General features: G+C 31.1%; 1 protein-coding gene across 2 annotated transcripts; it reads right to left on the bottom strand.

Annotated features, from left to right (window-relative positions):
• Nucleotides 1-243: 243 nt before the first annotated feature.
• On the bottom strand, nt 244-96,269 carry Myo31DF (Unconventional myosin ID). 2 transcript variants are annotated; one of them, XR_012758718.1, is made up of 19 exons: nt 96,103-96,269; nt 72,690-72,796; nt 55,181-55,376; nt 48,593-48,812; nt 43,722-43,943; nt 38,706-38,918; nt 33,602-33,794; nt 27,574-27,743; nt 25,699-25,808; nt 23,906-24,056; nt 23,322-23,566; nt 18,431-18,593; nt 15,088-15,254; nt 13,337-13,502; nt 9,862-10,017; nt 9,603-9,746; nt 6,471-6,622; nt 1,660-1,906; nt 244-712 (listed from the first exon to the last, which is right to left on the bottom strand). XR_012758718.1 is itself a non-coding variant. In XM_075381395.1 (18 exons), exons 1-18 carry the CDS (start codon nt 96,189-96,191, stop codon nt 1,711-1,713), a joined length of 3,060 nt encoding a protein of 1,019 aa, XP_075237510.1. In that variant the 5' UTR covers nt 96,192-96,269; the 3' UTR covers nt 244-1,710. The 2 variants fall into 2 exon arrangements, 1 of the variants encoding a protein (XP_075237510.1); XM_075381395.1 differs by having other exon boundaries at nt 244-1,906.
• Between the last annotated feature and the right edge of the window lie 9,392 nt (nt 96,270-105,661).

Genomic DNA, 105,661 nt, shown 5'->3' with positions numbered 1-105,661 from the left:
ATGAATAATAAGAAAACCTTTAATTGATTCAATTTTTCACCTCTAAATACCTTATAATAATAATAATAATAATAATAATACAAACTAATACAAAAGAAATGTTACATAAACATTTGTACATAAATAAGTATATATAAATTAAGTATATAATTTGTAAAAATCATTTAACAGTATTTAAAAAAAAAAAAAATATATATAAACATGACAAATAAAAATATTGCCTGTTTTAACAATTCACCATGAATTCGTGAATGCAAATATTAATGAAAAAGGCACATTAAATAAATAATTACATCAGGTTTTTTTTATGCACAATAATTTTATTAAATATATATGTATTTGGAGGTTGCAAATTTTGAGTTCAAATAACTTTAATATTCTGTAAAAGATAGACAGAAATCATGAAAATGTTTAATTCATCTATTACACTGGATTATTTTAAGACGCCTGAATGGTGCTTCCTTATTTCCTTATTACGGTTTAGTGAGAGGGTTTTCCTTCGTTGTGAAAGTTCCTGAGAGATTGTTTCAAACCTTGCTGAATGCTATCAAAGACAATGTTAATAGTGAAAGGATATTATACTCGGATTCCTGACCTGCATACCAAACCAATGAACTGGAAACAGAATGGTTCTGCCATTATGCTGTAAATCATCAGTACTCTTCATCGCAGCAATATTCATTCTCAAATCATTGAACACTTATTGGAGTCTCTGAAAAGGTAGAAAAAAGTACAGGGTCCTATTTTGCAGAATTCATGTGGTGTTGCATGATATGGATGAGTATTTCAGAAAATACTCAATGCAATAAGAAATACCTGGCTGTTGGAAGTTACTATGTAACAGCCAATACATAAATTTTCTGTGATCTTTTAGTTGAAATAATGCAGTACCTAATAAATTAACAATAATGAAATCTATTTGAAAAGTCACAAATTTGAGTGGAACAAGTGGTGGTGTCGGTGTTCAAAAGTACGAAACAAACTAATTTAACAAGTTTTCAGCATTATCTATTAGATTTTATACATCATTTCATTCATACATCTTTCGTTTAGATAAAGTACAAAAAATATACAAATATTAAATAAAATAAATTTTCCACATTCCCCATTCTCTAAAAAAAAAACCCAAATGAGAATGTAACAAAATAGATTTTATAATTGTTTACTTTTGTAATGTTGATCCTTCATCACAGTTTTTCTGAAATTGGATAGTTGGTATCCAAAAGGATTTTTGCAGCCAGATACCTTTCCTTACACTGACATATTAGAGTGAGTTAAGTATAAAAGTTAGTGACATGTTAACAATATCATACTTAAAACAGGATTTGAACTTGGAACTTTCAACGTCCCAAAATTTTAAATACATTACATGGAAAAAAACTTTACTAACTAATAACATTAAATATGCTAAAAAAAAACCTGTTGCAATTAAATAATTTTATGAAAATAGTGTAAAAAAAGTATAAAATTGATAATAAAATATGACTGATAGTAACTAAACTGGCCAAACAAAAAATACATAATTAACACAGATATTCTGCAATAATTTTAACCATAAATGATAATGCTGTTATAGAACATTATAGAACACAAATTTAATAAAAATAAATATATCTAATATTAATAAAAATATATCGTTGAACTTTTTTTTCATAATACCTGGTTAAAGTTTTATTTATTTATTATTTTTTTTAATATTATTTCATTTAATTATACTTTGATCGGAGCTTGTGTTGGCACAGCAAAACTCGGGGGTAGTACATAAACAATACCATTGTTAGCGTCTTTACGAAAGCTCGCTAATTCTGTTTCTGGGTTTACTTCGACTCTTAGATGTCTACTCTTATTACCCAACATACACTGGAATCGATTTGCGACATTTACAGTCAGTTCTGTGCCCCGTAACCTGAAACAAAAGATTAAAAAACACCATTGGAATTATCGAATAAAAGTATCAACAGTAACTTTCCTGATAAAGGAGCTGCTTTGAAATGATCCTCTGAAAGCAAAATTTTTATATCTTTCAAAAAAATTGTTGTTAAAAAAATAAATTATTTTAAAATATTTAAAATATTGTAGGAAGAAATCTTCCAACAAGATTTCTTTGTTTTTTACGATCTTTCTAAAGTTTCTCAAGAATGCAAATAAAACCTAAAAAAATGCAAATTATTTGTTTTTTTAATCATTTAAAAAAAATCAAAATTATAATTCCATAATAAAATAAAACTTTTCTATTAACTGATATTTAATTTTATAGAGAATGATTGACATGAAATAATAGCAAATACAAGACTGTTCAAAAAGTTTCACTACTTGTGTAATGCATAAAAGATTAATATAACAAGATGTAGTTGGCAAAACTATATAGCCATGAACTTCGCTTACACTTTTATTTGTTGTCTAGCACTTCATGCACATAAATAAATAAAATTAAAAAAAATATAAATAAATAAATTTTGATATGGTAAAAAAAAAATCTAACAGAAAACCAAATAAATCATAGGTTTTAAACACTAAAGTAGTTCTCTAAATCTTTATTTTCCTAATATAAAATAAATTAGTAAAAAAAAAAAAATCCAAATTATGATTTTTTTATACTTAATTAGCCAGTAAGCACTTGCTTCGCTTGTTCTTCCTGTCTAACCAATGTTCCCTCTTGTTCATCATACCAGTGAAAATAATACTGATAAATAAAAATTCAAACCAGTTCAATTTATAAAAACTATCAGTGTATTGTAAAATCTTCAGAGTAACTGTTTAAACAGTTAACTGAGCAACTGTCAGCAACGGTTAACTGAGCAATCTTCAGAGCAACTGTTAAACGGTCAGCACAGGACTCAAAACGTTTAAGTTATCAGAAGTATGTGGATTTTAGAATACTCTTCATCTTAAAAATAGTAGTTACAGCTGGTTACCCATCCTTTGTACAGGTAAAAAAGTATTTTGCATGGTTTTTAGCAAAACCTGACAAACGCCACTAGGAGGTTACTGTACTTCATTTTTCATTTTATGTTTTTTACTAAAGTAACCAAGGGTTGTTGTAGCCATGGTATTGCAAACATAACAGTGACAGAGGCTGTGTTGGTAAAGACTGCACCATACCCTGACAACACGTTTAAAGCTGTTTTTCTTGGTATTCGAAAGAAGTATAGAAAAAGACAGACCACTTTTGTGCAAAATTTAACTTGAAATACTGCAAGTGGTTTTTGAATTCAATTTAACCGATAGTTTGGCCATGTTGGTAAAATTGAATATTGTCAAGGAGTTCCCAATGAGTTGTGAGTGCAGATACCATAAGGTGAATGTAGTCATGGTTATTTTTAGAATACAAAGCAGCTGAGTAAGTGACAAAGTTAGTTAGTTGTGTGTTAACAGTCAGAGAATTGGGGGTGAGAAACGCTTGCAGTGGAGTCGTTGTCTGTCTGTGCTTGTGTGGGTGGTGATGAAGCTGTAAGACTCCTAAATCTCAAATCGCCCAGTTTTGACACCGCTAAGACCAGATCCTATTGGGGGAGAAAATTGTGAGAGAGGAGTTTTAGTTGGTAGAGTGCAGGCATACATAGTCATTAGTAACATCTTAGTGGAACCTATGCGAATCCAACACTATCCCACTTATGGGGTGAGCATAAATGGTATTTCTCCGACTCATCGAAAGAAAAAAAGGAACATAATTTAATTTTTACTGCAGGACATAAAAGCGACATTTTCTATCATCTTGAAATGGTTTGTAATGACAATAAGTATTATGTTCTTTCAGGTGTAAAAACTATGTTCTTGTAAAATTTCAGGTCAATTGGTAGAATAGTTTTTGTGTGAAAGAGTTACAGACACACAGACATTCTAGATTTCTTTATATATATATATATATACTTTGTTTATAAAGTTAATAAAATATTTTCATGAATTAAAATAGAATCTGTTTGATACTAAAATAAAATAATTGTTTGATCCTGGAGAAGTAAATGATTAGTTCATACCAGTTTTATATATAATCCTATATTATCAGCTTATAGCACTGAAAAGGTTTAACCTATATCTTCATAAAATTAAAAATTGAATACAGAGAAAGAAAAAACAACAACGTGTGAACTAAGGTTATCTGGAAAGTAAGAATAACTCATAAGTTTTTTTTTAAATTAATTTTTAAGTAATGTAAAAATATATTGAATGTTAGCATGATTTCAGGTTGTATGTTATTATGCAATGATACAAAAGTAAATAAAAATGATGGCAAACAAATAATATTTGTATAAAATCCGTTCATATAACCATGTAAATATTCATTTAAAAAATTTCAATGACAAAATCTGGAAGTGATTTAATTTAACATAAGAGAAATTTATTGTAGAAAAAAATCATCAATATACTAAACACAACTAAATCATACATGAGAAGAGATCAAAAATAACAATTTTAATTTTTATTAAAAAAAAGAACCACCTACTTGTTCTTATATATTAATATTGTACTCTTCCAAGTAGCCGCCCAGAGATGCGAAACACTTAACTAGCATTTCTTCCAATCCTCAAAAACATTTTTTCATATAGCCGTAAGTTTACTTATTGATTTTTTCTCTATTTTATTTATCATCACAAATCATTGTGCTTTTAATGTTCTCTTAATCAATGGGAACAAAAAAGTCATAGGGTCTGGAGAAGCCAAAGCCTACTGTACCAATATGATGTTAGTTTTGGCTAAATAATCTCAAATAGTGAATCATGAGCTAGAGTATTACTACGGTGTAAAATTAAAAAATCGTTTACATTCATTTGTTGTCGTTTTCTTCACATTTTTGCATTATGTAGGTGGTGTAAAACTGTTTGTTGACTTGTGGTAAGAATTTATGATTGACGACAATAATTACTTTGCATAGTTCAAAGTTATTTTTTTTTAAGATATTGATTTATTATAAAGACTGTTGCCATTGCATTGGAAAAAGATGAACTCATTCAATAAAAACAAACCACAAGACTGAAAAATTCACATTTTTTTTTATTACACTTCAGTTTATGTTTTTTATTTTTTAAATTTGTCATCTCAAACATTTTTTTACATAATTAATAAATTTCAATATGTGCGCCCTTAGTCGCTCGACAAATGTCCAAACGATACTCAACTTCTCTCCAAACATTAGTTAACATTTCTTCGTTAATGGTTGTCATTGCTTCATTAATCCTGTTTTTTAAGCGGTTTAGGTCGTGAATGTTTTGTGTATAAACAACGCTTTTGATGTACCTCTACAAGAAAAAATCTCAAGATATCAGGTCTGGACTCCTTGGAAGCCAAAGTACGGGTCCTTGCCGGCCTATCCATCTATCTACAAATTTTTCGTTCAAAGCGTCCATGACCGATGCATTGATATGTGGGGAGCAACATCTTGTTGGAAATAAAGTCGATGAATGTTTTCGAGTTCATCCGGCTGAGGAAAGCGATAATCGGTTAACATGTCAAGATACACAAGTCTATTAATTGTTTTTTCAGCAAAGAATAAAGGCCCTATTACACGATTTTTCATCAACACCACACCAAACATTAACTTTAGGCGAATCACATTGTTTCTCAATAATTGCGTGTAGGTTTTCAGAGCCCCATATTCGTGAATTGTGTCTGTTGACACATCCATTCACATGGAATGTAGCTTCGTCTGTAAAAATTATATTGTCTAAAAATGATTCGTTTTCACTTATTCTGTCCGACATTTCAACAGCGAAATTGTAATGTTTTACACCATCATCGGGTTTCAATTCTTGCAGTATCTGGATTTTATAAGTGTGTAATTTCAGTTTTTTATGTCAAACTTTGTGAACTGTTGATTTTGGAATACCTAATTCGACGCTTCGTTGGGGGATGGACTTCCCAGGACTTCTAATTGCCGATGTCTAATTAATTCAACTGTTTCGTCTGGTACACTTGGTCTGCCGGTTGATTTCTGTTTCTTAACTGATCCAGTTTCTTCGAATTGTTTGAACCAACGCGTTATATTATTTTTGTGTGATGGATCTCTTCCGAATTCACGTCAAAACGCACGTTGAACTAAAATTATGGATTTTAATTCAGCCATCAATAAAACGCACTTTGCTTTGTCATTATCCGAGAACATAGTAACTCACTAAACTCACCGCAACAACAATACAAGAACTGACGTTGCGATTACAACTGCTGATAAACAAACTTTTGGGTTGGAGGCTATCAGGGATACCAATATAACATCTAGAAATTTCCCTACAATCTTCCTATGAATTACTGAAACCGCACTATTCTTTTATAATAACCCTGTTGATGAAAAAAAATTAGATTGGATGAGTCTTTATACTTTTTTCTGTTAAAAATCTCCACTCATTTTACATTATATTTTCTAAAAATTCATTAAAACATCCTGTACAACTAAAGGAATTTTCTAATAAAAATATAAATAAGAAGAAGTATTAATGAACTTATTTCATATACAATACTGTGAAACATATACTTACTGTACATATCTGGAACATAGTGCTCCAACTAATTCACCGACTCTGTCTTCATCAATTTTAGTACATTTAATTGTAACAACAAAATCATTACCCTTGTTCGAATGAATTACAACCAGTTGATCTAATCCTGGACTTACACTAAGACCTGTAACCTGTTAATATAAATAAATAATAATATTAACAAAATTATATTGTAAAATATATCATATTAGACTATTTTTTTTTAACACTTGTTAAAATTTGAATAATCAAATCGTAACGATTTATCATTTTTCTTCTCTGTCAATTTTAATTTTATCTCGATTCACATCCTAGGATTTTTTTATTACATCTTCATACAGATTTTTTTATTCTAAGAGAGATTTATTTTATTTACAATTAACAACACAAATATATTCCATAACATCATAAAAACTGTACAAATCTTTACAAAATAATTTTGAAAGCACTGTATGCTGTAGTCAATAATAATAACATACCAACCAAAAAAAAAAGAGAAGCTTATGCAAACTGTTTTATTGTCAAATACCTGATTTCTTCGACCATCATAGACTAATAATTCCATTATATCCATTCAACTAACAGGATGCTTAATCTAGACAATTATGGTGTGCCATTATAGTAAAATAATACCAAATAGTACCATATAGTAAAATAATGGTTACTACTTATATAATACATTTTTTACCACAGAAAGTCTCTATTTCTGGGACTAGCATAACAGTATTATTAACCTTTGTTTAACATTTATGACATGTAATTTTTTTTTTGGAATGATTAATTCACCATATAAGCTCTAAGCTTGTGCATGGAAATATGAAATGGAAATTTGTAGCATATGAAAAATGCTAAGCCTGACAAAGATTTGAACCCAGGACTCCGGATGAAAGGTAGAAACACTACCACTCCACCACAGAGATCAGCATGGGATAATAAAAATTAAATTTTAACACATTCATTGTGTTAAAATTATAAAATGGCTATTTGCTAAGTTAATAATTATTGCATCAAGAGTATTCTTATTCCAATAACTCTGTAGAGATGTATCAAATTTCTTTATGAAGCAATTAGAAAAATCCAATTTTTTAACAATTCACTTCAATTTTACTTCCTTGCATGAAATACAAGGGTCTGGTAAATAATATATCAACAAAAAGGAATTCTATAAAGCTTTATATACAACTCATATTTTTACAGTAAGATCCGTTTTAAAATAAAAGTAAAACTGAGAAATATTAACACACTTTACTACATATGCATAAAAACTACTACTTCCCACATAGCTGCCTTCAACTTCAACACACTTTTCATATGGTTTCACGTCTACATTCCCTCTTCAAGAAACTATGCTGCTAATGACTTAAACCATGCAGTAACATAATCTCTTCAATTCAACATAATTGTCAAACCTTTGTGATGCGACCCACTGTTTAAGGAGAAAAAAAGCAAATAATCGGGAACTAAGTCAGGAAAGTAAGATGGATCATTGAAAATTTTCTAACAAAATGTTTCCAATCGCCAGTCTAATTTACTGTTTGTGGGTCGGCACTGTCATGCAACAACAAAATCTTGCTGGATATCATCCATCCCATGTAGTTTGTTTTTTATAACTTTTCTACGATATTTTAATATTTCCTAATACGTATCAGCATACAGTAGTTCTGTAATCACTAAATTCGACAAGTAAGATGTCCTCTTTGACCCAAAAAACAGAAGCTATAAACATCTCTACCAAACATGATTTTTTGAGCTTATTCAATCTATGAAATGATAAATTCAGTCATCGCATTGACTACTCATTTGTCTCGACATTACAATAAGAAATCCAGATCACATCTCTAGTAATAATGTTAACAAATAATTCATCCCTTCATTTTCATAATACTGCAAAAAATTTTCATAACTCATGCTCTACAGCAAGATGTTTTTCCTTACGGTGTATGTATTGATTACATCTTCATCATCCACCAAGCAAAAAATTTTTTATAACCCAATTTTTCAGTTAAACATCATAAATCAAAGATTTTGAAATAGAAAAGACCATTTTGATATGGTGAAGTGCCTTTTTTTTAAAATTCCATTTGCCAACTTTTTCAGTAAAATCATTCGTTATCACCAACAGCTGGTCGCTACAATCTTCATCTGAATGTTTTTCGCCCTTCTCGAAATGAACAGCACAAACATCTAACTTTAGCATTACTAATAATATTCGGCCCATAAATATTACAAATTTACCTGTGAAATTCAGCCATGAATTATTTTCCATCAAAAATTGGATTACTCCTCATTCTTCACACTTTGTAGATCACGAATTGTAACACTCATTTAATAAATGGATAAACATAAACAAGAAAATAACTATTGTTGGTAACAGCTAACTATTGATTAAAATAACTGAGCTATACAAAGCGCCATCTGTTTATATTGCATATATAGGTGACCGACCTTTCTTTAAAAATACATCTAGCAACTTTCTTCAAAACTGAATAAAATTAGTGATTTACTAAGTAAATTTTATTGAATTTCTCACCATAGTATTTTTGATGTTTTTATTTTTGTAATTTCTTTTTCTTACATTACATTAATAAGTGCTTTAGTTAGAATCATGGAATTAAATAAACGAAAAAATATTATATTTAAATAAAATGATAAATAGTTTAAATTGTTTGTGTAAGCAGTGCATAAGAAAAAACTGTGTCAGCTTTATTTTATGTCGAGGTTATAATTTCTTGTAGTTGTAATTCCCTTGACCTAAGATCTACTTCTCTTGACTTTTTAAAATTATTTTATTCAACAACACCAGTATAACTTTATTAATTAAAAAAACAAACATTCAAAACTCTTTTTCTAGTAAATAAGAATTTACTGAGGTATTTAACAAGTACTTTCCTTACATTAATAAATTAATAATAAATAATCAACTCCTTAATAAGTTATCACAACAGTTACTTTTTGATAATTATGTACTTATCCGAGCAAAGAAAGGATTAAGGAAATGAAATAGGATTAACCCTACAAGTCGGCATACATACAGATATATCACGGATAAAAAAATATAATAAATAAAGTTTCAAAATTTATTTATTTTACTATAAAGAAAAATTTTCATGATTTAAAAAAATTATAACATACCTCTTGAATTGGCATTCCACGTTTCATAGGCCTAAATTTTTTATGCATATCCAGCTTATAAATGGCAAAATCAGTAACAAGTAATGCCCTATCAGCACATTTATTAAACTTATTTGTCTTGACGATGTAAGAAGAAAACAATACCTATAAAAATTAAAAAAATATAAAACTGATGAATGTGACAAAAAGATTTTTTAAACACACATAGACACACACATTTGTGAAAAAAATATAACACAGAGATTAAAAATCTGATTACCTCATTAAAATGATCAGTAGTTTTTAATGATCTAACACTTGCATTGTATGTAGAATATTCAGCATTCTCACTAGGTACACTTAAATAATCACCAATCCATTTTCTTTCATGACCCCAACTTCTACGTTTACCTTTTAATGCACATGCAGCTGACATCTAAAAAATATATATATATTAACATTAAAATCTCAATTTTAAAATCAATGAAAATCCTAATGTAAAATATATAAATATAGTAGCTGTCTGTTGTAGCTTAACTCACACTATATGGTTACTTGCATTTCCCTAAGCGATCAATCTTTTTATTTTATATTTTTTAGTCAAGTAACCGGAAACAGATGCAGCCATATCCAATATAGATTGTGGTGACTATGTTGCTTGAGCCACAGTGCCGTATATCTTTGCAACCTTTAAAAAAAAAATCAAATTTAAAAAAAAACCTGAAAATGGTTTCTAAATATCTATCGGAAGAGTATTTGCAAGCTCAAATCTACAGAATATCTGGTTTAGTATAGATGGGATTGGGAAAATTTATAATCACTGTTAAAAATTTGTTTAACTTTCTTCACCCCCTTTCAAGGTTAAATTAAAAAAATCTAGAAATTCACATGAAGATTACACTCATCAAAAATCAGGTTAATTTCATCATTTGTTACTGAAAAATTAGAAAAGTAACAGGGTTTCAAAAAATCTAGAAATTGGTTTTCAGATATTTACATGAAGATTACGAGGGTTATTTTTTTGCAAGGTCCGATCGGTCACGAAATTAAAACTATAGTGAAAATAAAAAATTTTATTTGTAACAAGTACTTACATAGTTATGCTATTTCTCTACATAGTCGCCAGTCCGAAATAGACATTTGTCGTAGCGTGGTACCAACTTTCCAATACCCTCGTCATAGAACAGAGTTGCCTGTGTTTTCAGCCATGTTTCGCTAGTCTACAGCTCGATATCTGTGCCAAAATGTTGTCCTCCTAACCAGCATTTCATGTGAGCAAAGAGGTGAAAATCGGGTGGAGCCAAGTCCGGGTTGTATGGTGGGTGATCAAACCCTTCCCAATGAAAACTCTGCAGAAGCTTCTTTGTTACAGCTGCAGTGTGCGGCCGAGCATTGTCATGGAGAAAGACAATGTTTGATGACAACATTCCTCTCCACTTATTCTGAATTGCCCTTCATAGACGTTGAAGAGTCACGCAGAATGAGGCTGCAGTGATGGTCGTGCCACGTTCCATGAATTCAACCAAGAGAACTCCATTCCGGTCCCAGAACACAATAGTATACACTTTCTGTTGGAGAAGGTTCGCTTGAACTTCTTCAGTTTAATGGGAGAATGAGAATGCATCCACTGTTTGGATTGTTCTTTTGTTTCTTCAGTTTCGAAATGGACCCATGTCTCGTCCCCTGTGACAATTTTGTTCAAAAAATCTTCTTCTTCATTGTGGTAGCGCTGGAGAAACGTTAGGGAGGTGTCCATTCTCATTATTATGTGATGGTTGGACAGCATCTTGGCAACCCATCTCGCACACAGTTTGCGGTACTGAAGACTCTCACTCACAATGGTGTAGAGAGCTGACCTTGAAATCTCAGGAAACAAATCATTCAATACAGAAATTGTGAACCGATGATTTTCTCGAATTGCCTCATCCACTCGCTCAACAAGATCATTGGTTGACACTCGCTTCCTTCCCTGACCGTCTACATCATGAACATCTGCACGTCCTGCTTTAAAGTTCCTGCACCATTGTCGCACTTTGCTGTCACTCATTGAAGTTTCACCGAACACGTTACTTATTCGTCTATGAATTTCAGCCGCATTACACGCCTCAGCCTGAAAAAATCGAATTACTGCACACCCTTCACAGTTGGCAGGAGTTGCTATTGTTGTAGACATGTTTACATACTAGCTGCGTGTTCAGAACTAAATGAAGTGACGCGGCATGATTGAAGGCCATACTAGAGACGCTGCGCAATACATATGCACAAGGGTCATCCGATTTTTGCGCAGGTTTTTATTTTGCCACCGATCGAACCTTGAAAAAAAAATAACCCTCGTACATATACAAAAAAAATCAAGCTGATTTGTTACGGAGAAATTAAAAAAAAAAAAAAAAAACACTAAATTTCATTGTTACTCCATTTTACCCCTTTAAAATTGGAATTTCAAAAAAATCATTCTTAGTGTGCAGATACACCGTATGAAGAATATGTACACAAATTTTCATTAATTTATCTTCATTAGCTTTTGCTTGGCGTTTATGAATCGCTCACAATATGTTGTCTTCAATTACAATAAGATCTCTACTGAAAAATATCTTGGGAGTGGCTCGCTTTAAGAAAGGAACATGAGAACTTCATGGCTCGCCACCTTGCAGCCCTAATAAGAATGCACTTCTTATTATTGTACAGTGCTGCACCCACTGTAATGGATTATTTATTATTTACATGTTTTATAAGATTTTTAATTTTTAGATAATATTTCTAAATATCTGTGATCTGTTAGATTGAGAGTATACCTGATGCATGCAAAAGTTAGCTTCAACCTACTAACAAATACACCGTTTGAATTTTGAAATCTGACGATTGTTTGCAGAGATATTATACGACCAGACAATTTTCATGGTTTCGATAGTTAAAGCACCAATATTTTTAAGAACTCCTGAAAAAGATTAAGGTAAAAAAAATTTAATCATCAAAATTTGGCCCAGGGTTCAAAGGGTTAACCAGTTTTGGTAGCCTGCGATCTTCATTTCTTTCTCCAATTAAAGAGGGATTAAGGGTATTTATTTCATCAATGATGATCAACAGAAGTACACTGTGAGATCTTGAATCAAGGAAAGGCTGCCAGTATTTTTTTTTTATGGTACAAGTTTTTGGTGAGATCTCTGCATTTGTTAATTTGTTGACTCTGTTGTTCCATGTAGGTTTTTCATCTAAATTGTAAGTGATAATTTCTCCTAAATATTTAAATCTATTGACAATTTTTATTTCCTGGTCATCTAATATGGTTTTATTTCCAAATGGAAGGGTGGTTAGCATTATTTCTGTCTTTTCAAAGGATTTTCTCAGGCCAATATTACAAAAAATAATTAAATCTAATCTAGGTTTTCAAACTAATTAAATACGGCAAAATTTTAAATATGCTATCTTTGAAAAGCCACAAAAAATTGCATATGATAAAATGTGCAATCATGGAATCTATATAATATCACTACCACATGAAATGAAAGAATTAACTGAATAAAATCATGGAACAGTTCATATCCATAGAAAATTTATTGGAAGCGAATTAGTTTATCTCCAAATTGCTCAAATCTTTGTTGTAAAATTTCATGCAAATAACATCTAATTCTGGAGTACCAATTGTAGAAAAAAAAAATGTATAAAAAGGAAAACATATTAATTAAAAATTTCAAGTAAATATCCTTATAATTATGAAAGACAAAGTAACAACTCCTTAAAAATAAATAACTTACTTTCATACGTAACTGAGGCCATTCTTCTCTTGGATAAGGTTTCAGTATCATTGTAGCACGCCATCTATCAAATATTGCTCTTAATTTTGGTAAATGAGGCTTCATTGCTATTGAAGGCTGTGGCCATCTTATTGATTTACCATAGTCTCGCATATTCTTTGCTGGTCTATAAAAACAAAAATAAATATATTTATGTTCAATATTATGTGAAATATAAACCACCAAAACACTGTAATGCAAGTTAAACTTATCATATTAATTTCCAATAATCAATTTTTGTGGTATCCTGCATCTTTAGTTGGTATTTAATTCTTTATTTATTACATTAAAACAAATTCATTTTTTCAAAATTATGATTCTTATTGAGAAACGTTTAATAATATAAACATACATGTAATTTTTCTGTCCAGAACTGGAATAATTTATATATATTAAATGAAACATAAACCACTAAAACACAGTAAATACAGCGTGGCCAGGAAGTCACCGTACCCACTAAAGTTAGAACTAAAAATTTGTAATGAGTTATAAATGAAAAATGCGATATAATAATGAATTATTTTATTTATCCACTTAATACATAGTATTAATTTTAATGGTCAAGTGGGTCTGTGTGTTCATCCTCATGTTGCATACACAATTTTATACGTCGCCATGTCTTCTGCGATGTGCGACACAAGCATTTTTGGTGTTACATTACAGAAGGCACCCCTCACTCACAGAGTTACACAATTCTTCATTTGTGGTGCAGTGACATGTAGATGATACATGTGCTTTAATATTTTCCCAATGAATTGTCTGGTGCTGTGAGATCAGGACTTCATGATGGCCATGTTAACGGAGCTGGTTACGCTGGAGAACTGCCGGCTAATCCAACGTCCTGGAAATTTTTTATTCAGAAACATACGGACTGATAGAGCAAAATGTCCAGGTGTTCCATCCTGCTGCAACCATACTCGTTCAACGAGATCCTTCTCTTGAAGTTGTGGTATTATTCGTGCCTCCAACATTTCTAACTAAGTTTGTGCATTCACAGGCCTGTCAAAAAAATAAGTATCACACAAATGATAAGCTATCATTCCAGCCCTTATCATGACGTGCAGTGTACTTCTTTCTGACTCTGTCGTGTAATAAGGATTTTCTTTCGCCCAAGATAACAAATTTCTGGCACGCGAACTGCAACAGATTCAAATTCGTTAGTAAAAAGCATCTGCAGCAGGGAATTTTTCTAATAAAGCCTTTTCTGACAGTGGTAATTTTTCCAGAATTACATTAAAATATATCAATGCAGAAAACATTCAGGACCTACAACTTTTCTGAGAGAAAATCATCAGTACGGTACTAACTATAATAAGTGACAAGATCAATTTGCACATGGAGGTTCACTGACAACAGAAAAAAATATATATATATATATAAAACAAACTTGCAATCTTTCTATAAATTACAGTAAATAAATCATGAAATCATGGATACCTTTTTGATGATCATATTTTTAATAATCCATAATCTTAAGATTAAAAAACTCCTCAGAAAATCCACAATATTATGGAAAATTTTTTAAGACATTTTACATTGAATTCAAAAATACTGATTTGTATTATAAAATAATACTCAATCAAATCACATCTAAACGAAAATATTTGTTACAACTCTCTCTTCATAAATTTTCTTAACCAAAAACAATAAAATCTAATATAATAATAATAATATAATAAAAATTAAATGTTACAAATGAAATGAATTTATACCTGAACAATTTACTTAATGTTGTAATATAAGAACGTATTTTATATCTGCGATAATGTTCCATAATTTTAAATGCAGCTTTCATTTTACGATATCGCATTCGACATATTGCACCTCTCCATTGTTTTTGTAAAAGGATTACAATGCCAGGAATTAAAACATCTCGTAGCTGTAATTGCAGTAAAAAAATTAATTAATAATAGAAAAATGGAATATTAATAACAGTAACTTCTTTTGGTTTTAGACAAAAATTTGTAACTTGATACTTTTCCTAACATCACCAATTAATTTATTGTAACTACATTAATTAATTCTGATGTTTGTATAACCTTAATAAAAAAGAAAAAAATCAGTTAACAAATTTTTTTCTTAAATAAATGGACTAACATAAGAAATAAAAGTAGACCTTAGTTAATATTGTTATAAAAATGCTGTTACATCCTTTTTAGATATAGAACAAATTCTACCTTAAAATATTTAAGTGTAATATAATTTTTGATCAGTATAATAGTTGGCAAATCACGACAAGGTCAGAAATTAAGCATATTAGAGTACTAAAAAAATAATGAAAGTTTATATTAAAACAATTTTATTATTAAAAGAATAGCCTGTATACATAAACTACCTTTCAAAATAGTTTCTGTCAAAATAAAACTTCTGTCTTATCATGGAAGCAAATTCTTAATACCTCCTACATAAAATGATGTCTCCAGTAAAGATAGACCATGTTGTACACATCATTATCAACATAGACCTGATCATTCCAACCCCGTAGGGGAAGACACTTGCTTCCCCTACTGACTTCGCCCTCTGACTTTTTACATCTCATAGTAATAAGCCTGGACTAGTTGGGATGCCACTGATGTAAATGCCTCAGTAGACATTTACATCGGTTTTTTTTATAAACTCAGCTTTAGCCTTCGCTCTAGGCCTCGTCCAGACATCTTGAATGTCTCATAGACCTGATCAGCAAAGAATGACTTCAAATATTAAGCAAAAGTCCTGTGAAGTGCTCAATCAGCATCATCTCTAAACATTTTCATGAAGCAGCAACACATTTTGGTTGCTGCTTCAAATGAAGTTGCAACACTATCTGGTATAATTTCTTTCAAAGCAGATCTTAAAATTTGAGAAAAGCCACAAAAGTCTGTTCTTTAAAGTCTGTTCTTGCAAATTTTTTGTTATTTATGAACTGAACCAAATTATCATTAACAGATGGCCATCCACTGTTCATTTCATGCCTCATTTTGAATGATTTTCTCATCCATCATTAAATAATTTTATTCATTTTCTCACTATTTCACCTAACCAATAACTACTAATTTCTAAATTCATTTTTTAATTACTCTATTAATGTTACATTTGCTAGATTTAGAACAAATAATAGACCATAATTCACTTAGTGAGTCCTTCAATTGTTTAATATTTAAGTGGAGGAACAAATTATCAACAAAACCTGCTTCATCCATAATAGCATCTGTAGCAAGCTAATATACAAGAGTGGTCCAGACAGTAACTTATGTTTGTGCTTAGCGTGAAGATGGATGGGGATATAGATGATGATATAGGGGATAAGATGATGCCTCATCTTGGCATCAAAACGTTTCTGCACACAGTAGGCATCAAGCTGTCATAGCATGTGGACTGTGATTTCTCTACTTTGTTCGTTGTGAATTATTGAAAAGTGCGTTTCAATAGAAAATCCTGCAAGTTGTGAGATGCGTTCAGCGATTATGTTTTTATCGGCAAAAAACTCAAACCAATTGAAATTCATTGGCAACTAGATGAGGTGTACGGAGATGGAATAATGAGTAAAGGTGAAGTGAGGCGATGGTGCATTCAGTTTAAAAATGACCACACCAATGTTCATGATGAGGAACAGTGGTTGCCTTAGCCTTGTGACTGATGAACTGATTGAAATCGACGATAAAATTCGTGAAAATTGCCGCAATACGATTACGGAACTCTCGCTTCATTTCCCCCAAATTTCAAGAAGTTTACTGCATGAAATTTTATCGGGGAAGCTTGGTTATCACAAGTTTTGTGCAAGATGTGTGCCAAAAATCTAAGGCGGCAATTTTTCTACAGAGAAGGAATTGAAAAGCTTGTGCATTGTTACGATAAGTGCCTCAATTTAAATGGAGACTGTAGTAAAATAGTTAAAGATATTCCTTTCAAATGTGTGTAATAAAATTTATTTTTTTATTTGGTTGGTTTTTTATTTCAAAACATAAGTTACTTTCTGGACAGCCCTTGTATGAAGAGGGATATTATACATACGCACAGATATACTAAACTACTGAGAAAAATATTTGAATATGGTATTTATGAAAAAAACTTATGTAGAACAACTATTTCATAAACTGAAGCTATCTAAAATTCAAGTTGGCACCACTGATATAGAAAATATCAGTCGATTGAAAAGAATTTAAATTATTATAACCTTTTTTTGTTTATTTCAAAATTTCTGCTTGAAATGTGTACTGTGGAAGAACATCAGCATGCTGTTATATGATTATTATTTTCTGAAGATGTAAAACTAGATCAAAATTCATTTGAAAATGTTAAAATGGTATGGTTAAAGTGTAATAATAATCATGTATATTTTTTGTAAGTGTATCAAATAATTTAAATCAGAGAAAATCAGTATCACTAATTTTCTTCATTGAAATTTCGACTGACGCACTTGAAAAACCACATTAATGAACTTTTTTGCCAATGCAGGGGCATGAAAATTTGAGAAATAGGTGAAAATTTACAGTGTGGGTATTGGCAGTATTGCAAAACTTGTTCAAGACAGTCGAACACAGGTTGGACACAAAATCACAGACATTTGAATTCACATCTGTATGGAACATACACAACGGTTTTTAACAGAAGTAAACATAGTTTTAGATTGCATAATAACTTATGATAAAATTCAGATTCATCATTTTTAGCCAGAACGCAAATGTCAGAGTATGGAAACAAAATAACAGGGTTCAGTCACCTGGAAAATTTTGAAAACAAATTTGTCAAGCGGTAAAGTGATGATAATGGTGTTTTCAGACTATAAAGACCCAATTTATTGTGATTATTTGGAAGGATAACATACAATCAACAGTGAGTACTATTGTGACATACTAGAAAATAAAAACAACACAATAAGGAGGAAATGTGCTAGTTTTCTCTCAAAGTTGTAATTCTCTACATGATAATATCCGCTCCAATACCGCTCAAAAGACAAGGAAAGCTATATAAAACTCTGATAAGGAAAATATAAAATCGATATTAAGATGCAATTAAAAGACAAAACTTCTAACTATACTTATGTGTATAAATATACACACATGTACATATAAATACCTGTTCCAATTTAAAAAGCGTTGTTGGAGTACGTATAAATATCTTAGTACGTCCATATTTAACGTCATGTGCAAAACCTTTTTCCTCAATTAAAAGCTGTGTACCATCACGATCTGATCCTGATCTGAAGTTCGGCCAAGTGAACTGTGATATCATTTTGTATCTACGATAAAAATTAAATAAATATTTATATATTATCACAGTAAAGTTGAAATTATATATTAATCAAAGTATTAATTATGTATTACAATAATTAGAAATTCATAGCTGATTACTAATAATTTAATATTTATTCTATGGTCATACAAGTAATAAATTTTATTCTGCGGATACTGGCGTCAAAAATACTTCTGCATATTCATGACTTTATTTATTTGTTTGTCAACTAATTCTTAACTGACAGTAATGATAATTTTCTTTTTATTATAAAAAAGTCCTTTTATCTTTTCAGCTCACTTTTTATTTTTTTAAATTCCTTATTAAAAAAAAAATAATAACAATGAATTAGACAAGATTCATTTGACCTAGTTAAAACCAATTTCATCAAGAACACACACGCACGAACACCCACACACACAGTCATCGAAAAAGGTTGTAGCAGTAAAAAAAAAAATCATACCTCCCTATGTACTTGAGACAAAGTATTAATTGCAACTGCAAAATAATCAGGATATCATCAATTTTTTTTAGACATGACTGACCGTGTCCTTTAACTGATTGCACAATGCTTCTGCCCCACTGTCAGGCAGTGCAATGGTAACAGTTCAGCAGAGAGCATACTATATTTTGTGGTTAGTGGCGTATAATTCAGTTATAACTGTTCAACGGACTTTCTGGCATATTTATGGCAATGATCCCCTTCATGTAAATAGCTTTAGACGGTGTTACAAGCATTTTAAGAAACCTGGAAGTAAAAAAGTCCCCTGGATGGCCCAAAACAAATAACGAAGCAGTTGAGCGTATATACCAAAGTTTTTTAAGAAGTCCTAAAAAATCAATTTCTACGCAAAGTTTACAGTTAGGAATTCCAAAGACAACTATTCAAGTTGTGTTGCACAAGGGTCCCTAATTGTTGGATTGGTAGGTTCAGTCCCCTGTTTTGGCCTCTGAGAAACCGATTTCTATGGTCTTTTTTCTATGAGGATACATTAAAAACATTGTCTACAGTGAAAAAATAAGGGATGAACATTTAAGACAATGAATCACTGCTATTCCCACAGTCAGTACCTATTGCTATCGCCACAGTCATGTCTGCGATGATCCAATGGACCTCGGCACAAGTCGATTATCGGCTGATGTTTGCACAGCGATTAATGAAGCTCATATTGAAACATTCTAAGGTATGTAAAAAAAAAATCTGATGTGGACACCACATAACTTCTTTGTACACCTATTAAATTACATAACATTTTTTTTTAATGAAAAGTACATAAAATTTTATTTCAATAACTTCTGATATTTTTTCAATTTTTATTTTTTTATTATTGAATTATTCATTGTAAAAATTTTTTTACAATGAGAGGTTAATAATTAATTATTAATAAATCAACATATTTAAATTAAAAAAAAGGAGATTAAGTCTGATTCAAACTGATGTGCCTTCCCTTGTACGATCCAAATATTTCATTAATTAAAATGTTATTTGACTATAACTCTGGAACCAATGAAAATAAGTACCACTTATGATATACCGTTGAAAAGCACTGAACAAGGGCTTATTACTGCAGTTAAGAAAAAGTTCAAAATCCAATTTTTTTGGGGATTTTAGACTTTTTTGGACACTTTTGGTTCAGTTGATTACAATCAAAAGGGGAAGAGCACAACTACATGTTACACCAGTCCTAAATCAAAAATTTCAAAAGCTGTATCCTACAGCTAATTGTTTATGAGTTATGCGAGATACGTACAGACATCATGCTGAAACTAGTCAAATGAATTCAGAAATCTGAATTCAGAAATAGAAATGAATTCAGAAATCAAAATGAATTCAGAAATTCATGAAATTTTTCACGATCACAATACTTTGTATAAGAAAGTAAACATACTTGTTTTATTATCGCTATTAGTTTCTGAGATATAAGTTTTTTAGATGACTGCAACCTTTTTCGATGTATGCACAGCCGAGCAGTTATAACAAGAAGCTTGGAGAGAGAAGTAGATATACGGCTAATTATAGGAAAATGCGCCTTGCTAAAATGTATTTGCTGTATATATACACCCATCACATATATGCACTATGTTTAGATTTGCACCAGACTTTGTGTAAATAAACATGGAGGTCATTCTAAACAATATGTGTAAGGTAAAAAAATTAAAATTTTTAGTCGGTAAAATTAAATATTACCAATTTCTTTCACATTTTAGTTTAAATAGAAGTCAAATTTATTAAACCTGTTTTCTTATTAATTTTTTTCCCATAATCACTTTTATTTTTTATCCATGAAAAGTAAGTTTGCAATCTTTTTTTGGAAGTCCCATATGTGTATGAAATTCGCCCAATTTAAAATTTAGTTAAATTAAAAATATAGAAGAGATGAATACCACATGAAAAAAATTTTGTTTCATTTAATACCAATTAAAATCTGCCACATTTCGATATGTTTTTATTTTTTTAATAAACCTAGAAATTCTAATGTTAATAGTTAGTCTCTTTAGACTTTATTCATACCATTTTATTCCGAATCAAATTCTCTACAAGTCCTATGTTTAACTTTTATAACTTATCAAAGATTTAACAAAATTACTTTACACCAAACATAAAATAGTGTTTTACAACTTCAATCATTTGAATTTTACCCCAGATGTATCAAAAACTATTAAAAATACAATTCTGGGAACTATTTTTTTGTTCAATATTTCAGGTTAGATTTTCATAATTTCTGGTTCCCAGAATTACAGTCTAGCTTAATTTTATTGAACGCGCAGAAATCAGAGAAAAATCATTCATCAGCTGACACTTGCTAACAAATCTTTTTCAAAGTTCATAAAAACATATAAACTTTCTTATTTTTTTTTCCAGTACATGTCCTGAATTCAATCTTTTTTCTGTTTAGCCTCTGGAACCACTGTAAGGTATTACTTGAGAGGATTAATGAGGATGATGTGTATGAATGCAAAGAGTAGTTTTGTAGAGTCTCAGGTTGACTCAACCACCAAAGAACATCAGTATCCACGATCTAGTATTCAAATCTGTATAAAAGTCTTTACTAGGAATTGAACCTTATAACTCTTGTCTTTGAAATCAGCTGATTTGTGATGATGAGTTAACCACTAAAACGGCCCAGATGTTCTGAAATCTACTACATTCTTTATGCATCACTCAATATTGATATAAATATATATATATTAATTTATTGAAAATTAATCCTTTTAAGATTCATATAATTTCTCTATACTGTTAAATTATATTTAAATTCGATTAAATAAACCACCTTTTATTTAATAGAATTTAAGTGTATATATATATATATATATATATATATATTATATTTGTGAAAATAAAGAAAAACCTTTCATATAAACATACACCATACACTTCATTTTTAAGTTATATACAGTGAAGAAAAATTTCTGCTCTAAAAGTAAAATTGACATCATACTAAAATTCTTGGACCATAGATTATATTAAAACTAAAATTTTCTATATTAATTATTAAGTTTATCCTAAATTAAAATCCATTTTTACATAAATATCATAAATAATGATTTGACAAAAGGAGGTCTCTGTAAAAATACTAAATATAAATAAAAAATTAAACTAATAAGTTAAAAAACTGATTTTCATAAACATACTAAAATTGGGTGCAATTTAATTCTTTTTCTGTTGATTTTATTATATAATTTTTTTTTAGAATTAAATACTCTATAAAGTTCATAGCAAAGTTTTATTAATTTATGTCAATCCCTAAAAAAAGGAGTTTTTTATTCTAATTTTTTATGCTGACAACAAATTTTTTTTATGACAATTTTTTTTGGAAATTACTAATGATAAATTGGAACGCTATTTTTTTTAAATTGTACATCAACGATATTAATGTACAAATTTTACTCAATATATTGGGTTCGATGAATTTTAGTATGGCATAATTTTATCTTTTAAGCCATCAAATCAGGCCAAATTGTTTTATTAAATGTAATTTAAAACAAAGCATATTCTACATGAAAATTCTTCATTATTTTCACTGGTAGGAAACACTCCTGAAATAAGTTCATTACCTCATAAAATAATCTGTTTTGGCAATAACTGCAAGTACATGGGATGTTTGATAAGTCTATAAAAAGTTAAGAATAAGATATGGCATTCGTGGTACATTATTAAGTCATTTCTAGTTTCCTATATCTTGGCTAATAGCAAACACTAAGTTTCAGTCAGACACTGGCAAGTATATGATTTTTAAATAAAAAATCATACTGAAGCTATACTGAGAATTAAATTTAAATAAAGTTATATTGATAATTCAGTTAATGTGTTGCAACTCAAAATACTCACTAGATCACATGGATACTGATATTCTTTGGTGGTTGGGTTTCAATTAACCACACATCTCAGGAATGGTCAACCTAAGCCTATACAACACTACACTTCTTTTACAATCATATATATCATCTTCATTATTCCTCTGAAGTAATACCTTACAGTAGTTCCAGAGGCTAACCAAAAAAAGGGCTGAAAATATAAACTGTTCACCCTCATTTATCTGCATACACCATCAGATTAAAAATACACTATAACATTTGTAATCTTTTTAACCATCATAAGGCAGACCACATATTTAATCTCATCTAAATTTATTAAACTGCTTCTAAAAACATGCTAAACACTGTGTGCCGTTTCCTATTACATAACCACTCCATGAATTAATCAACTAATAGATATGTTGTATAATTTTACCTTTTTAAGAAATGATCATATCGTTGACGATGAGCAAATCCAGCACGTCTTACTCTAACATTTTCTAAAAGACCTAAATATCTCACTTGATGTATAACTCTTTCTTCTTCCATAATACTTGGTGATTTATCTTCATTTGGTTTTATACAACGTACATAAAATGGTTCTTTACTCATTAATGTTTTAACTAATGCAATCATAGAATTCTTAAATAATGTACCAGCTGTAAATGGTCTTTTTGTTGTCTGAAAATAAAAAAAAAGAAATACGATTGCGTTATCACATAATTTAAAAAAAAAATTAAATACTCATATTATATTAATGATTAAAAAATCACAACATTATTAGCAAGTGTTATTCTAGTGACGATGCTAATATTATATTTAATAGTTGTGTGATTTTATTATAATATCTGTAGGCAAAATTCAGCTAACCATTTACCTTGCAGAATATTTAATAAAATATCATTCAATAAGAAACATAAATAAATCAAATAAATTTTTAGTTGTTTAAACAAAAAAAAAAAAATAAAATATATAAAAATATTTTTAAATGTTCATTCAAGTTAGCCCGTTTTAACATACCTGTGTTATATGCTTAGCACCTTCAGGCCACATTTTGGATATATTAGCATTTTTAGAACTGTATAATAATCTTTTAATATCTTGAAATAATGTATCTTTATTTTTATCAAGGAATCCATGTATATTATAAACGACATCTCCAGCATAATGTCTGTAAAACCAGAACTATAAATAATTAATATATTTAATATTTAAAATACTAAGATACTAATAAGGAGACATACTTCAATACAAAAATGAAAAAAAAACAAGCATATTTGTACTATATTTACTTAAATCTATTAATTTTATACTCTGGCACTCTAAAAGGCAAACCTTTGTAATAACAAACCAATCGGTGCACAGTGTATATTCCAACAAAAGGCAATTTTTGAAAACATAACACCACTTGATGCATAAAGCTAAAATTGTTAATTTTTGACCAACCTCTCATCAGATTTTTAACAAAGTTAAAATAAAAGATCTATGTTTGTGTTAAAGCTTCGAACTCTATAAAACTTAATAACCCAGAGTTATTAAAAATGCTACAACAGTTTGAGAAAAACTGTTTAATTGTTTTAAAGGAGGCAAAACATCAACCTATGAAAATCCCAGCTCTAGACAACCTTTCATGTCAACATTGATGCAGTTCATGAAGATCACCATACAACTACCGGAGAGAAATTGTTTAGGAAATTGGCATTAGCATTGTTTTATACCACACAATTCTAATGGAAATAGATCGCATGTTTGTAAAATTTTTACCACATTTGTTGACTGATGATCAGAGAGAGAACAGTGGTAACATCAGTCAGTACCTTCGTGACCATGCTAGAGCCAATGATAAATATTTTAAAAGCATTACGGGAGATGTGACTTGGGTTTATGGCTGTGATGTAGAAACAAGGATCCAATCATCACATCGGTAGGATCACCCTGACCAAAAAAAAAAAAAAAACAGCCTGCATGAGGGGTCAAACGTGATAGTCATGTAGTAGTTTGTTTTTTGACTGGAAAAGCTTAGTACATCATGAATTTGTTCCGTGTGGTCAGGCAGTAAAACAAGGATTTCTATATGGAAGTTTTACAGTATGTAGAAAGAGGCTTGAGCTGTGGGAAAACCAGTGTTGGATGCTGCACCATGACAACATCCTAACTCATGCATCACATGGTAAAACACATGACAACTATTTGTACTTCATTACCCTACTTTTTCCTGTGATGTTTTGGTTGTTAATTTTATTTTTTATAATACTGCTACTTTATTTTTATCTATATTATACTTAGCACTGATAATGCAAACTAGTCTTTTTATTTTAAAAGCACTGCATCTAGCTGCTAATAATGATTCTTCGTTGTACTCTAAAACAGAAAAAAAACAGTCACCTTACTTTCCAGACTTGGCCGAAGCAGACATTTTCTTGTTTGCCAAACTGAAAATAATGTTTAAAAAGCAGTGTTTTCAAACCGTAAATGAGATCCTTGGAATAATATGCAGTCATTCCATTTTTGAACACATCTTGATTTTAGTCTTTTTTTAAAATGTTAATAAGACGATATTTAATTTACAAATGATTTATCTTTTTATACTTTTTAATCGAATGTTTATGGTAAATAAAAATTATCAGACGATAAACTTGAGTGTTGAAAATTAACCAAAATTTTAACTTAAAAGGAAAAAAGTGGTACTCAAGTATACTAACAGTTAACTAATTAATACAAACAACATGAAATCTGGTATTACCGCAACCAGTTACTGTAAATACTGTAGAAGAATTATGTTATAAAAATAAATTATATAATAATAAAATTACCTAATTCTAAACTGAGTTTTATGTAGCAAAGTTTTATCCATTGGTTTCAATTGTCGGCTAGTATAATGTTGATGATCATGAAGTTTTTTGTCCATTGCTTCTAATAACATCTGTGCAAAAAAAAAAAATTGACTAATTAACAACAAAAAACCCAAAAAAAATAAATAATTTTAATAAAATGGTTAATGAAACTAGAAGATAAATGAAAACAATTCTGTTTATAGTAATACAATGAGAATAAGTTGCATAAACTCACAAACTTTTAAGTGCATTTCTACTATACACAAGGGTAAATCACATATAAATGGGTTTTTTGTACCTGAGCTGAGTTGATAGGACTAGGCCTGCGCTTCTAGTTTGCTTGGGTGAGGTTATTAGGAGTGGGGAGAGCTGTCCATTCTATACTCCCAACCAATTCGTCAGTGATGCTCATGATCAGAGCAACAGGTGCACCCCTCAACTGCAGAATGCATAATTATAAAATTTATTGCTCGTGAAGTTCAGCAATGGAAATTTTCTGGAAATTGACTGCACAGTTCACGGACCAAACATTGTCTCGGACTCGTTCATTTGCCTAGCACAACAAGAACGAGTGGGGAATCAGGAACACGATACCCATCCTCGGACCAGCATTAAAGACAAAACATTCGCGCAGTTCAAGACATTATTGAAGATGATAGACGGGTGAGAGTATCCTTCTTCTTTTTCCTGCATAGCCTCCAGTAACTACCGTTTAGATAATTCTTCAGAGGATGAATGAGGATGATATGTATGAGTGTAAATGAAGTGTAGTCTTGTACATTCTCAGTTCGACCACTACAGAGATGTGTGGTTAATTGAAACCCAACCACCAAAGAACACCGGTATCCACGATCTAGTATTCAATCCATGTAAAAATAGCTGGCTTCACTAGGACTTAAATGCTGTAACTCTCGACTTCCAAATCAGCTGATTTGGGAAGACGTGTTAACCACTAGACCAACCCGGTGGGTGGGTGAAAGTATCCGAAATTGCAGAACAAGTCAGAATAAGTTATGGGAGCTGTCAAGCAATCATCACAAACCTAGCGTTCTGTAAAGTGTGTAGAGGCAGCCCCAGTTAAAGCCAAGACTCGACTGTCAGCTGGCATGGTTCTTTCAACCGTTTTTTTCGATCGGCAAGGAATTTTGCTCATTGATTTTATGCATGAGCAGCACAAAATCAGTGCTGCTTACTACTACGAGCTGTTGAATGAGGTGAGGGCTGTATATCGCTGCAAAAGACAAGACCAACCGATTTGAGAGGCCATCCTCTTCCATAAAAACGCCAGGCCCCATACTGCAGCTTTAACGGTCTCAAAACTAGAAAAAATGATCAAGTTGATCATTTGTAAGACTAAACTCAACTTATTTTCTAGACTTAATTAAGTCTTATTAGACTTTAACTTATTTTCTAGACTCAACTTGATCATCCTCAGTCCGGACAATTGCCCTGCAATTTTCATTTGTCTGGGTCGCTTAAAGAAGCTCTAGAACAATGATTTAAAGGTGATGAAGGCATGGAGGAATTCGTGCACAATTGGCTCCTGAAGCAACCAGCTTCATTCTGCAATGCTGCGATAAACACTAATACAAGCTGAATATCCCAATCAACAACTTTTTCTTTTCTTTTTTCTCTCCCATCTCACTATATACTTTTCGATACAGTAGTCATATAGCTGCAACTATTTTTGGAGAAGTAACAAGAACACAATGCAAATAATATTGTGCTACCAACTTATGAAACAATAATTTCTCTGTTATAATCACTATTTTATTTTTATTTTTTTAAAACCTACATTAATTTTCAGTAAGTCTTTGAAACTACAATTATATACATGATTAATTTAAAACTTACCTCATCAGTTACTTTGCCGACATTAAGGCAAGCTTCATCCATAATAGCAAAAACACCTTGATGTTGTCGTTCGACCAAGTCACATATTATCTGATTATTGAAAAATTCAACATTCTGCCACTCAATACCTTCACGTTTATATTCTTCTTGTTCTTGCTTTAATACAAGTTCTGAAATATCCAAGTAATAATTAAAAACTGATTTATGAATAAGCAATATTATAATTTTTTTAATTATATTTATTTTTACCCTTTTGTTCATTTTGATAGGTGGATCTAACAGTTTTTTTTTTCTAGTAAAAACTGTAAGGACAAATAACTTGTCTACAGTTTGTTTAAAAATGAACAGCTACAAAACTTACACAATAAATTGTATCCATCCTTATGAATAAGATCATTAATGCAATTTTGCAAAGCATCAGTTAAAACTTTCATTGATCTTCTACTACAATGAAAATCAGTGACACTTCTTCTGCCTGATTATTTAAACTATTTGATCCACTTATAAAAATTTGTATGGTTATTACACTTTTTACTACAAGAAAAATTTACACAAGAAAATTTTTACTATATGGTTTAACACCTGTGAAATTTACATGCTATTTACACCTACAAAGAATAAAAATCTTATCACAGCTCGCTGTACAGAGTTATCATAAAAGAATGGTGCAGTTTTGAACATGGTTTAAATTAAAATAGAATTACTTACAGTTTATGTTTTTTATTTTTCAAATTTGTCGTCTCAAACATTTTTTTACATAATTAATAAATTTCAATATGTGCGCCCTTAGTCGCTCGACAAATGTCCAAATGATAGTCAACTTCTCTCCAAACATTAGTTAACATTTCTTCGTTAATGGTTGTCATCGCTTCATTAATCCTGTATTTTAAGCGGTTTAGGTCGCGAATCTTTTGTGTATAAACAACGCTTTTGATGTACCCCGAGAAGAAAAAATCGCAAGGTGTCAGGTCAGGACTCCTTGGAGGCCAAAGTATGGGTCCTTGCCGTCCTATCCATCGATCTCCAAATTTTTCGTTCAAAGCGTCTGTGACCAATGCATTGAAGTGCAGGGGAGCACCATCTTGTTGGAATGAAGTCGATGAATGTTTTCGAGTTCATCCGGCTGAAGAAAGCAATAATCGGTTAACATGTCAAGATACACGACTCCATTAATTGTTTTTTCAGCAAAGAAGAAAGGCCCTATTACACAATTTTTCATCACACCACACCAAACATTAACTTTAGGCGAATCCCGTTGTTACTCAATAATTGTGTGTGGGTTTTCAGAGCCCTGTATTCGTGAATTGTGTCTGTTAACACATCCATTCACATTGAATGTAGCTTTGTCTGTAAAAATTATATCGTCTAAAAATGATTCGTTTTCACTTATTCTGTCCGACATTTCAACAGCGAAATTGTAAAGTTTTACACAATCTTGGGTTTCAACTCCTGCCGTATCTGGATTTTATAAGCGTGTAATTTCATTTTTTTACGTAGAACTTTGTGAACTGTTGATTTTGGAATACCTAATTCGACGCTTCGACGGGGGATGGACTTCCCAGGACTTCTAATTGCCGATCGTCTAATTAGTTCAACCGTTTCGTCTGGTACACTTGGTCTGCCAGTTGATTTCTGTTTCTTAACCGATCCAGTTTCTTCGAATCGTTTGAACCAACGTGTTATGTTATTTTTGTGTGATGGATCTCTTCCGAATTCACGTCGAAACGCACGTTGAACTAAAATTACGGATTTTAATTCAGCCATCAATAAAAGAGAACATAGTAACTCACTAAACTCACCGCAACAACAATACAAGAAATGACGTGGTTACAACTGCTGATAAACAAACTTTTGGGTTGGAGACTTTCAGGGATACCAATATAACATCTAGAAATTTCCCTGCAATCTTCCTATGAATTACTGAAACCGCACCATTCTTTTATGATAATCCTGTATTTGTTATGTAAAACAAAGAAAAATTAAGTAAAATTATAGTATTAGAAAATGTCAGAAAATATATATAAACTGGTACAACTAAAATGAATTAAACGTCTTTTTATTAAAAAAAAATCCATTTAAGAAGAAAAAAATAGATATTTTTTTATTTTTAAATAAAACAACTACAATATTATTATATTTCATGACTGCATAGGATCACTTTAGTCAGTCCATTATTCAAGTCTCTTCGATGGGACTGTTCGGGTGTCACGGTCCTCCCAGTACTTTTTCATATATTCCGATCTTTGTACCCTTTCTAGTGTTGAAAATCTTTGTGTTCTGAGTTTTTTCTTGTGAGTGTGAAGCAAGTGTTTTTGTTCTTGATTTTCTTGTTTAATTTTATCTTATCTGCGATGTCTTCTGGTGTAAGGCCGATTTCCTTCAGATCCTCTCTTATTTCTCTGATCCATCTGCACATTGTCTTGGTGTTTTTCGAATCAAGATTGTACTTACTAGCTGTTTCACAAGTCTTGAATCTCGCATCCCCATGATATTTCCAAAGAATCCTACTCTCCTCTTATGTACAGTATCAGTAATGGGTTCTAACTCTTTGTACACGACTTTGTTGGGCACAATCTACTACTACCTGTCTTTCTGGTACTTTTTATTTATTAATGAAGGTTCTTTCAATTCTTCTTTCGATTATCTGTAGTCGGGTCTGTCTTTGATTGTTCGTTCAGGTGGAAAAGTGTTTCCGCTGCATAAGTGGCTTCTGGTTTTATAACTGTGTTGTAGTGTCTTATTTTTGTGTTTATTACAATGCATTTTTGAGCTTTGTTTCTTCTTATTCTTCAATAAGAAGTCAATAATTTGAGTTTTTTTCTTCTTATCTGGACTGAGATTTTTTCATTTAGTTTGTTTGCTACTATTTCTACAAGGTATTTATATTGGGCTAATATTTTGATTTTATTACCATTTATGTTTACTTCTTTTAATTGTATTGATTTTTGGGACAAAATTTTGTCTTTTCGAATGATATTTTGAGGTCAATTTTATTTGCAAATTAAAGTTCTAATATCTGTAATTTAGCTTCGTTGATGTTTGCTAGCAGTGCCAAGTCGTTGGCTAAATCAAGACAGTTTGTTTTGATTTTTTTGCCTATCTTTACTTCTGAAGTGCATTTTTTGAGAAATTCCCTCATTACCATTTCTAGAGCACAGTTGAATAATAGTGGTGACAGCACCATCGCCTTGGTGCAGTCCTGTTTTGGTTTTAAATGGTTTTGAAAGCTCGCCTCTGAATTTTACCTTCAACTTAAATGTTTGTTAGGGTCAGTTTTATCATGTTTATTAATTTGTTATGTAGTCTGAGGTGTCTTACAATTTTTAGTAGGTATTCTCTGAATATACAGTCATAAACTTTCTTGAAATCTACAAATGTTATCACCTTGTCTCTATTTCTTTTCCTGTTGTAATCCATTTTAGCTTGAGGCTCATGATCTGGTCTGGACAGCTCCTCCAAGGTCTGAAACCTCCCTGGTATTTTCATAGTTTTTTCTCAAGTTGTGAATCGATCCTGTTAAGGATGACTCTTGAAAGAATATTGCATGTTGTGCCTAGGAGTGAGATTCCCCTGTTAATTGTTAGCGTCTGTTTTGTCCCCTTTCTTGTGTAGCAGATAGATAAGGGCTGTCATCCAGCATTCTGGTAGTTCTTCTTTGATCCAGATGTTAACAAGCTGTAGATGAAGAGCAATTTTTGCTGATCTTGCATGTTTCTAGATCTCTACATAAGCCTGATCTCCTGCTATTTTGTAATTCTTCATCACACCCAGTGCTTGGTAGACTTCTTTAATTGTGGAGGGTTGTTGTTTTCTGGTGGCGTTGGTGTTGAAGGATAGGAGTTCTGTTGGTTTTTCGCAATTTAGGAGTTTGTTGAAATATTTAGCTAGGTTTACTGAGATGACTTTACTAGTAAGGTTAGGGGTTCGTATTTTTGAAGCTGATTTTTGAAAGTTTTGTAATAATCTTTCGACTGTGTTTTATTGAATTCTTCTTTTATAGTGTGTCTTTATGGTGTTGTCTTTTTATTCTCCTTCAGGTTCAAATAGATACAACTACAGATTATACACGACGAGAAACTAGAATATCTACAGTTACCAGCCCTGTAAACATCATTTTATAACTCCAATTATTTTTAGATTTATAAAATTTCAAATACAAAGAATGGTCAGCATTCTATAATGTGCAATGATTTCAGAGCATAGTATTAAAAATTAACATTAAAAAATCCTCTAAGATAAAAAGACAAGTCATACAATGAAATTACATGAGTAATAATATTATGTCAAAACTAACTGATAACATTTCAAAATAATTAGTTATGTTTATCTGTTAAATAAGCGATGAGATGCGATATCACAAGTTTTTATTAATATAGAATAAATTAAAATTACTTATGAAGCTATCACTGTAGTAGTTTTATGACAAGCAACACTGGTATGAATAATTATACAATATCAGAGCTAAAATTATAATTTAAAATTAAACAAAATACCTTGATGTATGTATGTAAATTAACACATACATTTTTTTTCATATTACACCAAAATTTATATATTTTTACAGTACTTTTTCCATTGAATAACATTATAAAATTTATGAATTAACACATACATAAATCTATAAATTAAAATTTTTACCAACTTTACCAAATATCATAAAAAAAAGCTGCAAAATAATGCATGATTTTCCCAGCTCTGCTATTCAAAACATACAATACTTATATAACTTTTTCATTGCATATTCAAATTTTCAGTTTGCTATACAAACATTAAGAATGTAACTTTTATTTTTATAATATAATAATTTCATTTTTTTATAAAACTATAACATAAAGAAAAATACCAAAAATAAGAAGTTTTAATAAAAAAAAAAAAAATTAAAAGAATTACTGTCAAAAAACATAAAACAATGTAAATATTCTTTTAGAGGCAAGGAATAAATTTTAAGAAAACTTTTTCTAAAAATATTCATATATAAGTTAAGCTTAACAAATTTGCTTAAGTAATGTTTTTTCTACATCTTAATTATCCTTTTGATAGAGGCTAAAATAAGAAATCGTAGAATTTAAAAAAATAAACATTTTTTGCATTTTAGATCTGATGTCGATAATTTAAAAATATTGTACACATTTCTTGACAGATATATATATATATTAGCTATATATATATATATATATATATATATATATATATAAAGTATAAACTTTCAAAAAATTATGTGTGGGCTGTTACTCTTGTGGTTCACTGTTAACATCTTATCTTACTGGTTAAAATAAATTTAACCAGTCCAGTCATAAAATGTAAAATGGTAGTCATCTCTTTAATTTTATTTTAAATTAATTTTGTTTTCAAGTACATTACAATAATAAAACAAATTAATCTTTTTTAGACAATGAAATTAAATTTAGAGAAAGAAATTCTAGGTTATTTATTCATGATTTATATAATAATGTGATTGGTGAAGTTTCAACTTTGTTAAACATTCCTGGGATCATAAGAAAGCTAAGTTAAAATTTTGTAATGATTGGATTGGTTCAGTAGATTTCACAATTATCATGTACAGACAAAGAAAGGTTGTCTCTTTATATTAGTGAGGTGTGTGTATGTGTATGTGTGTGTATATGTGTGTGTTTGTGTGCTTCCCCTCTCCTGATTTTTGTGACATCTAAATCAGAAGTCATGTATTTAATTAATTTTTAATTTGCACATATTAAAAACTTTCTTAAAACTATTTTTAATGTTAACCCGTCTTTGATTTCATCATGACTAAATATTTAATCATTATTGACTAACGTTACTTTCATAAAAATAAAGTAAAAAAAAAAACCATTTAGTGTATTTTAAAAAAAAAACACTATGATTAAACTGTGATAATTAAACTCATAATTTTACGTAGAAAATGTAAAAAAAATTATTTTATAGCCGAATCGTATTACAAATAGTTATATAAACAAATTAATAAATCATAAGTTTAATTTTGTACATTTACAACAGAATAAATAGATAAGATTATCAAAAATAACATTACCAATAAAAAGCTGCTGCAACTTCTCATTACAATAATTTATGCAAAACTGTTCAAAACTGTTTGCATCGAATACTTCAAAGCCATAAATATCAAGTACACCAATAACAGTTCCCCGATGTTTAGAACCCTCTTCTAAACCAATTACTTCATTTATCTTTGTTACTATCCATGTAAATAAACTATCATAAACTGCCTGAAAAAAAAACATATATATATATAATTTATATATTTACAAATATAAAGTTAAAAAAAAATTATGGTATTTCTAAAAAATACTATGACTAAATTGTGTTAACCGAGCTCATAATTTTATTTAAAAAAAAAGCTATTTTACAGTAGAATCATACAATTTAATCGTTAAAATTAAACAAAAAAAGGACCAAAAAAAATAAAAATTGAATTATTTGAATTTTCAAAAGATATATATTTGTATACAATATCCGATGAAGAAACTGAGAAACTTTCAGGGCATGTCCTATTGGTGAAAATAATGAAAAACGTACATATAAACATAGGTCTGGAAACATTTTATTTTTATTTACAGCTAGAAAAAGATTTCATCCAGATTCCAGCTCTTTAAATAAAAAGGAGGCTTATTGTTGTAATTTTTGGGACCCAAATTAAGAAGTAAAGTTGGTGGTTTCTTATGTAATTTGAGCTGGGAAAACAGGATAAAATAGTTCCCAGAAATGTAACTCCAGTAGTTTTTAAGATATCCAATGTAAAACACAAAATTTGGTGACAAAAAACAAGTTTTTTTTTAGGTCTGTACAAAAGATTTGTTAAATGATTAATAAATGCGGAAGATTTAGTGAAAAAACTTATGAAGAATTTATTATTTTAATTTCTGAGAAAATAAAAAATAAATAAAAATGTTTAGAAATCAGTTAATAAAAGCAAAATAGACAGAAAATAGTATTCTTTCTGCACTTACTAAACATTATTCACTGAAATGCATAAGGGAGATGTATACATTCATGACTTGGAAAATAATTTGTCGGCTTTTTTGGAGGATTTACCTCAAACTAGTTGCAAATATTGTTCCAGCACGATAGTGCAACACCATATTTTTCTTTAGTAGTTAGAAATCCCTTGAATGCTGATTTATTTAATCTGGATTGGACGTGATGGACCAATCAATTGGTCACCATGATCTCCTGACTTAATGCCACTAGATTACTTCATTTGGGGCGATATGAAAATGATAGTATACACCGACAAAAAGTTAATACTAAAGAAAAGTTACTCATTTAAATTCGAAATACTATTGAATTTATACGAAACGATCCTGAAATGACAGGGAAAGCCACCAGAAATATTGTATGTCAGGCAGATTGCTATGTACATTGTGCAGGAGGGAATTTCTAACAATTACTGTAACTGAGGTTTGTTATTCTGTTACCATTTATTATTTCATATATTTTATTTTTTTGTTTCATTATATTAAAACTAATGTTTATTAGGTAATGAAAGAATAATACGATTTTCTGTCTATTTTACTTCAATAAAAAACTAATTTTTAAGTTTTTATTAGAGGTATTTACATTAATTTTTTCACAATTAAATTCTTTACAAGTATTGTTACTAAATCTTCCGCATTTATTAGTCAACTAACAAAGCTATTGTACTACAAACCTAAAATAAAACTTATTTTTCAACACTGAATTTTGTGTTTTATGTCGGATGTCTAAAATACTACTGGAGTTACAGTTCTGGGTTCTGTTTTATCCTACTTCACAACTCAATTTACATAGGAAAATATCAACTTTACTCCTTAATTTGGGTCGTAAAAATTACAGTACAGATTTTTTTATTAGAAGAGCTGAAATCCAGGCAAAATCTTTCACTAGAAGTAACTAGAAAACAAAGGGTTTCCAGACCTACATTTTCTTTAGAACTTTTTTCATTATTTTCACCAGTATAACATGTCCGGAAAGTTTCTCTGTTTCTTGGTGGGGCACTGTTTAAAAAAATTATCACAAATATGATACAATTAATAATATAATTAATAAAAAATTAATTTAATTTTAAATAATTATTTAATAGTATAATTAAATATTCACAAAAATTATTACCAGAATCATATTCATAAACAAAACCTAGAGTTTACAGATAAACAACCGCACAATCCTTAATTGCACTGACATATTAATTAATAAATATAAGGTACCTCAATAAAAACCGGTATTTTAAATTACAAACAAGGGTTATTTTTTTTTTCAAAGTCCGATCTGTCATGAAATTAAAACCACACTGAAAATAAACATTTTTTATTTGTAACAAGTACTTACATAGTTATGCTGTTTCTCTACATAGTCGCCGCTCCGATTTAGACATTTGTTGTAGTGTGGTACCCACTTTCCAATACCCTCGTAATAGAACGAAGCCACCTGTGTTTTCAGCCATGTTTCTACGCTGGTCTGCAGCTTGATGTCTGTGCCAAAATGTTGTCCTAGCCAGCGTTTCATGTGAGCAAAGAGGTAAAAATCAGATGGAGCCAAGTCCGGGCTGTATGATGGGTGATCAAACACTTCCCAACAAAAACGCTGCAGGAGCTTCTTTGTTACAGCAGCAGTGTGCGGCCGAGCATTGTCATGGAGAAAGACAATGCCTGATGACAACATTCCTCTTCGCTTATTCTGAATTGCCCTTAGCAGACATTGAAGAGTCATGCAGTATGAGGCTGCAGTGATGGTCGTGCCACGTTCCATGAATTCCACCAAGAGCTGCTGACCAGCATAGAAACATGGCTGAAAACACAGGCGGCTCTGTTCTATGACAAGGGTATTGGAAAGTTGGTACCACGCTACGACAAATGTCTAAATCGAAGTAGCAACTATGTAGAGAAATAGCGTAACTATGTAAGTACTTGTTACAAATAAAAAATTTTTTATTTTCACTGTGGTTTTAATTTCGTGACTGATTGGACCTTGAAAAAAAAATAACCCTCGTATTACAGTAATAATACAAATTGATCTTTTATAGATAATGATATTAAATTTAGTAAATTACATAATAAATATCTGAAGAAGTCAATATTGACATAGACAATAATCGATTATTGTTTAATCGATATAGACGATATTAAATTTACTAAAAGAAGTTCTAGGTTATTTATTGCAGTTTTTTTTTATTGTGTGTATGATTTATATAGCAGTGAAACTGGTGGAGTTTAAACTATAGTAAACAATCCGGGGTTATAAAAGAGCTGCAGTTAAAATTTTGTAATGATTGGTTCATTAGTTTTTGCAGTTATCAGGAACAAATGAAAAAGACATTGCCTCTTTTTATAATAGTGAGATAAGATACGTTAATCATAACTGACAAGGAAAAATGGATGAAATATACAAGATTAAGAAGAAACAACCGTTGAAGTTTTAGATTTTTTTTTTACATTTACATATCCATAAAACTTGTTTTTATTTTTTTTTCAGTCATCAGACTGATAATATTCTCTTTTTATCACAGTTTATATACTACATCTTAAATTCTCAATTACTTGTTTTATACATTTCAAACTTCGCCTTCCTCTATAGTTGTCACAAAATTTCTCTCACTCCTACTTATACAAAACCTCTTAATTCCAAGTTTTGCATTCAATTTATTCCAGTATCATCTCACATTTCAAAAGGAAATTTTCTCTCTCCCTTTTTTTCCCAGTTGTTCATCATATTTTGCTAATATAAATGTTTCATTCTTCACAAATATTTTCTAAAATTTCTTTCTAATTCATACATTTATATCTGATATAAGCAAAGTTATTTTACTTGCCTTGCTTGTACCAGTCTGTTTGAAATCTACCTCACTTTGCCGATTCTTTGTAATTTTGCTACCAAAATAAAATTCTAAGAGTGTTTAGTATAATTTTCCGACCTTAATACAGAATAAGGGAAAAAGGAAATTTTGAAATTTATGTTGGTAGTAATTTATGTTGTGGACGAGTATCGGTACTGAATAACTTATAGAAGTTTGCTCATGCCACTCAATTCATTGTCATCCAATGTCTTTACAGTCGCATAGTTCAAGCATTTAAAAAATGCTGTTGCAGCACTTACTTTACCATCTGTACCTGAAACCGAATGATCATATAAGTCGCTTGTTCTATAAACAAGTGGTTATGAAGATAAACAAGGAAAACAGTTAACAAATTGTGGATATCAGACAAAACCCATTTCCACCTAAATGAATTTGTTAATACAATTTTCATTTTTGGGCACAATACAAGCGCCAGCTACACAGCAACAATGTTATCGTGTAATGTGCTGTTCATCATAAGCCCTTAGTTTTTTGAAAATTAGGATGAAAATTAACGACTAGTCATATATCACCGTGTTGATAAACTTTGTTGCATAAAAAGATTTCCAAAAATGATTGACAACACTTGGTTTCAACAAGATGTATCAACATCACACATACCATAAATATCGATGACTGTTGTATTCTAATTATTTGGCAACAGTATAATTTAGAGAAATGATGACATACATTCCTTGGCTTACCAGGTCTCCTGATTTGTTGGTGTGTGATTTCTACTTGCGAGGGTTACCTTAAAAAGTGTACAGTAGTCAACATACTATAACAGAAAAACTAAAAGCTAAGATCTGAAAGACAATTGCTGAAATTTCTGTTGAAATGATGTGTCAAACTAAACAGTTTCACTACGAGTTGACAGGAATATCTAAAAAAGACGGAGCTAACTTACAGATGTGAACTTCAAAAAATAAATTTTTTGTACGTATTCATAAATGGCATGTTTTTTTTTCTATTTAAATGTAGTAAATAAATTTAACATAATTTTTTCATAAAAATACTTAATTTTCAAAATTTCCAGTTTTTTTAATCATCCGTACTTAATTTTTCATTGTCCTTCTTTCCTGTTTTACAGTGATATATGTGAAATTCTTTATTAATAATTCTAAGGAAATAAGGAGAGACAAATAAATATAAGTCTACCAGAATCAATGTGTAATCAACAATAAATAGAATTATTATTATAATCATAGGTTGTTATTTTCAACTTCTACAGGCGAGGGATTGTATCTTAAATAATAATAAATATAGTATGTAACAGTGCACTTAAAACAAATTTATATCAAAAAATTACCTTAGCTAAAGCGTCTCTTCCATATTCGGCTTCTGTTAAAGTATGAGTTTTTTGCATAACTTCACCTCTAGCAGCTATTACACGTTCAGTTAATGCTTTTTTTAATTCCTCTTCACTGACTTCTAATAATTTTGCAACTCTTGTTAAGGATTTTTGACTATCACCTTTTGATATGATGATATTATCATCACTTTGTTCAAAATTAATGTTGCCCTAAAATATAAAATATTATAATAAAAAAAATAATACAACAAAATTCTGATCATTATATTTTTATAATATATGAGGGTTGTTCAATAAGTCCTTAGAAAATTCAAGAGATGGCAGTCATAGTAACAAAAACTGTTTGCTTTTAGTAAGCATCATATGTCACTAGACTCCAATTAAAGTTTCAGCTGTATCCATCACATAGTTTTATTGTCATAGCTGATTGAAGCGACAAACTATTGTTTATTTAGAAAAATGGAAAAAAGTGAATTTCGAGTGGTGATTAAACACTTATATTTAAAAGGCTTAACACCGAAAGAGATCAAAGCTAAGTTGGATAAAGTTCATGGTACATCTGTTCCTGTGTTTACATCTGTTTACAATTAAGTAAATGAGTTTAAACATGGCCGTACATCCACAAAAGATGAACATCATTCGGGACGTCCAGTGGAAGTGACCCCCCCTGAAATTATTAACAAAATTCAAGATATGGTTTTCGGTGATCGACAAATCAAAGTGCGCGAAGTAGTTGAGGCCACAGGCATATCGCAAGGTATAGTGTTTTCAATTTTGCACAAAAAATTGGGTGTAAAAAGAATTTTGGTAAGATGGTTGCTGTGTTTGCTCTAAGTGGAAAATAAACACAATTGTAAGGTCATCTCTGAGATTGTTTTGGCGCTTTTCCGTCACAATCCTGATGAGTTTCTGCATCGATACATAGCTGTGGATAAGACATGGATACACTACTACACTCCAGAAACAAAGGAACAATCAAAACAGTAGATTTTTGAAGGTGAACAAGCTCCGAAGAAGGCGAAATTGGCTGGCAAGGTGATTGCCATGGTTTTTTGGGATGCACATGGTATCATTTACACTGATTACTTGGAAAAAGAGCAAACAATAACTGGAGAGTATTATGCATCATTACTGCACCATTTGAGCTAAGAAATCAAGAAAAAATCCTCATTTGAAAAAGAAAAAGATCCTTTTCCATCAAGACAATGCACAGGTGCACTCCTGTGCAGTTTCGATGCCCAAAATTAAGGAATTAAAGTTTGAATTATTACAACATCCACCGTATTCACCGGATATGACCCCTAATGATTTTTTTTATTTCCAAACTTAAAAAATGGCTCAACGGGCAACGGTTCATATCAAACGAGGAGATCATCGTCGCCCAAACAGATGCTTATTTTGAGGACCTTCAAAATCCTACTTTTTGGATGGCTCAAAAAAATTGGAGAAATGTTTGGAAAAGTGTGTAAAATTAAAAGTAGACTGTGTTGAAAAATAAAAAAAGTTGCACAAAACAATTTGTTATTCTACCTTTTTCTAATGACTTATTGAACGACCTTCTTGGTGGAACATCACACAACTATGGGACAGTTCTAGTATAAATTAATATAGGACTTAGTGGGACGGTGTCTCAAGTTCTAAAGGAAATTGTCTAAGGGCAGTGGGAGCCCAGATGCTCACCAACTATGATAATTTGAAGCAATATCTATTTAGGTTCCGCCTGGCAACTGATGAGCTGTGTGTCTCTGGGGAGGTCCAGTCAAACGAATATATGATGTTCGACTGCTCTACTCTTGGGGGGAGGGGGCAGAATGTGTGCCAACCTGGAAGTTTTGAGGTCAAGGGGAAAATTGCCAGTCACACCCAAGTGGCGGGTCAATGTGGCGTGAGCCGCATTGTCAAACCATGTGGAAGTTACTTGATGCGGTTGTGATGTTCAATCAGCATCAGGAGTTTACCAAAGGGAATGACTCTTACTGCATTGCTGTGGGAAGCTACCCTTGAAACATGGTTGGCCATTGACCAATAGCTCCAAGCGACTATATATGGTGGACTATATATGGTGAAATGCCACTTGCTGGCATTCAATGACCTAGGTGTAGCAGAGAATTGCTGTCTTTAGCTTTAAGTTCGCGATATGAATTTTATATTTATGATGGATATATGTTGTAGTACAGACTGGGTGCACCTACACAATTTAGTCTAATATACAAGTGAACAGCTGGACACAGCAAATGGTGTACTGTACCGTGCTTATACTGTTCACATTATTAGGATAGCTCTAAGAGCTAGTTAGGAAAGTGGTTGCATAAACTGTTCTGAAGCACAGTAGCCCTTTGTGGCACAGACATTCGGTCTTATTCTTTATGGCAATCGAATGGGGTGGTGGCGGGAGTAATGCCTGTAAACCAACTAACCATAAGAAAGTATGTTTGGGAAAATTACTTGTATGAATTTTTTGTAATCCAAATCGTAGAAAAAATTATTTTCTTATTCTTAATATATATAAATGTGTATGTGTGTATGTATGTGAGTAAGTGCATGCACGCATGTGTATTAGAGCTACCTAGGCATCTACAGAGTATGCTTATATCATATTTTTATATGTCGCATTTTATAGCTGTATTATATTTTTGTAGCTCTCATTTTATTGTAGTAAAACTTCTACTACCAATTTTGCTTTGTTTTAAGTAGGATTTGTATTATATAGATTATAGGTATTTTTGTTTAACTTGGGTTGACTGGAACTGATTTCAAAAACAGTTATTTGTTGTAAATATTTAATACTTTAGTTAATAAATAAAAATATAATTATTTATAACTTTTTAGTATTATTTTGAAGTCCTTTTTTATTTTTAATAAATTATTTTTTTCACTTTTATAACGGTATCAAATTCCTATATATATATATATATATATATTTGTGTATTATATTTAATATATTATATATTTTCATATGTATTCTTTCACAACTGAAAACAAACTACAGTCGATTCTTATGGAATGAAAGTCTAGAGAGCCATGCTCATTGCATCAGTTTAATACACAAATGTTTGTGAAACACAATGCAAGAGCAACATTCTCACCACCTAGGTGAAATTAAAAAAATCTTTCTCTGCAAAAAAATTTTGCCAAGGGTTAAATTTATATCATTTTTAGTCCAGTTAAAACTTTAGAGAGAATCACCTTGTCTGATTTAGACCCAAATAAGTTATTAAATAGAACATACGTTAAGAAAGCTGCGACAGAAATGATGAGGTTGCGTAATCTATCCAATTTATAAGTTTCATTATTGTGAGTAGATATTTAGTCAAGGTTTGCAAATACGCGGTTAAAAAAACTATTTATAATATCTATAGAATATTATTTATAGCAAAATTATAATATTTAACTCACTTCATACGGGTCGATGTTGCTTAGGAGCTTGTTGTATGACTATTTATTTAATATTGCAAAATTATAATTTATTATTGCAAAATATAAATATAGATATTTAAATTATAATTTTGCAATGAGAGATAATACTACACTTTTTCACCATTTTATATAAATAATAAATGTAAGTTTAATATTTTTATGGCGTTAGAGGAAAGTAGTCAAGAAAAAAGGAATGATTGTTTACCAAAAAAATAATAATAATTAAACTACATGAAATAATACTTGTAAGCAGCATTTTATCATTATCATAAAAAAAACAGTAAGTATTGTTTGTTCCACCAGTTATTTTCTACTGTACATAATGTGAAAAGTTTTTTCAATCTGTTTTGTTGTTAATAAAAGTCGACATGTTTAAAATTTTATTTGTTTTCTGTTGACTTTATTTACATCAATCTTCTTATAATTAAATTCTCTACAATTTATGTTTAAAAAATGTATGATTTATTGCCAATTTAACAACATTATTGTACGTCAAACGTAAAAAAATGTGTTTTTTTGACCCTATTTTTGGCGTTTTACATGGGATATCTTAGAAACTAAGAGAGATACAGTTCTGGGACCTATTTTTTTCGATTTCCCAGCTCAAAATCCATAAGAAACAATTGAATTTGCCCCTTAATTGACCTTCCCAGAATTTCAGAAAGCATTAATTTACCCGGAGGAACTGAAACTCGGACGAAATCTTTCACCCTGTATAAGCTAACGAAGTGTTTTCGAACCTATGTTTATATGAAGGTTTTTCTGATTTTTAGCCTCTAGAATGAGTTGTCAAAGTATTGCCCTATCCTCCTGAATCACCCTGTGTATATATATATATATATATATATATATATATAGTCAAATTGATAACTTCTCCTTTTTGAAGTCTGTTAATAATAACACTTAATCTATTTTTAATTATATAGAATTCAAAATAACATACAAATCTTACAGCTTGAGATTTTAATTATCATCAGCTGGAATTATATACACCTGAAATATTAAATGACATAAATAAATAGAACCAGGAACACAATATAAAAATTATAACATATAAATATGAACTGTATATATTTACAATTCTAAATCTACCAAAATAAAATTACATAAAAAATTCAAGTCTTAATAAAATGCTATACAATCTTTGTTTCTCCCTTTTCTGACATTCCATCTTCTTTTAATCATCTTTCTTTCACAATTAAAAGAAAATAAGAAGATATTAAAAAATGGAAATTAATAAATTCAATTAATGGATATTAATAAATTTAATTAATTATTATGAATACTTCTTATCTCTGTGCGCATGATTATATATATATATATATATATTTTTTATATGTAAAACTGCAAAACGAAGACTATCTTAAAAACTTCTCTGAGCCTCCCAACTAAACCCTAAACACTATTAATTGAAAAAAATAAATAAATAAATAAAAACATATGATTTTTTTAATCACTTGAGTGAGACTGAGTCATTGACTTACATTTCTTTAGTGACACTTGAATCAGGATACTTAAAAAAAAAAATGCATTAATAAAATTAATAAATTCTATAGATAAAAAAAAATTGTAATAAAAAAATTAATTAATAATTACCAAATGTAATACAGCGGCGACAATTTTCCATAATGTATCAATATCATGACTGCTAAATCCTAATGTTTTACATGCATTAATGACAGCTTTATGACTTGTTCGATCAGAATCTGTTATAACAATGCCGTTTCTAGATTGACCTTGTTTCGTATAATGATATGCTTCAGGATCACTAACTAATTCTAGATTTTTCAATTCAGGTGACTTACATGCAGCTAAAACCTTAAAAAAGGAAATAAATAAAATAAAAACAATTTTTTAAATTAAACAAACATACAAAAAACAACTTTGAAAATTAAACAAATAAACAAAAATTAATTTAAAAACTTACTAAAGAATTCAAGTATGTAGCGAACTTATACAGAAAATAGGTTAGAATAATCAAATATAAAAGATTGAACTTCCAACAAAACAAAAAGTTTATGGAATAATCAAATATACACTACAATAAAAAATGCTTCTAAAAAAAAACCTGAAAATAATACATAAAATAGTAATAAAACTCGATTGTTTAAATGTATGTGAATGCATAAATATGAACAAAATATGGAAAATAGAGGGTTATCATAAAAGAATGGTGTGGTTTTGAACATGGTTTAAATTAAAACAGAATTACTTACAGTTTATGTTTTTTATTTTTCAAATTTGTTGTCAAACATTTTCACATAATTAATAAATTTCAATATGTGCGCCCTTAGTCACTCAACAAATATCCAAACGATACTCAACTTCTCTCCAAACATTAGTTAACATTTCTTCGTTAATGGTTGTCATTGCTTCATTAATCCTGTTTTTTAAGTGGTTTAGGTCATGAATTTTTTGTGTGTAAACAACACTTTTGATGTACCCCCACAAGAAAAAATCGCAAGGTGTCAGGTCTGGACTCATTGGAGGTCAAAGTATGGGTCCTTGCCAGCCTATCCATCGATCTCCAAATTTTTCGTTCAAAGCATCCGTGACCAATGCATTGAAGTGCGGGGAAGCATCATCTTGTTGGAAATGAAGTCGATGAATGTTTTCGAGTTCATCCGGCTGAAGAAAGCAATAATCAGTTAACATGTCAAGATACACAACTCCATTAATTGTTTTTTCAGCAAAGAAGAAAGGCTCTATTACACGATTTTTCATCACACCACACCAAACATTAACTTTAGTCGAATTGCGTTGTTTCTCGATAATTGTGTGTGGGTCTTCAGAGCCCCATATTCGTGAATTGTGTCTGTTAACACATTCATTCACATTGAATGTAGCTTCGTCAGTAAAAAAAAATATTGTCTAAAAATGATTCGTTTTCACTTATTCTGTCCAACATTTCAACAACGAAATTGTAACATTTTACACCATCATCGGATTTCAATTCCTGCAGTATCTGGATTTTATAGGCATGTAATTTCAGTTTTTTATGTAAAACTTTGTGAACTGTTGTTTTTGGAATATCTAATTCGACGCTTCGACGGGGGATGGACTTCCCTGGACTTCTAATTGCCGATTCTCTAATTAGTTCAACTGTTTCGTCTGGTAAACTTGGTCTGCCGGTTGATTTCTGTTTCTTAACTGATCCAGTTTCTTCAAATCGTTTGAACCAACGTGTAATGTCATTTTTGTTTGGCGGATCTCTTCCGAATTCACGCCGAAACACACGTTGAACTAAAATTACGGATTTTAATTCAGGTATCAATAAAACACACTTTGCTTTGTCTTTATCCGAGAACATAGTAACTCGCTAAACTCACTGCAAGAATAATACAAGAACTGACGTTGTGGTTAGAACTGCTGATAAACAAACTTTTGGATTGGAGGCTTTCAGGGATACCAATATAACATCTAGAATTTTCCCGAAAATCTTCCTATGAATTACTGAAACCGCACCATTCTTTTATGATAACCCTGTAAAATAATTATTTAAACAAAAAATGTAAATGATGTTACTATTATAAATTTTGATTAAAAAGGCTCATAGGGCTTAATTAAGTTGGTTACTTTATTTGTATTATTTACTTTTTATTTTATTAATTTTTTATAAATTTTGTTAGTAGTTAAAGATACATAGATTATCTGGTTTCAAATTGGATTAATTTCAAATAGTTTATTTACAATATGCATACATAACATCATAATTCATTAATGCAAACAAATGTTTATTTCAGTGATAAAGCATGAAAACATTTAAGCACATATACTTACATAATTATTCACAGAATAATTAACTTTGGAATAATCTAAATCCACACACGTTTCAAAAATTATCAATCCACAAATGAATCAAGAATATAAAAAAAAAGTTATTTTTTAACGGAAGAAATATATATTTTTTTTAATGTTGTAGTCAAAAAACAGTTTACCAAGTACAGTAGCATAGTAAATGTAATCAAAAACAAGGATTTTTGTTTAATGATTTTCTAAAAACATTTTTCTTTTAGTTAATTCATTATAATTCTAGTACCCTACTTATAAATAGAAGAATATATTTTTTGATCATTTAATAGTTACCATTAAAAAATCAGACAAGAAAACCAGTTTTACCACCACTATAGATATAAGGGATGAAGAATAAATCTTGTTCACCCTACATAAAAAGAAAACATGGAACTTTTATTTATCCAAAAATTTTTTTTTAAAAATATGTATGAAAAAACCTATTTAAGAAAAAGGGCAGAATTTAATAGTTTAAAAAATTTTATATCAGGTAATTTTTATCATACAGATAAAAAAAAACCTTTAATGTAATTTTACAATCTAAAAAAAGTTTTCCTTGATTTTTTATAAAATCAATATATTTTTACAAAAACCTAAATTTTTACTTTATTACTACCATTTAATTACTCCTTTCAAGAAGGTGAGGCTGTAAACTAAACGGATCTTTGAAAATAATTTTTACTTATTTCTGGAAAAAAATTACAATTATTTCATTTTTCAAGCCACCAGGCCTAGCCACATAACAACCAACAACTAAAACAGCAGTTATGGAATAATTATCTGCTTTGAAAAAGTTTGCCAGTTTCCTCCTACCACCTATAAAGACTCATGATTTCTAATAGAATCAAAAAACATCTTAAAAACAAATAAAACCAATCCTGACTCACAACCACAGACTAAGGAGGAAATCCGAGAAATCATTAAATCCCTCAAAAACAACAAGGCTTTGGGGGAAGACTTAATAACAGCTGAAATGTAGAAAAACAATAGTTCCAAAGAAATACCTAAACTAACTAAAATCGTTGAAAACATCTGGAACATTGAAGAAATCGATAAGATTGGGCAATTGCCCTCATTAATCCACTACATAAGAAATGAGACAAGTTAATAATTATAGAGGAATTTCACTCCCACCTACAAAATTTTGTCAAAAGCATTACTGATCAGAGCTGAGAAACATCTTGACAGAAAAACTGGTGAGTAACAAAATGAATTAAGGAAAGGACAATCTTGTACTGAACAAATCTTCAACTTACAGTCAATTTATAATTAAGAGCTAAAAAAAAGTCATCACATTTGTTGATTTTAAGAAAGCCTACAATTCCATATACTGAAAATCACTTTTCAATTTTGCCTTGTAGAATTTTGCCTTGATAACAAACTAGAAAATTAATTCAATTAATGTGACACTCATTCTAGAGTGAAATTTCAAGAAATCTCAAATCACTTTGAGATTAAAATAGGTGTACGATGATGATAAACTGTCTCTGCTACTTTTCAACTGCATTCTTGAAAAAGCGATCAGAGAATGGAGAAAAAACTACAAAAAACAGAATTTTACTACTGACTGTTTAGCATTCACAGATGACGTAGTATCACCTCTGACTCTTTTGAAATGACCACCCAGCAAATTAATATTGTCAAAGAACAAGCTGAAAATCCTGAATGGCTTCAATGACCAATTTAAAGCCAGCTCCTAAAAAACCTGAATCAAAATACAGGAAAATAAGAAAAGTATCTTACGTTCAAATACTTAGGTGAAGTAATTGAGAATAATATTTCAGAAAAAGAAAGAGTAAATCTCTCTCTCTCTCTTTCTGTTTAGCCTCCAGAACCACCATAAGGTATTACTTCAGACGATGAATGAGGATGATATGTATGAATATAAAGAAGTGAGTTACGTACAGTCTTTAGGTCGACCATTCCTGAGACGTGTGGTTAATTGAAACCCAACCATTAAAGAACAGCAGTATCAAAGATCTAGTATTCAAAAGCAGTAATTCTAAGAATTAACAAAATGAGATTAGCCCACCAAACATCTGTACAACAAAAAATGTATTTCTTTCAATACAAAATTAAGATATCATATGACAGTAATTTGACCTGAAGTCCTTTACACAGTAGAATGTTTAACCTTAGTAGATGTGATGTTCTAAGTAAACTGGAAGTGGAAGAAAGGAAAATACTAAGGAAAAATATTGGGACAATTTAAAGAAACTGGACAGTACTGAAGATGACATAACAAAGACTTGTATATACGTATTGAAAAGATGACTAGCGCTATCAGAAAACGAACAATTGCGTTCTATGGACAAAGAATGAACCAAAACAAAATTTTCTCACACCTTTGTAACAAAAAAACTAACAATAATTGGTTTCAAGAAACAAGAAAAGATAACTCAGAATTACTAATGCCAATATCATATAATGATCACCTCCGAGGAACAAATTACAAATAATAGCAGGTTTTCAGAAACAAAAAGTTATACCAGAACAACTTGGAATGAAGAAAGGAAAGAGAAACACAAGAAAGGAAAAAGAAACACAAGAAGATTATGATAGAAATGTGGAAGAAAAAAAAAATGTTCAAAACTGAATAATTGAATCTCGTGATCCAAAGAGGCACATTCAAAAAAAAAATCCTGAAATATTTATTAAAAAATTATGATTAATACCTGATAAAAAACATGAAAATTTCTTTCACCAGGCTGTTGTAAAATAACTCTTGATTTTTCCAATAAATAATTAACAATATGTCCACCAATCGGATCACCTTTAAAATCAAAATTAATATCCATGTATTTCCCAAATCTAGATGAATTATCATTCCTGTTCGTTTTTGCATTGCCAAATGATTCTAATAACGAATTTGATTGTATTAATACATTTTTCACACTGCAAACAAAAAAAAAAAAAAATGACAGTCAAATACATAAAAAAAAAAATACATGATTAGTAAAATGAAAATTTAAAAAGTGCACTAAACACTACAAAAAAGGAGTATTTTTTAATTCTTCTAAAATTTTTTATACTATAAGTTAAAATCAAAATAAAAAAAAACTAATATCAGCATAGAAAGTACGCGTATCCAAGCTGTGGCTTTATAAAAAAAAGATTTTATCATTTTTTCAAAACAAATTGTATCGTATCACCTTTTAGGTTATATTTACAGATATAATTTACTATTATTTCATGTACATATACCAGATAAATAAAAAAAGGATATCAAAGTTTTAATTTGTAATAATATATCTTGAATGAGGTATACAGTATTGATTTAAGACTAGAATGAAAGAGTAAAAAACGACAGTAGATTCTGTGCACATTACTGTAGATAGACTACAATTTTTTTGCCAGAAAGCTCAACTAATAAAAATGGTGACTCCTGAACAAAGAAAGCATTCTGTTCTTTGCAGTTTTCTATATGTGAATCTGTAAGTTACAGTTTAATCAACATTATGTAAAAATTTTAATTATGATTCTCCGAGTGACAATAGCATTCATCAATGGCATAATCAGTTTGAAATGATCAATATCTACATAAAGGGAAGAATATGGGATGACCGAAGAAGTCTAAAGAAAATTTTAAACACATAGTCTTTCCTGCATAATCTTAAAAAATCTGTTAAGAAGGCCAGCTGTGAATTAGCAATGCCAGTAAAAACAGTGTGAAATATTTAAAGAATTGTTTGTATATATGATCGTAATGTATACAGTTGTTTCAAGCTTTGAAGCCCACCAACTACGCTGTGGTGCAGAATTCACAATTGAAATGTTAGAAAATCCCCACAAACTCTTAAGTTGAGAAATGGACTCTACAAAATTAAATATTTTCTGTGGAATATCTTCACAGCAAGTTGACACCCCACTCTTTTTCGCTAAAGCAAATGTAACAATTATTACTTATTTGGCTACGCTGCATACATGGATCTTCCTAGACTGCAAGAACCAGAAAATTTTATTCCACAACAAGATGGTGCTCCTACTTACGAGTTTAACTGTCATAGGACTGATTAATGTTTTTCTCCAACCACTGGATCAGTTGGATTCGAACCAATGAAGGAGCTTGTTTACAGGGCCTTCAAGGTCACTGGATGTAATCCCATGTTTTTCATTTTTAATTGAAAACTAGCGAAAAAATACTCTTTCAAAAAACAGGACAAAATTGCGTTCGAAAATTTATAAGACAAATAATCAAACATGAAATTTAAAATTAAATTTTTTAAAATTTAAGTAAAATATCTGGCATGAAATTAAACACAATAATTATTTAAATTTAAAATTACCTACACTTGCAACAGATAAATTGTAAAAGTATATTGCACAATACTTCAAAAAATAAAAAATGATAAATACTATGTACCACAAGAATTAAAAATGTACTAAATAGACAAGGAAAATCTATTTTTATTTGTTCTATATTAATAAATAAAAAATTTAATACAAAATATAATACATAAATATACTGCATGATAAAGTTGATCTTGACAATGAATTTATCTACATTTCAAGCACTTAAAACAATAGCAAATAAGCTTATAGCAAGATTAGGTGCTATAAAATACCTTTTAAAATAATAAACTATAATTTTATTTTACTATGTTATACATTAATATACATTTTATTAGATGGTTTAACCACCTCTCATACATTGAGAACATAAATTTTAAAGAAAAGTGAACCTAATGAAAAATTAACCAGGCATTATACGCTCATTAAAAACATTCTTTCACTTTCTTACAGTAATGCGTATTATTAATTATCCAAGTTTAGAAAGCTCAGTTGATGCACAGAGTGGGTGGGGATGGATTGCTGGACCAATGGCTGTGCTTCTTTTTATCTACAATGTCCTGTCACAGTACATTATCCCCTCTACTGAACTATTAGTGTATCCTAACAATATTTATATTCTTTTTTTCCACTTTCTGGAATTGCTCTTGGAACAGGAAAAGTATACAGGCATCAGATGCCGGTACGTGGAGTGCCTGCGACCTTATTGCACGAAGACGACCCCCATATGGTCAGGAGGCCCTCTAAGTACTCACCCATGGGCCTGTCTGGCTCGACACCCTCCAGCATTGAATTCCCTGTCGATCTTCCTCTGAGGCATGTAATCTGTCATTAAGTTTCTTAACGTAGTCATTACGTTCTTCCATTCAAGGGGTCCTATCATCATAATTCTCCAAATGTCTTCTGGATTAAACATGACCTCTGCGCCCAGGGCTTCCAGCATATCTTGGCATTCATTCTCAAATTGTGTACAACTAAAATAAACATGTAGAGGGATCTCCTCCTCAGTAAATGTAGGACAAAGGTCCAAGTGGTCCAAACAGAATCTGTACAAGTAAACTCTATAGTCTCCATGACCCGCCAGGAACTGTGTTAAAGAGTAACCCAGCAAGCCATGAATCCGTCGGTACCAGCTTCTAATATCTCTGACAATTCGGTGCGTCCACCGCCCTTTCATCCCCTTATCCCAACTGCTTTGCCAGATTACTAACAACTCCTCTTCATTATCAACAGAAATTCCCCTCTTATTGGCGGGAGATAAAGGTCCCAAAGCCCAGAGTCTCTTCCTTTGCTCAATCAGCAGGTCTACATGTAAAAGGCAAGCCAAGATCTCGGCCGACTCCTTAGAAGATCTGCTCTTAAGATCTCATTCCACCTTAAGAAGATCTGCTCTACATCTATGTGTTTACACTTTCTAAACCTTAACAAATATTACACACAGATTCACTGTACTTTGGCCTCGTCAAAGTATTTTAAAAACAATGCATTTTTATAAGTTAATATTAATAATTCATGTTGAAAGATTATGACAAATATTTAGGTATATATGTCCCATTTTTGCCCGATTTCCAATCAGACAAGGGAGCATCATAGCAACCATATTTTTTTCACCCAATAGGATGTCCCACGGGTTGTTAGCCAAACTTAAGTAACTAATTTAGGACATCAAAATAAACAGAAAATTTCATCAGAAAAATAAATCATCACCTACCTCTCAATTTTTCCTTTGTCTACTACTTCCCCCCTTCAATGACAAAAGCTTTATAGCTACTGTTTCTATAAATTTATATTACTTTTATTCAATAATATTTTATTAGATAAATCATTATGCCTTTTATTATAACAAACCAGCACTCATTTATTCAAATCAATTGATAAACAGCTGTGACATGACTAAAATTGTAAAAGAGATGTAAAAATAATGTGTGAAAACAGGGATAAAACTGCTACACAACTGCATAATTTCCAGTCTGCATCCCTACACACAAATAGATAAGATGGTACTCGATTTCTCACTTATTAGTTTTCTTTTATATCATTAATAGATTTTATACTGTCGTACAAGATTTAAGTAAATTGTTTCTTATTAGGGAAACATACAACAGATTATTAATTTTTACGTGAGATAACATTACTACGTTATCGACTAGTGAAAAATACTAAATTCATAAATTCTGTATCAAAAATTTATTTCCAAAATGATTTCCTATTTGTATTTCAAAATTTATTTGATCGATTTTAAATAAAAATAATAAAATCACTGATATTTAACAACCTGACGGTATATAGAAATACATCGTCTGTGAAGGGAAAAGTCAGGTAAGTTATATTATTCTTTGCCGGTTTTTATGGTTTAATATTCCTCAAGAAAAAAAAATTATGGTAGCTATAAAGGGCCTATTAGTTGTTGGAAAAAGAATAATTAACATTTTTGTGCAATTTTATAAAAAACAATTCAATTTCTCATAATTTATACTTTGTCTTAATTAAAAAAAAAAAAAAATGTTCTCTTCCATTACAAAATTTACATATAATGATCTAATTTTTACATAAATGCCCAAAAAGAAATGTAATGTGTTTAGGGTGTATGTATATATGTTTGTTCCACTGTAGAAGCTCGGCTGAACCAATTTACACGTATGACCCTGCATTGGAATCCTTACATTATCAAAACTGTCACAGACTATATATACATACATATATATAAATAATATAACCACCCCACCGGGTTAGTCTAGTGATTAAACTCGTCATCATAAAATCAGCTGACTTTCAAAGTCGAGAGTTCTAAAGTTTGAATCCTTGTAAAGACAGTTGCTTTTATATGGATTTGAATGCTAGACTGTGGAAAACTGGTCAAAACTGAGCCACATCTCAGGAGTGGCTGGCCTGACTCTGTGCAAGACTACACATTTACCAGTAAATTTACAGTTACACGCAGTAACAGATGCCTTGGCATCTCTGCAGAGTACTGTTGACATCATGTCACTGCACTGTTACTATGTAACCTGGCATTACATAAATAAATATATATACGAGGGCTATTCAGAAAGTAAGGAACGTTTCCACCTGACGCACGCCAATCGCATATATATTGGTGTGCTCGTGCTCGGCACCTCAGTCAGCATACAGCTGTGACAACAGGAACATCCCCGCACTGCCCATTTTTTTTATATACAGATTTGAAATATGTACTGCAATCGAAAATCCCGCCAGTTGTGAGCTGCGGTCTGTGATTTGTTTTTTGTCGGCAAAAAACTTAAAACCAATAGAAATTCATCAGGAACTGTGTGAAGTGTACGGGAACAACGTAATGAGTGAAAGTTCTGTCAGGAAGTGGTGCATTCAGTTTAAAAATGACCGAACAAACGTTCACGATAAAGAGAAGAGTGGATGTCCGAGCATTGTGACTGACAATCTGGTCTCCAAAGTTGACGAAAAGATTCGTGAAAACCGCCGTTTCACAATAACTGAGCTTTATCTATGTTTCCCACAAGTTTCACAAACTTTATTGTTTGAAATTGTTTCACAGAAGGTAGACTACCACAAATTTTGTGCAAGATGGGTGCGTCACTGAGTGGTTGAAATCACAGGCGGCAGAATTCTATGACACAGGAATTTCAAAGCTTGTCCACCGCTATGATAAGTGCCTGAATTTGTATGGTGATTATGTTGAAAAGTAGTATTTTAGTCCCTCTTTCACATGTATATAATAAAAAGTTGGAAACTGATTCTAGAGCTTGAAATAAGAAAAAAGTTCATACAAACATATGTCTGAAAATGCTTTGTTATTGACTGAAAAATTTCACACAGATCTCAGTTTGCCGGTGAAATTTCAATATATTGGTAGTAAACTTGATGGTTTACTATGTTTTTGACCTAAAAAACTGAATAAAATAGGTTCCTGAAGTTAATTCCCGTAGTTTTCATGAAATTCACCATAAAACAGAAAAACTGAGAGAGGAAAAACATTTTTTTAGGTTTGAAGTATAATAACTTTATTATGTGACTAATACATGCATTTTATTATCAAAACATGTAGAAATTTTTTTTCTGAGAAAATTGATTTAATAAATTTTATAAAAAACAAAAGAGCAATCAGTAACAAACTTAAATAAAAATCTCATAAATTTGCAAAAATTAAAAACAGCTGTTTTTAGTACAATAAATTTTGATCTTTGGTAAATCACAAAATATTCACTATAGTTTATATTCTAACAATCTATTACACAACTGCTCAAAATGGAGTGTCATATAAGTAGGGTGTATGTATTATGTTTGTTCCACCATTGCAGCTCAACGGCAGAAACCATTTAGGTATATGACCGTGTATTGGAATCTTTAATCAGGAGTATAATAAGCTATATAAATATGTGTATTATGTTTAAATAAAGCTAAAAAATTTGAAGAAAAATTTATATTATATACAAAGTTGTCACAAACGCGCTCTAATTATACTATATTAAAAAGCAATATTTTTTTTTCTGGCAGTCATGTTTTTTTAATATTTATCTCTTGTTTAATAAAATCATAACTTTCCTTCATACGTATGATTTTGTAATTTATTTATTGCATTTTTTATGCACAGTTATTTTCATTTTAAATTTGTGACCACATATTTCTGTTCCCCTGTATAAAGTTCCTGTATACCGTATTATATTAATACATTACGTTCCAGCAGAGAGATTAACACTAAACCACATAATGTTTTAGATAGAACAATTTTTGCCATAATCAGGGGTTTCCTGCTAATATAGTGACCAGTTTAGCACATAATAGGGTCTAACAACAGACTAAATTGAGTGTTATTTAACATCCGATATAAACGTGACATTTTATTATAAATATTTTTTAATCAACAATAAAACTATTAACTTTAACAGCACACGTATTATAATGGAGATTTATTTATTTACATACATTAAACAAAACACAATAAATTGGTCAATGAAACGGCTAACTAACACCCTTACCGTTCAATTTCCTGTCGTTGTCCTAGATTAGTGACAGCCGCAATATACTTCATTATGATTTTAGATGCTTCGGTCTTCCCACTACCGGATTCACCGCTGATAACAATACACGTATCTCTACCATGTTGTTTCATCTCCCGATGGGCACAATCTGCGATCGCATATACATGAGGCGGATTTTCAAACATTTCTCTACCTGTATTAAAATATCAAACAATATAATTTAATTAGTATTGTAATTAACAATATAAAAGATATTTATGTACATTAAATTTTCACTTACCAACAATTTATTGGTAAGAGAAAACTTAATTTATGCAATTGTATTAATACCAACAGTACAAAATGCTTAGTAAATTAATTCTAAAAGATATTTATTTTAACACATATATATAAATCATTACTCGACTTACAAACATACAATGTACATATTTTACTTTCCTGGTATATAGCTCATCATGCAATAAGTAAAATATTGTAATCAGTCAAAAAATGGAGATTTTTGCTTTTCTCGACATTTTATGATCCAGGGACCCCCAAATAATGAAAAAAGTAAAAAAGTTAATGTCCATATGTATATATGTATGTTGGCGTTTTTGAAGCTTAATAATGTTTGGATAAACCAATGTTGATGAAATTTTGTATGGAGATTTGTATATGTGGGGTAATTTGTTGGTAGAAATTTGAGGTCAATATTTCCAACAGATAGGGTAGATAATTTCTTTGATGAGCTCATTCTCTCAAAATTTTATAAACATAGCCCCACTTTAAATTAATCTCAGTACATGCGTACATGCTTATCTTAACAATTTTTTTTATTAATTTTCCACCTTCCTCAAATACTGAAAAAGGACTTTTTATTATTACCTTTTTTTTTAATCAATTTTTTTTTGTCTTCCTAGACAGAGTAGTACTAACCAACCTTTCATGCGGAGATCCCGGGTTCAAATACCGGTCAGGCATGGCATTTTCACAAGCTACAAAATTGCCATTTCATCTCATCCTCTGAAGCAATAGTGGTCTCGAAGGCTAAAAAGAAAGTTATGTTGATATTCGTACGATTCGTCAGTATAAGGAATCAACCTTATTTAATGAAATATAATCTACGCTCGCTTCGCTAGCTAACCTCGTCTAATTAACGTCAATATACAAATTACATACAATTTATAAAGTAAACTAAATACAATAATTAACAGTACTTAAAAACGGCGAAAATCAAGTCTACATGCGGGGCCTAAGCTCTTTTGTATTACTTAGTTTTAACATTTCGTCTGTGATAATAGTTATAAGTAATTTTTTAGTATGTCAGCTGTGATAGTAATCCACTCACTGGTTTGGTCTAGTAGTGAACTCATCATCGCAAATCAACTGATTTCGAAGTCGAGAGTTCTAAGGTTCAAATCCTAGTAAAACCAGATATTTTTATACGGATTTGAATATTAGATCGTGGATACCGGTGTTCTTTGGTGGTTGGGTTTCAATTAACCGAACATCTCAGGAATGGTCGACCTGAGACTGTACAAGAATACACTTCATTTACATTCATACATATCATCTTCATTCATCCTCTGAAGTAATATCTTGCGGTGGTTCCAGGGGGCTACACAGAAAAAAAAAGAATCCAAATATTTTAATGTTGGGAATGCAGAACTCCTACAAAGGCAGTTACTTTTATACAGATTTGAATAATAGTCATGAATACCGGTGTTCTTTGTTGGTTAGCTTCAATTAACCACATATCTCAGGAATGGTCGACCTTAGACTGTATAAGAATATACTTCATTTACATTCAGACATATCATCCTCATTCATCCTCTGAAGTAATACTTTACAGTGGTTACAGAGGCTAAACAGAAAAAAATAATAATAAAGAAAAATAAACAATCAATTGTATTCATTCAACCCTTGGTGATTTCAATTGGAATTTTCCTGGCAGGTTTTATGGGTGGTTTGCCATTGCCTTCCCAATGTAGTTAATTAAAACCAACCACCAAGGAACACCAGTATCCACAGTCTAGTATCCAAAACCATATAAAAGCAACTGCCTTTACTTGAACCTTAGAACTCTTGACTTTAAAAATCAGCTGATTTTGCAGTGACGAGTTTAACCAGCAGACCAACCCGGGGGTTGAAAAAAAAAGAAAAAGAGAGAGGCACAGTAATAGTGCAAAAGACCCAAATAAAAATACTTAGGGGGCAACATTGGAGGTAGGGAAGTCAATCAAATTTTTAAAATATTGATTTTCATGATTTCTTAAAACTTTTTTTGATTTATTTAAACTTTTAATAGTAATATTACATACAATAAATCTCATCATAATTCACCCCAACTACAAAAAAGAAATCATAGGTAACTTTTTATTTGTTGAACATTTTCCGGTGGAATATTTTAGTTTATTCCACCTAACATAGTAAACGTAAACAAATCAAAAAATGTTCTTGGGAGGTGATTTTGGGGGTACAGGAGCTAAAAAAGCAAAAAGATATTGATTTTTTAATTTTTTAAACTTTTTTTCAAATATTATTATTTTTCCACTGTATAAAAATAAATATCATAATAATCATGGTGCAGCATTCAAATCTTGTTTGACCACACTTCAGGCTTTTTCTTTTTCATTGTCTACCTCAAATATCACATTACTTCCAAATAAAAATAATGTTTTTATGACCGTATGGATATGTTAATAATGAATGACACTAGTCCAGTCAAAATTATCTGTACATTTGAGGGACTTCAATATGCTTCATTTGAAATGTACATAGCAATCACTAAAACCATATACAGTTCGTATTTATTTTTTAAACTTTTTTGTAAGTGTCTTATTGAATTTGAAACAAAATTTCATATAAACATGTTGCATTAAAAGAATGTTCATTTTCTTTATACCAGAAAATTACTGCAAGAATAAAACATAAAATCTCTTATATGCTTGCAAAATGGAAATAAGACCACATAGAGTAATTTGGCAAACAAAATATAATCTTTAAATAATTTCATTAATAGAGTAGTGAATATTAATGCAATGGCAAGCTTTTCAGAAGTTTTACTTCTTGTAGGATTAATTTTACATGTGTTGAGTAAAGAAAAATAAATAATGGTAGGCAATGTGACATTAGTTGATTATAAAAACAGTTTAGACATCCCAAAAAAAATAATAGGCACACCAGATCGGTGCCTGGTATTCATTCATACGTCTTGCCACAGGTACGTTTCATTCAAGCCCAGTGGAAAGTCTGCCAGTGAAAAATCAATTATTTGACCTTTGCAGATGATCTGGAAATTTTGTCTAAAGGTATTAAAATTGCAGAAATTCAAATTAATCTTCTAAAACTGTTAGCTGAAAAAACAAGTTTACAAATTTCTTTTCAATAAACTGAATTTATGGCAGATATTAAAAATACTCCAAAACTTTAAAAACGAATATGGAAAATTAATAAAGTGATTAAATTTAAATATCTAGGTGAAATAATTAAACCCAACACTTTAGATTAAAAAAAAAATAATAAAGTTAAGCTAATAAAATGGATCTTGTGCATCACTTAACAAAGCATTTATACAATAAAAAATCAATTTCCAGAAAAATCAATATTAGGCATTATAACATAGTTATCAATCCTGAATGTTTATATGCCTCAGAGTGTACAACTAAGACAGGCAAAATTGAAGAGTTAAAGACTAAAGAGAGAAAAATATGAGTATTAAGAAAAATATTACGGCCAGTTAATACCATGGAGAATAAAATGGAGGATTAATGAAGAGCTTTATGAACTTAATGGCAGACTTTCATATGTTATAAGGAAAAGAAGACTGATATTATTTTGACCTCTTTTCAGAATGGAAGAAACAAAAAAGCTGATAACGCAGTTGTAGGACTTTCCTGCACACAGCTTTTTTTCTGATGCATAGCTTACACACACATACATGCACAACTTAATTTAAAACATTTACAATTTTCTTTAAATATAATATTTTTAGTACAGCTCTACATCAGTGCTACACTAGCCCTCCTTGTGGTGACAGAGGATACTACTTATGCAGTATACCCACTTAAACACTAATTTAGAGCTTTTTTGGGGGTAGGGGTGCGATTTTAACAAGGTTTCTTTTTTCAAATATTATTATTTTTTAATTCTATTAACAAATGTGCTAAGATAAGTAAGACTTTAATTAGGCGAAATCTCAAGATACTGTGGGTGCCCTTGCTCTATAGTCTCACCCTCTTGACCTTTTAAGTTGAAAAGTTAATGGCATCAATGACCATATACGGAAGTAATATGACCAAGTTTTGTCAAAATTGGTCCAGTAGTTCTGGAGATATAAGGTGTGAGACACCGAACACACACACACGTACATACTAACATCTGGAAAATTTTGTCTGGTTTTTTGGGTTCCTTAGGTGTCAAAAAACATCAAGAGCCAGTGAAAACTGCATATGCCTAAAATGGATCAATTACAATGCTTTCCCTTCTACAGCTATAGCGCTATCTAGACAGGAAAGTAAAAAGACTGACTAAAAGAATCTAAAATTTCATCTATTAACAAAAAACTAAAAACACCTGGTTTAATGAAGTTTTCAAGGATATGAGAGAACTAAATATCACGGAAGAAATAATCTTAAATAGAAATACACTTAGAAGAATTATTTTACAAAACAGGGGTTTCTAAGAATAATTGAAAAATAAATATGACTACAGGTGGAGTAAAGAGAGAAAGTGTCCTAAGGTCCAGAGTCCTAAGGTGGCCAATTCGAGTGATAGCATCTGGCCTTTCATCTGGAGATCCTGGGTTCAATTCCTGGTCAGGCATGGGATTTTCACACACTACAAAATTGCTGTTTCATCTCATCTCATCCTCTGAAGCAATACCTAACGGTGGTCCAGGGGGGTCATAATGTGGCCAATTCGAGAACAGAAGAAGAAAAAACGTTATAAAAATTGTTTGATAAGACATTATTATCTTCATTTAAAATTGAAACAACAATTTTCATTACAATATTAATTGTTTTTTCATTTTTAATTTATAAAAATTATAAACCATTTATTGAATGTAGAATGTTTTTTTTTTTTTTTTTTTTAATATATAATAAAATAAAAACATTCTTTCTTACAAAGGAAAAGAAGACAGACTTAAATAATTTAGAAGAAAAAAAGAAACAAAGATAAAAAGAATTAAATTAAAGAAAGAGAGTGTAACAAATCAATTTAACAAAATAGATTATCATTAAACTACCCACAGCCGAATCTAATTTATAATAAAAATTCTTTACATGTACAGTTTCATTTCTCCTTTATTTAATTTTTTTTTTAAGAACCATTCAGAACTAAAAGGAAAGAAATAATAATCAATAAATTACAAAAACCTCATTTTTTTATATCTTTTATAACAACTGAATTACAGACACACTGACTGAATAAGTTACCATTGATCTTTATTAAGAAGAGAAATGAAAAATCTGAACCCTGAAGATATAAGAAGTGGAAACATCAAAGTTCAATGAATGAGATTCTACAAGAATAAAAAAAATTCCTAAATTTAAACAAATTTCTATAAATAAAAAATTACATTATCTCCCAATCAATGATTAAGAAAAAGGTATGTATTTTTTAACTATAGTATAATTAAAAAAATTACAAAAATCTTTAGTGAAAAGTACATCAGCGCAATTTAAAATCCCTTCTAAAACAAATTTTTTTTAGTTTTTAAAAAGTGCTTTTCTTATAAAAAAAAAACAATTCATAGCAAAAAGAGGGTAGAATGACGGAACTACTAGTGACACTTGGTAGCAGTAGCGCCGGAGTTTACTCTAAGAAATTCCAGGTACTGGAGTTGGTGCGAACGATAGCATCAAACTAAGACAGTGAAATTCGAGCTATCATACTGGCCTTAAAAATAGCTAAGGTTTCCATCTGGAAATAGAGCAGTCATGTTTGTTGATTCACAAGCAGCAGTGTGGGCATTGACTTCCTTAGAGGTAAGTCTGTCAACATCTGACGAGGAAGAGAAATGATGGCAGAACTGCTACAATGGATTCCCAGTCATTGTGGTGTCTAGGAGTAATGAGAGGGTGGATAGACTGGCGAAATAAGGTAATCTTTATTGGGCTGCTCGATGTAGAATGATGTTAAATCAATAAATATAAAAGGTGTTGTGAAAAAAAGCTTTAAAAGCTTATAAAAATTTATTTAGATAACTTACAGATTCAGTTGAGGTCTCATTTCATAATAAAGCACATCAAGTTTTGACTCGTGTAGTCCATTAAAATCAAATTTGGCCACCAGTGTTGTTAAAAATCAATACATTTACTGGGGCAGAACGAGCTTGCTGTATGTTTTGGTTTCATGATTTGCAATCAGCAACTGTAGTTCAATGTAATTTTTATACAGAGTACAGCCTACAAATTACAGCATACAATTGTACAATAAATTGTACAGCATACAATACAATTGTACAGCATATAAATTGTAATTGTACAGCATACAATTTACTCTTGGCACCAAACCTTCATTGAGACAGATTGTTCTGTTATACATACAAAATCACCAGGACGATCGTGCATCCCTAAAGCTGCTGTGGAACAACTCAGAGAAAGTTTTGCATGTAATCCAAAGAAATCAACTTGATGTGCATCACGTAAGATTGGCATTCCTCAGACGACTGTCGGTGTGTATTACATAAACGATTGCACTTAAAAGCCATACAAACCAACCATGGTTCAACACAGTACGGCTGATGACAAAGTTACTTGGCTGCAGTTTTGTGTGGATAGAATTGCAGACAACGAATCATTTCTAGATAATGCAATTTTCAGTGATGAGTAATCACTTCACATCAGTGACAAGATGAACACCCATAGCTGCCAAATATGAGGTAGTGAAAATCTCTCATGAAAATTTATAGCACATTCATGATAGCCCTAAGGTTAGTGTTTTTTTGTGTACTAAGCAAACAAAGACTGGCCCATTCCATTTCTAGGAGGTAATCGTCAATGTTATCGTTTATCTTCAAAGTGCTTCAAAATTTTCTAATTTGTCAGTTAAACGATGATGGCCAAGATGGATGCTATTATTACCAGCAAGAAAGGATGCCACCTCACTACCACCTAGAAGTCTGAGATTTTCTTAATACCAGATTCCCAGGTCGGTGGATTGGTCGTGAAGATCCAATTGCATGGTACCTCGCTGCCCACTGGTTCCCAGCTTTGACTCAGATAGATTTTTTCTTGAGGGGTTTCATTAAAGATTGGGTTTATATACCGCCTTTGCCTGCTGATTTTGTTGAGATAAGACTTTGAATTAATGCTGCAGGTGCGAAGATAAGGCCCAACTTGCTGACTACAGACAGCAATGAAATCAACTTCAGGTAGGATGTATGTCACATTACAAATGGAATTCATATCGAAACAAAGTGAATGTTGGGTGACAAACTAGATATATTTTTCTATAAAATTAGACTTGAACCGAATCTTGTAGTCTGAAGTCCTTTTTAAATCACCCAGTTATCTTTTATTGGTGATTAAGCAAATAAAATTTTATAATTTGGCAAATATTAAGCTATTTTAAATTTGGCAAATATTTACAGTACTGACTCGTGTAATTAAAAATTTAATACATTTTTTTTATTATAGATCTACCTGCAAAAACATATACTACAAAAAAAATTATCATTACAATATGAATATCTTCATTAAATTTTTATTCCTTAAATTCATTAATTTATAAAATGTCATCATATAAAAAGGCAGTGGTATTTAAAATACAATAAAATATTCAACAACAAAATCACATATGAGGTGTGATAAAAAAAAAAAATTAAGATTTTTTATTATATGCTACATCTTTTTGACCTAGTTCATATTTTTCCCAAATGACAGCAGCAGTGTTTTAACATATATCAATTTTTTCAGGGTTTCCACCGAATTTTAAGATTAATTTTTCCTGATCAATTTAATAAAAATTTCCTGACTTTCATAATGTTATGGTATTCCCATTTACTCCCCAAAATGTAGACATTTTATTTTGTGAACTCACTCACAGATGTATCATTACCACCGTACTCACAACTGTTGAACAATGTTTTAGTCTGCTGAGCTGAAGTACCAGTGGAAGATAAAAAAATCTTCAGTGAAGACTCATCATTACCTTAATTATTTCATTATGCCGCTTTCCTTTACATCACGAGATCAGTGTCTTTTGGACCATACTGCCAAGTCCAAAATGTTTTTAATACACATCACAGAAAGCATAATACACATCTCTACCTCTTAACCGACAGAATTCTGGGTGAAAGTTTATATCTAACCAGTTGGCATTAAACAGTCTTTTTAGATGCCATTTAAAAGTAATTAATTACTTAAAATACAAATAAAATAAATGGTGGTTTGAGATAAATTCCAAATAAACAGTTAACAACCTTTAAATTTTTCAATGGTAACCTTTTGTTAAAATTTCACCAGTAAAAAAATTAATTGTAATTTGTAATATTCCTCATTTAATATAAAAGAATAATTAGGGAATACAAGTAAGAACAGGACATGTTAATTAATGGCTTCTTGATGTACATAGTTTCAATGTACTGGGAAATGGGGTTGCCACTTCCCGATGATAGGAAAATATATCAAATATATTTTGGCATAACTTAAAAAATATTTTAATAATAACATAATCTTAATCCCGTAACAAAAATGCAATTCTCTGAATTTTTTTTGAATTTTTTCTGACTATTTTTTTATTTTCCTTTTTAGCCTCCGGTAACTACAGTTTAGATAATTCTTCAGAGGATGATATATATGAGTGTAGTCTTGAACAGTCTCAGTTCGACCATTCCTGAGATGTGTGGTTAATTGAAACCCAACCACCAAAGAACACCGGTATCCACGATCTAGTATTCAAATCCGTGTAAAAATAACTGGCTTTACTAGGACTTGAACGTTGGAACTCTCAACTTCCAAATCAGCTGAATTGGGAAGACGCGTTCACCACTAGACCAACCTGGTGGGTTGACTTTTCCTGACTGTTTTTTTTTTCCTGTTTAGCCTCCAGTAACTACCGTTTAGATAATTCTTCAGAGGATGATATGTGTGAGTATAAATGAAGTGTAGTCTTGTATCTCAGTTCGACCATTCCTGAGATAGACGTGTGGTTAATTGAAACCCAACCACCAAAGAACACCGGTATCCACGATCTAGTATTCAAATCCATGTAAAAATAACTGGGTTTACTAGGACTTGAATGCTGGAACTCTTGACTTCCAAATCAGCTGAAGATTTGGGAAGACGCGTTCACCACTAGACCAACCTGGTGGGTTGACTTTTCCTGACTAAGTTTACATTTCCTTACTTTTACTGACTTTTCCCACCATTGTAAACCATGTTTTTAGTCGATGTGTAGTTCAAATTTCACAGTCAAATAATAAGGATATAATTTATTATAAATAGTAGTTTATTTTATTTGAAAATGATGGAATGAAGGGCTTGCAATAAATTTTATTAAAGTTGGGATTTTTGGGAAAATGGGAAATGGTGAAAATGTTAGAAAAAGCTTTTAGCGAGGAAAATGCTTTTTATAAATTTTCCAGAGCCTAATCAAGAATCAAATTTGGGACCTTTAGTATAACAAGCTAAACAGTGATTATGTAACAAGCTATTATAGTATGATATAATAAGCTTGGTGATTGTGTCACCAAGATAAACAGTGATATATATTTTATTACATTTCAATTCAGTTTTTTGATACAAAGTATCAAGGTTAATTTTATTAAACAAGTTTTTTTTTTAAAGAAAATTTTGTTAAAATCTAAACTATATGTATTTGCTTTGTAATATCTTGGTTTGATTTACCTAATTTAAAATTTTTTATTATTAATATATACATAAACTTTATGAATCATTTTATATCTGTTTAGTGTATCCAAGGATGGTTTGGTGATCTATGAATGACATCATTGTTACCATTATCAACATAAAATAGTTATTTTCTGTATACGTCAGTGCCAACTATTTATTGAGATTTTTATGACTGAGCATCATAAATCTTTACAACTAAACAAATACCAAAATGATTTTTGCTATTTATATAAATATATATATATATATATATATACTGAAATTGTCCTCTACATACTCTCATTTCTCCCTCCTCACTCGTGAACCGCCCCCTTCTCTCACAATCTTTGTGAGAGATACACAATCTTTGCAAACCGAGCAACTACTACTTACCTATCTCTGAATCATATTCTCAATATATATATATATTCAAACGACTCGTAAATTATTTATTATTGGTAAAATAAACTGCTTTTTAATAAAACTTTAACGAGAAAAGAAAATTTGTTGTATTTAATTTACGGTATCTAGCATTAAAAAAGGTAATGAATAATATAAAATAATTATTTTAATGCAACAAATTTCTATTTAAAAAAATGCTTTTTCAATTCTTCCTTAAATTTCAATCTTTAAAATTAATTTAATTTTTATATTTCATTTTTTTGAAATACACAAAATAACAATCAACAATTTATAATATTATTTCATACGAGTATAACCAAAAATAATATTTAACTTTGTGTTAACTTCAAACATTGAAAATTTAAATGAATATTTTTTATATAAAATTTTAAAGTCTGTTTTCCTTCTGTTAAGTTTATTTATAATAATTCTATCTAAAAGTGATAAGCTCTACAGAAAACACAAGATAAAAAAAAAATTGATAAAAAGCAAGGCAAGAAAACGCTGCCTGGATGCGAAAAAGAAATATAAAAAATTATTAGTTAACATTCTCTGCAAAAAGAAAATCTATATTATTTTTTTATCTTAAATTAAAAACATGCATGTTCATTTATAATTACAAAAATAATGGTAAATAATTTTTTGAAATGAATTATCAAATCCACTTTTAAAACTACATTTTTCAATTTAAATATGCATTAATAAAAATTTTATTTTAAATTAAATCTCCATTTTTCAAACCAATTTTATAAAAGGTTTTGAAAAATATTTCAACATTTCCAATGAAACTTGAGATGCTACCATTCTGCCACAGACATCTGAAGATATTTTTATTAGTCTTTAAAAAAAGTATCACTGTAGCGATAATTTTTACTCCTTTCAAATTCTTGCTTCTGTTTTTATAAAATTATTTATAGCCAACGTGATACGAGGGTTTTTTTTTCAAGGTCCGATCAGTCACGAAATTAAAATCGCAGTGAAAATAAAAAATTTTTTATTTGTAACAAGTACTTAGATAGTTACGCTATTTCTCTACATAGTCGCCACTCCGATTTAAGACATTTGTCGTAGCGTGGTACCAACTTTCCAATACCCTTGTCATAGAATGAAGACGCCTGTGTTTTCAGCCATGTTCCTACGCTGGTCTGAGCTCGTTGTCTGTGCCAAAATGTTGTCCTCATAGCCAGCATTTCATGTGAGCAAAAAGGTGAAAATCGGATGGAGCCAAGTCCGGGCTGTATGGTGCGTGATCAAACACTTCCTAATGAAAGCGCTGCAGGAGCTTCTTTGTTACAGCTGCAGTGTGCAGCCGAGCATTGTCATGGAGAAAGACAATGCCTGATGACAACATTCCTCTCCTCTTATTCTGAATTGTCCTTCGCAGATGTTGAAGAGTCACACAGTATGAGGCTGCAGTGATGGTCGTGCCACATTCCATGAATTCCACCAAGAGAACTCCATTCCGGTCCCAGAACACAGTAGCCATACACTTTCTGTTGAAGGTTCACTTGAATTTCTTTGGTTTACTGGGAGAATGAGAATGCATCCACTGTTTGGATTGTTCTTTTGTTTCTTCAGTTTTGAAATGGACCTGTGTCTCGTCCCCTGTAACAATTTTGTTCAAAAAATCTTCTCCTTTATTGTGGTAGCGCTGGAGAAACGTTAGGGAGGCGTCCATTCTCATTGTTTTGTGATGATCGGACAGCATCTTGGGAACCCATATCACACACAGTTAGCGATACTGAAGTCTCTCACTCACAATGGAGTGGAGAGCTGACCTTGAAATTTCAGGAAACGAATCACTCAATACAGAAATTGTGAACCAACAATTTTCTCGAATTGCCTCATCCAGTCACTCAACAAGATCATCGGTTGACACTCGCTTCCTTCCCTGACCACTTGCATGTTGAACTTCTGTATATCCTGCTTTAAAGTTCCTGCACCATTGTCGCACTTTGCTGTCACTCATTGAAGTTTCACCATACACATTACTTATTCGTCAATGAATTTCAGCCGCATTACACCCCTCAGCCTGAAGAAATCGAATTACCGCACGCACTTCACACTTGGCGGGAGATGTTATTGTTGTAGACATGTTTACGTGCTAGCTGCGTGTTCAGAACTAAATGAAGTGACGCGGCTTGATTGAAGGCCATACTAAAGACGCTGTGCAACACATATGCGCAAATGTTCATCCGATTTTTGTACGGGTTTTTATTTCGCGACCGATGGGACCTTGAAAAAATTAACCCTCATATAATTTTCTACTCGCAGCTATTAAATTTTCTTTCCAACTGGAAATCACATATTTAAAAATCTTTTTTTCTTTAACATCATCTTTTTTGTATTTTTTAAAGAGATAATTGTTTCCTTTTTTTCTACCATTATCCTGATGTAACCTGCTGGTTTATTCAACAGAAGTAAACAATTAAAAAAAAAAAAAAAAATAGCATATAAAGAAAAGTTCACTAAGAAGATCAGACAATAAAATATTTAAAAAAAATGTAATTCCAACTGCAAAACTGAGTGTAAGCACTATATGATTTGTATAAAATAGAATCAAAGTTGAAATGATTAGATCAAAGTTCTGGAATGATGGGGCAGCAAGTTTTTGTTTCATGAAAAATAATAAAAATTTATTATGCTATTGAAAAAACATACATAGAGTGATAAATATTCTTTTTCTTAGTTCAATTTATTACTTATTTTAATAGATTATAGAGGTCATTAGGTGTAGATCAAGCAGATATAAATTGGAGATCTACAGCATAAACAGTTTTCTTGTGTTAAAAAAAAACTAATATAAAATAATTATCATTTAAAAATTAACGAAGAAATGATGACAAATAGATTTTACCAGGAAATTAAATGCCAGAAACGTCCTGTGGTTTAAACTGCAAGGAAGTAATCATTATCATGTATATTAATATTATGTAATAAAATATGTTTTAGTAAAGGCTACAGTATATATATATATATATATATATATATATATATATATACAGAATAAATATTAAGCCACATAATTCATTATTATTTCTAAGAAATTAATAGGATTAATTTAGCATTATTATTATTACATTATATTTTAAGCACGTACGAAATAAAATAATTATAAAAAATTAGAATTATATCAAATACAATCATGTATTATTTATTCTACTTAACTGTACATAACCTTTAGATACACACATTAAGTGCCATAAATGTAATGGTTTTAAGTGACTCAAGATGAAACACACATCAACTACTTCTAATTCCATAGCAATCATAAAAAACAACAACACCCCCCACACCAGGCTTACTACAAAAAGTATGGAATGAAGTGGTACAATGTCAGAATTATACAGAGTCTTCGTAAAAGAATGGTGGGGTTTTGAATATGGATTAAATGAAAACAATTTTTTTAAATAATAATAAATTTCAGTATGTGCATCATCAGTCGCTCGGCAAATGTCCAATCGATATTCACTTTCTGCCCAAACCCGAATTAATATATCTTCTGTTACACTTGCAATCATTTAATCCTTTCCTTTTAATGACGTAGGTTACATATTTTTTTGCAAATAAACGATATTTTTATATACCTCTACAAGAAAAAAATCGCAAGGTGTCATGTCTGGACTCCTTGGAGGCCAAAGTATAGGTCCTTGCTGACCTACCCATCGATATCCAAATAAAGGATAAATAAAAAAGAGTGAGAAAAAAAGGGGATGATCAACCCAGTGCACTGATACGTTGATCAGTGTAGATCAAAGTAATAAACTTTCTTGCCCACAACCCTCTTGGGATAATAAGGTCAATTTCAATTTTCTCATTACCAGTTTTGAACTATATCAAACCTACAATCAAAAGAAGATTTATAACTTACTAAAGAAAACTTACTAAGAAAATATATTAAAAAAATGGTACTAAGATATATATACCTTGGTACACCATGGTACCATCATGATAATTATTATCATATTATATGATACATCAGACATCAATCATCGAGTACAAAAACTGAAAAATATCTATAAAAAAATAATAATAATGGTATTAAACCTGCAAATCACGGTAGATATAGTTCGACTAGAATAGCAATCATTAATTAATGTAAAATGAATACCAGGATTTAATTTTCTGTTAATTATTTTGGTTGCAAAAAAAAGTTAGAACAACCCAGTGTAATGTGGACCCACACTTTTAAAAAATTAGGGAAGAAAATTTAATTCCAAATTATGAAAGAACATCAAACTGTAATTAATTACAAAAATTTTGTCTATGATAGTTCACGATGACATGGATCTAAAAATATAAATATTTTCATTGTCAAACTAAACAAAATTTTATAGCAAGACATTTCTAAAAACTTACCTCAAAACATCTGCCATCTTTGCATACATCACTGACTGCAGCTGCTGTTCACACTTTAATCAAATGATATTACAACAGGTGAGGACCTTTGGACATCTGAATATTTGGATCTGGGAATTAACGGAGGGCTTCAGGTCTGGTTTTTGGGAATGTGACGTGTAGATGCAATCCATCAGCATCATAAAATAAGAATTCATAGCCTCCCCACTCCAATTCCATCACAAAGCCTATATGTGGTACCCCTTTTAAACTGAGCAATCCAGGTCATGTAACCAATCACAGCAGGACACTGGGTCAGTGTAATAGTATTTGGCTGGGAAAAGAGACTGGGGTTTATCCTCAGCTTAAGAGGCAGTAACCTAAATAGATGAAAATTCACATCAGCTCAGAACATAAACAATTAGTGCAGTATTGTTGCATCTGCTCAAAAAAAAGATAGAGTAAACCCTTAAAACTGAGTAGTCAAGAAACCTCAAGGAGGTAGCCTTCCACTTGATTTATCTAGCGATAGGAATAATAACTAACACTGATCAAATTTAAAAAAAAAAAAATCAAAGAAATCAACAGAAAGTAGCCATATCAAAATTAATGCAGATGACTGACTGACCAACACCAAAGAAAACAAAGGTGGTGGAATAATTTGTCTCATAATGCAGCATTCGATGCCGCCAAGTTCATCCACAGATAGATATCCAATTTTAAGATTAGCAAACAAACCTTCAATCATCACAGATCGATGTGGTCTTGTGTTTACCAGTTCCAATATCTCAACGGCAAGATATGATAGAATGACTCACAAAGCCACCTAGACATCAGAAACACTAAAGCCTATCTCCAAAGATATAAGCTATGTTACTACTATGTTGGCCTATTCTCCTATAGATATCACATCGTGGTATATATGGCGAAATTAAAAAACCTACCAATAACTGCTGAGATTAAAAAAGGGTAATGCATGGTAATCCCGTCGAATTTCAACTACCATTCATTCTTTGACACAACCTCGCTCCTATGTTGCTGGGACAGCAGCATAATAGTCAAGAATTGGGTGAAAGAATTCAATCCTTAATACAGGGTTATCATAAAAGAATGGTGTGGTTTCAGTAATTCATAGGAAGATTGCAGGGAAATTTCTAGATGTTATATTGGTATCTCTGAAAGCCTCCAACCCAAAAGTTTCTTTATCAGCAGTTGTAATCGCAACTTCAGTTCTTGTATTGTTGTTGCGGTGAGTTTAGCGAGTTACTATGTTCTCGGATAAAGACAAAGCAAAGTGTGTTTTATTGATGGCTGAATTAAAATCCGTAATTTTAGTTCGTGCATTTCGACGTGAATTCGGAAGAGATCCACCACACAAAAATAACATAACACGTTGGTTCATATAATTCGAAGAAACTGAATCGGTTAAGAAACAGAAATCAACCGGCAGACCAAGTGTACCAGACGAAATGGTTGAACTAATAATTAGACAATCGGTAATTAGAAGTCCTGGGAAGTCCATCCCCCATCGAAGCATCGAATTACGTATTCCAAAATCAACAGTTCACAAAGTTTTACGTAAAAAACTGAAATTACACGCTTATAAAATCCAGATACTGCAGGAATTGAAACCCGATGATGGTGTAAAACATTACAATATTGCTGTTGAAATGTCGGACAGAATAAGTGAAAACGAATCATTTTTAGACAATATAATTTTTACAGACGAAGCTACATTCCATGTGAATGGATGTGTCAACAGACACAATTCACGAATATGGGGCTCTGAAAACCTACACGCAATTATTGAGAAACAATGTGATTCGCCTAAAGTTAATGTTTGGTGTGGTGTTGATGAAAAATCGTGTAATAGGGCCTTTATTCTTTGCTGAAAAAACAATTAATAGACTTGTGTATCTTGACATGTTAACCGATTATCGCTTTCCTCAGCCGGATGAACTCGAAAACATTCATCGACTTTATTTCCAACAAGATGTTGCTCCCCCACACATCAATGCATCGGTCATGGACGCTTTGAACGAAAAATTTGTAGATAGATGGATAGGCCGGCAAGGACCCATACTTTGGCCTCCAAGGAGTCCAGACCTGACTCCTTGCGATTTTTTCTTGTGGGGGTACATCAAAAGCGTTGTTTATACACAAAAAATCCGAACCTAAACCACTTAAAAAACAGGATTAATAAAGCAAAGACAACCATTAACGAAGAAATGTTAACTAATGTTTGGAGAGAAGTTGAGTATCATTTGGACATTTGTCGAGCGACTAAGGGCGCACATAATGAAATTTATTAATTATGTAAATAAATGTTTGAGATGACAAATTTGAAAAATAAAAAAAATAAACTGTAAGTAATTCTCTTTTAATTTAAACCATGTTCAAAACCGCACCATTCTTTTATGATAACCCTGTAGTATAAATGGACATAACATAAAATAGAGTTGTAACAGTATTCAGAATGTGGTCAAAAAGCATGTCCATATTGATCTGACATACTTTTTGAATTATTAAGTCATATATTAAATGAACAACTGTTCATATGAGTGTGTCCATTGAAAAACTACCAGAACTAACATCAGCCAAAACCAATATAAAAACAACAGCACAGTTACTGATAATAATTGAAAAATCATTGCATAGATAATTGAAAACAAAAGTGTTTTATTATAAAACAGTTTGGTTTATTGAAGTAAAGTGTATGGTATTAAAATTAATATATAATTTATCATTCAATGGCTGCTTAAAACAATCACACCAGGAACAGAAGGAGATTTCACTCGCACACTCAGTTTATACAATTTTTAATGTGTTTTTGAATTTTTTTTCATTGTGTAATATCTTTTCTGAAAAGAATAATAGAAAAAAATTATATGGTAAAATTTTTTTAAGGTAATTAAAGTTTTAAAAAATATTAGCATAAAATTACTTACCTTTATATTTAGTAATTGTATCTTGCCCATAAATATTAAGTGATCTGTAAGGGTTAACAGAAACACATACTTCCCCAATATAGGTATATATCAGGCCTGCATGAAATCTGTAACAAAAATAATTTCAGTTTCAATATTATAAAAAATATATCTTTTTTTTTATCCGAGTTACATGGATCTCAAATTTATATGATTTTAGTAGGAGCATTAAATAAATAATTGTTTTTTAACAATGTCAAGTATACTTACAAAATTGGGTGTTTTAATAGAGGAAAACAGTTAATATTTTGAAAATTTATTAGTTACATATTTTAATTTCAAACTACATAACATTAGAACTAGTAATAAAAAAAATAATAATAAATCATTACATTGATCACAAAGGTAAATTAATATCAGTTTACTATTCTTCACAAATAACGTAGACTGGAATAAAATGTTCAGCATTTTAAAAAAATTAGGGTTCAAATACAGAGATAGAAGAACAATTGCTAACATGTACCGGAACCAAACAGCAACAGTAATAATTGAAGAACATAAGAAAGAAGCCGTAATAAGAAAGGGAGTCCGACAAGGATGTTCTATTCCTATCTCCGTTACTTTTTAATCTTTACATGGAACTAGCAGTTAATGATGTTAAAGAACAATTTAGATTCGGAGTAACAGTACAAGGTGAAAAGATAAAGATGCTACGATTTGCTGATGATATAGTAATTCTAGCCGAGAGTAAAAAGGATTTAGAAGAAACAATGAACGGCATAGATGTAGTCCTATGCAAGAACTATCACATGAAAATAAACAAGAACAAAACAAAAGTAATGAAATGTATTAGAAATAACAAAGATGGACCACTGTATGTGAAAATAGGACGAGAAAAGATTATGGAGGTAGAAGAATTTTGTTATTTGGGAAGTAGAATTACTAAAGATGGACGAAGCAGGTGCGATATAAAATGCAGAATAGCACAAGCTAAACGAGCCTTCAGTAAGAAATATAATTTGTTTACATCAAAAATTAATTTAAATGTTAGGAAAAGATTTTTGAAAGTGTCGCTTTATATGGAAGTGAAACTTGGACGATCGGAGTATCTGAGAAGAAAAGATTAGAAGCTTTTGAAATGCGGTGCTATAGGAGAATGTTAAAAATCAGATGGGTGGATAAAGTGACAAATGAAGAGGTATTGCAGCAAATAGATGAAGAAAGAATCATTTGGAAAAATATAGTTAAAAGAAGAGACAGACTTATAGGCCACATACTAAGGCATCCTGGAATAGTCGCTTTAATATTGGAAGGACAGGTAGAAGGGAAAAATTGCGTAGGCAGGCCACGTTTGGAATATGTAAAACAAATTGTTAGGGATGTAGGATGTAGAGGGTATACTGAAATGAAACGACTAGCATTAGATAGGGAATCTTGGAGAGCTGCATCAAACCAGTCAAATGACTGAAGACAAAAAAAAAAAAAAAAAAATTCTACACAGTATATACAAGAAAGTCAATTTTTACAAATCATTTAAGTATAGATAGGATACATATACAAATATATTAACCATAAATTTAAATTACAACACAAATAAAAACCATGACTATACAAACGTAATATAAAATTTATTGAAAAATAGTAAATTTTACTTAAAAAAAACAAATACAATAAAGATAAAATATTCACGAGTGCCGCAGATAAAAGTAATGATGGAGTTCTGAAATATCTGGAACTGCAATCCCATGTAATCTACTTATTAATGAAACCACAAAAGATTTTTTTTATACAACACGATCAGTTACTATTTCTTTTTTTTTTGTTAGTAACATACATCATACCTTCACGCTGAATTTTAAGATTTTTTTTTCCTTACTTTTATTGAATTTTCCTGACCAACTATAATTCTACTGATTCTTATAATGTTATGCTACTGCAGTTTACTCTACAAAATATATACATATTTTATTTATCTGAGCCTACACCATCCTCATAACTGCTCACTAACTCGCATCTTTTTTTAATACTTATTATTACATTATTTTTTAATGATTTATTTACTATATACATTTAAAATTAGATTATTTTTTTGTGATAAATTGTTTCATTAAATTACACTTCAAAGTAATCTAATAAGTTCTTACATAGACATGAACATCATAATAGGAAATACCATCAATATAAATATCATATAAATTTTATTAGATAAGAAATAAAAACTAAATAAAGTAATTTTTTTAAATAATTGGCTTGAACGTAAGATTGCTTAAACATTTTTCATAAAACTAGCCCATATTATTTTGCAAAGTAAACAAAAAACAATATTTAATAACTTTGTATAAAATACTTCAAAATGCAGATTTTAATTTAACAAAGAATATATGTACGATCACAACTTAATGGAAAACTAAAATCACTGTGATTGAAAGTAAAACTAGAACACAACACCTTCCAAATCAACTGATTAGGAAGTCAAGAGTTCCAGCATTCAAGTCCTAGTAAAATCAGTTATTTTTACACGGATTTGAATACTTGATTGTGAATACCGGTGTTCTTTGGTGCTAGGGGTTCAATAAACCACACATCTCAGGAATGGTTGAACTGAGACTGTACAAGACTACACTTCATTTACACTCATATATATCATTCTCTTAAGTATTATCTGAAAGGTAATAACCAGAGGCTAAACAGGAAAAAGAAAGAAAGAACACAACACCTTATTTTCTACAGAAAACAAACATTATTAACATTTACTTGACAAAACATTTTGTCATTATCAGTCTAACGTATACCAAAAAATTAAAATAATATGATATCTCATTACATACTACAACAATACTGGTATAGCACACTTGAGTAACGGATTCCTAGCAATTAAGAAGAAAGTAGTAGAAAATATAATAATAGGAGAAATCCAGAAAGAGGCTAAAAGAAACCGTCTTTGTAAAGATAACAAGTCCGTTTAACAATCGTTCTTTATAATACTCCAGAACACTATTCGAGAATGTCTTAATATATGGCCTAAGTCTGTCTCTTCTTTTAACAATATTTTTCCGAAAGCTTCTTTCTTCATTAATTACCGCAACAGTTCTTCATTTGTCACTTCATCCACCCATCTGATTTTTACAATTCTCTTACAGCACCGCATTTCAAAAACTTCTAATCTTTTCTTCTCAGGTACTCTGGGATCGTCCAGGTTTCACTTAAGCTACACTCCAAACATATACTTTCAAAAATGTTTTCGTGATGTTTAAATTAATATTTGACATAAGCAAATTATATTTCTCACTAAAAGCTTGTTTCGCCTGTGCTATTTAGCATTTTATACTGCTCCTGCTTCGTCCATTTTTAGTACTTCCCAAATAACAAAACCTCCATAGTCTTTTCTCGTCCTGTTTTTATATTCAGTGGTCCATCTACTTTATTCTACTACATTTCATTACTTTCATTTTGTTCTTATTTATTTTCATTCGGTAGTTCTTGAGTAGGAATTCATCCATGCCATTTATTGTTTCTTCTAAATCATTTTTACTCTCGGCTAGAATTAGCAAATTGTGGTATCTTTATCTTTTTACATTGCACTGCTACTCCAGATCTAAAGCATTCTTTAACATCATTAATTGCTATTTCTATAAAGATTAATAAAAAGTAACGGGGATAGGGAACATCCTAGTCTGACCCATTTTTATTACTGCTTCTTTCTTATGCTCTTCGATTATTACTATTGCAGTTTGATTCCAGTAAATGTTAGGAATTGTTCTTCTGTCTCTATAGTTGAATCCTACATTTTTTAAAGTGATGAACATTATATTCCAGTCTACACTACCAAATTTCTTTTCTAAGTCTATAAATGCCACATGATGGTTTGTTTTTCTTTAATCTTCCTTCTACTATTAATTTGAGCGCTAAAATTGCTTCCCTTGTCCCTATACTTTTCCTGAAAGTGAATTGGTCTTCTCCTAACACTTCTTCCACTCTCCTCTCAATTCTTCTGTACAGAATTTTAGTTAAGATTTTTGATTCATAAATAGTTAAAGCTAATTGTTCTGTATTCTTTACATTTATCTGCTCCTGTTTTCTTTGGAATCATGACAATAACACTATTTTTGCAGCAGCTGTACCTCAGTGCACCAGCGCTCCTTGTTGTGAGAGGGGATACTATACCTACTTAGCCACTTTTTTAGTTAGATTATTTTTAGGGTGGGGGTGCGATTTTGATTTTTTTTTTGTTCTTGGAAATATTATTATTTTTTAATTAACAAATATTCCTAAGAAAAATAAGACCTTAATTAGGCAAAATCTCGAGATAATGAGGGTGACCTTGCTTTACAGCCTTGACCTTTTAAGTTGAAAATTTAATAGCACCAATGTTCTGGAACATTGGTGCATATAGACGTAATCTGACCAGGTTTGGTCAAAATTAGTTGAGTAATTATGAGGATATAAGTTAATTTAGGATGCGACACCGAACACACACACTTGCGCACATACATAAGAACATCCGGAAAAGTCCCATCCGGTTTTTTGGGTTCCTTAGGTGTAAATGTAACGACCCTTTGCAAACCGCATATGCCCAAACTGGACCGATTACAACACTTTCCCTTCTAAAGCTAATCCTCTGATATAGCGCTAGGTGGGAAAGTAAAAAAAAAAAAAGCCAAATATAAAAATGTAAATCTTTTATAACTTATCCATAAATACGGATTATTTTATGTTATATTGGTCACTACCTTTTAAGTAGACAATTTGAAAAGAGACAACAACACCGTTCCACGTCCGCCTTTTTTTAATTCATAAAATAGTTTAAAATCTATGTCCATCACACGCTTCCGTAATTTTCTTCGATTTAAATTGTTATTAACAATTTGAAATTCGACTTGAAATTGCCAGTGCATCTGGCAATTCCAACAATAGCAAACTTCCCGCAAAATAGCCGTTACTTTCGAATTTGATTCTTTTCTTTTACATTAAACACCACAGGCGTTTTAAAACCCGTTAAATCGAACTGGTGCTCAACTTAGAGATAAATAAGAGGTAGAAACTCAAATTTTGGTACTTGTGTTAACAGAGGGTTTGCCCCTCGATTTGGACTCTGTTATTAAGTACCGCTGTTTCTTTTCTGTATATTAATTATTGTATTTAATTTAAATATTAATAAGTTGAATATAATTTGTATATTTAACTCGTTAATTAGACGAGGTTAACGAGCGATGGTCACGTTTGGTTAAGTTATGTTAATATGATGGCTTCCATGGCGCGAGTGGTAGCGTCTCGACCTTTCATGCAGAGATCCCGGGTTCGAATACCGGTCAAGCATGGCATTTTTGCAGGCTACAAAACTACCATTTCATCTCATCTTCTGAAGTGATAGTGGTCCCGGAGGCTAAAAAGAAATTTATATTGATATTCGTACGATTCGTCAGTATACGGAATCAACCTAATCTAATGAAATACACCTACGCTCGCTTAGCTAGCTAACCTCGTCTAATTAACGTTAAATATACAAATTACATACAACTTATAAAGTAAACTAAATACAATAATTATGCTCTTTTGTATTACTTAGTTTTAAAATTTCGTCTGTGATAATAGTTATAAGTAATTTTTTAGTATGTCAGCTATGACAGTAATCCACCGGTTTGGACTAGTAGTGAACTCGTAATCGCAAATCAACTGATTTCGAAGTCGAGAGTTCTAAGGTTCAAATCCTAGTAAAGCTAGTAATTTTTATAAGGATTTGAATATTAGACCGTGAATACCTGTGTTCTTTGGTGGTTGGGTTTCAATTAATCGTACATCTCAGGAATAGTCGATCTGAGACTGTACAAGAATACACTTCATTTACATTCATACATATCATCTTCATTCATCCTCTGAACTAATACCTTGCGGGGTTCCGGAGGCCAAACAGAAAAACAAAAGAAAGAATCCAAATATTCTAAAGCTTGGAATGCAGTAAACGAATCTCAATAAAATAAGGATATGACGATATCTTGGGTTAATGATATTCAAATCCTTATTGATCACGTACACTTCAGTAGTAAAGACACATGTAATAACATATAGGTTCTATTATTAACTTAAAATGCGTCTGGGTTTGTCATAGACAGAAAATGGTAAAAAAATTTGCTAAAAGACAAAAGGAGCTGTTGATTTTTTAAGGTCAAAGGTTTTTAAAGTCAAAATCTTAATTCTGACCTTGCCATACCCGGCAAAGTTCGGGACCTGCTATGAAAGGCCGAAACGCTACCACTCGCGTCCCGGAGACCTGCATCAACAGACTTTTTTAAAGATTTATAGGGGATTAAAAATTAAGATTTATAGGTTGATTCTCCACGGAGGATAAGAAAAGGGATAAGTTGGAAAAATAAATAATGTGTCATTTACGTGTCATTTGTTAAAATATATCATTTACGAAAAGCGTTTCAATGAAATTTTCTTTGTTTTTTCCGATGATTGAAGCCTCTTCAGTAAGGAAAATACATATTTATGTAATGTTATCGTTTAGTCATATTTCTGCTCAAAAAAACTTTTCCTGAAGTTTTCCCTGACATTTTACAAATTTCAATAGATTTCTTTGACTTTTGGTGATTTTTCAAAACCGTCCCTGACTTTCAAGGCCTGAGTGAACCGTAATATATCTTTCGAAAAAAATTTTTTTTTGGTCGAAACGTAGGTAATTGCAAAAACCCCGTTTAGTCGATTCCTAAACTTTCCCTTTAGAAATACAGGATGATTCAAAGAAACGGAAAATTTTGAAAGTTGGTAGCCCTGGGCGGTTAGTACCACTTGATAAGTGGCGCCAGCCTCTCTAACCTAACCTGCCATTTAGTTGTCATGGATCCTTGGAGTGTACGCAACGTGCATTTCCTATCAAAGCGTTTTACAAAAACAATGACAGCGTGGAGGAAGCGCGTAGAGAATTTCGCCGTCATTTTAATCTAGGACGGCACGACCGTGTTCCATCAGCACATGCAATTAAAACACGGATATCTAATTTCGAGGAAACCGGTTCGACAATGAAAAAGAAACATCCAGCCCGTGAGCGAACCGTCCGTCCACCACAAAATGTTCAAGCTTTACAAGATGCTGTCACACGAAGTCCACATCGATCAATCCGTCGTTTCTCACCATCTTTACAATTGCATAGTTCAAGTGTTCGAAGAATGTTAGTGAAGGACTTGCAATACCATCCGTGCAATTTACAGATCGTCCAAGAACTGAAACCGAACGATGCAATTGTGCGAGCACAATTCTGTAATGTAATGCTTCAGAAGATAAATGATAACGAAGAGTTTGTTCACGAACTGTGGATGTCAGACGAAGCGCATTTCCACCTCAGTGGATTTGTTAACGAGCAAAATTTCAGATACCGGGCACAAGAAAATCCTACGCAGCTACACCGGCGTCCGTTGCACAACCAGAAAGTGACCTTGTGGTGTGCTATGTCATCTTACGGTGTTACAGGCCTTTATTTTTTTGAGGATGACAACGGTCTTGCGATTACAGTGACGTCGGCTCGTTACGTAGCCGTGCTTGAAACCTTTGTTGTGGAACAACAAAAGAGATTTCCACCGATTCTTAACACAGCCTGGTTTCAACAAGCGGAGCAAAGTCACATACTGCACGAATATCGATGGCAGCTGTACGCCGATTGTTTGGACAACGTGTCATTTCACGAAACGGTGACATTAGATGGCCTCCCAGATCGCCTGATCTCTCAGCTTGTGATTACTTTTTGCGGGGTCACCTTAAAAGCAAAGTGTTCCACAGTAGACCTGCTACAACGGAAGAACTGAAGGCAAAGATCCGAGAAGCAATTGCGGAAATTCCAGTCGAGATGTTACGTCAAACCGTGAACAATTTAACGAAGAGACTTCGTAGTGTTTACGTAGAAGAGGAGGTCACCTGCAAGATGTCATCTTTAAAAAATAAACTAAAATGTATGTATCCTAAAATGGCAACATTTGTACAATTACATGAAATAAAATTCATTTTCTAAAAAAAATTTTTCATTAACGTTATTTAATTTTTTAAATTTCCCGTTTCTTTGAATCTCCCTATATATTCATTTGCAGCATCAATAGAAGTACAGCTGGGATTTAATTAAATGTCTTTTAATCACATTATAATAATTTCAGAAAAAAAACATATAAAAGAAATATGTACGCCGCACACTTACAGAAACACAACACAAAATGTATTCATATAAATTATTCTATTTGTCTCTATTAATCAATACATGTATGATTTATTAGCTGTTACATTAGTATGTATTGATTAATTCGATAAACTTTATCAATTAAACTACCAATTAATCACAAAATATTCATAGTATAAACAATATGACATAATTACTTTATCAAAAAAATTATTACTCTACATTTGTATGTTTAAACCGTATAAATATTTTAAAATCAATTAAAAACAAATTATCTTCATTGAATTAAAAAAATAATAATAAATCAAAATTAATCAGTTATCAATAGTCTTTTTTTTTAACCTCCGGGACTCCCTAACCTAACCTCCGAGGTTAGATATTGCTTCATAGGATGAGATGAATGACGAGTAGCGTGTGAAAATGCCATGACTCACCGGGATTCGAACCCGGGACCTCCGATGTAAAGCCGAGACGCTACCACTCACGCCACGAAGGCCGGCATCAATAGTCTTTTTTCACTGTTTAGCTTCCGGGAATTACCGTCAAGTATTACTTGACGGTAGATGAATGAGCATGAAATGTATGAGTGTAAGTGAAGCGTAATCTGTACATTCTCAGGTAGACCATTCCTGAGATATGTAGTTAATTGAAACCCAATTACCAAAGAATACTGGTATCCACGATCTATTATTCAAATCCGTATAAAAGTAACTGCCTTTACAAGAATTTGAACGTTGGAACTCTCGACTTCGAAATAGGCTGATTTGCGAAGACGCGTTCACCAGTAGAACAACCCGGTGGGTAAGCATTTCCGAACACATGTTAATATGAACTTTCTTCTTTATTTACACCAATAGAATACGTCCTGAAATTTTGTTTCATTTTTAGTAAATCACCTTTATATATACAAGGATAAGTTAACATATTTAATTTTCTAAATATCGATCAATATTTCATCTTTATGAATACCAAACAATGATCTGACACCCCATTCTTGTAACTTAAAAGCTCATTAACCGCAATTGATAGAGACTTTATTTAACAGGCGCTTAATATTTTTTAATCGACGCAATTCATTTGAGTTGATGGGATATATTTAATTAAATATACCATGATTTTACTTTGGATATGAAGGTAAATGCTAATTTTGGTTTGTAAGTCATGCCGTACAATGTGTAGCACATTTTAGTGATATTTTAAAAATATAAAAAAAGTACAAAATTCTAACAAGAATACTTAAAGACACAAAGATACACACACAAATGTACATAACCCGTGAAACATCATAACAATGCTTCACCAAATAAACGTATAGTGTTACATCTCTGTGCGCATACATCGGTTACATACACTAACAGAGGAAAATTAGTCAGTAACAGTTAGTGTAAATGTACCAAAATCAACTATAATAGATATGTATTAATTGCTTGTGTTATATTTAGTTTTGGTTTACATATATATATCAATCAATGTGTGTGCTTTACCATTCATTTACTAAATACATTCAAAGTTTACGCAATGAAATGTGAAAGTTTTGTCGTATATGATAAATGACAAGCATGAACCAACTGGGACCATCTGAAAATTAAGCGCTAAAATGCTGCCATGATGCTGAGGAAATCGGCTAAACAAAACTCAGATTTGATGAAGAACAACTAAGTTCTTTATAAATGGACAATGCATTGGAGTTGCTAATGTAAAGATGTATGAACATTTTTTTAACAAAATAGTATACAGCTGCTTACAGACCCTCAATGCAATTATTCAAACAAATCAGTAATCATTACGGAGAGGGAAAAATCATAATAGAGCATGGTAAAAAAACAGTTGATAAATATATGTTAGCTACCACAACTTTTTTTATTATTATTATTATTATAACCTTAGGACCACCATTAGGTATTCCATCAAAGGATGAAATGAAATGACAATCTTGTAGAGCTATAAAAATCCCATACCTGATCAAGATTCGAACCAAGGACCTCCAGATGAAAGGCGGAGATGCTACCACTCATATAAGGCAGGCAAGCAGTTTCTTTCTTTTTCCTGTTTAGCCTCCGGTAATTACCTTTCAGATAATACTTCAGAGGATGATATGTATGAGTGTGAATGAAGTGTAGTCTTGTACAGTCTCAGTTCGACCATTCCTGAGATGTGTGGTTAATTGAAACCCAACCACCAAAGAACACCAGTATCTAAGATCTAGTCAAAGCCATGTAAAAATAACTGACTTTACTAGGACTTGAACGTTGGAACTCTCGACTTCTAAATCAGCTGATTTAGACGCGTTCACCACTAGACCAAGCCAGAGGGTTAAGCAGGCAAGCAGCTGCCATAACGTATCTTGAAACAAGACGTATACCAACCATAACAATGAAATAACAGTTAACAAGAATAATAAGTTCACAAGTCAGGCTTAGTACCAAAAATTAAGACTGAACCGGTTTTCCATTACCTTCTAACCTGATTCAGATATACTGTCGAAATGAAGGAGACACAAAAAGTAATATCTATATAGTAAACATCAGTAGTTGTTCCAGAAAAATTTTTCCTTTCTACTGTTTAGCATCTAGAACCACCACTGTTTCAGAGGATGAGATGAAATAGTAAATTTGTAGCATGTGAAAATGACATCCCTGACCAGGATATGAGCCCGGGACTTCTAATCTTATCTGAGAAGAAAAGATTAGAAGCTTTTGAAATGTGGTGCTATAAGAGAATGTTAAAAATCAGATGGGTGGATAAAGTGACAAATGACGAGGTATTGCGGCAAATAGATGAAGAAAGAAGCATTTGGAAAAATTTAGTTAAAAGAAGAGACAGACTTATAGGCCACATACTAAGGCATCCTGGAATAGTCGCTTTAATATTGGAAGGACAGGTAGAAGGAAAAAATTGTGTAGGCAGGCCACGTTTGGAATATGTAAAACAAATTGTTAGGATGTAGAGGGTATACTGAAATGAAACGACTAGCACTAGATACGGAATCTTGGAGAGTTGCATTAAACCAGTCAAATGACTGAAAACAAAAAAAAAAAAGTAAACATCAGTAGTTGTTCCAGAAAAATTTTTCCTTTCTATTGTTTAGCATCTAGAACCACCACTGTTTCAGAGGATGAGATGAAATAGTAAATTTGTAGCATGTGAAAATGACATACCTGACCAGGATATGAGCCCGGGACTTCCGGATTAAACACAAAGATACTATCACGTGCACCAATGAGGTAAACTGTCCCAGAGAATGTTAACATTCTTTAAGTAGCACTGTTTTTACTTCACATGTTTTACAGGATAAATATGTTTACATGATTAAAAGAGAAGACTTTATGATGGTCTTGTAAAAAGATGAATTAGGTTGACAGTTGATCCATCATTATTAATTAATCTTTCTACAAGAAAATAAAAATATCCAGGTATAAATAATATGCTGATGGAAAGATAAGTAAATGAAATAAAGAAAAGATATCTTAGGAAATTAATAGATACCATAAGAACGCAAAAGAAATGAATGGAGAATACCATCAAACCTCTGTGGCGTTGTGGTAACATCTTAGCCTTTCAACTGGAGGTCCCAGGTTTGAACCCTGGTCAGGCTTTTTTCTTATATTAACAACTTTCCATTTTCATGTGCAAGCTTTAAAACTATATGATGAATAATCATCCAAAAAAAGAGAAAGAAAAAAACCAGTCGAAAAATTAACAATTCAAAAATAAAATTACACCGTTGTACCTCAGCACTAAGGTAAAATTACATTAAAACTTAATTACATGTTATCATTGCAAATTTTAATTAATAAAAATTAATGTTAATTAAACAATAAATACACATACATATATATATTTTTGTGGCATAAAACTGTTCCATTTTCTTCGATATCAATAAATTACATGTGAAAACCACAAAATATTATGACAGATATACAGTAAAAGATAAAGGATTGAAGGTTTATATATATATATATATATATATATAAATGATACACTTCACAAAAAAAATGTATATAATTTCACAACAACACTAATGAGTGATTTGTTCTTTTATCCTAAAATAATTATGAGTTTCACTCATCAATTCATTCATTTCAATTATTTTATTAGTCATTATACTAATTGGCAACAGCTGTATTTTGTCACAATACAATAATTACTCATCTTTTTAAAAAAAAAAAAAAATAAATAAATAAATGTTATGAATCGACACAATTAATTTTTTTAAACATGATAAAAAAACTGTCGATGAATTGCATTGTTCTTTATTTCTATAAAAATTGCATCTGCGTTTATCTTTTTTTTCATTTATTTCCCGGTAAATAATTTTTTCCTTTAAATATACTGTTCACATAAATAAAAATTTCTTTTATCATAGAACAAAACATATTGCACTTCCTTAAGCAGTAAAAAGCACAGAACACAATGAAAAAATTAATATATTGTAGTAAAATCAGCATAATTAAGTAACTTTGAAGTCATAGGGATGACTAAATAAGGAAAAAAAGTATATATATATATATATACATAATACATTGTGCAAATTAATTGGGACAAAGTAAAAAAAAAAAAACACTCTCAAAAAATTATGTTTTTATTCATTCTGTCCCTTTATGTACACTGATAAATACATATATATTAGTATGAAGAATATCCTGCTTTAGCATAAATTACCTCTTGAAGATGTTTTGACATTGACTCCACTAGATTAATGTACATATTCTTGACTTCATCATCACGCAACCACACCTTTATAGGATTTTTTAACATGCATTCTTTTATTATATTGTCCATCTTACATAAACGTATTTTCAAAATCTTCCACAAGTTCTTAATCAGATTTAACTCAGATGGTGAACTTCCAGGCCTATCAAGTACACTAATTTCAATTTCCAACATGAAAGTTTTGACTGATTTTGAATTATAACAAGGGGCCAAATCATGTTGAAATGTCCCGTCAAAAGTTTACATGAATAGAACCGACACTACGTCGTAATATTTCTATGTACTTGATTGAATTCATCATACCTTTAACAGGAACTAAACTTCTAGTGCCATTTGTCATGAAAAAACTGCAAAACATATGTTTTAGAGGGTGTTTTACAGTTGTTTGGATTTGCTCAGGTCTCAAAAGTTCATTGTCACCTCACCTCATGACATTTGCTTTGTAACCGTGCACAAATAAATGAGTTTCAATCGTCAAATGAGTTCCTCCAATCGTCAGCAGTCCATGATTTATATTTTTGAGCCCATACTAAATGTTTTTCTTCATTTTAGTTATTAAAAATTGTTGATCTTCTTGCCTTCCGGCTGGCTTCCAGAAGCCTACGGTGTAAGATTGAACTGCTAATATCAAAACCAGTTGCCGATAAATTTCTTTTAAACTCTGAACTTGTTTTCCTTGGATTAATTTTACTATTTCTTATTAGAATTTTATCAGTTCTTGAAGTAGTTTTCTATTTGTGCCCGCATTTTCCTCTATTATTTGAATACAATGATCCAGATTCTTTGATTGTTATCAGAATTCTTAAAATACTTGATTTGCCGATACCAACTGCAGAAGCGATATAAATGTGATCTTTAAGAGCAATAATTTTTGCACACTTCCTCAGAATAATAGCCATTTTTAAAAACACAAAAGCAGTACGTGTTACACAGAGCACAAAAGCTAACATCAAAGGCACACAACTGAAACTAACGTACTTCCACATTAAAACCAATCAAACTGCTGTCTTATTGTCAAGGTCAAACAGTCACACTGCCTCAAAGCGGATGAAACTGGTTTAAGGCGGTTTTAGACATAACTGGAAATCACATTTTAGAGAGAAAAAACAGCTTATCCCAACTAATTTGCACAGTATATTATATATTTAGACTAGCAGGCTGTTCTAATGGTTAACTTGTCATCGCAAATCAGTTTAACAGCTAATTTTTTAAGTCGAATATTCTGATGTTCATATCCTTAGTTGCTTTTTATACAGATTTGAATACTAGACAGTGGATACTGGTATACTTTGGTGGTTGGGATTCAATTAACCATACGTCTCAGGAATGTAGGCCTGAGTCTGTACTATGTACGACATGTAATTTACATGTCGTATGTATCACTTTCATCTTATTGGGCCATGGGGAGTTGTTTATTGTATACTAGTTAAACAGAGTGCAATGTTCATATAAGAATAAATAATACATATTAGAAGTACCGCAGAAAAAAGAAAGCAGTTAGAAAGGAATTTGACAGGACAAAAATCAAATGAAAAATAATATTAACACACTACATCATACAGTTAGTCGTTTCCCTCATACCCTCAAATTCTTTTATACCTGATGCTTCATATCAATCCTACATTAATTTTAACAACCAATTTGCTGATTTAAATGCATCCTGTGAATATAAAAATAATATTATAAATAAAAGTGTTAAAAATAAATAAATAAATATATATATATATATATATACGAGGACCATTTAATAATTAAAAAAACAAATAACTGTAGTGAAATTATTATTTATTCAATTACAATGAAATTAAAACTGCTTTTCAACATAATCTTCGGCTGAATTTCGTAAAAGAACAGTTCACCTCAGTGACTGAACCAGTCTTATACCACATATCTGACCTGCTCATTAGTACCACAATAGGCAGTGCCACGTAAAAATTCTGAGAATTAAACAAAAAAAATCTGGTGTTGCAAGATCGGGAGTGTAACGTTGATTTGATCCAACTTTTGAATAGCTGCTCTTATCTTTCAAGAAGAATTGTCGTTGAGAATAAATATGCTTTTTAAGACAGAACTGGGGCATTTCCTCCTTATTGCAGGTTTCACTTTATTACTAGCACTATCACAATCGCACTAACAATTGATTGTACATTCCAAATAATCGTAATAAATTTGTCGTATATAATTCTCAAAACCGCTAGCATTACTTTACCAACTAATGCATGAATTTTGAATTTTTTCCTGGTGGGTGAGCTCGGATGTTTCAATTATAAACGCTGATATTTGTATTGCAGGTCAAAATGATAAATCCCAGTTTCATCTTAAATTGCTATTCAATTAAAATAGAAAGTATTCCCTTCCACTAAAAACCATAGTTCAAGTTCCATACAAATGTAATTGATGAGTTATTCAGAGTCAACCATCTCAAAATCAGGTATACACTGGTGCCATTTACTTCTTTTTTGAAAAATAAAAAAATTATAAATTCTCATAAAATTTGTTTTAATTTAAAGTATAGTAAAATATTCACATGTAAATTTTAACCGGTTTTACTTACAGAAAATAAGGAAAAACCTTATCAAAGCATTTTAAAATTTCTTTCCTATTTAATGAACTTTTTATTTTAGTAGTCGAAGAAAAAAGAACTTTTCTTCTAGCTTTCCTCTTTGTTCTCTTTTTTTCTGGTTACCAAAAATGATCTCTTTAATTACTTTTATATCCCACATAACAAACATTTTATCACAATCATCAACCATTCTCTACACTTCTACCCTACATAATAATGTAAATAGTAAATAGCAAATGATTTTCTTTCTCTTCTCTTCCCATAATGTTGCCTTCACACTTCTCCAAAAATTTCATCCACAAACAAAAGTTTTGACATTAAACTTTTTTTTCATAAGCCATTTAATCCAACTTAAATATTCAAAATAGAAACAAAAAATATATAAATAATTTATTTTTTTAAACAGTGTACTTAAATTTTTCAATTTAAAATCCTAATTAAGCCCAAGTCTATCCATACATAAAATATATATAATAATATTTTATTCAATTTCAGATTACTTTTCCTTTTAATTATTACTAAAGAAAGGTTTTTTTAAGTGTTGTGTCCCTTTTTTAGAATTTTTAAAGAAAATTATATTAATTATAGAAAAAGATACATAAGAATTAATATATATATATATAAATTACAGCACCTTGTGATCTAGAGCATGAACGATTCTCAAGTACTGATAACACAGTTATATAAAATTGTAATAACAAGTTATATAAGAAATACATATAAAAGTGAATCTGCCAGTAATTCTATAAAAACATGACAAAATCTAAAATCAGTGACCCAGTTTTTATAACATTATGAGCAATTCATGAGTGTTGAAGCAGTCTATATTAACATATATATATATATATATATATATATATATATATTTCTTTGGTACTTACGTATTAATGCCACCGCAGCTACAGCTTTATTTAAAAACAAAGTAGTCAATCAGATTTCGGTGGAAAATGAACAGTCTCTTTATTAATTTTAATAAATGGTTATTTATATTTATTTTATAAATATAATTTAACCAAACTTAACTAATTAACACCATAATTTTTTGAGTAGTTATTTAATAAATTCAGTAATTATTGCAATAATTTATTATTTAAATAATCAAAACACTCCTGTTAATTAGTCAAGGTTAGTGAGCGAAGCGAGCGTAAGTTAAGTTATATTTATAAAATAAACAAATATAAATAACCTTTTATTAAAAATTAATAAAGAGACTGTTTTGAATCTATATTAAACTCTACATCGACCCATTTTAGCTGCGGTGGCGTTAATACGTCAGTACCATTTCTTTTTTATTTATTTTTCTTTTTGTTTGTTATGGCTTACTATGAACCATACCAAGTATTTGTTTATTTCCTTTTCTTCCCAGTATTTCTTCATCATCTTAAGCTGGGCTTTTTTCATTCTTCTGATCAGGTATTCAGTTTTGTTTTCTTTCTCTTTGTGCAATCTTGGAGCATCTTGATTACTTTGTACCATCCCCCCCCCCCCGTACTCTTGTTTGTTATCTTCCAATTGTTTCCTTATAATTGATATTATGTAATATAAATAATTATTTCTAAGGATTTTCCATTTCAAATGGAAAATTGCATTTTTAATTAAATAATTTTATTTAAATAAAAGATTGATCTGAGAAAAATGGTAAACTAACATGATCGGAAGCAATCTGTCTATTTGGTAGATTACTCATTGCCTTTATTCACAGGATAAAATATCATCAAGACATAACATTATGGTAGAGCAGACAGGTTAGCATTTCTTTATTAGTGTTTGTGAGATACTAATTCTGCTTACCTGAAGAATTATACAAGGGCTCTTTATTTGGTAACTGAAGGGAGATTAGAATGTGAAGACAAACTAGCAGCTTAAATATCAACTGGATAAAACAAAGGTGCCATTTCCTACTACTCAATAAAATAAGAAAAATCCATGGGAAGACGCTGCTGAAGTCTGCTACATAAAAATAATTTTTAAGAAGGTCGTTCAACTAAGTCTTCTAATTTATTTTTAACATTTAGCTTGAAATTATTTTATTTATTGCAGTCCACAGAAAAAAAAGATAATATTAACTGATCTTCATAGTTTAAAAGCACAATTATGCTTCTAATTGACAATCATAAGCACAAGCTTATCATTCCCAATCATAAAAGAAAACAGTTAAATCATCAAAAAAGTTATTAGATTACCGAGCAATCAAAGATGAAATTTACCCCAATAATAAAACTTAATTTGCTAGTTTTTATATAGAAAATAAAAAAATTAAATCATCAAAAAAAGGCTAAGAAACAATTTTACCAAAAGAAAGAAAATAAAATTACCTTCTAAATAACTTTAATGCATCACTAAAAGGTAGAAATAAACCATTGATTTGTATTACAAATCAATGTTTGGTTTAGATGGTCTAGATTTGAAGTTGGGAATTTTTATATTTTTATGTAAAATATATCATGATATATTTTTTTTGTCTTCAGTCATTTGACTGGTTTGATGCAGCTCTCCAAGATTTCCTATCTAGTGCTAGTCGTTTCATTTCAGTATGCCCCCTACATCCTACATCCCTAACAATTTGTTTTACATATTCCAAACGTGGCCTGTCTACACAATTATTTCCTTCTACCTGTCCTTTCAATATTAAAGCGACTATTCCAGGATGCCTTAGTATGAGGCCTATATGTCTGTCTCTTCTTTTAACTATATTTTTCCAAATGCTTCTTTCTTCATCTATTTGCCACAACACCTCTTCATTTGTTACTTTATCCACCCATCTGATTTTTAACATTCTCCTATAGCACCGCATTTCAAAAGCTTCTAATCTTTTCTTCTCAGATACTCCGATCGTCCAAGTTTCACTTCCATATAAAGTGACACTCCAAACATATACTTTCAAAAATCTTTTCCTAACATTTAAATTAATTTTTGATGTAAACAAATTATATTTCTGACTGAAGGGTTGTTTCGCCTGTGCTATTCTGAATTTTATATCGCTCCTGCTTTGTCCATCTTTAGTAATTCTACTTCCCAAATAACAAAATTCTTCTACCTCCATAATCTTTTCTCCTCCTATTTTCACATTCAGAAATATAAAACAAAAAAAAACAGAAATATAAAACAACAATCTATTCACAACATTTCTCCTCTTTATTGTACAGTTAATAAGCTGAAAGTTAACATATTTCAAATGTAGTATTTAGATATAAGTACACTCAAAAATTATTTTAACAACCCTTTTGAAATTAAAATACGATATTCATAGAATTAAAAAAAATTAGTATTTTCCATATAAAAAAAAACTGATACTGCAGCTAGTACTTTATAAAGCTGATATTAAAATAAAATATCTATAAAACTATTAAAAATATTTACAAAAGATAAATAAAAAAGAAAGGTATATAATTCATATAAATATTCAATCATAACAACTAGCATACATGTGAAAAAATTTTACATTATCATATTAAGTGGTATATTAAATAGATAAAAACATTTTATCCCATAATAAAGGCAAAACTTATCTTATCACAAGTACAATACTTCTTTATATTTATTGTAATTAATATAACATGTAATGCTTAATTAATTATAAATTTTAATAAATCCTTGTAAATTATATTTTTATATGTAATATAAAATAATTTTTTTTTTTTATATTAAAAAAAACTTTTTTTTATATCAGGAAATTTGTTTTTTTTTTAAGATTCACAAATGACAAAAATCCCATAATTCATAAAAATTGTTTACTAATAACAGTTCTTACATTAAATAGATTAATTAAATGATAAGAAAGAAGTTAATTAAATTTTACTTTTAAAATAATTTCTATTTATAATCATGAACATATAAAATCAAATTTATTTTCTATCACAAACTCAAGAGAATTTTTTTGAAGCGATAAAGCAATATATATATATATATATGGGGGTATGTAGTGAAGAGATTTGATTGGCAGTAAGTGTCTTATTTACTGATTAATAAGGCCAAACGTTTGAATGGATACTAAATTTGTCGATTTCCATGGTGGAGTGGTGGTAGCATCTTAGCCTTTCACCTGGAAGTCCTGGGTTCAAATCCTGATCAAGTATGGCATTTACACATCCCACACAAGCATCAAATTTATGTGGTAATATGAAGCCCAGCCCAAAAAAAAAAAAAGATGGATAGATAAACAGACATATACGAGATGTGTGAGAAAAGTAATGAGATTGGTAACACATCGAGCGATCTGGCAACGTTGTGTCTACCGGGCTGTGCTAGACCGGTTTGTTCACCCCTTCCACATGCTCAGTACGAGTTTTAACTCCGTTCAGCCAACACAATATATTTGACAGCGCCAACAGTGAAGTTGTGTGTTACGAAAATGGAGCATCGGAACTTAGAGCACCCTTGTGCAATCAAATTTTGTGTTAAACTTCGGGAATCCGCGAATGTAATCTTTGAAAAGTTGTAACAGGCCTACGGGGAATATCAAGAGCAAAAGGTTTCCGCTGGCACAAATATTTTTGGAAGGCCGAGAACACGTTGAAGATCAACCTCGCTCAGGGAGACCTTCGACTTCAAAATCTGACGAAAACGTTGAGCGTGTGAGGGTTCTCGGGAGATCAGACCATCGTTTAACAATAAGGATGACGAGTGAACGGTTAAATACTTTCACCGTACATCAAATTTTGACATGTAAAAGGTTTGTGCGAAATCGGTGCCGAAAAATTTCACAACGGAACAGAAGGGCAATCGAAAAAACGTGTACGTTGATCTTCTTGAGAGGATCGACAACGACCAAGAATTCTTCAATCGTGTAATCACAAGTGATAAATGTTGGATGTTTGAGTACGATCCTGAAACAAAGCGGAAAAGCGAAGAGTAGCACACTCCGTCATCTCCTCGACCGAAAAAATGTCGAATGAGCAAATCAAAGGTCAAAACCGTGCCGATTTGCTTTTTCGACAGTAGGGGTATCGTACGTAAAGAATTTGTTCCTTCAGGACAAACTGTCAACCAAGTATTTTACAAAGGTGTCTTGGAAAGGCTCAGGAAAAGAGTGATTCGCTTGAGACCAGACATTGCAGACAAGCGGATGCTTCATTATGAAAATGCCCCGTGTCACACGGCCATTTCCATCACAGAATTTTTAATTTCAAAACGCATTCCTACGGTTCCTTAACCCCCCCCCCCATTCACTTGATTTCAGTCCTTGTGACTTTTTTCTTTTCCCAAAATTGAAACATGTCTTAAAAGGAAGTCATTTTCGAACTCTGGAGAACATTCAAAAGACTGTGATCGACCGGTTAAAAGCCCTACTAGTTGAAGCCTTCCAGCGCTGCTACTAAGAGTGGGAACAACGACTCCACCGGTGTATAGCTGCCCAAGGGAACTATTTTGAAGGGAATAATATTGTTGTTTGAAAAAAATATAAACTTTGGTAAGTAAAAAGTCAGTCTCATTACTTTTCACACACACCTCGTATTTTATGTCAATCAGTATTTAATTAGACATATATATAATACCAGGAAGAGATCAAGGAGGCAAGCTGATCAATGAATAAAACCAGAAACTACCCCAAAATTTACCAGGATGGATCAAAACAAACTTTATAATTAAATATTAAATATCGTTTAAGGAATTGAAATTATTTTATCAATTTCTAGTCGTCTGGCTAAAACATTTTTACAACACTTCAAAAACAATCACACAATACACAAAGAGAAATAAATATATAAAGTTATATAATCCTGTACTGATGAAATCATACTCTAATACAAATTTAATATTCCCTATATCCATTAAAAGATTTACGAGGCAACTTACATTTCATCACAAATATGATATAACAATCAATTAACTTTTTTGACATCACCAAATCCAAAATAAACACACCAATATAAAACTACAAAACACCAACTAATAAAATATACAACAAAATAAAAAATACACTTAGTATTATAAAGATAAAAATTACAACAAACAGTCACAAAAATAACAAACAATTTCAGAAAAATATTCATTGTGCCACTTTTAAAATTTTCAGAAAAGATATGTAATACTAATATAACACAGCGATAAACACAGAAAACTAGAAAAAAACCAAATTAAACAGCAGTTATATAGCATTAAATAATACACTAGACGAATAGGAAGCACATTTAAAAACAGATTTTTCTAGTATAACTACATAAACAGCAAAATAAAATTCACAAATCATTTTTTCTCTAGAACATAAAAACTTACATCTCAATATATTTGAACAGGATGAAATTTATTAACATAAAATTTTACTAAAAACATATTAAAAAGGTAGTTTACAAGATGTGTATCAGGTAGAATAATACAATAACTTATACTAATTTTTATGTTACAATTTGAATGTGCAACCCCTTTAATATAATCCCAATTTGCATTTATATTTTTATATGTATTCAATCTTATTTTTCATTAGTTAAAGGCATAAAAGAGATCAGCTATTTTTGACGCCATTTTTTTTCTTTACTGCATCAATCAATCAAAATATGTTCCTTTAAGCAGAGACTTCACTTTTGGTAAAAGAAAAAGTTTCAAATTGGAAAATATGGAGAATGTTCCAACACAGTAATGTATGCGAAAAACTGCTTAAAAATTAAACCATTTTTCCACAGTTCTGATAGTTTTTCCTCTCAGTTTCGTCAAAATTTCCTTACAAATACTTTTTCACTGTTGTCCTTTCTGGAAAAAATTCTTCCAAAACTACACCCTTGACATAAAAAAAACATGAGCTCAGCTTCGAATGTCGATTAGCTTTGTCACGTTTTTTTACATTCGTGTTGAAAATATTGTTTTCATTGCATTGGCTGTTATTTCATACAATGAAGACCCATGTTTCATTAAAAGTTATGATTATTTTTAAATGTTTAGGGTCAGCAACAAGTGTCTACAGAATAACAGCTCAAATTTCTTTGCAGCAATCTTTTTTCTGTTATATAAGAACCCTAGGAATTATCTTGGCATAACTTTCTTTATATTGAGATTCTGATGTTCAGTTTTACAAACAGTGTTTTGTAAATCTTTGTACAAACTATAATTCAGAAATTCTCAAATTGAATCTAGCTAATTTTTTTTTTGTATATTCTCTGCAGTTCTTAAAGTGGAATATCTCTATTTTTAATATTCAACTAAAGAAATTTAAAAAATATAACTATAAAACCTGGAAAATAGGGTAAACAATTTTTTTTAAATTTTATTTCATTTTAAATAAAAATAAATTTTCTTCATAAAATAATCTCATTAGAATTTAATTGCTCTAGAAAATTACCAGGAGGGATGAAATGAAATGACAAAAAAATTTAATATTGCTGAGCAGATTTTTATTATCACATTTTAGTAACAAAGATTTCTTTAAAAAATAATAAAGAAAAAATTTTATATAAAAAATAATACGAAATAAAATAATTTATTTCTATATTATTAAAAATTCATAACGAAAGTGAAATTTGAGTTATTATTCCAAACATAATCATTTTCAAGAAAAATGCATAACAAAAAACAGGTTGTATGTTTATTATTAGATATTTTGTAATATGACAATGACACATTTCTGTTAAATAGACGGTAAGTCTACGCAAACATTTAAACATAAATAAGAATTTAAAAGTCACTGATTCGCATTGCCAAATGACTCAACAGATAATATGATGTCATATTTATGTCTATGTATGTGTAAGGTATGAATAAACTTATTCGCCGCACGTAAATAAAAACGTTACATTAATGATTTATCAGAGAATTTTACACAGGTATTATAAAAAAGTTAAATAATATTAACAGAAACTTCTTTTTCAAACATGAAATCAAACTGTTAAAACGGTTGATATTTTGAATTAACTGAAACGTAAACAATTTTTTTTATAACTCGCATGTGCATGTCTGTAATAAATTTTGATGACACACCCAAAGTTAAATAAAAATATAAATAATATAATATAATACAACTATACATTAATTTCTTACAGAATACAAATTAATGTAGCATATTATACCTTTTACGGAGGTTGTCCATAAATTTATCCATTGTAATTTCGTCCAAAAGGACGAAATCGCGAATTCCCACTTCATCTTGTGTCGCCATGACTAACCTACAAACACATCTAACTCCAGCCGACAAAGAAGTTACAATACACTACTACAAAAATACAACATAACTAGACAGAAGTTACTGAAGTACTGAGACCTCGTAAGTGCATAAATTACGTCATCAACCAGTAGTATAAATAAACAAGTGGAACTCTTCCGCTATCTAACGGAAAATTAATAAACTAAATATCCTACCGATGTGTAGTAGTACTTAAAATAGAATTATATTTTCATAGAAAATTAAAAACAGGATATACGCTATCAATCTTATTTATTAACCATTGATAATTTATATTTAAAAAAAAAACCGATAAATAAGTATTTTCCTGTTTCTAATTGAATTAGTTTCGTATATTATTATTATTATTATAATAGCACTTTTCTATTTAGTAATCTCGCGAAAACATAAAAATGTACTTATAGCTTGCATAATAGCAACTATTATGCAAAATGATACATTTGATGCAAAATTAAATTGTACTCTTTTGCCTTGAAGAATATTATTAAACTTTTAAGTTTGTCATTTTTATTAAATATTTATTATTGCCTATGTAAGAGGGTAATTTTTTTTCAAGATCCGATTGGTCAAGAAATTAAAACCACAGGGAAAATAATTTTTTTTTTTTTGTAAAAAGTACTTACATAGTTACGCGATTTCTCTACATAGTCGCCACTCCGAATTAAACATTTGTCGTAGAGTGGTACCAATTTTCAAATACCCTCGTCATAGAATAAGGGCTCGTACACATGAAGCGACTGTCGCGACGTTAATCGCACGACTGCAAAATAAGACGTGCATACACATTCAGGCGTAAATCGCGCGATTTCCCAATACTACTGTAGCTGTTCAGCCGGGAATTTTATGTCATTATTAAATAAAAATGGAAGTTGAAGAGGTTGTGAGTTTGTTACCAGCGATACCGTCGTCGCAGGCAAAGACAGAGGGTGCATCCAGTTTTAAGAGATAAACTGACGCATAGTTTATTTGTAACACTACCCAAAATTACGAGAATACGAACCGAAATTCTTCGATAACTTCCGAATGTCCACAAAAATTTTTGATGCTTTATTAAAGTCGATAGAAGACGATATTTCACCGAGTATGAATTATGTGAGACATGCGATTGGAGCTGAAGAAAAACTCGTAATAACTTTGAGGTAAGTCATTTACTTTATTAATATTTAAGATATTATTTTAATTAATATTGTACAAAACTGAAATGATTATGAATATAAATAATAAGAATACAATTAATATAAAATTTTAATATACCTGATCACGCCCGAATGAAAACAAACATCTTGCAGTCGTGGATAAAATGAAAGAGGAATAAGACAATTTGAAATAGAAAAAAATGTTATCTTGAAATACGAAATAAACTTACAGTAATAACTAGTAACTAACACTAAAACAATAAATTCGCATTATTCTAGTGAGAGTTGCGTTAATTATACAGATGTATTAATTGTATAGATCTATTTCAGAACTATGATTAGAAATTACGCTTTCTGCTGGTGACGGTATTGATGCAACAACAACCGGGTTAGTGCTTGTTTTAACGTCGGTAATTATTTGACTATATTCTATAGGTGTGTACTGTGTAGATGAGTTGGAAAAATTGGATGGAAATGTTGTATAATCTTGACTGTACGGTTGATTGGGATTTTGATTGGTATTGTTTGAGTAGGATGGATGAATGATGGGTGACTGATTGGAGGGGGATTATAGAAATCCTGCCTTCGTTGTAAGACTTCCATTAGCTGTATTTTCGTTCTCATTTGGGCACGATCAGGCACCTTTTTAAGTTCTTTAAACAAAGACATACAAAATAGCTAATCATCATCCACATTATTCAGTTGTTCTTCCCGTGCTGCGACACTCCTCGCCAAAATATCTGCGAAGTGCTTGTCCACAGGGTTCATTTTGATTTTCTTATTTTTTGCAACAGGAAAAACGTCCGAGTCAGTGTCGGTCGGAAGAATTTCAGCCGAGTCGTCGTCTAGATTACTAATTGTTTCCTTATTGTTAACAGAGTTTTCAAGAAAACGTAAACGAGTAAAGTAAACGTAAGGATTTCCATTACTAGCTGCGGACCCTGTCTTGGTTTTTTTTTTGTTTTTTCAACTCCCTGGCAAAACAGTCTCTAATATTTTTCCATTTTTTTTTGTAAATGAGAAACTGAAAATAATAAATGCATATAGAAAAATAACTTTACTAATATTCAGTAATCAGAAAGACATCTATTTAAGGGACAAATTTGAACTTCCTGAAACAATTGAAAATTGAAGTCGTGAAAATAATGAAAACCTTTTTTATAGTCTACACAACAGAATTTTTTTCCAAACAAAAAATTTATGAGTAAATTTTTATTAATTTAAATATACAGGGTCATTCACAGGAACCGTATGTTTTTGAAGTGGGTTGTACTCGGGCGATCGTGGTGGGAGGGGCACGTGGCTGGTGTCTGACGTTTCCTTTGTTCATAGCATTTACATTTTAGTCGTTGAGATGGAGCCGTGGACGCTAGACCAACGCCTGTACGCGTATGACAGTTTTGTGCGAAATGACGAATCCGTAACTGCTGTTCAGCGAGATTTCCGCCGTCAGTTTAATATCCATCGTAATGCAAGTGTCCCTTCTCGTAACAATATATTGCGACGGGTAAACAACCTTCGAACAAGCGGTTCAATATTGAAGAAAACGCCACCGGGTCCCCGACGAACTGCTAGCACTCCGGAGAACATTGAACGAGTAAGGGAAACCATTGTCATAAGCCCACGCCGCTCTATTCAGAGGCATTCAGCAGCGCTTCAAATGAGCACAAGTACGGTAAGACGAATTCTGCATACAGACCTACATTTCCATCCTTACAAGATAGGCGTCGTGCAGCAGTTAAACGAGCAAGATTTCACGCAGCGATTACAATTTTGTCGACAAATGCTTACCGTTTTTGAAGAAAATGAAAATTTGTTATCTTTAATGAGTGACGAAGTCCATTTTCATCTGAATGGCTTCGTCAACCAACAGAATTGCCGGTATCGGGCAGAAAGAAACCCGCATCAGCTTCACGAGAGACCACTTCATAGCCCAAAGGTGACTGTTTGGTGTGCAATAGGAAAGGTCGGTGCTATTGGACCGTATTTTTTTTAAGAAAATGACGCTGCCGTAACTGTAACAGCTGATCGTTACGTTGCGATGTTGAATACGTTTTTCATCCCTGAGTTACGAAACCGGGGAATCGATTTTCAAAATGTGTTATTCCAGCAAGATGGAGCTATTTACAGCGCACACAGTGAGGGTAACGATGGCTGTTCTCCGTAACTTGTTTCCGGGACGGATCGTTTTCAGATTTGGCGACATTCCTTGGCCCCCCTCGGTCCCTGTAATTTAACAAGTGTTTCAGTACCAATAAAACTTTTTTAAAGTAAATATTCAATTTTCTATGATTTTTTTTAAAACATCCGGTTCCCGTGAATGACCTTGTATTTTCCAATAATTTCGACCAATTCTAATCTCACTTGTTTGTCTGTTTTTTCCAGTTAGTTGGCTACCGGATGCTCATTCGGTCATCTGAAATATTGTTACCGTATTGGCAAGTCTACAGTCGCAAAATTGGTACGGCAAGTATGTTCAGCAATATGGAAAAGATTAAAATACATTTATATACCTGAACCTACAAAAGAGAAGCGGGAAGAAGTTTCAGAGGGTTTCTGCAAATACGCTAATTTTCCAAATTGCATCGGGGCTGTCGATGGTAAGCACATAAGGTATGGTAAGCACATTGTATCTGTACAACCTACAGATACTGGCTCCCTATACTATAACAATAAAAAGTATTTCTCAGTTTTGTTATTGGCAGTATGCGATGCTAATTACAGTTACCTCTTCGTAGACATCAGGGCATATGGGAAAAGTAGAGACTCGTCAGTGTTTCAAGAATCAATTACTGTACCGAAAATTAATTAACGGTTCGTTAAATATTCCTGATCCAAAAACAAAACCAATATGTAGAAGTGACGTAGCAGGTTTACCCCACGTATTCGTAGGAGATGACGCCTTCAGGATCACTGACAACATCATGCGACCCTACGTTGGCAAATTACTGACAAACAAAAATAAAATTTTTATTTTTAGTTTGTCAGCAAGACAAACGTTTTGTTAACAAGAGCTAAACGATTTATTGAATGCACTTTTGGCATAATGACGAACAATTGGCGCATATTCCACAGATCGTTAAATGTTAACGTACATTTCACAGAAGAAATAATTCAGGCTTGTTATGTTTTACACAATTATGTCAGAAAGAGGGATAGTTAAAAATTTGAAGATACACTTTACGGGTCTTCATTAACTAACGAGGAAAAAATTAATGTTCCACGAGTAAGTTTATTGCTATCCAAAAAAAGATAAGTATGCTGAATATTTTGTTACAGATGGAAAATTACCATGGCAGGACGAGAAAATATAAATATCAGTGATCATAAAATAGAAACATGTAGGCCAAGTTCTATCATGTAAATAAAAAAAATGTAATCCATGATAATAAAAGTGTTTTTTATAATAACAGCTTGAAGTTATTCAATTTATTCCTTCTTTCTTTTTCCTGTTTAGCCTCCGGTAACTACCTTTCAGATAATACTTCAGAGGATGATATGTATGAGTGGAAATGAAGTGTAGTCTTGTACATTCTCAGTTCGACCAATCCTGAGATGTGTGGTTAATTGAAACCCAACCACCAAAGAAAGAACACCGGTATCCAAGATCTAGCATTCAAATCCATGTAAAAATAACTGGCTTTACTAGGACTTGAACGCTGGAATTTTTGATGTAAACAAATTATATTTCTGACTCAAGGGTTGTTTCACCTGTGCTATTCGGCATTTTATATCGCTCCTGCTTCGTCCATCTTTAGTAATTCTACTTCCCAAATAACATAATTCTTCTACCTCCATAATCTTTTCTCCTCCTATTTTCACATTCAGTGGTCCATCTTTGTTATTTCTACTACATTTCATTACTTTTGTTTTGTTCTTGTTTATTTTCATGCGATAGTTCTTGCGTAGGACTTCATCTATGCCGTTCATTGTTTCTTCTAAATCCTTTTTACTCTCGGCTAGAATTACTATATCATCAGCAAATCGTAGCATCTTTATCTTTTCACCTTGTACTGTTACTCCGAATCTAAATTGTTCTTTAACATCATTACCTGCTAGTTCCATGTAAAGATTAAAAAGTAATGGAGACAGGGAACACCCTTTCTTATGTTCTTCAATTGTTACTGTTGCTGTTTTGTTCCTGTACATGTTAGCAATTGCTCTTCTATCTCTGTATTTGAACCCTAATTTTTTAAAAATGCTGAACATTTTATTCCAGTCTACGTTATCGAATGGCTTTTCTAGGTCTATAAACGCCAAGTATGTTGGTTTGTTTTTCTTTAATCTTCCTTCTACTATTAATCTGAGGCCTAAAATTGCTTCTCTTGTCCCTATACTTTTCCTGAAACCAAATCGGTCCTCTCCTAACACTTCCTCCACTCTCCTCTCAATTCTTCTGTATAGAATTCTAATTAAGATTTTTGATGCATGACTAGTTAAACTAATTGTTCTGTATTCTTCACATTTATCTGCCCCTGCTTTCTTTGGTATCATTACTATAACACTTTTTTTGAAGTCAGACGGAAATTCCCCTTTTTCATAAATATTACACGTAAAAAAAACTGTATTAGTGTATTGTAATTTCATCAGTGCAACAGTTTGGTCACCACAGGACTCAAAACTTTCAGAAATATGCTGGTTTCAAAATTGTCGACTCCATCTTAAAAATAATAGATTTAGCTGGTTGGTTACCCGTGGTCATTCATATGAGTAAAAAAGTATTTTGCATGGTTCTTAGCATTACCAGACAAATGCAATGAACTATACATTGTTTCTCATTTTTTTAAATTTAAAAAAAATTTTTAATGATTTAAATTTTTTTTTGTATTATTTGTGTAATAATTTATGAACATCATAATCTAAATTGTAGATTGTATATATTTACAGTTTTTTTTTACTGGAGTGTATATAAATAAACCATTGTCACAGGAGACTCTTCAGCAAGCCACAAATTTGTCACGGTCAGAACCATTAAATAAATTTCACAATGGTCCATACGGTTAGGAACGAAAATTACCAAATCCGTCCATAAATGAAACTTAAAATTTATAACCGCCACTAAATAACCGATGAAATCCGCCCGATAATAGAAAGATACAGCAGCAAGGGACATTGTCCAGGCTCTGCCAACTGTAGGGAGAAATATTGAAACTCCCGCCATTCTTGCGTTCCGTTCCAGGGCCTCTACCCACGCAGGAACGGCATAAATAGAAGAAGCCACAGTCAGCATTACAGGTCGTTTAGAACACTGATTCCCAAAGTGGACCCTCAGGGGCCCACGGGAGACACGATGGGGGTGTACGTTGGCGTGACAAAAAAATGGGGGTTCACAATTCGTAAGCGGGGGTCCACGAAAATTCATCTGGTTTCGATAGTGAAGAACCAAAATGTTGGCTTGACTTTGCGTATCGATCTAGGCAGATAATATTTTGAGAAGCTCAGCGACTGTTACTTGTAAAAACTTACATATTTCATATTCAGTACAACGAACGTGTCTAGACGTGCAAAGGGACGAAATACGACTTGTGGCGTGTGTGCTAGCAATCTTAGATGAACTTGTTTGATTCTTCGCTAATATAAATACGATTGCCAAGGATAAACGTTACTCATTTGTTTCCGGAATTTCGAAAAGAAAAGTGAATAGATGTTAGCGTTTGCCAGTGTCGGAAAAAGTAATAAGTACTTACCTGCTTTTTTGTTATACTTACTTTTATTTTATTTATTTATTTGACAATTTATTGTACACGTCAGTAAACAAAAAATGCACAAATTACAAAAAAATACGTAGGTACAAAAGGCGAGGCTTATTCCTAAAAGAAATCTCTTCCAACCCACCTGCGATAAAGATATATTTATGTTGTAATAAGTATATTTGTAATGTTTGCGTGTAGTAGGTACGTATTAAAAATTAAATACTGAACAGAGCCATTATTAGAGACTTCCCTAAAAGAACAGAAAGCCGAGAAAGGTTGAACTTTTTGTCCCTACTTTATTAGTAATATTTTTTTTACCCGACTGTGTGGTGGTTCACTAATAATTATATACATTTATACAACGTGTTACAACCGGGAAATGTTATGTTCAGGATCAGTTTTTAAGTCGATGATTCTAATAGTTTCTTTTTATATATCTGAAAAAAAATTTAGACCAAAAATTATTAAAAAATCAGTAAAAAGTGGTCAAATCACAATATTGAAACGTCGCGGTCTACGCTACCTACGCGACATCACAATATTGTAATGTGACCACTTTTTACTGTCTCCGTTTAAAGATTTATTAATTTTTGGTCTAAATTTTTTCCCAGATATATAAAAAAACTATTGCAATCGACTTAAAAAATGATCCTGAACATACAATTTCCCGGTTGTAACACTTATTCTGTAACACGTTGTATATTTTCATAAATTGTACCTGTCTTTACATATTTGTAACGTGCATCAAAGTAATAAATAAATGATTAAAATCGCAGAGTTGTGATATCAAAATATTGGTTATTTAACAGTATTTTCTATAGAATTTACAGAAATATATCAAAATATAATTAATGAAAAAATGTTTTACATCACATTAAAATCGGTTCAGCCATTTTCATAAGACTTTATTATGGATCTTACCGATTTATTGCTTTTAATAATTAGAATCAGTTTGCCGCTGGTACTTTATTTCATTGCAATAATTAATTAATCCTATTCTGTTAAAATAGTCATATCCTGTTACGTAAGACCGCCTTGAGATTACTAAAACAAAGTTTTTGTTTTATTTACCGGTAGGTAACTGATACGAAACATGGCTGAATCTAAGAAGAAATGTCGACTGTACAGTGTTGATTATTTAAAATTTGAATTTCTTCCATCAAAGGCAGACAAGCGATTGCCTATATGCCTTTTTTGCAGCAAAATTTTGAGCAATGACTCTATGAAACCATCGAAGCTCGAAGATCATCTAAGAAGGTGTCATCCTGATAAAATAGGTAAAGATCTAAAATATTTTCAAACATTGAAGGAAAAATATGAAAAGAGACCTACCGTGCACAGTATGTTTGCTTCAACGTCTGAAAGTAACGATGATGGCATGCGGGCATCGTACAATATTTCATTACTTATAGCGAAATCTGGAAAACCGCACACCATTGGAGAACAGTTAATTTTACCCGCTGTTGAAGAGGTTTTAAAAACTGTTCTGCACAAATCTCCATTTGACATACTCAAAAGAATTCCTTTGAGTAACAACACTGTACAAAGACGTATTGATGAAATGAGCTATGATATTGAAAGTTTCTTGTGTAATTATCTGCAAACAACTCATTTTTCTATTCAACTGGACGAGTCAACTTTACCTGGTAATGAAGCATTATTATTGGCATATGTTCGATTTGTTATGGATGAAGAAATTCATGAAGAGCTACTATTCGCGAAAACTTGGGAGACGGACACTAAAGGTGAATCAATATTTAATGTCCTGAGTGATTTTTTTAACGAAAAATCAATTCCATTCACAAACGTCATTTCGGTGGCAACAGATGGCGCTCCTGCCATGGTCGGGCGATATCGTGGGTTTATAAGCCATCTTAAAAGAATTATACCAGAGGTAACTGCAATTCACTGTGTCATCCACCGACAACACCTAGTAGTGAAAAATCTGAGTGATAGATTGCACCAATCGCTTCAAATTGTAATTAACGCTGTTAACAAGATAAGAAGCAATGCATTGAATACGCGTTTATTTGCCCAATTGTGCGATGAAAATGATGAAGATTTCCAACGATTGCTCTTACATACTGAAGTACGCTGGTTGTCAAAAGGTGCATGTTTAACAAGATTTTACTCACTTTTTGAATCAGTTTTAGAGTTTCTGGAAGGTAAAGATTCAGATTTAAAAGAAAAGCTGATCACTTTGAAAGCTGACATCGTGTATTTGACAGATTTGTCCAAAAAATTTAATGACATTAACTTACAAGGGGACAGTATCAATTTAATAAAAACAAAGGGTGTAATTTCAGCTTTTCTTGGAAAATTGAAATTTATGAAGCAAAATATTAGTCGGCGCGTATTTTCCCAGTTTTCAAACTTGTCACAGGTAGAATGCCTTGATGAGGATATTCAGACATACGTTCAACATTTAATTGCCCTGCATGATGACTTCAAAATCAGATTTGAAGATATTCTGACGATGGAAATACCACCATGGATCATAAATCCATTTGATGAACCGGAAGTGGAGAATGTGATATTACAAGAGGTGCTACTCGAGCTTAGCACTAATGAGGAGCTGAAGGTGAAATTTAAAAGAGGGTATCAAACATTTTGGCTG

The sequence above is a fragment of the Lycorma delicatula genome, chromosome 13 (genome assembly GCF_047948215.1).
Source record: "Lycorma delicatula isolate Av1 chromosome 13, ASM4794821v1, whole genome shotgun sequence".
In the NCBI taxonomy this organism is placed as follows: domain Eukaryota; kingdom Metazoa; phylum Arthropoda; class Insecta; order Hemiptera; family Fulgoridae; genus Lycorma; species Lycorma delicatula.
This window is presented reverse-complemented; position numbering and strand designations above follow the sequence as displayed.

Excerpts from the sequence above, each read along its gene's own strand:
- Myo31DF (XM_075381395.1), bottom strand. The coding sequence starts at position 96,191 with ATGGCGACACAAGATGAAGTGGGAATTCGCGATTTCGTCCTTTTGGAC. Across the intron at positions 15,255-18,430 it reads CGCTTTTTAAATTGGAACAG|CTACGAGATGTTTTAATTCC; the intron begins GTATTTATATGT and ends CTGCAATTACAG. Across the intron at positions 1,907-6,470 it reads CTATGTTCCAGATATGTACA|GTTACGGGGCACAGAACTGA; the intron begins GTAAGTATATGT and ends CTTTTGTTTCAG.